Below are 144,179 nucleotides of genomic sequence, written 5' to 3'. Positions count from 1 at the left end.
AAAGAAGAAGAGACAAGAGCAGCTGCAAGGAAGTCAGACACGTGTAGAGAAAAGAGTGTGGGGGTAATATCGGAAGCATGATCGTAGGATCAAAGAGTTGGATCCCATCGCCTGCAAGGCTGTCACAATAAGCCGATACGACCAGATTACCCTCAAGCTGAGCCATTTGCCTTTGCTGTGTCATTCCTCCGGCCATAAAGACGCATGAAAGGAATATGCGTTTTCCGCAAGGCTTGGGAACTAGAGGGTCAAGGGGCGAACAGTTACCTGCTCGCTGACTACGTGAGGGCAAGAAACAAAATGGATGCCGTATCTAAAATGGAACCCACGGGTTTGGATGAAGAACACGTAATATTAGACGAACCCTGGCAGGTAGCGTAGCGAAAACACACACACTTGCCGAACTCGCCATTTACGGTTCGTAGATACCAAACTCGTCCATATTCGGCAATGCCCAGAACATCGTAATAATTTTTACGGAACCTCAAGAGTTGTCGTAAAGATATCCTATTAAATAATTTATTAGATGCCACTCGCTCACTGTGAATGGTTTATTATAGGCTGTTAGCCCTTCTCCTCTCAACTCCAAAAACCCTACTGACTGCCTGCCTGCCAGCCCATGGAGGAAACCACTTAATTACTTCCACCATGCAGTCCATCCACAATGGAGACCCTTCAGACCCTTGGCCCCACCATGTCTTTATCAAAGGAAAGCAACCACCCAGCACAATGCTCACTTCAATCTTGAATCCCTCCATCACAACAGCCACCTACCTGGACACCTGGAAAAACACTCACTCTTCATGCTCATAAAGCCCCCTTGAGACCCCAAACCCTACCCAATTACAGACCATCTAGCTGCTACCCCACCTGGTCAAACTCCTAGGGAAGTTGATCAACAAGTGCCAAGCCAATCATTTTACCGAAAACTAGCTTCTTAATGCTATTAAATCTGGGTTTAAATCAAGCCACATCATGGAAAGAGTACTCTTCACAGCAAAAGACAATATCAACATGATCATTAATAGAGGCGACGCCACAGTCCTATTCTGCTTGACCTCTCTGCACCCTTCAACACAGTATCACACCATCCTAAGCAAAAGACTACGCAAAGTCGACATCCATGGACCCACACACCACTGGGTATGGTCATACCCAGTCAGTCAGCCTGGTACCCTACTGCTTGACCCCTGCAACCTCATTTGTTGATGAATGCAAAGCTCAATCAACCCACCCTTTTCAACAGTTACATAATTCCACTCACAGGAATTATCCGAGCCCAGTGGGTCAACGCCCTATCCTACGCTGGTGACACACAACTGATGCTTTACTCACACAGACCAAGTTTGCTGGATACCTGAGCAAAGTTGCCGATTGGGTGAAAACCAACTGTCTCAAACTAAACACCAACAAGAGAGAAGTTGTGAATGACCATGGACTCTGGTGGCTGATAGATCTCAGCCCCAATCCACCCTCACCACCCATGCCAAGAACCTTGGTACTATCAATAAAAATCACCTCACCATGACCACCCAATTCATGACTGTACAAGTCAACGCCGTCACTGCCTCCTGCGTCCACACAATGAAGATGCTGAAGAAAATCTTCACATGGCTCCCCACCAAAACCATGAAAATACACAAAAAGGTATCTAGGAGTTTAAAAAAGTGAAATCAAATCACCAACATCCATTGACATGACAGAATCAAAGAAAGGTGGAGACTACAGTCATCAGTCGCATCACGTGAAACAATAACGACACATGCACGTGAGGCACAAATTCTAGGTGAAAATTTTCCCATCAGTTGTCTAACTGTACCGCCACTAGCACATCATTTGGGTTCTCCTTACCCAGGAGTCAGTGCCCTCGCAGTCACACAAGACGGAGTGGAGGACTGTGAGAATAGAGAAACTATCTATTAGGCGGACCTAGGGGCATATTATCAAGGGGGTTTATCTCCGCTTTTTTGGCTTTAAAAGCCAAGAAAGCGGAGATAAAATTATCTCCCTATTACCAAGCTGTCGCTAACACCAGTTAGTGACAGCTAATAGGAGATAGCGACCATCTTGGGCCCCGCTTTGCATGTCAGTGATATTTATCACTAATGACATGCACAGTGGGCGTGCCAAGATGTTAGCGACTGGAAACAGTCGCTAACATCGCTATCTCCTATTACCAACTTTTGGAGATATTCGCGCTAAGCGCGAATATCTCCAAAAGCTAACACCTGCCCTGAGCAGTTCTTCACCATGTTATCCAATGGGAGGTGGATAACATGGCTAAGAGCATTTGCTCGATAATGCATGAATATCGCTGACTTTTCAGCGATATTCATGCATTGCGGCCGTTTTTTATCGCATTTGCGATAAACCTTGCTAATAGCAAGGTTTATCTGCGATAAAAATCGCCGATGTGCGGCGATAATTTTTGTCTCTAAACAAGTTAGAGACAAAAATTATCGCTAGTTGTTGGTAATATGCCCCTAAGTGTGGTAAGACAACTGAAAAAAGCAGTGCAAAGAAGTGATAAGTGAGAATATAAAATCAGGTCAGACTGAGTAAAAAAAGGAAACTTTAATGATTTCTCTCAGCTTCCTAACTCTAAAAAACAAAGTGTCAAAAGCAGATTTAACAAGATATCTGCTCAGTGAGTGGTCAACATGTTTCTGCATCTATGGAAATACCTATGCATTCTTCAGGACCTAGTTGGTGCTACTGCTGTGATAATAATGACGACAAATATTAAAATGAAAAATATCACCTGATTTCCAGGTGCAGATGCTCCACCACAATCTAAAAATAAAATCACATCAACAGAAAAGAAAGTGAAAAGACACACATGACATTGTCAAATTCCTAAAACAATACACTCAACCTTGGTGTTATTGAAGTGACTTGTCAATGTAATTTTAATGACATATTCACACTCACCCAATTTATGTGGGATTCGCGCCTCACCTCACCTGGCTGCAGCTCAGGTAAATGAGGAGCACCGCTCTGTTCAGAAAAAAACACATGTATACATCAGCCATCCCTGTTATTTCCATCGAGTTCTGAATGATTAAAAAAAAGGGGTTTTTTTGGATCTAGAATTACCATCAACAAACCCTATTTCAATCGCCTGTTAATCAACAGCTCACAAGGTTTGCTAATGCTTAGAATCTTAGTTTAAAATGACAAGAAAATCTCTTATTGTTGCATGCTCGTTCCAACTGTTGATGGTAAACAGTTGTTCCATATGTTTGTGACAGCTACAATGTTACCTGTATTCTTTAAGTAAAAGAATGATATGCCCTCTCTGTCAGGCTCGTAGTGCCCCAAAAATGTCAAACAACAAAACCAGGGCGCTTGCCTTGCCGGGCTGTTTCTACCCCGGAGGCACATCACTAAGTAAAAGCCAGACTGCACCGAAGGTGTGCTGCTTGTCAGAGCCGGTTAAAAAATCTTTCCACTAGATTTAGACAACGGTGAAATGCGCGATGTCTATTTCACTCGTTATAGCCCAAGAGAGTTAACGAGATTAAAGGGCGCGCTAGCCTAGGCAAACTGTTTACATTACAAGTGCGCGTGGCAAGATGTCAAGGAACTCAGCATAAAGCTCAAAGTACGCGATAAGCGTGCCGTTTTTTATAATAGTTTGATGGTGCTTACCTCTCCGTCGGTGTCTCCAAACGTCCCTCTGTGCTGGACTTGAGGAGGCACCGAACGGAAGGGGCGCCAACTATTTAATGACTCATATCCCTTGTGCGCTCACGTGTTTGGCGCAAAGGATGCTGGTAGTTGTAGTCAAAGGTAAAAACAGAAGACCTCTCATTTTTAGAATGACTGTAGTATAATGTTAGCCTGCACCGTTTCAAAAATATGCCCTCAGAATTCGTAACCCAGTAATCTGATGGAGCAAAAAATTTACGGTTGAGATGGTAAGTGAAGCACACAACTATAACTCATATCTCCTGTGCGCTCACGTGTATTCGCGCAAAGGATGCTGGTAATTGTATTCAAAGGTCAGAACAAAAGACCTCTCACTTGTAAAATGACTATGGTATAATATTAACTTGCACTATTTCTAAATGTGCCCTCAAAATTCATAACACATTAATCTGTTGGAGCAAGGAATCACAGTTAATGTGGTAGGTGGAGCGCACAACTATAGTAGAACGTATAAGTGCAAAACCCAGTATTAAGAGAAGGGCACACAGTACTGATAGTGTATATATCATCCTAGGTAGACACAACATGTCAACCTAGGTATCCAATGGATCAAAGTGGGCAGCCTTCATTGGCAATAGTGTTTGTATGGCTTTCAAAATTATTGCTTATTTATAATGATGCCCAAATAGTACTATTGCCAAATTGAAAGTGACATCCAGGGAATAGGTTCGTTTAAACCCTCCTTGTCACTGTTCATCTTGTATACCCACTTTTGTTCTTTCTTGAAAAGAAATGTGCCTATATCAGGACAGTGGTCAGGGATAGTAGGCTGTTCTAGTATCGTCCAGGTAAAATCATTGGGGCCATGGCCAACTTCAAGGAAATGAGCTGTTAGGCGCGTTGCTTGTTTGCGGCAACGGACTGTGCTTTTGTGCTCACAAATGCGGGTTCTTGTTTTTCTTGTGGTCATGCCCACATATCTTTTTGAGCATGGGCATGTAATGAGATAGATGGTATTCTCACTATTGCAATTTGTGAATTTTATTTGTTGCCAAGGACGGCCTGTACCAATATCAACAGTAGTTGATTTAGTTGTCTGCGGACAGACAGAACAATTTCCGCAAGGATGATGTCCCTGTACAGGTGGGAGATCCCAAAGGGTTCCTACTTGCCGAGTCATCTTATTCTTTTTTTTTTTTTTTTTTGGTTATAAACTTTTATTCGTCATCAATTCACTCACACAGCTTCCGCCTACAACCCTGGGGCCGGCAGCAAACTTAGAACAATGTTGGTACAGTAATCAAGACCAACTCACAAGCATTTTACAACACCATCGTCCTAGGGAACAGTTGACCAGTTCTCAAAGATAGTACAGCCCCGTTGGCATCGTGTGTGCTCCTCCGCCCCAAGTACCAATCTCACAATCCTTGGTGTTTATGGATCTGGCAGCCGCCAGAAGAGGCGATTAGTAACCTGAAGTGTGTGTGTCCGACAACTAAAACCAGGTCCCACCTTTCTATCACAACAAACCCCCTAAACCCCCCACCCTCTTCCCCTGACTGCCTATGTGCTTCCACTAGTATGTCACCGTCCCATCTATGCCATTGTGCATTCCGCCCGCGCCCACGCAGGTCCGTGTCCTCTCCATCCACCCAGGTCCCACGCTCACCCCGATCACCCGTCGTGTGTTCTCCCAGCGCACTCAGCCTATATGTAGTCCTCAGCCACCTTATATACCCCTGTGTCCCGCCCGAGTGCCCACGTCTACCCCCAGGAATGTGCATCTAACCCTCTTGGTCCTCCTCCCCCTCCCTATGTACCTCTGCCTCCTCCCGATCCTCATCCGCGGTGTTTCTATTGGTATCGTAGGTCAGATACAGGTCCCAAAAATTTTTAGGCCGACTAACAGGGGAAAGGAGTTCACTATATAACTGTGGAGAAGTGTGGCTCACTGGTTAGAGGCGGCAGACCCGTAAGCAGAGAACGGCCCGGGACCAGGGTTCGATTCCCAACGCGGCAGGGTCGTGGACCAGGGTCAGCGGACTCGATAATTCTCGCCTCGGTGCCTACTCTAGTCAGAAACCACACTCGGCAACTCTGGGCATCAGCTTGCCTCATCTTCACAACGGCCCCCCCAGACCGCCGGGGATGCTTGGTCGCACCTTAGAGATACCCATCAGGGACCATCTCTCAGGGTGAGCCAGGACAGGTTCCCCAGCGGTCGAAGCGTGGAGATACTCCTCCGGTGTAGTGTAGCTCCTATTTTCCCAATAGGCTCTGCGCATTGGAATAGTACCTACAGCAGTAAAGGCCTAGGCCAGACGTTAACTAGGTCTACTACTGTCGATACTAGACTTAATTTTTGGGTTTGCCAGCTAAGCTCAGAGTTCGCTAGAAACTTTCTCGAATGTTCAAGGAAGGATTAACTTCCCTGATTAGACAAGAAGGGATTTAGTTTCTGACAACCATAGAACATGACAACTTTGCTCTCCCCTAATCAAGAGTCAATCTCAAGAGTCGTGTGAGCACAAGGCAATTATTTTACTCAGTCAGTACGTGCATTCTTAGTCTCATCAGAATGTAGAGAAAAGGAAGAGACGGGCGTGTTCAATAAAAGATGTTATTTATTGATCAGTCTCTTTTCTCGTACAAGAGAAATGGATCGATATTATTGCGATACTTATAGTTAAGTAAAGTGCATACATTAGAAGCAATAGTATAAAATAATACTGTAAAAACATTGATATGGTTTCTGAGCCATATGATGTTTAAAATGATTAAAATATATTTACATACACATATACATTTGACTAAACGTACTCAACTGGTGTTTCTAAATACGCCTACCCCGTGTACCTGACCTAAGTCTAATACGTGGGCGGGAATAGAAAGTTACAGTTTAAGTTAAGTTTGTTTTTGCCAAGTGAATAACTAAAGAATTCTCTAGGAGGGGTTATTCAGTTCTGTACCTGGAATTTAGGATGGATGAGGAATGGTATCTCTTTCTCTGCTCTCGATATTCCAGGCTGCCTGCGAGGGCTGCCCAGAAGCGCCGGTGCTGGGTCTCTCGGCTTGAGATAGCAGCGCGTCTCTCAGCGCGTCAGGAAGGCGGGGCTGCTGCCTGCGGGGTCTGCTTCGGCTCTCTGCTTCGGCAAGTATGGCTGCTCCGTCTTGTCACCACGCGTGTGTTTTGCATAGGGCAAGGTCGGCAATATTTATACCTTAAAGGTGCCGGGATTGACGTAAGGATGGACATAGGTACGTCAATAAAGATGTCATACGACTTGCTCGTTAGCACATTCTTTACTAAAGTTCTCTGTGAAATCAAAACAATGGCCGCACGGATTATCCAGGTTGTCATAGGTTTGATTTGTTATGAGAACGTCGTATGCCTTATCAGGGGCTGGAGGAATATCGCTTGTCTAATTAGATCTCAAGCGTTATGACCTAATCAGATAACACGTTCCTGTGCCGTAGTGTGACTGCGTCAGATAACGGTATCTGCATCATGGGGGATTTCTTGCCTCATGGGCTGACTGTTAGTTAACTAGCTAGTAAGTTTAACCAGAATAGGGTCAGGAATAGGGGGATCGATTCAGAACCTATAGAAATACACGACACCCACTCCACGCTAACTATGGTCATATCTACTAATCTATGCATAGTATAACATAGTACAACATACTATAGAGTATAGTGTATACCTTACCACCCCAAAATACATAAATGCATTTTGAAATTTTCAAATATACTGGAAAATTGCAGTCATATATATTGTATGCACTTAAGCTATGAATTAAATGCAAAAGTAAACACGCATTGTTATGCATTATTGCTTGTTGGTATATGAGAAATACACATGAAATGGCTCTTAATATGGCTATACAGAAAAAAAGTCGAAACCATTTCATCACATAAAATATATTGTGAACATACCAGTGGGCAGCTAAAGTCTATATAAAGTCTATAAAGTATCTAAAAAAATAGAAATCTTAGTTCTCTAGGAATAGTTTCTTACTTTAAGCAGAAGATCAGTGTCCCGGGAAAAAATATATAGAAAAATATTTTAGGGGCTTGCTGAAAAAAGTTGCTGTCCGTGAACTGGATTGTAATTGTTCATGTGACTTTATTTTTAAAGTTGAAGGCCGAATTCAGGGAACGCCGTGTGCGAGTTTACTCAAAAGTCTCTATTTCTGTTCCGGAGAGAACATCATATCATTCAGGCTTTCGAAAAAACTGTCAACAGCTTCATGGGAAAGTTCCTCTAAGTCGGAAATAGGGGTAACCATGCATTCGTGCGCATGATTGTCTCCATTGACATTCTGATTTGCATTGCTGACAGAAGGTCGTACCTGTTCGATGCTGCTTTCATCTTGAACTTCACTACTCTTCAATCGCAGTGGTGAAGATTCCAGGAATGCCGTCATCAGAATTGGCAGCCTTTGAGGGCAGCACAGTGCGTGAACCTTGGTAGGAACCAACAGTGTATCTGCATCCACCGGCGCATCCGATTGTAGCGTCAGACAGGTGTCTAACACGCATTCTTCTCCGCATAGCAGACACCTTAGTACAGGTAAAACACACCTTTGCCACATTGGTCGAAATGATAGAAACCAAGTCATGTTTAGGTCTCTAAGCCGGGAGAGTCCCAGGATTTTTGATATCCGGTCCCGGTATCCAATGGCTAGGATCGTATCTTCCATTGTCGTGAGATTTTGTTCTGTGACATGGGTTGCCATAACGAAAAATAAGGACCAGGAATAGGATTCCTGCAATTAGTCCTAGGATCAGGGGAAGTCCGCCAAAAATCGAATGGACGAAATCTGGAAAAATACCCAGTATGGCTTTGAATGGTGTTAATGCCATCGAAAATACTGTCTTAAATACCTTTGAGACCCCAGTGGTATCAGAAATATTTAAGATTTCGCTCAGGATTTCCGCGAAATGTACGGGGGAATTGGTTGATAATAATGTATGTATCTCTGCAGTCGTCCTTGCGACTTGTAGATCATACGTTTCTTTAGATGACGTGAGCCTTGTAGGCGTCTGAAGAAGCACTGTTTTCATTCTGCTTAAAGTGTCTATTCGAATAGAAGTAATTTTCAGACCGGGCCATGCCCTTGCCTCCCTGTCTGGAAAGGAGCTGGGGAACAAAGAACGTCCACAGCACTTGACCTTCGCCGTCGTAGTGACGAGATAAGGAGTCCCGGGCATAAGACTACAGCATCTGCGGTCTACAATAAGAATGTAACTCCCATTATAGAGTCTTTGAAAGAATGGTTCTATTTCAGTTGCAGGTGCGCCTTGCTGGTGACATGAAAGGTTGTATGAATTCCCTTCACAGGCTCCGTGCAAACTAATACCGTTACACAGAAGCGTGCCGCTTAGTGACATAGCACAATTGTTGCCACTAAGAAACACTTTCTGTCCTTTGTTACTGACACATGCATGTGAATAGGGCAGGTTCCAAGTTGTTTTAAGGTACCCCTTTCCCAATTTCTCGTACATGCCAGCCTGTATATATTTTTGGCAGTATTGAAACCTGAAGGTTGAGATTGGAATATTTATGATTCCGTGGATTATCCATTCACTGACAGGTCGTTCTGACATTGTCATCGGTAATCTTTCTAGTTTTTCAATGCTCAAGATTGTATAATCAGCACCCTTCTGCGCCATACCGATTTGTCTATCAGTAAGGTTAAAGATTTGGAATAGTGACGTAGTGTTGATTAAACGCCAAGGCACGTAGCCTGAACGCAGATTTTGTAACGTCCAGCCAAGCTGTACGATAGAACGCAATTGTGACTGACCATGTTGTAATAACAGTAAGTCTTGCGATAATATATCGATTGCTGAAGACACAATGCTGTCCAATGAAAAAATTCTGGAGGACAGAGTCATTAACCCATTGTCCACTACAGAAAGTGATTTTTCCAAATTAATACGGTCAATTTCCCGTATTCTTTCTGCTGTCTCAATTTGAGTAACCTTCCAGGCCTCATTGTATGCTGCATATACAGAGGCTGCTATGAAACGCTTATGACGCTGTTTGCGTGGTCCCAGTATGAAATCACGCAAGTCAGCACCATCAGTAAGTAAAGTTAGGTGTTGCTTAATTTCAGGCAGTGTGGAAGTTTGTAGCCATTGAAGGCATAATTTGCCCACACTGTAGGTTGTTATTATCCCTGGGTGATGTCTTTGGGGATATCTAGGGTCTGGCCTGTTCATTTTGAAACCCTGTGTTTTATTCAGGAATCTATCTTGACAGTTATTTGTATCTGTGGGCCAGATCAACCATTGTTTCCAATCAGGATGTGTTCTGTTTTGGTTAAGTATATGGTTTATGTCTATATCAGAGTTATTGCTAAACATTGTTGGCTTTGGAATAGACAGGTTATTTAAATCTTTGATTTTTGCTAGGCCAAGACAGGTGGTTTGTTGAACGGTGTCATTTAAAAATATCATTTGTTCTGGGATCATGCAGGCTCTAAACAAAGCTTCTAAACCCTGTACTTGCCATTCTTTTGTACCCCAAACACTTTTCAAATCAACATTTTTGTCCCAATAATCAAATCCAAAGGTATTCATTTTTTCAAAGAAAGAATCTGAATATATCAATTTTGTGTTGGTTATCATGGTTTTCATCCCTGTCTTGTTTGACAATTTGTAATAAAATGTTTCAGCATTAGTTATGTTAAAACCTGAAAAATATGAATATTTGTCATAAACGGTTCTAGAGCTCCCTTTTGGAGGTGTAGCACAATGTTCCCATTGATTATAACTTAAAACATTTCTAGGTTGTGCAGATTTATGCAAGAAATGGTTACCATAATGGTTATAGCAGTACATGCTGTCATAATTTGTAGAACCCTGCAAATAATCATGTTTTGTAAATTTAGCAGACATTACTAAGTCAGACATCATATTGTTAATACTTTCAAAGTCCCAATCATCAGCAAATGAGTTTGGTTTTGCAAAGTCACTCAAAGAGATCTTAATTTGGTGTGGATATTTCAGGATCTCGACCGGACCATAAATTTCATAGTCAGTGTTGTCCCAGGCTACCCCACCAGGTATTGGAATTGCTGTGAAGTTGGCTGAAGAAAGTTCTGAAGAAAGTTCTCGTTTCTCGACGTGTGAAGATGTGTGTGGTTTGAGGACCAAGTTGATGTTCTGACTTGCTGTGTCCATTTTAGCATATTTTCCCTCAATGAAGCGTCCCAAGGTAAATACCATGATGAGCCAAAGTATGAGGATAAATGCACCAAAACCCACCCAAAATTCAATCCATGGAGAAATCAGATATGTTTCTTTTAGTTGTTTCAAAAGTTCCTTCGCTTTGTCTTTAAAGGATTTTGATGATGGCTGTGTCTTTTGTTCGCTGAAACCGTCGGAGGAATCATCGAAGTTGATGAAGTAACCGGATGCAGTTCTGTCAATTGTTCCAATTGGTTCAGGATTTTTGTTTCTTGCATTTTCACTTGGAACTTCATTGTAGATTGGTGTGTCTCTGCTAAATGTCTTTATTTGGGTTTTCAGAGGTCTTAGTTCTATTGCATTGTTGCATAGTCCTTGTTGTTCTTCTGTAGGCGTTTCGAATGTGATGAGCCTCTTTGATAGGACCTCTGTACTGGTAGCAAACCTTGGTGTTCTGCTACTTATTGGGAGTCCACTTGGCCTACCGTTGGTTATCGGCCACATGTTGTGGTTTTACCAGGTCGATGGATACAACTCGGTTCTCCTTTTTTCCAGCAAGTGGCGGTAGTACAACTGATCTTGTCCCGTTGACAGACAATACAGGAACTGCTTTTCTGTAAGAAGGCCCAAATTCCTTCTTTACCGCGATCTTCTCCCTGACTAGATCCCCGACTTTTGGAATCCAGACAGGTCTTGCTGGGACAGGTGGTGAATTTTCAGTGGTCGTTGGCTGTTCTTTCAACTGTATGTTGCTCAGGTCTTTTCTTGTTTTGTTTAAGTCCTGCAAAATAGCCAAACGGTCTTTGACATCAAAGCTTTTTTCTGTTACCACTGAAGTCTGACTATCAAGGTCAGAGATCAACATCCTAGTTCCGAATAATAATTCGTACGGACTGAATCCCTTCAGAGAATTTCTTGGCAAGTTATTTAGACTACGTTGGACACTTATTAGATGTTTGACCCACCCAGCTCCCGAACCTAATATCCTTTCTATTATAGATTGCTTTCTGTCTTGGTTTTTTCTTTACACCATCCCATACCCTCAGGAAGGAAGTGAGAAGATTCCCGCTGGGCTGTGCTCATTTGGCCATTCTTTCCCCCCCCCCAGGCTGGATTGCCTGAGAAAAAGAAAAAATTGGTCGAACGTAGCATGCTCTTAGCGTATATGCCATTTAGACTCGCAAATCTTGTATAACAGTCCGGACGTCAGCCGAGTGCTGTGGATCTACATTATAAGTGGGAACTAGCCTGTATATGTTAATCGCAAGCCATTCTTTTTACTGGTAATATTATCTGCCTTGATACGACGAGGTATTAAACTGCTTCTCTCCCCACTGCGATCTCTGTTGCAGTTTGGGCAGTTTTTTACAAACATGGTGTAGTGCAGGCTCATGCCTGGCCACCAGTACCGTGATTGTAATTCTTCCAGAGAATCTTTTAATTTAAGGTGTCTGAGACCCTCGCCCATGTGTGCGTCTGCGATTAACAAGTTTCTCCTGTCCATGTTTGGAATCACTCTATCCCCCACTCCAGGGATTCGAGCAAAAGGAATGGAGTTTGCATCTATGATGTATGTGTAATTGAGTGGATAGTTGATCGGTAACGCCGAGCAGTCGCCTTTTGATGACGTTTTTACTGCCAGCAATGTTTCGCCGTCAATGTATTTTAATGTACGCTTTTTCCGATCTACGGGAGCCGGTTTACTGGCTGCCGCTGCGGCTGTTTCAGCCAATGAATTCCCTACAACGTGAACGCCATCACGCTGGTGACTCAGTGAGTGTGTCACGTGAGTCTTTGGTAGTTCTTTTTTCAAAAGAGCTACCTGTTCCCAGAGCAGTCTCTGCTTTATTGGTGCATCCGTGTCATCTTTGTAATCGTTCTGAATCCAGGTCTGCAAATCCTTGTTATATGCTTTGACGCAGAAATATGAATCTGACACTATAAGTGTCGGGAATTCGCGATCCGCATTATCTAGCGCCATTTTCAAAGCTAATATTTCAGTTTGTAGTTCTGAATTAGTTTCTACTGAGTGTGATTTTGTTAATAGAGGTCTTAGTTTACCTCCGTGCCACACTTCTTTTGTAATCTCACATGTGGGATTGTATGCATGTTCTCCCCAAACGGAGGGTTGAGCATGTCCGTCTGTATAGATTACACAGGCGTAGTGTCGTAGAGGCAGAATGTCGATTGGCAGTGTTGCAGGGTTTCTGTACTCACACAGAACTGTGCACAGAGGAGTGGAACCTCGGCAAATTAGGGTGTCCCAAAACTTACCTTAGCAACCAACTCACCCCTTACCGAGCTAGCTACAGTGTCTAATTGGACATATCAAACTCCCAATGTTTAGACAAACCAGAACATGAACTTACAGTACCTCAGGGTACGTGGGACTCATGAACACTCTTTCGTTATATTATCATTACAAACCAGAACATGGAGTAAAGAAGACACATGTGCATTTGAAATGTTTATTTACTAATGCCGTCTTCTCAGGCGCAGTATCTTAGATAATACAAGTATACTTATTATCAGTAGCAAAATTATCAGCATAGTTACTAAGACATAAAAAGCGAATGGTGACAGCATGTTAACATGCTGTAATGAAAAAGAGTTAACAACACTTATATCTCACCCTCCATAACACATATATTATATTATTAGCTAAGAAGGTCTCTTTGGGTTGTTTTAGGGCGGGCCCATACCTTAGTGTCCTAGCATGAAGGAATCACATCAGCATACACCAGCTCTCTCTGCATGTGCACCGCATCAAGTGTGTTAACAATTCTCGTGCAAAGCAATATCAATCCCGCCTCAAGCCCAAGTTGGCAAAGGCTGCACTTGTGTTATGACTATGAAGGCGTGGAGATCAGACCTCATAACAATTCCATATCGTGTTGCTCCTGAAACTTCAGCACTCTCCGTGCAGACATGGTTTATTAAACAAAACTGATATCAGAGCAATAACATATTATTCTCACATACACCATGGCAAACCACTAGGTTGAAAGCTAAGTCAACAATTAAGGGTCGTGTGCAGAAGTTGCAAGAAAGGAAAAATGGCGTTTAAATCTCAAATGCACCTATGCTAACTTAACACGATATAAGGATATATAGGAGCTATACAACACCCCCCCATGATCCGAGAACGGACTAAATAAGATAACAGAAGTGCCATCACATGAGAGCAGAATCCAATTATAAACGAGCATGAATAAAAATTCAATTATAAAAACTAATGCTAAAAAATAGCCCACAAGTATAATGTGGCTCAAGCCAATAGGCGAGCAAAAATAAAATGTCTTGACCAAAAGTCAATAAAATCAAGGAAATGCTATCAATCAGCATGTCAATTTGAGGCAGTGTCTATGATAAGACTGTATATGAAAAGTAAGCTGCAACAGCCTCCAGGAGGAAGTCACTGTCCTCATCCGAAAACAGTTCAGCCATCCAATTTAAAAGATGAAAGGAACATACGTGATCTTCCAGCACCGGATCCTCTATAACCATCAGAGGACAGCTCGGTGGGTTCTCAAGAAAACTTTGTTCCAAGAAATTTTGCGCTGCCGACAACACATCCCAGGGACCCATTAGTCCATGTGCCACCGCCAAGGCCATAATCCTTTCGTCAGAACAAACCAACTCGTGAGCAATGATAGGACTCATCAGTTGATCAAAATCGACGTCAGAAGATATTGGTCCGCAGAGACACAAATCAATGGCCCAAAGGAAATCACAGGTCAGGCAGCGAAATACAGGCTGGACACAGGTGAAATAGGAGAACCGAAAAGATAATCCAAACGCCATGCTTAGAGTCGCCAACGGCAGTGTGCCATAATAATCAAGCATGCGGTTGCGAAACCGCGTCAGTAGCAGCTGTGCGTGGTCTTGCACAGGAAGGGCATCCATATTTAAAAAGGCAGAAAACCACCAATGCGCCAGCCGCTAATGCAAATAAAAACGGGAACCCTCCAAATAAGGACGAAAAAATAGAATGGAAGAAGGCAGGGATGACTCCAAAAATCTTCTCAAAGGAAGTCACGAGACCACCGCTAACAACTTTAAAAAAATGTGCTAGGCCCGTTGTGGAGGATGCGTTAAAGATAGAACGGACCATGGCTCCGAAATGCAAAGGCAAATCAGTGTTTAAAAGAGCCTGAACCTCCGTACGGGTGTTAGCAATGTGAAGCACGAAAGTTTCACGGGCCGAGCTCAAGGCCACCTCTTTCTGGGACAATAGAGCTCTTATTCTAGCCATGCCGCTGAATTCTGCTCCCAAGGTCGGTATCTGTGGCCAAATGGAAGACTCCCTATGTTCACGTGTGGGAGGATAAAGAACATTTCTGCAGCAAATAACTCGCTCACTTACTGTTACTATGAAAGCTATACCTTTAATTAAACCACAACAGTTTTCATTATTGAGCATTAAATAACTACCATTCTCTAACAATTTAAACGTGGGGATGATAGCAGGAACTGGCGTGCCCTGTAAAACGCAAGCCATATTCGGTCGGTCCTTGTTACATGAACCGTGTAACTGTATGTGTCTGCACATTAAAGAATGATCTGGCGTCTCAGTACACTCATCCCCTGTTAGATAAACTTCTTGTTCATCCTTGAAACATCTGTATGTGTATGGGAGTGACCAGACCTCATGAAGAAAACCGCTACCTAAGGGTTCAAAACGACCTATTGGCACATATTTCATACAATTTGAAAATTTATATAAAGCAAAAGGCAGCGTTATTAAACCGTGGATAAGCCACGTAGCAGCAGTGGCCTCTGCCACAGAAAAAGGTAAAGATTCCAACCTTTCAATATGTAGCATAGAAAAGGAAGCATCACGCATTGAAAGCAAGCGTTGTTTGTCTGTCAAATTAAACGGTGCAAATAAAGAGGAAACGTTCATGTATCCCCAGGGAACTTTACCCATTTTCAGAGTCTGAAGTGTCCATGCAAACTGCATGATTGAACGTAATTGATTTTGACCATGGTATAATACAGACACTTCATCATGCACAATATCAACAACAGACGACACAATATTATCTAATGTGTAAATTCTAGAGGAAAGCACGTTAATGCTATTGTCAACAACTGCAAGCACTTTCTCAAGATTCGCCTGATCAATAGCCCTAAGGCGTGAAGCAGCCTCAATCTGTGAGAGTTTCCAAATTTCATTGTAAACCCCATATAACCACCTTTTCGACCTGCCACTAGCTGGGCCTTTAATGAAATCATTCAAATCCACGTCTGCATTCAGTTTGGAAAGGTGATACTTAACCGCAGGTAAAGTTGAATGTTTCAGCCAAGCTTGACACAACTTGCCCACAGAGTAAGAGGTGACAGTATGACCCAAATCAAACCGGGGATCAGATCTAACAGTCTTAAAACCGTCAGTCATATTTAAAAACCTTTTTTGACAAGAATCAGCACTACGGTGCCAAAGCAGCCAATCCCTGGGATTCATACTGGAAATGTTAAAGGAGGAATTAAGAAGCAGAGCCTGTATATCTTTAATGGACAATTTAGTAAAATTACTCCAATCCTCATATTCCTCCAACTCCGGGAAAGACGGGGAGTTTAACCTTTTAGATGTAGCCAATCCAAAGCATGTGGTCTGGGAAATGGTTTCATTTAAAAACAACATATGATTCGGGATGAGACATGCACGGTGCAAAGCCTCAGTGCCTCGTACCTGCCAGGCCCTTGAACCCCAAACTGATTTAAGGTCTATTGTTTCCTTACATAACTCATAGCCCCCAGTAACTAATTGATCTAGGAAGGCCTTCGAGTACAACAATTTTGTATCGGTAAGTCTAACCTTGGACAGTGGCTGTTTGTGAAATTTAAAATAAAAGGACTCGGGATTGGACTGGTTAAAGTCAGTGAAATAAGAATACTTTTTAAGAAACGTTTCTGAACTCCCTTGTGTAGGTTCCGGGCAATGTTCCCACTGTGTAAAATTAACAGCATCCCTTCGGGAAGATGTCTTGTGTAAGAAGTGATTGCCATAATGTTGGTAACAGAACAATTCACCATAATTAGCAGATTCTAAATATAAATCCTCAGCATCAAAAGCAGCATAGTACTTCAAATCAGAAAACAAACTTTCCACAGCATTAACATCCCAATCATCAGAACGAATGTTTTGTTTCACCACATCCCCCATATTAACTCTTAGTACATTAGGAACATTAACGACTTCCGTTGGGCCATGAATCTGAAAACGAACTGCATCCCACGCGATTCCATCCAGAACAGGCCATGCTGTGATGTTAACCAAAGTCAAGTCTCTTTTTAATCTGTGTGTAGAATGTGAAGAGGAAAGTGGGGCCAATGTTCCATTTAAATGAGTAATGCAAGTTCTCTCCTCGACATAGTGTCCATTCATAATCCGAAAAAAATAAAACACAAAACCAATTGACATAAAAAGGTAAACCGAAAAAAGGACCAGCCAAATGTATATCCAAGGAGGTATCAAAAAATGTTTTTTAAACAGGCTAGCATATACAGCAATTTGAGAGTGTTTTTTCGAGGCAAGGGAAGCAGAGTCCAATGAAAATCTGGATTCCGTGGCTAAACGAGCTTGCAGGTCAGGCATGGACAAATCAGTGGGGTATGTATAGTCCAATTCATCAACGTTAGTTCCGGGCAAATTATTTAATAATGGACTGGAAACAGCAGGTAATTCGATGGCCACTTCAGGTTCAATATTCAAAGCAGTGGGCATAATTGAATTTCTCACAATGGAAGGACAGGAAACAGCTGGTGTCATGCTAAGAAGAATCGGCCACTCTGTGTATCTTGACATTGTCAATAGAAATAAACCTGTTTTCCTTACGACCTGGAAGTGGTGGTAAAATGACTGTTCTCATGCCCTTCACTCCAAGCACTGGGACCGGAGCTCGATAGGAGGGACCAAACTCTTTCTTGTTGTCGATCTTCTCTCGAACCAGTTCTCCAACTTGGGGTAGCCAGCCAACTACCGGGATCTGCAACGCATCATCCGATGTGGAGGGCAAATGTTCCTTTGCAAGACTGTCTCTGGTCTTTTGTAGATTCTGTAAAACATTGCAATGTTCATCTGCGTCAAAGGAAGTGGCGCGAACCACAGAGTCTAGACCGTCAAGGTCAGGGACGTACATCTTGATGCCAAAGAGCATTTCGTATGGGGTCCGCCCACCCAGAGACCTTCTAGGGAGATTATTAAGAGCACGCTGCACGCCATAGAGGTGAGCCAGCCAGTTTCTGCCAGTGCCTATAACTCGGGCTGTCAAAGATTGCTTTAAATCACGGTTCATTCGTTCAACTACACTATTACCCTCAGGTCTGTAGGGTGACGAAAACTTGACTTGGACCCCCATCGAAGTCATGGCATCCTTATACGCCTTAGAGGCGAAAGCCGGACCCTGATCCGAATGGAAGGTACCACAGGCAAAAATCCCTATAAAGATACGCAAATCTCTAATGACAGTCCGTGAATCAGCGCTGCGATGTGGCCATACCCACACAAAGCGTGTGCATGAGTCAACTGCTACTAAGATGTACTTATACGCAGTATCAGATGAAAAAAGGACCGCAGTGATCTAAATAAACACAGCCTAGTGGTTTATTAGAAATGTACAACTGAGTCTGTGGCGGACGCGTAGCAGTTGAAGGTTTAATCTGCTGGCATATGTCACAAAGAAGGACATAATCACGCGTCTGTTTGTACAGTCCCCGCCACCAGAAACGTTGTTGTAGTTGCGTTACAGTGGCTGAGACGCCCGCATGCGCAGACGCCACACCTTCATGAGCCGCTGTAATCAAGTCTGTTCTGCGATCCGAGTTGGGAATCAGCCGTTCCCCAACATCAGGAATTGTCACAAAAGGAACCTTTTCGGGACTTAAGTGGTATACTTCGAAGGGAATCCCGCAGGATGTTTACTTCCCTTCTCAGAGGCAGCAATCGCTGCCAAGATGTCGCTATCAATCTTGGTTTTAGACCTAGTAACTGCTGCAACTAAGTATGTAGATACTGCTGATTTCGCTGCTTCATCAGCAAGCGAGTTGCCAACAGCGTGAACTCCTACGCGCTGATGACCAAGAGTATGAATCACATAAACGAGTGGCAACATAGCCTTAAGCTCTGCCACTCGAACCCAGATCATTTTATGTTTTATTGTGCTACCCTTGGAATCATGAAAATCATTTTGAATCCAAAAGAACAAGTTTTCATTGTAAGACTGGACACAGTAGTAAGAATCACTCACAATGATGCAATGGAAGTCCTCCAAAGGTCGCATAGCCAGAGGAGCAGGATGAACGAATTCATACTGCAAGTACTCCTGCGACCGTAAGGAAGCGTCAAAAATAAACATGACATCCGTGGATGACAATGACGCTGCCCACTGAATCCACCGAGGGTGCAAAGCCTTTGAATTCGGTACACTGGCTTTCGTGACTGCCTCCAAGTGAGGACAGGGTGTTACCACTAGCATGCGTTTCCCCTGAGACAGTGCCCGTTCCTTTAGAATAGCCATCTGTACAGTAGTTAAAACCTTTTCCACTGTGGGAAACCGCAACTCAGCCGAAGTGTACAAGTGTGACTTGTAAGCAATAGGTACTGTGTCACCTTCATTAAAAGTGAGGTATGTGAAACCCACCGTCCCAGGAATTATTCTTATTACCAGGTTGGTGTGGTTATCACGAGTCAGTAAATATTTAGAAGCGAGCAGATCAGCCTGCAAGGATTGCAAAATGGCTGAATGCTCAGGCAGCCAGCATGATTTTGAGAAAGTTGGTTGTATCAAAGCATACAAAGGCTTGATACGCTGGGCATAATCCGGAATGTAAGTTCTGCCGAAATTCAAAAAGCCCAGTAAAGATTGTAATTTTTTCAGTGTTGTTGTAGCGCGCAATTGTGCGCACTTCTCTAAGAAGTGAGGAGCCAAACCTCTACCTTCATTGTTGAGCTCATAGCCCAAAAACAACACTGTGTGTTCTGCAATGTGCGATTTTGCAAAATTAAATTTGTAACCCATGTCTGCAAAGGTACAAATTATGGAATTCACTCGACACAGATGCATCCAAATTTCGTCGTCTGTGAGATAAATATCATCCACATAAGAACATGCATCCGGATCGATTCCCTCCAATAGTGTGACTATTCTGGAGGTGAAGACCCCAGGACTATTTTTGTAGCCCATTGGGAGTCGCCGGAAGCATTTTTGCACACCAGCGGACGTAAAACTTGTCCATTGGGAGCTAAATCCATCCAGTCTGTGGGCATAAAAACCATTGGAAATGTCAAGCGTTGTCTTGAAACGCTTACGCACTAGACTATCCACTAGGGCAGAGCCGTGAGTATTCTGTACTGCACAGTTACGGCAATGCGAGTTCAAATGCCGGTAATCCAATACCAAACGATATGATCCGTCAGGTTTGGTCACAGTAAAAAGGGGATTATTCATTGGTGACACACACGTTTCAATAACTCCCTGATATTCCAATTGTTCAAGGATTTCTGCGACGGCCGCTTTAGCTTCACGCCGTATGGGATATTGAGGCTGAGGCTGCGGCTCAGACCGCAAAGGAATTTCGTGGCATGGGGACAATTTGTCCCAACCACATTGGTTGCGGTAGAGAGCCGGTGCAAGAGCACGAGCCCACTCTTCTGCAAAATGCTGCGCATGCTCAGTTGAGACAGTGTGCGCGAAACTGGGAAGGATTACCTCCTCCCCTCGTGGCGCTGCGAGCACAAAAGGTGGGGGCCAGTCAGCCTCGGAAAGCAAAATGTCGTACGTAGACGAAAGGTTCTCCCAAAATACCCCTCTGACAGTACGCTGTATGTCACCTTCAATTAACAGGACAATTTCAAAAAGTCTTTCAGGGGGAGCCAATCTCGTATCGGCTGTTTCTATAACAACAAAAACTTCAGTCGCTGTCACCCTCAGTAGTGGACGGAGCGCCTCTCTGACTATGGTAATCTCCGCCGCGCTGTCCAGCAAGGTCAGAGCCCACGTCAGATTCCGAAGCCGCGTTCTCACTATCTGTGGCATATCTATGCGCTGTTAAGGCCGCGACTTTCTTCTTCGCAAACTGCGGACGCTTAGGCGTAGAATCCTCCTGCTTCACTGCACCGTCTGTCTGGCGGGACTGACCACGTCCTTGCTGGCCACCACGTCCACGTCCACCCCCTCCTCCACCACCGGTCTTCTGGGCCGATGTTTCCTGAAAGGAACGAGGAGAGCGTTGATCAGAACCCTGAAAACGATCAGGTGATTTAATCATCGCGCGATCGCGCAAATCATAAACTCTGTCTGCCGGCGCAGGAGCTTGTATTGCAGGAACAGAATCCTGAGTTTGCCTAGTCTGCTTCCCCTGTGTCTGTTTCTTAGGCCAATTCTGTTTTTTGGACTTGGGCTGGACATCTGTCACTGCAGATTGTCCCTGAGGTTGTTTTTTATCCTTCACAGGAAAATATTTCAGAACTCTACTTGTGCGGCCAATTGTCTTATAAGCGGCCACCACAATCTTTGCTAACTGGCGGGGTTTGTCGGCATCGGGCAGAGCAGCCAAAGCATTCGACACCTGAAAGTTAACTGCATCTCCTTTAACATTGGAGAGAATGAGATCACTTACAATCTCAAAAGAACCACACAGGCGCATACCCAATTCAACCGCTGCCTCTGGACCGTGATCATTCTGAACACGTCTAATGATTTCAGGCAGGGCATTCATAGACGGGGTGCCGAAGCACCTCGTATAAACTGCCGCAAATGTTTTTCCCCAGCTTTCACAGTCAGCAAGTTCAGGAGTAATATCCTTTGGTAGAGTAATCGTTAACATTCTATGTTTATCAGCAGGAGTAGAATTCGGAAAAACCGCCTCCAGTTGATCAAACTTCTCTGCTAGCCAGAATGGGAAGTCATCGTTGTCAACAGGACGCGCACCAAAAACCGAATTAACCATCACTGGATTGAGACGCATTCCGCCTCGTTCCATGGGAGCGGCCGCACCCCCCTGGGGACCACCAGGAAGATGTCGACCGATGTATTGCACTAAAGCACGAATCACGGAAATGGAAACTACATGTAGCCTGCGAATTTCAGCCAGGGTACAAGCCCCGTGATTCGGGTGCGGGGTAAAGCCACCCAACGCAGGCCAATTTGTACCTGGAATTGAGAGTGGACCTAACCTCGCAGCGGACAAAGAGTGGGGAAGGGCGCCATCAAACCAAACTCGATGCTGCCAATGATCAATAGGTATTTCCAATGCCCTGTACGGCGTATATTCAGCCGGGACATCCGAGGCGGTGTAGGAGTGGAACAAACCAGAATTAGCGTCCACAGCCGGAAACGTAACCCAAGAGTAAAACAACTCGTAAGGAAACGCCGGATCTGCACATACCACGAAAATCACAGCCATCCCATCTACTGGGACTTGGTACGTCTGAAGATGGTTGCGTACCGCTACGCGACTATGCTGCGCAATAGCCACCGCCGCCATGACAACACTGGAAACAAGAACACACAAAGAATACTTTGTAGCACAACTGGGTAGTAATTCAAAGAAACCGTTTGAGAAAGAATCAAGCTTGAATAAAGACCTATTTCAAAAAATAGGTAGGTTTCACCGACACCCCGTTTTCCGGAAACGGATGTGAAGGGGTTAAGGCATGAACGATAAACTACTCGAGTGTCATGATATAAGACCACCGAAACCGTTGGGCGCCATGTTGCAGGGTTTCTGTACTCACACAGAACTGTGCACAGAGGAGTGGAACCTCGGCAAATTAGGGTGTCCCAAAACTTACCTTAGCAACCAACTCACCCCTTACCGAGCTAGCTACAGTGTCTAATTGGACATATCAAACTCCCAATGTTTAGACAAACCAGAACATGAACTTACAGTACCTCAGGGTACGTGGGACTCATGAACACTCTTTCGTTATATTATCATTACAAACCAGAACATGGAGTAAAGAAGACACATGTGCATTTGAAATGTTTATTTACTAATGCCGTCTTCTCAGGCGCAGTATCTTAGATAATACAAGTATACTTATTATCAGTAGCAAAATTATCAGCATAGTTACTAAGACATAAAAAGCGAATGGTGACAGCATGTTAACATGCTGTAATGAAAAAGAGTTAACAACACTTATATCTCACCCTCCATAACACATATATTATATTATTAGCTAAGAAGGTCTCTTTGGGTTGTTTTAGGGCGGGCCCATACCTTAGTGTCCTAGCATGAAGGAATCACATCAGCATACACCAGCTCTCTCTGCATGTGCACCGCATCAAGTGTGTTAACAATTCTCGTGCAAAGCAATATCAATCCCGCCTCAAGCCCAAGTTGGCAAAGGCTGCACTTGTGTTATGACTATGAAGGCGTGGAGATCAGACCTCATAACAATTCCATATCGTGTTGCTCCTGAAACTTCAGCACTCTCCGTGCAGACATGGTTTATTAAACAAAACTGATATCAGAGCAATAACATATTATTCTCACATACACCATGGCAAACCACTAGGTTGAAAGCTAAGTCAACAATTAAGGGTCGTGTGCAGAAGTTGCAAGAAAGGAAAAATGGCGTTTAAATCTCAAATGCACCTATGCTAACTTAACACGATATAAGGATATATAGGAGCTATACAACAGCAGAGGATACGTTTTTTCATATTTTAGATTTTTTAATTCTTCTAGTTCTTAAAAGACTGTCAACCAGGCAATACTTGATAATTCATATCCTCCGTACTGGATTTTCAGATGGGCAATTCTGGATTTTTTGAAGTTGAATTTGTAACCCTCTGCAGCGAAACCAAGTATTATGGTGTTCACTCTTTTCAAGTGAGTTTCCAAGTCATCATCTGTTAAGTAAATGTCATCGACATAAGATAATGCTTCATCATCATATAGTTGTAGTAATTCTGTTACTCTCGCTGAGAATACCCCCGGGCTGTTCTTGTACCCCTGGGCTAACCGACAGAATTGTTTTTGAGTGCCATTTACTGAGAATGCAGTTAAATATCTGCTCTCTGGTGCTATGTTTTGACAAAAGAATCCGTTGGAGATGTCCAAGGTTGTTTTGTATTTTTTGCGCACTATGTTATTCATTAGTGCAGCACTGTGTGAGTTTTGCACTGCAAAAGTTTTGCAACATGTGTTAAGGTGTCGGTAATCCAAAACTAGACGGTACAAATTGTCTGGTTTGGAGACCGGAAACAAAGGATTGTTCATTTGTGAGGTGCAAGTTTCAATCACCCCCTGGTATTCTAGCTGATCTAGTATTTCATTTACTTGTTTTTTAGCTTCTTGCTTAATTGGGTACTGCCTTTGTGCAGTTGGTTGTGATTTTAACTGGATTTTGTGAGGAGGAGAATCCTCATCCCATCCTACATGATTTTTATATAAAGCAGGTGCTAAGGCCACTGCCCACTTTCTAGCAAGTGTGTATTTTTTATGAATCGGTATTTGATTCGAGAAGGCAGGCATAATTACTTCTTCGCCATGAGGGCACTCCCTGACAAACTCTGGTGGCCAGTCTTTTTCAGCTAGAAGTATGTCATAACCCTTTGAGAGGTTATCCCAAAATAGTCCCCTTATTTTCCTAGTCTTATCTCCCTCTATACGTAATGTTATCTCGTATATTTTGTGGGGCTTGCTAACTCTGGTATCTGCAGTTTCCACTTGAAGGTATTCATTCGTGTCCACTGTCTCCAGATGATCCATAAGGACTTTGCGAGCTATGCTCACCTCTGCTGCGCTGTCTAGCATTGTCTGAGCCCATTCTCCGTTTTTCAGTTGTGTCCTCAGTATTCTTGGCATTGTTAACTACCTTGATACTGGCTACCTTCTTTTTTGGAAATTGTGATTTCTTTTTCAGTTGAGCAAGTTCCTTGTCTTTGGACTTGGCGTGCTCTTCTGATCGTCCTCTTCTTTCCGATTTCTGCGAGGAATTCTGAAAAGATTGAGAGGGACGTGTATCAATGTCTTGATATCTATCAGGTTTTTTAATATTATCCCTATTTCTAAGGTTATATCTATTCCCAGAGGGTTCACTCTGAGGTGACCTTTGTCTCGGGTTTGGAGATTTCTCTCTTCGCCTAGGAGACCTTCCTCTGGACTGGAATTTCTTTTCTTTTGGATTGGATTGTTTGTTTCCATCCCAGTTTTTTTTTGGTGAATTATTATTATTATTAAAAAACATTTTTTCTGGACTTGTAGTCAGTTGCGGTTTTACTGGTATTCCACCTAGACTATCTCTGCCTAGTTCTTCATCGGATTTTTCTATGATTCTGGCAATTTCAGCTGGTTGGTCTGCTATATCTGTCTCTTTTAACCTCTGGCGGATCGCCACGTTTGCTGCTTCACCCTTTATGTTGGCTAGTAATATAGCCGAGACCTGCTTGAAGTCTTTTAGTAATTTCATACCAAGAGTTAAAGCAGGTTCTGGACCATATTCATCTTGAATTTGTTTTAGCACATCTGGTATTACCGAAATGGATGGAACACCGTGCGTTTTTGTGTAGATGGAAGCAAAGACTGTACCCCAAGTGTCACAGTCCTCAATGTGTGGTGCGATTCCCATTGGGAGACATATAGTCAGAATTCTGTGTTTTTCCAGCGGGGTGGTGTCAGGAAACACCGCCTCTATTTGGGTAATTTTCTGTGCCAACCAGAATGGTATCTGTTCCCGTTTAGCTGGAACTTTACCTAGGCAGGATTGGATGTTCTGTGGTGTAATTTTATTTGTGTTCCCCTGGTGAGGGGTCAGCTGTGGAAGTTTAATCGCTGGCTGAATTGTTGAAGTCCGCATTACATACTGAACTAATTGTCTGTGAATTTTTAGTAGTTGTTTTAGCTGTATTAACAGCTCTGCTGCAGGCATTCTTTCGATGTCTGGATATGGTGTGTATCCGGCTAAGACCGGCCACGTTGCTCCTGGTCTTCCTAAAGGACCGAGCCTTGTAATGTGATTATTATGTTTTAGGGCGCCATCAAATAAGAGCAAATGCTCTTGGAATTTGAGTGGTACTTCCACCTCCTCGAAAGGAGTGTACTCATTAGGAGGTTCCTCTACTTTGTAATAGTGGAAGTACTTTGTTACAGCATTTGCTGCTGGAAAATGTATCCATGTATAGTATACCTCTGTCTGCCGATATTCGTGTGCCTCGATTACGAATATGACTGTGCCACCTCTAGGTGTCAGTCCATTTTCTATAAGTTTTAAGGTTATAGATCTTCTTTTGGCGACCGGAATGAGTATTATATCCGCGTCTGCTGCTTGCATGGTAGCATCAGCATCTGCTATTTCAGTAGCTAATCTAATTGCCTCTCTTTCTCCATCACTGTCTCCCATTTTACTGACAGGATGGTATTATTTTTATTTGCAGATCAGGTTTCTTATGGAAACAGAGATTAGATGCACAATATTCTGGAACTGTTTTATCCTTCAACGTTGACTAGACCAAAAACCATACATAGGAGTTCCCTCCTGCGAGGTTTTGGAGGATATAATAACCTTTCACCCACTCCAGACGTCTTTGGAGTATTTGGAAAAAGGGGTCTGAGTGAGAAAGCACGACTGAGTTACTCTAAATGTCTTACGTTAGTTTTATCGCCCTTTCCAAACGCGTTGGGCGCCATGTAGTGTAGCTCCTATTTTCCCAATAGGCTCTGCGCATTGGAATAGTACCTACAGCAGTAAAGGCCTAGGCCAGACGTTAACTAGGTCTACTACTGTCGATACTAGACTTAATTTTTGGGTTTGCCAGCTAAGCTCAGAGTTCGCTAGAAACTTTCTCGAATGTTCAAGGAAGGATTAACTTCCCTGATTAGACAAGAAGGGATTTAGTTTCTGACAACCATAGAACATGACAACTTTGCTCTCCCCTAATCAAGAGTCAATCTCAAGAGTCGTGTGAGCACAAGGCAATTATTTTACTCAGTCAGTACGTGCATTCTTAGTCTCATCAGAATGTAGAGAAAAGGAAGAGACGGGCGTGTTCAATAAAAGATGTTATTTATTGATCAGTCTCTTTTCTCGTACAAGAGAAATGGATCGATATTATTGCGATACTTATAGTTAAGTAAAGTGCATACATTAGAAGCAATAGTATAAAATAATACTGTAAAAACATTGATATGGTTTCTGAGCCATATGATGTTTAAAATGATTAAAATATATTTACATACACATATACATTTGACTAAACGTACTCAACTGGTGTTTCTAAATACGCCTACCCCGTGTACCTGACCTAAGTCTAATACGTGGGCGGGAATAGAAAGTTACAGTTTAAGTTAAGTTTGTTTTTGCCAAGTGAATAACTAAAGAATTCTCTAGGAGGGGTTATTCAGTTCTGTACCTGGAATTTAGGATGGATGAGGAATGGTATCTCTTTCTCTGCTCTCGATATTCCAGGCTGCCTGCGAGGGCTGCCCAGAAGCGCCGGTGCTGGGTCTCTCGGCTTGAGATAGCAGCGCGTCTCTCAGCGCGTCAGGAAGGCGGGGCTGCTGCCTGCGGGGTCTGCTTCGGCTCTCTGCTTCGGCAAGTATGGCTGCTCCGTCTTGTCACCACGCGTGTGTTTTGCATAGGGCAAGGTCGGCAATATTTATACCTTAAAGGTGCCGGGATTGACGTAAGGATGGACATAGGTACGTCAATAAAGATGTCATACGACTTGCTCGTTAGCACATTCTTTACTAAAGTTCTCTGTGAAATCAAAACAATGGCCGCACGGATTATCCAGGTTGTCATAGGTTTGATTTGTTATGAGAACGTCGTATGCCTTATCAGGGGCTGGAGGAATATCGCTTGTCTAATTAGATCTCAAGCGTTATGACCTAATCAGATAACACGTTCCTGTGCCGTAGTGTGACTGCGTCAGATAACGGTATCTGCATCATGGGGGATTTCTTGCCTCATGGGCTGACTGTTAGTTAACTAGCTAGTAAGTTTAACCAGAATAGGGTCAGGAATAGGGGGATCGATTCAGAACCTATAGAAATACACGACACCGGGAGTCGATTCCTAGCGCTATATAAACCTGCAATCAATCAATCAATCATGATTGGGTACAACTGTACAGCATATCCCTGTCCCATTTTCGTTTTGTTGGTAGCGGGCCTCGCATCCAACACTGTGCCACCGCTCGCCTAGCCAGAATGAGCCCTATGTCCGCCAAGCGACGCGTCGCCTTAGGAAGAACTCTGGTGTGGCCCAACAGTGCCAACGCAGGATCTACTGGAAATTCAGTCTCGAGTATGCGACTCAGCTCTAGAAAGACGTCCTCCCAGAAGGTGTTAATTCCTGGGCAGGCCCATGCCAGATGTAAGAAGTCAGCTACTGGCGCATGGCAGCGTTCACATTCGGGCGACTGCCGGAGCCCGTATCTATGCAAGCGTTCAGGAGTGTAATACACCCTCTGTAGGAATTTAAACTGTATGAGTCTGTGCCGAGCATTCAGCGACACCTTCTTAGTATTTTGGCAGCAATACTGCCACATTGCATCACTGATATCCGTCTGGAAGTCTCGTTGCCACGCCAGTCTAGCCTTAGAGGGTGCCTGGTCTCGGTGACGCTGTGCCATCTTGTATAACCGCGAAATCAAATTGCACGATGATGGGGTTTTTATGACGTACGTCAGTTCGGGCAACTCGGGGGGCTCCTCCAGGTTGGGCCCCAGCAGCTCCCGCAGCGCCGCACGAATCCTATGTAAGTGAAAGCGGTGAAGCAATGTCACCGGGGCCTGGGAGGTAGCGACTTGGTCCCAGGAAACCATCCTCCCCTCTTTGAATAGGTCCCCCAACTTGGATATGCCTAATTGATGAAGAGCACGCGTGACTCCTGTTTCCCGCAGCGGCGGTAACCACATGGCCCAGTCTATTGGGACCAGGGGGGAGTACAGCAGTGAGCAGGCATGGCTCTTGGCCAAAGAGTGCCATGCGTGATTCGTCGACGCGATCGAGTCCAGAGTACCTACACTTCGCGTGGCCGGTTCAAATATAGTAGCCGCAGGCGGGAGAGGCCTTGTGAATAAAGTCTCTAGAATCACGTGTGGGATGGCACAATCCCCGTGTATCCAGGTATGCAGGTGCGTCGCCTGCGCGACTCTATAGTACTGCTCCATATCCGGGGCTCCCAGCCCACCCTGCTCATATGGGAGGGTCAGTATGCGCCACTGTACCCTAGGCTGCTTACCTCCCCATGCCAACCTCGTGAGAGTTTGCGTTATCGTCTTGAAGAAGGCCTTAGAGAGGATCACCGGGAGGTTGTTAAAGAGAAACAAGAACCTCGGGAGAACTATCATTTTCATGAGCGCGATGCGGCCCATGAGGGACAGTGGCAACCTGCACCATCTATCCACGTCCTCAGTTAACTTCGTGTAGGCGACACCATAATTTTCCCTAACTAACACATCTGGGTCTGGATGTAACTGTACGCCCAAGTACCTAACTGGATCTTCCGACCATTTCAAAGGGTACTCCATGACAAATTTACTCGTCACCATAGTCAGTGGAAACGCCACCGATTTGGTCCAGTTCACTTTTAGACCAGATAAGGCGCCAAACTGCACTACTTCCCTGAGTACGGGGGAGAGGTTAAGTTCCGGGTCTCTGACGTACAAAAGTGTGTCGTCAGCGTACGTAGAGATACAAATCTTATAAGTAGGGAAATTGATGCCCTCATGACTGTGGTATTCCCTGAGCGCACACGCTAGGGGCTCTGCCACTAGGGCGTATAGCAAAGGGGAGAGGGGGCAGCCCTGTCTGGTACCCCTACCTATACCGAACGGCTCCGTGACTCTGTCTCCAATTCGTAACCTGGCCGAAGGCTTATAATACAAGGCGCCTATCATTTGTAGGAAGGGTTCGCCCAGTCCGAGCTTTCTGAGTACTCTGGACATAAACGGCCACTCCACAGAGTCAAAGGCTTTCTCCATATCGAGAAATACTGCCAATGCCTTATTCTCCGGTTTCACGTGCTGCATCGTCCCCAGAACCGTGCGTATATTGTACGTTAGGTTCCTAGATGGTATAAACCCTGCCTGTTCTGGGGCTACCAGTTCCGGGGCGAGCAGCGCAAGTCGAGTCGCGAGAACCTTGGCATACAGCTTGGCGTCAACATTAATCAGCGAAAGAGGCCTGTATGAGCCGCACTCCGTTGCGGGTTTCCCAGGCTTAAGGATCGTCACAATTAGTGCCTCCCGCATCGTCGGGGGCAAGGAGCCTTCCAAGCATATATCGTCAAATAAAGCTGAGAGGAAGGGGATCAGCTGCTCTTTAAAGGACTTGTAGAATCCTACAGTCAGCCCGTCAGCGCCCGGGGCGCTACCGGACTTCATGCCGTCAAGCGCCTCCGCAATTTCCTCCCTTTGGATGGGCATCATAAGGAATTCTCTCTGCGAGTTGGACAGCTGTGGCATCTTGATGTAGCTCAGGTAGTCATCGATAGCCCCTTCCATTCCCGTAGACTTTGATTCATATAAAGTGGAGTAGTACCGTCTAAATTCCCCAACAATCTGTTCTTCATCTGTGAGGACCTCCCCCGTACTCGAAACCAGTTCGCCAATTAGTAACGGACGTCGTTCGTGCCGAATCATCTTGGCTAGGAGTGAGCCGGGTCTCTCACCCTCACCGTAGGTGCGGGCTGTGGCATATTTGCCCATATGCTGCACCTCCCTGTCTGCCTCAGCGTTATAGTCCGTCAGTAACTGTTTAATGTGATCCAAGGCGTCTCCCTCGGGGTTCACCCGTTGCCTCTCTTCCTGATCTGATAACTGACTTTCCAAATATGTGAGCCGTTGCCGAATGGATTTCAGTACACTGGAGTGTTTGGACATGGCTATCCTGCGTATGTAGGCCATAAAGGCCTCCCAAAGTGTCTGGAAACTGTCCACGGAGCCCTTATTGGTCTCAAAAAAGTTTTCAATTTCATTTGCAATTTCCCCTCTGAACACCTCGTCCAGTAGCGAATACGGGGGGAAGCGCCACGTAAAAGGGGGGATCCCGCGTACCGGCGAATCAAGGATCAGGAGGAGCGGAGAGTGGTCAGATAGAGTGCGTGGCAATATTTGACAGTCCCTCAAACTATTGGTTAGCTTTTGTGATGCAAGCCAGTAATCTATCCTGGTGTGTAGTGCATGATAGGCCGAGTAATGAGTGTACCCGCCTCTGGAGTGATGCCTAATGCGCCACACATCCAATAGTTCCATGTGTACCATTTCGGTCTGAAGTGCCATGGCAGCAGCCGACGGGCTTCTGTGCGGACCAGCAGACCTATCCAGGGCTGGGTCAAGGACCAAATTAAAGTCCCCACCCCACAGCATATTCTTGTGATCATACGACTTGCATCTCCGGGCCAATTCTATGTAAAAATCAGGTGTATCGTAGTTCGGTCCATAAACATTTACTAGCAATAAGTCATGTCCCTGGCCCCTGCATCTACAGATTGTGTATCGCCCCTCTGGGTCAGTCTCTAGCGGTGACAATGTGAGTTTGGAGCGCGGGTTGACCCACGTGAGTGTCCCCCTCGAGTGAGTGGTGAAGCCTGCCACTACACTGCTTCCCGCTATTCCCTTATGCAGCAACATTCTGCTATTGAGCGGTAAATGTGTCTCTTGTAGGAGAGCGAGGTCTATGTGATGCCTACGCAGGTAACTAAGGACTTTACGCAGCTTACGATAGTCATTTAGGCCCCTAACATTCCATGTCAGTGCCCGTATGTGTGTCTGTGTTGTATCCGCTCGTGACGCACCCCTATCAGCATCAGCCATAACCAGCCGTGTGCATCAGGTATCTACTCTGCAAAGTGTTAAAGTGCCCCAGCGGAGCAAGGCCTGGCAGACGGCACGGCATGACAACGACTATCTCGTATAGAGCGGAACTCGTATCAGTTGCAGCATTCAGCATCTCAGCAGTCAAACAAAACAACAACCGGTACCCAATTACAAACCCCAACATTCCCCCCACCACCCACAGCAGACCCTCCCCAATTTGGCCTTGCAGGTTCCCCTCCCACCCATCCCCTCCCCTCAACAAAGTAAACAGTCCGGTGTGCATAACGCTCAGAGGCAAAGTTAGCCAGCCGGCTCGTGCTAGGTGTCTGACTTTCGACTCTGTTGCCCGGCCCCGTCCCCTCCGCCCTGCACCATCAGCAATGTGCAAATGCACCAACCCGCACCTAGTAGTACGATATCCCGCTTAGTCATCAAGTTGTCCCTCCTGCCCTTGTATCCCCATAGAGCACCCCCAGCCCCGCCAATCGCCCCATATCTGGAACATCCTAGGAACCGGGAACCTGAGTGCCATGCATCAATTAGTCCATCCCTATATCCAAGCCCCACTTATCTGTCTCAATGTCTCAGCGAGTCACTCAACCATGGCAGTGTCCCGATGCTTTCCAGGATAATAGGGGTCTCGCACACGAGTTCACTGTGCTCCAAACCTCTTACTCTCAGATCACTCTTGCTCGTTTAGTCGGCTCAATTCCGCTTCCTGCTGGTGCTCTGCATTTCCATCCGTTTTCTCCCGCGCCCACTTTTTCAACGCTTTCTGCAGCTCCGCCGGGTCCGTGAAAATATGCGAGTGACCTTGTCTGTTTACACGCAATTTGGCTGGGTATAACATTGCATAGTCAAGGCCCATATCCCTAAGAAGTTTATTGTGTGGCGCGAAATGCTTGCGCGCCTCCTGCACCCTTGCTGTAAAGTCCGGGTAAATCGAGATCGCCGATCCCTCAAATTGTAGGTCCCCTTTGGTTCTTGCCAGCCGCAACGCCGTGTCCCTGTCTCTATAATTCAACAATTTCGCTATGACCGGGCGCGGTGGGAAGCCCGGATTGGGCTTTGGGCCAAGTGTCCGGTGCGCACGTTCAACGACAAACATAGTCGAGAATACTCCGTCTCCCAAGAGCGTGGTTAGCAAGTGTTCTATGAACAATTCCATTTTCCCTGTCTGGGTGGTCCCGTAATGCGGAGGTTGCAGCGCCGTGACCGCGCCTCCAAATCCTCCGTCTTATCTTGCAATGTCCTGATAAGTGTTTCCGCCCTCCTTCTCGCCGTATCCAGGTCTGTTTGGGCCTCCTCCACTTCTGTAATTCGCCTTTCAGCCATATCGTGCCGTTCCGTACGCTTGTCGAGACGCTCCGCCATGCGGTCCATTCTGTAGGACATGGCGTCCATCTTAGATCCCAGCGCCGCAATGTTCGTTTGAATGTTTTGCTCCATGGAGCGGAGCATTGCTTTAATGTCCGCGTTGTCTTCCTGCGGGACCCCTGTAGGCGCCTCCTCATCCCGTTGCGTCGGTGGAGTCTGCACAGATGCTCGCCTCTGCGAGAAAGGGAGCTTGCTCTGGGTTCTGTCCCCCTTCACCATCTTGAGGAGCTTCTTGTAGGGGTACCGTGGTCGAGCAAGCATAGTCCGTTAGAACGCCTTCCGCTGAACTAGCGTTTCTCTCAAGGCCCAGTGTGCGCGTTACCAGGGGTCCGAATAGTATCTCCAACCCCAGTCCCCTTTCAGAAGTGTCTGGCAGTCAGCAGGGCTATCCAGTCTTCGAGACCATGTGCTCCACAATCAGGGAATCCCGTTACCCCGTGAGTGGGGAGCAAGTGCGCAGGACCCTCGGCGCGGCCGCCTGTGTCAGAAGTGGCAAGCAAGGGCGCTCGCGGGGAGGCGCAGGAGCTATCACCTACCGAGTCACCAGTGTCTCATGTATAGCAGAGCCTCGGTATTCGTTGCGCCAGAGGTTACATGTGTATAGTAGCTCCTGGGATTCAGGGTCCCTACCTATGTTGTTTTGGCAGTAGATGCTCTCTCTGCCCCCTTCAGCTCAGCCGCCGTCTTCCCGGCGTGTCTCCCGTTTCGCGGTACAACGGCGCCTCTGGGGTCACCCCGCTCCGCTGATCAGTCTCACCGTCCTTCTCTCGCCGCCACTGCCGCTGAGGTCCGGGGCTCCCAATGTCACTCCGTGAGGCCAGCCATCCCACAGCTTGTAAGCGGTCACCGCTATTAGGAGGCGGAGTTGCAGGGCGGGGCGCCCTCCGTCCGCAGCCGCACGTCTCCGCACGCACTGCGGGCGCCGGGAGAACCAGAGGCCGCGGTCTGCGGCCCTCACCACGCACGGAGGAGCGTGTCGATTACCGCTGGTATAGGCGGCGGATTCTCCCGCTGCGCGGATCCCCCTGGTCCTCCGCTGCTTCGCCAAACGCTGGGGTGTCAGGGGGCAAGAGCGAGTAGGGCTGGTGCAGGATAATTGGAGGATTTCAGATGGTGCCGGCGGAGCCCGGGATCTAAGCGGCCATTTTCAGCGCTCGCTAGCTCCGCCCCCCACCGAGTCATCTTATTCTTTGGCCGTGTATGTACCAGTTGGTCTTTGATGTTCTGACTTCTCTTAAACGCAAAGAGTGGAAAAGGTAGTATGTCCCCGCCGGTATTAAGAATTGCCCAATGTTTTTTCCAAATTTTTTTAACCTGATTCGATCTAGTGTGAAAGGTGTTCACGAAGGTCATCCTGTCTGACTTCGCCTTTGGGACCGCCAAATCTAGGAGGGCCTCACGGTTGTTGTTTGAGGCCCTTTTCTTGGATTGGCGAATAATTGAAGATGGATAGTTCTTTTTGCGTAGCTGTTCTGACAAATTGGCCGAATGCGTCTCAAACGCCTCTTTAGTGGTACAGTTCCTCTTCAACCTCAGAAACTGTCCGAAGGGCAAGTTGTTTCTTAATGCTCTTGGATGACAACTCTCATAATTGAGGAGCGCATTCCGGGCCATGGGTTTCCTGTACAATTCTGAAATGAGGCCATCAGAGGTGGCCAAAATCAAAAGGTCTAAAAAAGGAAGACGGCTTCTACTGTATTCGATTGTACATTTCAAATATATGTTACAGGAATTCAGCCAGCGATGGAAGTCCATCAGATCAGTTTCTGTGCCTCTCCAGACTACGAAGATGTCATCTATGTATCGCTTCCAAACTCGGAGCGATACATAGTAAGGATTGTCATGGTTGAGCACCTTCGTCTGTTCAAATACATGAACGTACAGATTTGCCAGACTCGGGGCAAAAACACTCCCCATGCTCGTGCCCAATGTCTGGAGATAGGTGGTATCCTCGAATTTAAAATAATTCTCTTTCATGGCTAGTTCGGCCAAGTTCATGATAAAGGGGACAGGTGTACGGGATTATAGATCCCTCCCTTGTAAGATGGTATCGATGACCTCTAAGGTCTCTGTCTGGGGGATAGATGTATAAAGTGACTCGACATCAAAAGAGACTAAAAAGTCTCTTGTGATGTCGAAGTCAATGTCCGGGAGAAGGCGCAGGACGTCCTTAGTGTCCTTCAAATAAGTAGGCATTTCTCTTACGATGGGATTCAAGAAATGATCTACAAACGTAGATAAGGGTTCCAAAATCGAGCCCACTCCGGAGATTATAGGTCTCCCAGGTGGTGGTCTCTGTCGTTTATGAACCTTGGGCAGGCAGTAGAAGTATGGAATGGAGGGATGAGAGGTGCACAAGTATTGACCCTCCTGGGGAGTGATCCATCCATTCGAAGTGGCCTCTTCTACAAGCTGGCTAATCTTGGTCTTTAATTTCTCCGTAGGATCTTCCTTCTATGGGATGTAAGACTTACGATCTTGAAGTTGCCTCAAACATTCTGTCCTGTAGGTTTCTGTGTCTAATAACATTATAGCACCGCCTTTATCCGCGGGCTTGATTATGATGGCTTCATTGGATGTTAAGGACCGTAGAGCTGATTTTTCTCTCTTAGGTAGATTCATGTAGGGCCTTGACCTTTCAGTTTTCAATAGTATGTTAATGTCATTTTCAACTGCCTCTTCAATTCAATACAATTCAATAGATTTATATAGCGCGCTACATACCTAGAGGGTCTCAAGGCGCTTGAAGAGGGGTGGGGAATTACTTGTCAAATATCCACGTTTTGAGTTGCTTTCTGAATGCTAGGTGGTTCTGAGTAAGGCGAAGGTGAGTGGGAAGTGAGTTCCAAGTTTTAGCTGCTAGGTAGGAGAAGGATCTACCTCCCATGGTGGTTTTGTTGATGCGAGGTACAGTGGCAAGGGCTTGGTTGGAGGATCGTAGCTGGCGGGGGGGGGGTGTAGAAGGACAGTCGTGTGTTGAGGCATTCGGGTCCGATTTCGTAGAGTGCTTTGTGTGCGTGGGTTCGGAGCCGGAAAGTAATCCTCTTATTGACGGGGAGCCAGTGGAGGTTTTTCAGGTGACCAGAGATGTGTTCTTTACGCGGGATGTCTAGTATGAGTCTGGCTGAAGCGTTCTGGTTGCGTTGGAGTTTTTTCTGGAGTTTTGCGGTGGTACCGGCGTAGAGGGTGTTTCCGTAGTCCAGTCGGCTCGTGACCAGAGCGTGGGTGACCGTTTTTCTAGTTTCGGTGGGGATCCAACGAAATGTTTTTTTGAGCATGCGAAGAATGTTGAAGCAAGATGAAGAAACGGCGTTGACTTGTCTGTTCATCGAGAGTGAAGAATCCAGGATGACGCCCAGGTTCCGTGCGTGGTCCGTCGGGATGGGTGCTTTTCCAAGGGCCTCTGGCCACCAAGAGTCATCCCAGGCGGAGGGGGAGGTGCCTAGGATGAGGACTTCTGTTTTGTCTGAGTTCAGTTTCAGACGGCTGTGCTTCATCCAATCGGCTACTTCTTTCATTCCTTCGTGCAGGTTGGTTTTGGCCGTGTTAGGGTCTCTGGTGAGTGATAGGATCAGTTGAGTGTCATCCGCGTAGGAGATGATGTTGAGATTGTGTTGGCGAGCGATGGCCGCAAGGGGGCTCATGTATACGTTGAAGAGGGTGGGGCTGAGTGAGGATCCTTGTGGTACGCCGCAGATGACTTCAGTGGCCTCTGACTTGAATGGTGGAAGGCGGACTCTCTGGGTTCTTCCGGAGAGGAACGAGGTGATCCATTCCAGTGCTTTTCCTTGGATTCCGACGTTTCTGAGGCGTTGTAGAAGGGTGCTATGACAGACCGTGTCGAAGGCTGCGGAGAGGTCGAGGAGGATGAGGGCGACTGTGTCTCCATTGTCCAGTAGAGTTCGAATGTCGTCTGTTGCTGCGATGAGGGCGGTTTCAGTGCTGTGTTTGGCTCGGAAGCCGGATTGTGAGGAGTCGAGGGATTTGTTGGTTTCGAGGAAAGCGGCGAGCTGGTTGTTGATCGCTTTCTCGATGACTTTGGCCGGGAAGGGAAGGAGTGAGATAGGGCGGTAGTTTTTGAGTTCGGTGGGGTCAGCTGTGGGTTTCTTCAGGAGGGCGCTGAGTTCGGCATGTTTCCAGCTTTCTGGGAAGGTTGCGGAGTTGAGGGAGCAGTTGATGACGTCTCGGAGGTGCGGTGCAATAATGGAGTCTGCTTTGTTAAAGATGTGGTGAGGGCAAGGGTCTGTGGGGGATCCTGAGTGGATAGAGTTCATCAGACGGATGGTGTCCTCAGTGGAGATTGGCTTCCAGTCATTGAGGATGTTCAGGGGGGGTGGGGGTCCAGCAGGGGATTGGGTGGGTTGGTCTCCGGGTTGGTTGTCGAAGCTGTTGTGGATGTCCGCAATTTTGTTGTGGAAGAATGAGGCTAGGGAGTCGCAGAGGGCTTGAGAGGGGGTGATGTCGTTGGAGTTGGCTGAGGGGATGGTAAATTCCTTGACGATGTTGAATAATTCCTTGCTGTTGTGGGCGTTGTTATCTAGTCGGTCCTTGAAAGCGGCTTTCTTGGCAGTCCGGATCAGTTGGTGGTGTATGCGGGTGGCGTTTTTGAAGGCGTCCTTGGTGCTGGTGGTTGGGTCTTTTTTCTAGGCCTTCTCGAGGGAGCGACAAAGTTTCTTGGATTTCTTAAGATCATCGTTGAACCAGGAGGCCTTCTTGCTGACTAGTTTGATTTGTCGTTTTTTCAGTGGTGCTAGGATGTCGGCGCTGTTGGATAACCATTGGGTGAGGTTGGTGGCTGCTTGATCTGGGTTTGAGGAGTGGGCGGGGGGGTTTTGAAGAAGCGATGAGGAGATCTGGTCGATGGTGATTTTGTTCCAGTTTCTTTGCAGAGTGGGTTGGGGGTGGTTGTTGGATGTGGACTTGTTGTAGGTGAAGTGAACGCAGCTGTGGTCAGTCCAAAGGAGAGCTGTGGTGTGGCTGAAGGAGACATGTTTGCTGGAGGTGAAGATAGGGTCGAGTGTGTGACCTGCGATGTGGGTGGAGGAGGTGACTAGTTGTTTAAGTCCGAGGTTTGCGAGGTTGTCCGAGAGGGTGGTGGTGTTGCGGTCGTTGTTCTTTTCAAGGTGAAAGTTGAGGTCTCCCAAAAGGATGTAGTCCTCGGAGGGGAGCGCGTGTGGAGTGATGAAGTCCGTGAAGTCTTCACTAAATTGTGCGCGGGGTCCTGGTGGCCTGTAAAGGAGGGTGCCTCTGAGTGTGGTCTTGGGGTCGATGTGGATCTGGAAGTGAAGGTGTTCAGAGTTGGCGAGATTGACGTCTGAGCTGGTTGAGATGCGGATGGAATTCTTATGGACGATAGCGATGCCTCCTCCTGTGTGGCCGGTACGGTCCTTGCGAATGATCTTATAGCCTTCCGGGATGGCAATGGTGATGTCTGGGGCTGATGTGGCGTTCATCCATGTTTCTGTTAGGAAGGCGACGTCCAGAGAGATGGTGTCTAGTAGATTCCAGAGGTCGATGGCGTGTCTGTGAACCGAGCGGGTGTTGAGCAGGATGCATTTTAGGTGGTTGGTGTCAGGTCTCTGAATGGTGTTGGTGGATGAGGAGCTGGTTTTGGTGCCGTCGAACTTGCAGGAGTTGCAAGAGAAGGGTCCATGGGTGTGTCCAGGAGCGGCTTGGACGCAGTTGGGGGAGCGGCCGGGGTTAAGGGCTAGGAGGGTGGTGGCATCGTAAGTGAAGCGAGTGGGGTGGACATTACGGGAACCAGGGGGTCTGGCGCTGGGCGCGGTCCAGGCGCGGACGGGCGTAGACGGGCTTACCTTTGGCGCACCTTCGGCGCGGCCGCAGCGCGTGGACGCTGCGCGTGGGGGCATTGGCCATAAATGGAGAGTGGAGGGGGCGGAGCGTGGGAGGGTCAGCAGCAGGGAGGCGGTGGTGGGGAGGAGGGGCGTGCCTGGGAAGAACAACACAGAACAAAATGGAGGTCAAAGGGGAGGCGAGGCAGGGGCAGCAAATCGACTGAGGCACCGAGAGTGCCACAGTCTTCAAAAGTCTGGACTTTAGCAGATAATCCAATCGTCGTTGGATTAAAAGTCGATGGTTTTTTTAAACCAGTGTTGGTGACTGATTGTGTAGAATTGCTCAAATCGTGTCTGACGAAAAAGTAATGTAGCCTGACCTTTCTAAACAGCTTGGCTAGTTCAACCTGTGCTGTGAAGTGGTCTCCCTCATTAGTAGCCACAAACCCTAACCCTCGATTGAGGAGACTCTCTTCGTCATCCGACAAGGAGTGGGAGCTTAGATTTATCACGAGACTGGCTGATTTGTTGCACTGCTTGTTCCCGCATTCTCCCTCGGTATGCTCTTGCCGTTCCTCAAATCCATCGTTGGTTGTTGTGTCTGTACTGGTGTTGCCCAGCGGACCTGAGGGCCTTGTCCTTGTCTTCTCCTGCCTCTGTTCATCCTGGGGCCAAACCCTAAAAAAGGCGAGACTCCAGGAGCTTGTTGCATCTGATTGGGGAAGAAAGGAGGACACATTTGAGGAGGAAAATTCATCCACGGACCAGGTTGCCAGAAAGATTGGAACTGATTCTGGTTGTAGTTCGAATAATTGCCTCTTCGTCCCCTTCTATTTCCGCGCCCTCTAAACGGTGTAGGGCCATTATAATTTTGAGATGTATCGGAATCACTGGAATTCCCATCGGAGCTGGAGGTGGCGTATGTGGAGCCACCCCGATGGCCACTTTGGTTGTATGACGGGGCTACATAGGTGTCGCTGGTGTAAGGGTACACCTTTTCGGTTGAAAATCTCACTAAATCCTTTTTGAATTTCTCTAGTTTGGTGAAGAGAATAGACTCCTTAAACTCGTTATTTTTTTTGTTATTGTCATCTTGTCCAGACTTGTATAGAGTTGATTTAATAGTAGCCTTGATTTTCCCTTCAAGGACTTGAATTTCTACCAATATTTGGTCAGCAACCCGTTTGGCGGTTTTTATAATAAGGACTAGCCAGTCCCTTGTGCATCGCCAGGCTATCATGGACCAATCTTTGATGAACCCTTTGTCATCCAAAAAGAGTCTAGGTGCATTGGTCACAATTAGGCCTGACGGTGCACAGTTGCCGCGTAGGTACTCAGCCATGATTATGCCGTGTACTGAAGTCCTAGAGTGTGATTTTTTTAGGACTAGGACTTTATGCCACCCATCATCTGTGTTGCTCATGGCAACAGGAATACATTCTAGTATACTGGGATTTTCTTCTAGAATGTTCTGAATGTCAGCATCTTCAAAAGCTAAGCCACAGTTCGTTGCCATCTTGTTGTCTGATATAAAAGTGAAGAAAGATAGATTGGATCTATAAATGCCAGTCAAGAGTCAGAGAGACTAGTAAAAACAGGTACCCGCTTAGGAAACTAAGGAAAACGACGTACAACATCTGAATATACAAATATGAACAGAGGGATAAGCCGTATCACAATTGTTGTGGCTACCAGTAATAAAAAGACCCGCAGCATAAGCTGCACAAAAAACAATTTCACAGACTACTTAGAGGAGGGTCTAAGGGCTAGTTTACCGACTCACATTAGATACATGCCCCTGTCAAGAACATGAAAATACACAAAAAGGTATCTAGGAGTCTAAAAAAGTGAAATCAAATCACCAACATCCATTGACATGACAGAATCAATGAAAGGTGGAGACTACAGTCATCAGTCGCATCACGTGAAACAATAACAACACTTCCAAGTGAGGCACAACCGCCAAAGTGTGCCCCAAGCCATCATCACAAGCAAACTAGAGAATGAGAACACCCTCAGCGCTGGAAACAAAACACAACTGACCAGGTGTCTCCAATGAAACTCAGAAGCTCTCAATTAATCTATGACATCACACACATCACCTCAGGGAATCCCAGTGGCTTCCCATACACAAACATGCCCTTCTCAGACTTCTCACGCACCTTCAAAGCCTTACACAACACTCCTCTAGCTTACCTCAGCAACTGCATCACATTCCACAACTACCCCTTAATAACCAAATCCAGATCCGGTAACCAAGCTTCTCATACATTGCTTCTAAAGCACGAGCTGCCACTGCACATCAGGGTAGCCTCTTCAATTCTCTAATTCTGTGAGAAGCTGAAGACGTGGCTTTTCAAACAGGTCTCATCAGCCTAGCCCTAGGCCAGACCAGGTTAGCCTCTGCTTAAGGGTCAGGATAACCTCCTGGGTGATAGCGCATTCTAGAACTACACATAACATAACAAAATGATGTATAGAATTAATTCAAACTAGTTTAATTGTATTTTAAAAGAGGTGATGTTACATTAATTTATAGATTTCCAAATAGATTAAATATTTTATGATTAAATAATAAACGTTGTATTTTGAGGTACCATTTTTACATTAACTTATGTTTATTTATATTTTTTCCTAATTTAAATACTTTATTTCAATGTAACATTATTTGCTGAGGGGTTTTATTGTAAGTCCCTGCCTCCATTATTTTTTTTCTGGGAGGGAGTTGCAGTTCCAGTGGTTAATCATGTGTGGTGCTGGACTTACAGCTGTTTCTTTTACTGTGTAGTATCTTTACACTAATTAATTTGCCTCAATCTTCTTTATTGGGGTGGAGACGTATAAGTCTACTCTTTTGAGTACCTTTACATTGGATTTTGTGAATATCCCAAAGTAGTAAAGTTACTGAAAAGTGTAAGACTAAATTACATATGTAAGTTACTCACAAGCTTAAGAGACCTTTGTGAATAGCCCCATAGTCTACGGCAAGTGTCTGGGGCATAAAAATGACTCTAGTGTGAATATGTGTGGGCAGCTGTTCAATATCTTTGGAAACATTTAAAAAAGAATAAATATATTTGGGAGTGAGCAAGTGTATAGAACGTGACGCCATGTAATCAAATTTACTTTACTGAAATCAATCGAGCAGTCAGGATTTATATAGCGTTGCTAATCACCCGACAGGGTATCCAGCCACTTGCAGATACAGAAAGGCTAATTTAAACAGCCAAGTCTCGACAGCCCTTCAGAAATCTGGAAGTGAAGTGATGGCCCAGAGCTGCGTCTGGAGGCTGTTCTAGGTCTTTCCTGCGATGTAGGAGAAAGAGCGTCCCAACCTTCTGCTTCGGTGGATGTGGGCAAGTGATAGGGAAGCAGAGCATAGTTTTCTTTACTGTTGTTGGAAGTTGAGGCAGTGGTTAATGTATGCCCGTCCTTGGTTGTGTGGGGACTTGTGTGTGTGGGTTAGCAGTTTGAACTGGCATCTCTTCTGTACCGGGAGTCAGTGCACTGGTCTGAGATGAGATATAATGTGGAGTCGTCGGAGAAGGTCAAGGATGAGTCTGGCTGCAATGTTCTGTATGGCTTGACGTCTCTGTAGGAGGTGTGTGACGATTCACACGTGGAGAGTGTTGCGGTAGTCCAAACGGCTGGTGATGTGGACCTGTGTCATGGTGCGTCTCGGGGGCATGGGTAGCCATTTCAAGATCTTAATTACCTTGAGCAGAGTGAGGAATCAGGTGGAGGAAGTTTCATGGTGAGCTTGTTATCTATGAAGAGTCCAAGGTTTCTTGTGTAATTGGCAGGTGTGGGTGCAGGTCCTAGGTCTGATGGCCACCAAAAGCGTACTTCTGTCTTGTCCATGTTCAGTTAGAGGCAGTTGTTCTTTATAAAGTCTGTGACACATGTCATGACAGATGACAGATGTGGCAGTTGGTCCTGGTGGTGGTAGGGTCATCGGTGAGTGAGAGGATGAGTTGGGTGTCGTCTGCGAAGGATATTATGCTTAGACTGTGAGATCCAACAATGTTGACCAGTGGGGTAAAAAATGCGTTGAAGAGCGTGGGCCTGACGGATGGGCCCTAGGGGAACACCGCTGACTATATACTTGAGTTCGGAGGTAAAGGGTGGTAAGTGGAACCTTTGTGTTCTACCGGTGAGGACGAAGGTGATCCATCTGAGTGCGTCCCTTTGGATGTCGATGTGGTTGAGTCTTTCGATCACTGTGTGGTGGGATACCGTGTCCAAGGCTGCCAAGAGGTTAAGGAGGATAAGGGCTGCCGTTTCTCCTCGGTCGAGGAGGGTTCAGATGTCATGGGCGGTCTCAGTACTGTGATTGTTACAGAAAAAGGGTTGGGAGGCATTGAGAAGCTGGTTCTGCTCCAAGTGTGTTGTGAGCTGCTTGTTAATAGTCTTTTCCTGTACCTTGCCTAGGAACTGTGAGCAAGGAGATTGGCATGTAGTTTTGGAGTTCGCTGGGGTCTTAGGAGGGTTTTTTGAGTAGTGGTCAGATCTTGGCGTGCTTTCAGGCATCGGGAAATGTTTGCGGTGCTGATAGAGATGGTGAGTACGGTGGTGAGTTCCTTGTCAATCCTTTAGTTTCCGAAGCTGAAGATGCGGTGTGGGCATGAGTCTGTAGGAACTCCCGAGTGGATGGATTTCATGGTGGAGGTGGTGTCCTGGGTGGGGAGGATGTTCCAGGTAATCAGTGTGTGGTTCATGTCAGTTACGGTAATGGACTATCTGTTGAGGATGTCCGTAGGTGTGGGTTTGGGATCGAAGTTTCTGTATATGGTTGCAATCATGTCATGTAAGAAGTTGGCCAGGTTGCCACACAGCTCTTGTGAGGGTGTGATGCTGTTTTCGCTGGCAGCTGGGTTGGAGAATTCCTTAACAATGTTGAAATGTTCCTTAGTGTTGTTGAAACTGCTTTCGATGTGTACAGCTATGGCTGTGTTCTTTGTTGCTCTCAGCAGGTGGTGGTAGAGGCTGAGGGAGATCTTGAAGGTTGCCCTGTTGGAGGTGCTTTGCTGGTGCGCCATCTCCTCCACAATTGTTTGATGTCATGTTTCCCTGTTCTGAGTTCGGGGTTGTACGAGCTGGTCATTTTGGAGGATTTTCTCTGATTGTTGCTCTTGATGGGGGTGATGCTGTCAGTGCAGTTGTTGATCTAGGGGTTGAATTACTTAATTCTCTGTTGCAGGTTGGTGGTAGCAGCTGGGTTGGATATGTTGAGGGCATCTGTCCAGCTGGTCTCTGAAATGTTGCTGCAGCTGTAGGGGGGCCACTGGCCATCTTGGGGATGGCAGTGCGGGGGCTGTATATGGTGAAGTGGACGATTGAGTGATCAGTCAAGATCTGTGTTGTGGCTGTATTTGATGAGACTGCTGGAGGTGACTATGGGGTCCAGCGTGTGCGTGGGGGTTGCAGATTATTTGGTTCGGTCCGAGGCTACTCATACTGCTGAGGAGCTATGTGGTGTTGTTGCCATTAGGGTAGTCAATTTGGAAGTTGAGGTTGCTGAGGAAGATGTAGACCTTGGTGTCTAGGGCTGGGCAGACAATGAAGTCTGCAATGGTGTTGCAGAAGCTGGAGTGCGGGTGTGGGGTTCTGTATGCAAGGGTGCCTCTGATGGTTGTCTTGTCATGAGTGGTTGGTGTTATTTTTGGTGGTGTTGGTGTACTGTATGGGCTCTTTGTGGATGATGGGTGTTCCTTCACTCGGCTTGTTGGTGCAACCTTGGTGAGTGATTTTATATCAATGGGGGATCGCTGTGGCAATGTCGGGAGTGGATGCGGGGTTGAGCCAGCACTCGGTAAGGAAGATGATGGTTTGAGGGTGATGATAATAATAATAATCCACATTTGTAAAGCGCACAATCATCCGTAAGGGTCTCTAGGCGCTGGGGGCCGTCGGGAAGATTAAGCGAGCTAATGCCCAGAGTCACATGGTGCTGGGCTAACCTGCCGCCGGGGCCGGGATCGAACCGTGATCCCCAGATTCCAGCGTCAGTCGCCCTGGCCGCGGCGCCACACCTCTGATGAGGTCTCGTAACTCGGTGAAGTGCTTGCACATAGAGTGCTGTGGAGTTAGTGGGTCGCATCTTGTGTGGTGTGGCGATAGGTTGGGGTGGTGCTTTGCGATGAGACTGCGGTTGTGATGGTACAGGAGTAGGCACATGTGGCGCACCAGAATGGTCCTACCGTAGAGTCAGTTCACAGGATCGTCTGTTGTTCAGGGCGCAGAGGGAGGCGGTGTCGTACCTGTGGGGGGGGCTCGGAAACAGGGGTCCTGGCACTGGGTGCAGTTCAGAGGTGGAGGGGCACGTTAGGATTGTGTTTGGTGTGTCTGCTGTATGAGGCTGGCCTACTGCTTTTATTATGTTTCGACCTGGCAAAAAGCTACGCCGCGCAGCTTTTCGGCGCAGGTCGAAATCTTTTAAGTTACACTGTGTGCTTTAGTTCAGCCTCTCTCTTCCATTGGCTAGCTCCATAAATGGAGGCTAGCCATTGGAAGAGAGAACTGTCCGTCATTTCCCGAGGCAATTGGTGGGCGTTCCCGCCGATTCTTTCCCTCTCCGCAACGTCATGAAGACGTGGCCACTGTGGGCGTGTACTTTTTTTTTTTTTTTTTACCACCGATGTTTGTGTTCATTGTCCGTCTTGTCCCTGTCCCGCTGGCTGTTTTCTGACCACCCTCCCGCTGTCCGTGTGCCTGCCGGCCCCCCTCCCGCTGTCCGTGTAGCCGCCCGCCCCCCCTCCCGCTGTCCGTGTGCCTGCCCGCCCCCCTCCCGCTGTCCGTGAGCCTGCCTGCCCTACTCCCGCTGTCCGTGTGCCTGCCCGCCCCCTCCCGCTGTCCGTGAGCCTGCCCGCCCCCCTCCCGCTCTGAGGAATCTCAGGTCAACCAAGTTGACTCAATGGACAAAAGGATCTAAGAGGTGGACAAAATGCGGCAAATTAACTACAAAGAAGCCGTTAAATACAGAAAATCTAATAACCCTTTTCCTGGTGGAAAATTCAATTAAAGGGAATGCCAGGACCTTAGAATATCTGATCATCTTGTCAAGGCAAAAAGCAAGTATCCTGTTCTTGCTCAGATCCTGCATGTTAACTGGAAGCCTTTCAATTATTAAAACAGGAGTGGTTTTTGATTTCGCGTGCATGAGATGAGGATTTGCTTGCTCCCTGACAAGATAAATGCCTGCTATATCGTTGACACTTGAGGGCACCATCAAATTGAGCGAGCGTCTTGGGTGACGAGCTGTCCTTCTGTTGCCGCTTGGTATTGCGAGACTCTGCCCGCCAGCGTTTTGTACAGCGAGATCTTGGCCTCAATCATCTTGTCAGACCGCTAAGTGATGTGGTCTGTGCGGAACTGAGAATGCGCGCGCCATCTCTAGACGCCATGATGGGAGGAGATGTACTCTACCATGCTGATGATCAGCCTGAAGCCAGTGCACACAAACCACGAGGCTTGTTTGCTCATCAGGCTCCCAAATGGGATTTCGGCAAATTCATGTTCAAATTCATGCCCTAGGAATCAGTATTAGGACGAGTTGAACTTCATAATGTTTATTCCCCCTCAGCAAGTATGTTCTGTTTACAGTAAAAGTTTATTAACTATATTTCGTGACAACATTTTACAGCTTTGAAATGCTGCAACCATGCAAAACTTATTGTACAATGAGTGCAAAAGAACGTTAATTTGACCTCAGAGGCTGTCTTTATGCAGACTTTAATAGAATTCAGAGTTTAACTTAGTGGTAATGTCGAATTCACTCTCTGGTCTGAAAAAGTGATATTGATTTCTGTGGGGTGGGTTCCCTTAATATCAACTTACCTGTTACTGAAACTTCATTAAAGGTACACCCGCTGTTACAAAACAGCATATACAGATTAACTGAATTTAATCAAAATTAATAGAATTTCCAATGGCTGCCTAGCAACACGCTGGCACCTATCATCGCACTGCAGCCCGCCTTGTACTCTACAGGGAAAAAATTTCAAGCGGTAAGTGCATATAGGGTGGAATCGATTTACTATTTTTAACTGCACATCTGTGTACCTTGAAAATATAATATGTACAGTTAGGTATTGAAAATCTATACATACTTACCTTTTCATATATTGTCCTTGGATGATCAGTCTATGATATTAGTATCCCACGATATTCTGTAGTCTATATTCAAGATCCACACCCTCTTCCCCGTCATTGTCACAAACTGATGTAATTACCTCTCTGGAGCCGCCAGCCCATCATCTCTTAGACCCCTGCATCCCCTCACTATAGTGTAGTACTCATTTGTTTTGCTGCAAGGTTCATGCCTTGTGAGTCCACATACATACATCATAGAGGCTGTAATCTCCCCTGGACATTGCCTTGATTGCTTCTCTCTAAACTACTCATACAGACACACTGGGTTTTGTCTCACAAAACATTGCCAATCTGTTATTTTTAGGTTTTGACGTATTATGTGCTTTTTTCGAGTGTTAAGGGCAGAATGCGCTGAGAGTCTGTTTTCCACCTTCCCGAGTTTCCGGAGATTTGAATACTTTGCAAAGGGCAGAGACTAGTCGCTGGCTGTTTCCTGATCACCCTCCCGCTGTCCGTGTGCCTGCCCGCCCCCCCTCCCGCTGTCCGTGAGCCTGCCCGCCCCCCCTCCCGCTGTCCGTGAGCCTGCCCGCCCCCCTCCCGCTGTCCGTGTGCCTGCCCGCCCCCTCCCGCTGTCCGTGTGCCTCCCCGCCCCCCTCCCGATGTCCGTGAGCCTGCCCGCCCCCCTCCCGCTGTCCGTGAGCCTGCCCGCCCCCCCTCCCGCGGTCCGTGAGCCTGCCCGCCCCCTCCCGTTGTCCGTGTGCCTGCCTGAAATTAGATGTATTTCAATTAGGAAACACCATCACCCATGAGATAGATACCCACCACCACAGCCCTCTCTCTGCAAGGCCGGTCTCCTTGTTAAGCCAGTAACAGGGGTTATTGGGAATATAAGGAAAGCGGGAATACCGCACCTCTACTGTTTCCCATTAGGACACTTCCTCCATTAAAAGTAAGTGATCGTCACGGGCAGGAAAGCGGTGGAAAACGCAAAAAGATTACAGCATTCATGTGATAACTCTCATTTGGCACGATCCACTCAGAGTCTCTTTCGAAGTGCAGTGGTACTCCCACATCTGGAAATGACACTGGTATCCACAGTAACAATAATTCTAGGTGCAGGAATACTGCATCCGTGTTTCTGCCACTCTCATGATGAGGGCCAAAGTCTGGACACTGCATGTGTCTGTGTCAGTTACTGCACAAGGCGATCCTTTAATGGCATTGTGTCTCTTAATGCATGTATTTGTGTCAATGACTTTGTGTGCGCTCTTTAGCTGGTCATTTTTTAATTCAAAACCTTTCTTTACCGTCTGCAGCTGCCTGCAAATGTGTACTCATTACAGAGCGTTGGTGCACAGTCCTCAACTTATTTTCTGCTCTGTGTGTGTTGGGGCTCTGTGTGTTGGGGCTCTGTGTGTGTTGGGGCTCTGTCTGTGTGGCTAGCTTTTTTTGTAGGTGGCTCTATGTGTGGGTGGCTCGGTGTGGGTGGCTCTGTATGGGTGTGTGGGTGTGAATGCAATAGGTCTCGCATTTGCGAGAGATTAAGCTATTGGCATTGTAAATGACAATGCCATTTATTTATCTGTTTTCAAAACCAACACATAAATAAAAATGTTGTCATTTACAATGCCAATAGCTCTAACTTTTACAAAGGCGAAACCGTTGCATTGTAAATGCTTGTTTAGTAGGTCTTAGAAGGAGGGAGAGGCACTGGGAGGCGATTGGCGGGCCTTGCCTGGCGGTGAAAAAAAGGGTAGCACCAATCGAGAGGGGGGCAGGAAGGAAAAATAAAATGGTAGAAAGCAATCTAGAACACAACGGAGGGAAATAGAAACAGCAGAACGATCAATCTGAGTTACAGCAGAGGGAAAATGAGCGGCAGAAAAGAAGGAGTCGTAATAAGAAATGAAGCAGTGGCGGCTGGCAGCACGAGGGAGAGCGGGGTCGGACCTGGGAAATAATGTGAGTTCCAATGCCCCTTTGATCTGTGACATGTATAGATCTTTCTAACGATTAGTCAATGGTTTTCTTTTTCTTTCCTCTCACAGGATGCAAAAGTCCTTCGAGCGCATGAGTATTATACTGTCAACCAGGCAGCGCTTATCAGTAATTTCTACGTGAAATTTGGAGAACGCTCGGGAGAATATTGTCGTGACCACTATGACTTATACTGTCAGTACAATGGAATGAACAACCCTTTGTTCACTATCCGGGAGATTGGCTGGGACCGTTCACAAGTCGAAGTCGCGTGCAACTATGGGTCGGGGTTCCCCGTCGGCCCCAACTTTGGTAAGATGTCAGCCTGAGCCGGACTGCTAGAGGGGGGAGTGTGGAAACGTCTCAGGCCGCCCTAGAGCTTGGGATGTGTGAAGGCGGATTCCATCATATAAGTGATGAGTGAAGATTTGTACCCTGGGCGGATCCACTCCACAGAGGTCGGGGGCGCGATATCCGCAGAACTCTACATAATGAAGAGACAAGTATGTGGGGTCTGTGTATGTATAAATATCACATGTCTCTTCATTATCCATACCTTTGGGAACATATATTTTACCAAACTGGTGCTTTAGAAACCTATATTTCACAGGGAACTGTGAAATTTGGTAAATATAGTACATGGTTCCCTGTGAAACGTGGATATTATCGTTATAATGACAATTCCAAATAATTCTGCAGAACTTTGCCATTTTCAAAGGTACTGAGATTACGTGGCACGGCTATCTACAGTAAGAAGCAAACTAAGCAAAACTTTATGGCAAAAGCATTCAAATTATGTGGCACATTCTCGGTCAATATTATTTTCATCTATTTTACGTAGAAACATGTTTTGTGAACTGCAAATTGTGTGGCAAAGTATATGGAAAACACTGTAAATCCATAATTATGTGATGAATGATGCATCCATTAGGTCACCTTGATCGTCTGGTTCTCGCTATTATGCATGGTTTCATTTATAAATGGTAGACATTGCCTAAGATTCTAATTCTTATCGGTGCCCATTGTAGGTTGCTCTTCAAAGGTAAAAGCTTTTAGTTCCATAAATAATGCGTAATGAGCAATGTCAGCCCCTGTTCGGGGGCCAGTCATGGGGAAATCAAGGTCTACTGGGCTGCAGCCGTGGGAGCTATGGCGGTTTGCCTCTGATGTCCAGCAGTCTGTCCTATCACCAAAGAAGTGCTGCATCCCACCACTTCCTGTCCAGTCTCTCATCCTGCAAGGTTACCAAGCTCCTTCCCCTCTCAGCACGTAAGCCGGCTTCTAGGTGCTTCAGAATAGCTCCTCTGCTCCTCCAGTAAGCGATCCAGACCCCAGGTGTGGTCTCCTCGTCTCTGGGAGACTGGCCTTCAGGCAGACACCAGCGCTAGTTGCACAGCAGTCTTCTAACTACTCTGCGGTGCACTCACTTCCTTGCCCACAGTCGACATGAAGGTAGAAAGACTGTGGGATAGTGGGTTCCTACTTTTAACACAAACAGGAGATGTGTATTCATTGTCAAAAACTGTGGCAGTGGTTCGGAGTGGCTCTTCTTTCAAGTGTCCATTCCAGGCTGCTCTCCAGGCACCGTCTTTCTGCAGGGTGATGCTTCTCACAACTGGGTGGTCTTAAACCTGGAGCAGCCGCAACAGAGGGACCCGGATTTATGGAGTATCAACACTTGACAGTCATCAGCCTATTGAAGGAGTAAGCGGGAAGACAAAAGGACAGCCTCACCCAGCACTTTTCGTACACTTGCCCGCAAACACTGCAGCCCCACCAATCACCCCCACCATTCACCAGTTTCCACCCCCCTAACTTCAGTATCGAGGTCCCCTCCTATCAGCTTCAGGAATGGATGTATGGTTTACAACCCATACATTTACAACGCATCCCTTTACAATGCAGTTTTCACATTGCAACATCCTTAACAACGCATTCTTTTACATCGCATGCCATTACATTGCATTTTTTAGAAACTACCTTTACAACGCATACCATTACCACGCATACCATTACATTACTGTATTTAGGGGCATTTTGAGGCGAGGCCAGGTAGTAGCCAATGAGCTGCCTACCTGTAGGGCTCCCATTGTGAGTGCAGACAAAGTTCAGAGCACATTTTGGTTTCTTTGCTTGTGCACCTTGTAAGATACCACCTCTCTGTACAGTGTACTAAAATCAAGTAGTCTAAATAAAAAGTGTGAGATATCCCCAGATGAAGATAGAGGCAACAGGTAGATAATACTGTAGGAGGGTGGATATCTGACTATGGTTACCCCCAACTGTTTGCCTAGTGTTTTACTGGTTTTTGACTTAGTTGGCCTGGGATCCTGCTATTCAGGACCCCAGGCTTCCTGCTCTCTATGTTAAAATGGACTCCATGTACCTTAGGTACATATCTAATTGGATACTGAGTCACCTTATCAGTCCCTGTATAGTGTACCTTAGGTACCCAGGGCATATGTGTACCCAGGGCCTACCAGGGGCTGAAGCACGTATTATGCCACCCCTGGCTGGCCATCTAAACAGACACAACTGGCTGCACGACAGCTGGGGCAAGGTGGTGTAATCACCCTTTGATTTAGATATAGTTACCTATATCTAAACCTAAAATGGACACATATATTCCTATCAGTCACTCCTATGGAAGGCCTTATCAATCCTGAAGGCAGAGTGCTTGGAATTATGTGAGATGGTGCTCTGGCATGAGCTGAGCCCGTTTGCAGCTTGCGGAACCAAGTCCTAATAGCTGTTCCATGATAACGCTATACCATATACTCTTAAGTGCATTATAATCCTCATGGTTAAATGCTAACTCTGGTATAACATTATCAAAACATGTCGAGTAAGGTGTCATACGAATTGGAATACTACCCCCTCGCCAATTCTGGCGACGGGGGTAGCATTCCACCCTTCTAGAGGGACACAACATGTATGTAACTGATAACCCCGGTTAAAGTTAACTCGAGCCTTGGCATCACAAAATGGATGCTGCCACCACAGACACAAGTCTGACTTCCTGCTGCTGGGAGTCCTTCCAGCGAGGGAGGCTTGGACCAAGGGTTTCCTGCCTTGGGAGGTGCTAGCACCACCCCAGACAGGATTTTGTGTATTGGGTAGGATAGGCCTGAAAGGAATGAGGCATGCCCGGGGCACACAAGGTGTCCTGTGCATACACCGGTTCAAACCATTTGCTGGAGCATCCCTGCCCCAGCTCTGGCGGGAAACCAGACAAAGGATAGGGGGTGTAGCCACCCCCCTTCTTGGTCCCACCCAGGGGAGGGACGTAGTCAGTAGTGCAGCCCCCTTTAGCAGGATAAAGGTAGGAGCTGGTCCCATTCCAAATCAGATTAATCCTGAACTACTCTACAAGAAGAAACTCTGGACTTCGACGTTCTGCTCCACAGAAGACTGAAGAAATCTCCCTTGTGGACAAGGAGTGTCCTCCCTGCACAAGCAGGCACCATCAAGCGTTCTGCGGCTTCCCTTTGTCATCTTCCCTCGAGGATCCAGACTTCAGAGCCCGACGAGACCCGGATTCCCAGACCTCTCCGACCTCAACTCACATCTGCAGCAAAGCTGAGACCCGTGGGTGCGACGAGACACGTGGGACCGACCATCTTGGAAGAAACTGCACTTCGCTTCCAGCACGACTCCCGAGGTAAACTCGACCAAGTGCTTTGGGGACTGAGAAGCCCCAGCCCCGAGCAGCCCCTGCACCGAAGATCAGCCCCCCAGCATACACGAGATCTGCGTGGGGTCCTTCTGCTTGTTTGCTGCTCGACGCGTTGTCTGGTCACTTGCCGGCTGGCTAGTGACCTCCCAGACGACAAACCTTTGAATCTTTGCTGCTGGTCTGGTTGCTCCAGACTGGCCCTTGCTCCCTTCCAAAAGAGGGGCACCCCGGACTCTCCTAGTCCGCACCAGACGCTTTCTCCACTCACCGCGTGGGTTGCCTTTGCCAAGGCCTGTTGACGCCGATTCCGGATCCAACACCGCCGACAGTGAGAGCCTGCGTGGGACAGCTCGTGCCTCCATCCTGGTCGTCGAAGACACCTCCTGGTCCACGTGGCTGCAGAGTCAAGCGTCCACTCTTCACCTGATCGTGACGACGACATCTGGTTCCTTCCTGGTTCCACTCCAGTCACTGGCTAGTGACTGTGAACATTGTCCCCTCTGCTTTCAGGTCTCCTTCTTCAACAATCCACCCTTGGATTGCACCGGACATCTTCCTCCTGGTCGCCTGCATCATCTTTTCTTTCAGGCTTCATTGACTTCAACGCGAGAATCCGACACACTTTGGCACCTATGCACCCGCAGCCCGTGGGTGAGGTAACAAGAGCATTTTGGTGCTCAAGGGTAGTTTAACTGTCCTAGTGTCCAGTTCCACAGTCGTTTTTGTCCTAACTAGTCAGGATTGTCCGTACTCACCTTTAACTTGAACTGTACTGTCCATAGACGTTGTTACACATCTCGCGTGTGAGTTCACACTCTGCACACGCGTCCCATGGGCCTCCTATTACTTACCTAAGGTGAAGATAGCGTAGTCCTAGCAAACCTCAAGCCTCTGGACAGCTCCATTTCCTCTATCGACTTTCACATTCCACTTACTTAGTATATGGTTTGTCGTGCCCCTAGGGCACCATTGTCATTTTGTGCAACTTATCGTATTTTCCTTAAGAGAGTGTCATGTGCTTAGCCCTCTGACCTCATAAAGAGTTCAGAGGTGTTGTTATTAATAAATATGCTGTTTATTTTCATAACAACCTGTGTGGTGTCTTTTCATCTGGTATTCAAGGGGTTATATTGTGGTAAAACAGCTGGCTTCACATGCCATAAAGAGTTTAGCCTAAGACTGCTTTGTCCATGCTACCATTAGGATAGCTGGTCTATAAGGTTGACTTACAACCAATCATCATAAGGGTTGTTTGGACTGATACAAGGTGATCACTAGAACTAGTGAGCATCATATATCAGGCCAACTTCTCACAAATACCAACTCTCTTTTTGTGGAACGTTGGTGAGAAGTTAGGCTTATCGGAGGATAGTGCTAAGCATTTTTTGTAGTCATAGAGGCAACGAATGCGACACAAGCTTAAGAATAAATCCAAGAATAATTTTCTATGAAAATAACAAGATTCTTTAAATATCTTTTGAGAAGCAAGTCTTCCAATTGGAAATATGCTTTATGCAATTTGAACACTCAAATAAATAATTTTTATATGTGTGTTTATTGAAACAAATGCAGTGCAGTTCAAATTATGCAGTACTTTCAGTCACTAGGGTCCCGGGGGTCAATACCGTCAAATAGTTACTATCGGGGTCAGTGGGGAAAGCAATGGAAGTGTATAGCTGCAATGAAATTCAGTAGACCACCAACAATGTCACAGTGGCTGGGAGCAGCTCATTGGAAGCCATTGGATTGGGAACTCTGCCAAACCGGTGTTGGCGATTGCTGGAGGATGGTGTGTTTTCAGGTAGCAGAGGAACTCTGGTTCAGTTGCCACTGCGGTAGTTGATAGGAGGACTCTGCCAAAGTGTTTTAATTGGCCATGGTCCTGTGGAAAGACAGAGGTCATCTATACTAGTATGATGAAGGCCTTTGGGGTCCCAGGACTCGGGACAGCAGGCAGAAGAGTTGTACCTGGAGCAGGAGTACCAGAGGTTGTGGGTGCTCTTCCCAAGGCTCACTGGAAGTGGTCAGGCCGCTGATGTTCTACAGAGCAGACCATCATGGAAGAGGCAGTACTTCCACCATTGCTGCTTTATGCCGTTGATGCCACTGTTGGGAACATGGCTGTTTTCAGCATTGACCGGTATGCTGAGAGGATCCCTCGAGTTGATGGAGACTTACAGGGGGCGATTCCACTGTACTGGTGAACCAACAGGCCTATGCTGCTGCAACGTTTCTTTCTGTCGTGAGTTGCAATTGCACGGAGTGTGCCAGTCCTCAACCACTGCGGGTTCTTTACTGGCAGGTGCCGGGGACTAGAGCCTCTAGCCCAAACGGAGGTTATTGGCAAACTACTGAAGGCTGCAGGGTTCTGGGGCATCTTGGAGGCCTCGCAAGTTTCAGGAGAGGCAGCAGGTTGCAACGGTTGGGTTCTTAGCAGTGGTGGGGATTTGTGCCAGTTTCTTCTGCATCAGGTCTCAGTTCTTCCGTCATCTTCTTGTGTCTGTTGAATCTAAAGTCATATTTTCGTGTGCAAAGCTTGGCCAGGGGTATCCAAATGGAGCATCAGGCTGACTCACAGACACCATGCATGTTCCACATCCGCCGCATACATCAACACGCATAACATTACAAAGGGCTGGGTGCAGGTGTAGAAGTGGCCCAGTGGGACTCCACTCATGGTATGGGTTCTCATCCTCAGCACGCTGCCACCATCGCTGTACATGCTAAACCCATGCTAATACCTGACGGGGACAGTAGTCTACGGTCAGTCAATGAGGCCACGCTTGGTGCTCCCCTCCAGGACAAAGGACAAGTCCAGGACCTCCTTCTGACTGGGATAGGCCTAGCCATCTGCAAACATGCTGGATTAGCAGGACGCCCGTTCCAAAAACAAATATCAGGACACCAGATTCCGCATCTGTGATTTTCAAAAGCGGTTGAGGCCGAAAAATACCTTTTTACTATTTACATATATCTTTTTACTAGTCAGTAAAGGCTCGTAAAAGCAACCTCAGAGGAATGTTTATGTGCAGAAAGGTGTTCCTTCTTGCCGTAAAACTATCCTGCCAGTAAGGCAGGCACCCTTGCACCACAGTGCCTGCGTGGGGGCTAGGAAGCAGATTGTGCACCAGCGCAGGCAGAGAGCAGGAATGCACTATATCTTGATAGACATCTTTTGAATCTTCAAAGATGGCGCTAATCTACAGAGTGAACACGGACAATATCCATGTATCACTTTTAGGGTTTCTTCCGGTAAAGCGACGCTCTGACGTAAAATGAAAGTTTGATATTTTATACTTCAAACGCCATGACATATTACCTTGTCAAACAAGACACGGGCTTGTGATGAAAACACCTAAATACTTTGGACCATATTATCAAGAAAGGGCGATACATTTTCGCCGCTTTTATCAGCGGGAAACTGCTACTAAAGCAGCGATAATGGGCTTGATAATATGCCCTTGTGAATTCCCATAGAAGCCCAGGTTTTGGTGTTAACATGAGCTTCTATGGGAATTCACAAGGGCCTATTATCAAGCCAATTATCGCCACTTTAGCGGCAGTTTCCTGCCGATAAAAGCGGTGATAATGTATCACCCTTTCTTGATAATATGGCCCTTTATTTTTTGTTTTTCTTAAATATGATTTAATATTTTGAATATTCCAAGAAGGCGTCAATTTACGGGGTGACCAGGGACATTGTCCGTTTACTATCTTTAGCATTTTTGCAATTAGGCGGTGCTAAAATGCAAAATGAAACTTCTAGACGGCGCGGATGTGGTACGCTGTGACTCACGAGGAGTACTCTTCTTGGAGGCGTTTTTGAAATACACGAGTAAGTTTATCTGTGAATCTGGATTATTGTGGCCACTGTAGATATAATTATGAATGAGGACACAAGAACGAGAGTTTGGAGCGTGAGCGTATGGGCTCGTTTTTAAAATATTTCAGTTTGGGTTTAATACCAGGGAGAAATATTGTGACATGTACTACTTGGGTACCAACAATGCCGACTATATATATTGACATAACATTTGAGAAATTATAGAAAACTGGATGTGAAGTGACACAGAGTGTCAATTTATTTTAAATGTTAATAAGATAACACATGTTGAAATTAGGACTTGAAATGGTAACAGAACGACTTTTTGACCCTGCAGATATTACATGGTCTATTGGAATACAGGATTATTACGAGATAGATTTATGAGGCGGTCATGGATGTTAGGTAGTATACTTAGTACTGATTATTCATTCTAATCAGATGAGTATTTGTGGTGAGATTATAATGTGAGGATATTTGTCTAGTAGATATTGGAATTTGGGATGCAACTTGTATGCAACCATGAGACCGTTTAGAATAACAAGGTCTGGTGAGTAGGTCGCTTGTTATGGTGAGGTGGTGAAATGACACCTCCTGGTCATGAGAACTCTCACAGCGGTATCGTCTGCGGAGCAATATTTCAGAAAATTCTGGAGCACTGAACACAATCAGGTTTCCTCCTCCCTCTCTCCTTATTTTACCAGCACACGCGTGTAACATGACTCCTCAGCAGCCCTAAAATCGTTACATTGGTTACCCATCCATAAAAGAGTTCGTTTTAAGATCCTGGTAATCACCTAGAGAGCTTTTAGATCATCGAGACCTAAATACTTTAGGACTAGGTTTCACCTTATTTGACGCCGCGCCTCCTCAGATCCTCATCAGTGGATCATCCTAAGCCTCCTACCTTTAGGTGTATTTCAAAGAAGGGCAAATCCGTTGCAGTTCTGGGGACTAAAGCCTGGAATTGTCTTCCTAGTCATCTCCACTGCATTCAGTCAGGACTAAGCTTCAGGAAATACTTGAAAACCTGGATCTTGGGTGGTCCAGACTCCCTCCTTATCTCTCTCACTCATCTGATTTTTGCAGTTACACTCTGAGCCTTATGCACGGTCCCGCTCAGCGGCAGGATGCTCCTCGGAGTGACATTTGCGCTCTGTAAATATTATACACATACATACCTGCTCCAAAACTCGAATATGGTGCACTTAAGGGTGAATACTATTTAGCGTGAATTGGAGCATTCTTGAATACATGGACTAGCTTTGGCAATTAGATCAAAGAACAGGGATAGCATCCATCAAGCTCGAGTGGAGTATAAACTGGCACAAGACAAAGCTAAGAAAGAATGGGATGAAGACTACTGGCAAGAGTTGTATGGTGCCAGCTTAGACAGGAATATGGTTGGATGTTGGCACCTGTTGAAGTGGGGGAAGGGAAGAACTAGCCAGCCACCTACCAACTACGTAGCGCCCGAGCAATGGGTTTTGCATTTTAAAAAACAATTTGCCATTTAACACGGAGACTGTGAATTACCACAGGGGCTCTTGGATAATCAAGTTGGTATTCTTGTTTTGCATTTTACTAAACAGGAAGTAGAAGCTGCTCTTACTAGTGTATGAAGTGGCAGAGCTCCCGGGCTTGATTGTGTTCCTGCAGATCTGTTCTTGTATAATAAGGCACTATGGGTAATATACATACAGACTCTTGTAAATGCCATTGCAAAGGGCTCTCCAATCCCTGAGTCATGGAGAGGGGCGGAGATCTTACCTATTTTTAAAAAAGGGGATAGATCAGATCCTGGTAATTACAGGCCCATCAGTCTAATTCACTGTTTACAAAAGGTGACAGCCAGGCTTGTGTTAAGTCGAAGTCAAGATTGGATCGAAGAGTTTAATATCCTCTCCCCTCTACAGGCGGGGTTCCGCTCACACCAGAGTACAATAGACCAGGTTTTTAGATTTGTTTTAATTTATTATGGCGGCAGATTATATGCCGCTTTTGTAGACTTAAAGTCGGCTTTCGACTTGGTCCTAGAGCCAAGTTGTGGGATGTCATAGCCGAACAGGGTATGCCCTTGGACTTGTTGGCACTTTGGATTAAACTTCACGAAGCAAACTTTACCCAAGTACGTTGGGGCCAGCAAGGCCGGGGTGTGTATTGGCACCGAATCTAGTTTCACTTTACATTAATAGGGTGATGAAGTATTATGATAATCACCCTACTGATGCTCCGACCTTAAATGGAAGTAAAATACCCTTGTTAATGTTTACCGATGACACCCTGCTACTATCTAAAACCCAGCAAGGTCTGCAGATGGCCATAGCAAGGTTTGAGTTATTTTGTAAGGACTATGGTCCCATGATAATGTAGACAAGACCAAGTTCATGGTCCTCCATAAACAAAAAAAAGTAAAAGGAAGAGTTACCATGAACAATGCTATACTTGAGCAGACAAATGTCTTTACTTACCTTGGTATTACATTAAGTCCGAAACTTAATTGGAACCCACATTTGGACCTGTTGTTGCTTAGACATGCTCAACTGTCTGGTGCTCTATTAAAAGAACACCGGTTATCCCACACTAAGCCTATCGCCTCCATTTTGAAAATTTACAATGCAAAAATTACAGCTTCTGTATTGTATGGGGCAGATTTATGGGGTTTTAGTAATATATCTGCACTCTCGACCTCACAAAATAGGGCTATTACAGACTTACCTCATTCCACTCCTCTACTACCGCTTTATTATGATTTGGGAAGCCAGTATTTAGAGGATGTGGCTCGTTTTAGACCCGTGGCCTACTAGAGAAGGCTCTGGGTCACCCCAGAGCTAACCGAGTATGCCTATGCTCTCCTGAGGCAGGTAAAGTCAACACTGTGTGATTTGGGGCTTTATATGTTGTGGCAAAACCCAACTAATGTTACAATTCCATCCCGCAAAGAACTAAAGGGGCTATACTGGAATATGGTCATGATGAAACGTTTTTCATCCCTGATGAGTTCTTCCCTGTCAAGGGACTTTTTAGAGACCAAACATGTACCCGTTTACGAAAAGTACTGGGACCTTATAATGGTTCCTTGTGATAGGAAATGAAAGGCACCCTTCCTATCAAATCATTTACAGGTAAATGGGGTACAGGTTCCAGTATGGAATGCCCGTTTTGCCCAACACAATTAGAATCCATTGCCCATGTTTTCTTCATTTGCCCAGTCTATAAGAATTTGAGGCATAAATGGTTAAAACCCCTTTGTCAGTTGATGGAGATCACTACCGGGTCTGAAGCCTTAAGGATTTTAAAAACAGATGGAAACAAACTAATTATAATCGCGATCGCCAAATTCGTACATGGCAAGTGGATAATCGGTGCCCATAGTTTGAGTAATGAATGAATGTAAGAGATGTGATTGTATAATTGGTTTTATTTGAAACCTGGTATATAGATTGCGGCCGCTTTTATTGATATTACTGCTTTTTATAATGAATTTTATATTAAATTATTGTATTTTGTATGTCCGGATAAAGTAACTTTGAATTATTCTTATGGGAATCTTGTATTTTGTAAGGAATGAATTCTAATGATTTTATGGTTATTGTTTTAAAATGTAAATGTCTTTTATGATTATGTAATCAAATAAAGAGTATTTGAATTGAATACATGATCATCCTTTCCCAAATTATTAAATTTAAAAAAAAAGTTCTGATGCCTTTTCTGTTTTGCTTGGGCTTTATACAAAAGCTCTACTGTTATATATATTATTTTTCAATATATGATGGCTCACTTTGGGTTCTACGAATCTAGATAAGATAGAGACAGCTACTTACAATGGTAAGGGTTGGTTATATCTTACATTTATTAGGTCTCGCCTGAGCCAGCGCATGCGCTGTCTCAAGCGAGACATTTAGTGAGCGGGTTTTAAAATTGCTACCCAGAGGCAGCCGGCCACCAGCTTTCTGTTACGCGCACAAACGCGAGCAGTCGCCAGCTTTCAGTGCCCGAGGCGCCATCTGGACACTGATTACTTTCACCGCTCGCATGTTTGCCGTCGCATGCTCGCGCACCCCTGCTTTCATGAGCTGCACTCAACGATGCGTCGCTCCACTGTCACTACAAAATCTGTATTTCTACTCTACTGTTTGCATCTTCAGCAGGTAAATTCTTCCTCACACAGAAGCAAGTCTACCGGGCAAACAATATTCTAAGATATGCTGCCACGCTTTCCTCTTCGATGTTCTCAGAGACATGCCCTGTAGAATATAATTATAAGCGATTGCCGAACAACGCGGGGTAAAGTGCACCATTTGGGTATCTACTTGGCTTTCCATCTTTTCCTCTCAACATTTTTCACTTTGACCATGTATGTAATGCGCTGCATCACTGCCCCCGCCATACCATCAATAACTGGAGGAGAACCACAATGTGAACTATTAATGACGACAAAAACAATAAATAGCCTTAATTATTTCTGGCCAGGAAAGCGCTGAACCACCATCGCACGCAGAGAGGCCTTAAATGAGAACGACGCAGAGGTTTGGCCGCTGTGCTTTTACAAAGGTCGGTGATGGTACGTTCGCCATTCTCTGAAGGATTGATTGTTTTACCCAACACAAAGGAGAGCAGAGCAAGAAGCCGGGGCTGTCACGGCGGCGGCTCACTCGCAGGGACCGCTGCTCATTTCAAGGAACTGCCCCTTGTGTCACGTACCCAGATGCTGCTTATAATAACACCGCTGTGTTGGGGAGCGTGACGGAGAAAACGAGGGCCATCATCTAAAAATAGACCACCCTTTCGTCTGCTTGTAGCGGTTTTTGCTGCACACCTCTCAGTTTGTTCCAACAGCGGCCCCTTGAGGCAACCGCTAGGTACACGTTGGTAAGCAAACCTGTTTAGAAGAGGCTACAGTTCTGCCACTACACTTCGAAGTCGAGTTGATTAGACACTCAGCCACAGAGAAAATTAAATGCCAGTATATCAAAGTAGGGCACTTGCTCTTTTTCTTATGCGGCACAACAAATTACTTAAAAATATATAACTGTCAGATGCACAGTAGTTAACAACAGAGGCTAGAAAGCAATTCCAATGTGAGCGTGGCCATTTTCTAACCTAAATTTGTTGTAAAATGCGCAGCACTCACTGACGCTTGAAGGTGCCTCCATTCCATTTTAAATATGCAATTCCAAAATGGCCGCCATTGGCATAGCCAATAGGTCTCGCCTTTGGGACCTTATAAGTGTTTAGTTACAATATCCTTGGTGCAACAACATCAAGTGTTGCATAGCTAAACACTTATAAGGTCCCAAAGGCAAGACCTATTGGCTATGCCAATGCTTGTTGTTTTTTTGTAGCCCAGAGGAAGTCAGTGATTTATTTTTTTAAACATATTTTATTAGATTTTGATAGTACCACGAGGGTGAAGGCCCAACAAAATCCACATACGGATACATAATTAAGAATTCGCCAAATGTGTGGATATCGAAGGGTACAATTTGTATATGTAACATAAAATTGCAATAACAGTACACTGAACTCTGCGCACATGCTCCCTCACCCCACCCATATTGATAGACAAATAACTATTTCCCCACACATCCAAATAAACAGAACAGTACGACATATCTTTATAATCAGCAACCCTCCCACGAAACTACGTTACAAGGATAGTGATGATAAAGGGAGAAGATATATGCACCGGTAAGCTGCCCAACGGGACCAAATTTTCCTATGTTTTTGAGGACAACACCTCACCAGGAATACTGCCATTTCTGTGCCCATACACTTGTCTAGTTCTCTATGCCACTTCCCCAGTGTCAGTGGTGAAGTCCCTTTCCATAATTGGGAAATGTCACGTTTGGCAATTGTAAGGGCGAGGAAGAGAAGATGCTGTTTATATCGGTTCCCACCTATATCTTCCGTGCTGTGAAGTAAAACAAACTGGGATCGTGTGGCAGGTCCTACGACAGCACCTCTTAGAGGCAAGAAGATATTTTACGCCAAAAGGACTGTGGGCCACGCAACTCCACACTGTGTTAAAAATATTTTCCCTCCCCCTGTTGCATCGTAAAAATTGTGGGGATGCCACTGCTCCCATTTTCCAGAGATGGAGACGAGTATAGCACATGCGGAGCACATATTTAAACTGTATGAGACGGAATCTGGAAGCAACCGCGGCACCATGGGGGCTAGCATTTGCCTCCGCCTAATCGTCGTCCGTTAGGTCAGTGATTTCATCCTGCCATGCTCTCCTTGTTTTGTGTAATGTCGTTTTAGAATGTGTTGTCAGCGTTTGGTATATTTGTCTTAATTTGTGGGCTCATAAATCCCCTATAAGTTGTCGGCCCTCCAACGGGTGAAATTCAGGTAGGTCGGGAATATCAGTGAGGGAGGGAGTCAGGGCATGACGCAACTGGAGATACCTATTAAATTGGGTTTTGTGAAGATGGAAATGATTTGAGCACGGTGCCCCACACAATGTCCCTCAAGGTAGGGATGCCTATCAGGTCCCATTGACGGAACTCACTTAGCACGGCCACTGGACAAAAATAGGTGCCAAGCCACAGGGTCGTCGCCTGCGTTAGCCGCGTATGCCAACCCATTCGGCGGACCGTGTACCGCCACAACCTAATAGTTGTTTGACTGGCATGCGGCAAAGGATCAAGGGAGGGTGCACTGTGGAGGAACTGCAGAAGAGGGGTCCGTACCATAACCGCATGTTTCAGTGAATACGCCAGGTCTGTAGGTGGATTGTACCACCAATCATTGATTACTAACAGGTGTGCCACCACATAGTAGGAGTACACGTCGGCAGCCGCTATACCTCCACAGTAGGTAGACTACGTGCAGGTCTGAAGTGCCACACGAATCAACCCCCGATAAGAAATTATTTTATACAGCATTAATTTGTGCAAACCAAGCGCGCGGGATATGATAAGGGAAATTCTGCAGAAGATAAAGGACCCTGGGAAGTGTGACCATCTTAAATATAGCAGACCACCCGTACAATGAAAGTTGTAGGGATGACCAGATGGCCGTCTCCTCACAGAACTTGGTGAGGAGCGGGTTGATATTGCGTGCCCATGAGGTCTGTGAATAGGGGGACACAAACACTCCCAGATATTTTAACCCATCTGTTGCGTGCATCAAATGGGAAGCCCAAGTGCTCCTACCCTGGCAGCGACACATCGGAAACAACACTGATTTAGTGGGGTTAGCATGAAGCCCTAAATATCTGGCCAAACACCCGAATGATCTGCAGAATGCGGGGACCCGAGATCCAGGGGTCAGTCATAAAAAACAAAATGTCATCCGCATAGAGTGCTATGCGGTCAGATTGTGAATGCGACCATTCGAAACCCCTAAGCACTGGATCACTACAGACCTACAACGCAAGAGGCTCCATCGCCAAGGCGAAGAGGAGAGGGGATAGGGGGAAACCTTGACGTGTGCCCCCGCCAAATGGGAAGAAGGGGGAACGATGACCGGCTATCCTCACAGAGGCCATAGGTTCAGTGTAGAGGAGACGCACACAAGCCAAAAACCCCGGACCAAATTAATTGTTTCCAAGAGTTGGAAAAGAAACTCCCAACGGAGAGAGTCGAAAGCCTTATCCATATAAGCTAGGAGGAAGGCGGCGCAACGTCCCAGCTCTGAAGCCATCGCCATGGCATTATGAACTCTGCGAATATTATGATTGGTGCCCGATGCAGCATAAAACCAAACTGGTCCGGTTGGATCAGGTCCTGAATACATGCCCACAGCCGATCCGTCAAGACCTTCCCAAGAACCTTAGATTCAAAGTTTATTAAGGAGATAGGGCGATAGGAGGATGCCTCCCCCTGAGGGCGGCCAGGCTTTAGGAATAGGACAATCTCGGCCTGATGCCAATCTCTGGGCAGCAGGCCCTGCTCAAGGGCCTCATGGATCGCGGCCAGCACATGGGGGCCCAGAGTAACCACATGGAGCAAAGAAACTCCATAGGGAACTCATTCGGACCCGGAGCATGATCCGGGCGCATCATATTGACTTCAGTTATCAGTTCATCAATGGTAATGGGTGCATCTAGTTGTTCTCTCATTTGGGTTGACAACCTCTGGGGAGGGATGTCCCTCAGGAACTCGCCGATAACCTCTCCGGATACCTGTTCCCCACGGATATATAGTGCAGAAAAAGGACGTGCAAATTCCTCTACCACCGTAACGGTCTTAGTGCATAGAACGCCATCACCACCCATGATAGAAGGGACTACAACAGGGCCCTGCCGGGCCTGACATAGTCTATACAGCATTTGACTGGACTTATCCCCCCATTGATATATCCGATGCTGGGACACCAACCATATGTCCTTCGCCTCCTCCATCAGGTGGTGGCGTAGCTGCTGCTGTGCCAGGACTAAATTCCATCTAAGGGCCGGGGTGGGCCCATGCGAGCACCCCGCCTCCATGGACACACACCGGGTCTCATGTTCGGACCGCTGGGCGGAACGCTTACGCTTGTCATTAGTCCTGTAGCTAATGTCCACCCCTCGAATGGTGGGCTTCAGGGCCTCCCACAGGTTAGCACCGGAGGAAACAGCACCCACTTTCAAGGGGCGGAGGAGCATACACACTACCCAACGTGATCGATTTCCCATATAGCGACTCAGTCAGGAAAACATACCTGCCCCCAAGGACCACTCATTGTTTGGTGAGGAGGAAAGGAACAGGGGCATGAATAAGGATGGCGGTCCCTCAGGGACCCCTGGTGAACCCTGCATGGAAAACCTGTTGGAATCTGAATCTAGCCAGACACGGGGCCTTATTGCCTAGGAGGTGATTCTCCTGTATTAGAAGGATGTCTGCCCCATAACGCTTGGCTTACCGAAGGATAGCCCCTGCTTTACTTTTATTGAGCAAGCCCCGGACATTCCATGACACCACTGTCAGGTTACCTACATGGGAGGTTGTGGTTGCTGTATGAGCCATATTTCTAGTCTGGGTTCAGGAACGACCAACTGCATATCGAGGAGTGAAATGTGTCTACGTGTACAACCAATAATAAAACCAACCTTACCATAATGAACCCCACAATCTATCAACGCTCCTCCTCCCCCCACCCGATACTGCCAAAAACAAGGAGCATCTGTCGCAGTAAGGGAAACCTCAGAACCCTCACCACGGAACCCACTCCAATGGATCCCAAACCCCCTCCAAACATAAGCCTTGGGGAGCTGGTGGCCGTGCAAATCAACCACCATTTATTACAGCTAACTCTGCTCGATGCATGCTAATCAGTGCAAGTCCAACCCATGAACAGATCATTACATATGACAAGTATATCGCAAGCCGTGAGTCAGTCAAGAGGCTTTAACAGGACTTGGGTATCGATGTTCAGCGCCAGAGCAATGCCTGTGCTTGGACTTCATTCTTCGTGATCGATTCCGCTTCGAGCCCACAGAGGAATCTGATTCCAGCGGAGGCGGAGAGTGCGGCTTCAGATGGACCCTTTCATCGGACCAGGCGAAGACCGCTTCAGGAGAGTTAAAGAAATGAAATGCTACTTACCAGTATGCATCTGTTCTTGGCATGTAGAGCTGCAGAGTTACACACTTTGGCATAGATCGCGATCTGGTGTTGGGCCCGGATGTTTGCACTTGTTTTTGTCCTGAAAAGTCTTTGGAAGTCACGAGATAGGTGACTCTCCCTTTGGATTACACTGCACATGGGCATCGGCTCCATCCTTAGATCGTTTTTTTCCGCCATCGGGCTCGGATGTGTTTCCTGCGCTCCGGTTTGGATTTGATTCTTCTTCGGCGCGCAATCCTCCCCCTTTTCAACGGTATTGTCTCGACCGCGTTTCCCAATCGATGCGAGTCTTAACAACTTCGAAGTCTTCGATTCCGGTCGTTGACAAAGGCCTTCGGGCCTACCTGGGCCTTATCTTCTGGCTTATGGAAAGAACGCCATTCAAGAAGTGTCCTCAATGTGGGTCGAAGTTTCCCCACACTGATCTCCATGAGTTGTGCAACCTCTGCCTCTCACCGGAGCACGAGGCCAGAGACTGTTCAGCTTGCGGCGCCTCCCTCCTTCTTGTCTGCTGGGAGCCGGTCCAGAAGCCACATTGTGAGAAAGTGAGTCATGGAGCCGCCATTGCAGCCCTCTGGGAAGCCGACAAAGCAGAGATCACAGCGCCTAGCACGCCCTTCTGCAACTTCGGTGCGGGCAGCAAGCTCCCGGGAGATCACCGTCAATTTTTTTCCTGCTGCTGAAGAGTCTGCACGGTATTCTCCACTGTGGATACCCTCGTCTCGGCCACCGTGATCCGATCTACAGCCGTACGCAGGTCCTGTCGCAGAAATGAGACCTCGGTGCCCACTGCGCCTATTTTTGCATCAAACGTGTCCCTGGCATCTGTGATGGCTGCTAGCAAGGCCGCATTATCCGGGACAGGGCCAGGGGGAGGGCCCCCACATGCAGATGTTGAGAATTGGCCAAGGGTGCTCGGTTTTGGTCCCGTGTCACTGGGTTTACCCTTACCCATGGTAGGTCTTTTGTGGACGGTGACTGCAATTCCCAGTCACTCCGGCGAGATCTGTGAGGGCACTGGTCCAAAACTTCAGGGATTCTCTCAGGGGGCCCCCGCAGCCGGTCCTCATGGATTCCGTCTGCCCCAGGCCACCAGATCTAATCCAGCCGCTTCTGCGACCAGTGGCTGACAGCCAAGCAGGCCCCTTTAGCGAAACCACACTCACCGGACCACCAGCATGCTAGGCGCCCCCAGATCCCTGCCACCAAATGTGAGGCCCCACCGCAGCCCGACTAGCCGGGCACGATGGGTCGCAGGTCCAAGTATCAACACCCCAGGGCCACCACTCAACCAAGCCCCTCACCGGGCACAGTCAAAGGCGTAGAATGAGGGCCCAGGCCAACAACACGCAGCCTGTTTTCAGGGCCAGGAGCATCCAAGATGGCGACAGTGGCGCAGATATGGTGACAGACCCATATCCATACCCCAGGGCAATCGCTGCTGCACAGATAGTGGGTGGGCCCCTGATCGTACTCCAATGCACCTAGACATCCCTGCACGGGCCACACAGCGAGCCAACAGCCGTTCATTAGTCTCCCACGCCCGGGCAGTCCCTCTCTCCTCGAGGGAGAAATGACCTATGGCACTGGCAAGGCCCAACTGGAGTGCCGACCCCCCGCCTCAAGCCCCACAGCAAGCAGCCCTCCCGGCGGACCGGCGCCCATTCTGGGATTGGCCCCGCGACCATGTTGGGAAGCCGACCGGGCCCACGAGGCCTTACCACAACCCAGCCCCCCCCCCCAGCAACAAAGACCGCCGCCAGTAAAGGCCCCGGGAGCGTGAGCCCACGACCGCCAGCCACCCCCACTGAGCCCTCCTGCACCCCCTCTTACCTCGAGCAAGGGGAGCGATCCACCGCAGCCCTGAACTCAGCCACAGCCCCGCAGGAGCCGGCAGCCAACGCGGGGGTGCCCAGCTCAGGCCACAGCGCGCTCCTCCTGACCTCCGCTTTCATCCTCAGTTTGCCGAATTGCAGCGGTTTCAGGCTCCGTGGGCGCACCACATAATGCTGCCGTCCTGCCAGCAAGGATTTAATGCACACAAGTCAGAAAGGGTAGGATTATCTTCTGATTGCGGTGGCAGGTGCACGGAGTTCGTTTAAGCTGCGCCTGCCATGATTGCTGGCCAAGCCACGCCCAGAAGTCATTGATTTACATCACAGACGAAACACGTGTTGACTGGCTACAACACCACTTGGTTGTAAATAAGATTGTAGATAAAACTATGTCTATGTGGGGGTATTCATAGAGTGCACTGTTACTCCAAGGAGTGTCCTGGCGCTAAAAGCTGAAAGAGAAGCAGCGGGGAAGGAAACAAAAGTGTGGATTGAACGTTTCTTTTTGTTCCAGAGGGCAGTTCTAAGGTGAGAGAGAGACTTGCCCCCTGTCTTCGACTTTCTAACTTGGGGAGTGTTAGTTAACAGCAGGTTGGAGGAACGGAGAGTTCTTTGTGGGGTATAAAATGAGATCTTGCATTTGAGGTACTCTAGTCGTGTCCCATCAGGGCTTTCTGGGTAATAAGCAAGGTCTTTTCCTTACTGGGAGCCAATTAAGGCTCCTCAGAAGGTGGGACACATGCACCTTCTGGGGAAGTTCAAAGATGGTACGGGGTGCTGCATTCTGGACAAGCTATAGCCGGTCCAGCAAATTACTAGGCATGCCCAGTTAGAGACCATTCCTGTAATCCATCCGGGATATAATCAGGGCTTGAATCAACTGTTGTCTGGCAGCTCTCAACAGAAAAAATATAACTTCCGCAAGAGACTTAACAGGGTAAAGCAGGTGTCTACCACAGCATTGACTTAGGCGTGGAATAGCAACTGGTTGTCCACTATGAACAAAAGATTTTTCCCTGCCGAATTGTTGTTCGCGGTGGGGGGCGGCGTGTCTGCTGACCAGAAGACCTGCAGCGGTGTCTCAGCGCTGTTGCCGAAGAAGCGTAAGTCTGTCTTCCCTGCGTTACATTTCAGCTGATTTGCAGCCAGCCACCTAAAAACTGCTGAAAGGCAGGCACTGATTGAAAAAACGTGGACAGGGCTTGTTGTTCTTCCATGTAAACAACAGCTGCATGTCATCAGCATTGAAACACAATTTTGGCCTCCAATGACTCTGCCAACGCAGCTAGGGGTGTGAGGTAGATGTTAAACAGGGTTGGACTCAAGGCCGAACCCTGCAGGACCCCAATCTTCAGCTGACGCGAGGCGGCAGAGTAGAGATGGCACTAGACCTCCTGCCCCCTCCCCTCAAGAAAGGATGCCAGCCATTTCCAGGCCTGACCCCTAATGCCAATTGAATGGCGCTGAGACAGGGGCATCCGGTGCGGGACCGTATCAAAAGCAGCGGATAGGTCCAACAAGACCAGCAGTGCTCTCTCACCTGTCTCCAGGCTCAGCTGAATAGAGTCGACCACCTCCAAAAGGGTGGTCTCCGTACTATGGTTTGGTCGAAAGCCTGACTGGCTCGGGTGAAGTAGGCAGTTCATTTCGAGAAAGGAAGATAGCTGCTGATTCACATGTCTCTCCAGGAGCTTTGAGAAGCCCGGGAGAAGGGAGATAGGTCTATTGTTGGCAGGGTCCGATAGATTGGCCTGGGCCTTTTTTAACAATGGAATAACCTTTGCATTTAGTAGGCACCGTAGCAGATGAAAAGGAGGAGTTTAATAACTGGTTCATATATAGATTTATGGCCTCCGCTCCCAGGACCAGAATAGAAGCAGGGGCAGGGTCCATTGGAGAAACAGATTTAAAGCAACACCCCGCAAAGGGGTAATTCTACAAAATCAGTCCAAATGTTTTGGGTAGCCCCCTTTGTCTGCTGCTAGAAATTCCTCCTTCCTCCAGGAGTGGGAGGGTGAGTGTTTGATCCGGCATGCTGGTGTGCAGTGGAGAGAAAAGAGGACGATCCCTTATGTCCGGGCGCTTAAAAATGCCCCTGTCCTGGGCACATCCTGATAAGGTCATGATCCTTCCTTCGTGGCCACACACATACAACGGACTCCTCCTCCTGGGTCCTGCCTGTGCCGTGACCCATGGCGCCCCTTGCTGGGAGCACCAGGCCAGAACATACATTATTATTAACAGAAAACTGTTGTAACATCTGATCTCATTCCCACATTTTGAGAATCAATAAGAAAACAGTTCAGTGAAATAATATCGAGAACATAAATATTGTGATACATAGATACCGTGTTAAAAATATCGATCTGAAAAATTGTGTTTTCCTGTACATACAAAGCTAAGTACAGAAATATTGAGAAAAAATAGTTTGACACTAATATCATTAAAAAAGGCCAAAATATCGATTTTAAATAGAAATATATGGGTTTAAATAGTAAATATTAAATATTTTAATATATACCATAACTGTAATGTTAAATACATAAATGTAAGTAACCTTTTATACTATATTTAATTATATACTTACATAAACATACACACATACATAAGTATGTTTGTATATTTATATATACATATACATATTTAGCATAACACTATTATTAAAAGAAAGTATTTCATATTACAAAACAAATACTAATAAAAACGTATATAGATTGACAAAGGCCACTCAGTGGCTGAAACGCGTCTCTCCTTGTGCTCAGGATTGAGGGCGACAGCAAGGAATAAAGAGATGCCGAATTCTGAACCACTTCGTGTCCGTGCTTCCTACCATGGTGTCACTGTGGGAGGTGGATTGTTTGGTTCATATATATATATGTATATATATATAAAACGCTACCGGTGCACCTTAAAATCCGGGGCACTCGCAGGCGGGTGCTCTTCCGTGGAGGTGCTCCATGTAAGAAATAACAGCTTCCAAACTCCGTGATGATTCCCACAAAGTAGAGCACTCAGGAGGGTGATGCAAACGTTGTTTTATTCGTCAAACAACACAGCCAAACAAACGCGTTTCGGAAAGAGATTCCTTCGTCAGTGTTTTACCTTAAACACTGCGAGGAGACATTTTTTAAATGTGTCAATGTCATTACGCGCATCGACATAGATGATGTTATCGAAAACGCTTGCCAAAGTGCACTAATCTCGCGGCCATCTTAGAACCGTGTATTTTAACAGGTAATCATCATGAAAAGGATTATTTACAAACACAAGGAAAATTGAATAAAGTTTTTCACTGTCCCACATTACATACATATTATTATTCTCCTATTGTTAATGGCATTAAAACTTTTCGTGGCCGTATATCGGCCCTATCATTTCTCCATACTATGCCCAATCGTTACTATGGTTGGCAAGACGCTCGTGGCTAGCGTAAGAGAAACTTTATCAATAACTGTCTCCCGGCTTTTATAAAGTGATTAAGCCGTGTATCGGCTATTACATAAGACCTCCCATCCTTGTGGTTAGAATACAAAAGAAGAAAGTGCAGATCGATTAAAATCCATATCATACAAAATCAGAAGTCACTGTATAAGGGAGTCTAGATTGAAAACCCATAATTAGAAAATTCATAACATAACATTTCAAAACATACAATTTCAATGTATATCGTATCAGGAGTCAATATATGATCTATACAGAACCAACTAGATGTAATACGACAGATAAGGAAAACCAGATGAAGAAAGACATAAGTAGGTTACTTGTAGATCAGCCTAGATTGTACTCCCATTTGCCTAGGTAAACTGTCAATTCTTCGCTACTGTTCAAACCATGAGGAGTTTTGGTCTGAAGATCAATTATGTAGCGAGATTCCAGCCTACGTAATCTCTGCACCCGGTCTCCACCCCTTAGATTAACAGAGACATGATCTACTCCGAAGAATTGAAGAAGCTCTCTGTTCTGCTATTGGTGCTTGTAATCACTTTCATCCGTTTCTGTCTCCTAATCATTGCAGCACACGTATTATATGCAAGAATAACGTTGGTCCAATAAATATTATTGAAAACGACCCACTGTGTATTCTCTGTATACTTCTATGAGAATAAGTGAGCACGAGTGACTGAGTGAAAGGTTCTGTTCTGTTTCCACGATACCTGGGGGATCATTGTGGTCATGGTCTGTGGTTGTCAGAGTCCCTTCGCTCCCTGACAGGTTAGGGGGGCTTACGGTGGCACTGTGAGCTAGCTGGTCTCTAGGCTAACACATCCTGCGGGGGTGTCCAGAATCAGTCATGGCACCAAGCCTCTAGTTTATGTCGTCCAAACAATGCACAGATCCTGCGGATTGGTAAGAACTACACGTCAATCTTCTCCCCTCAAAGTCAGCAAAGCATCTCCTTACGTAGTCTAAGGAACACAGATTATCATTACCCGGGCTGACGATCGAACTGCCCTGAGGGCTGTGACGTAAATGTAAATGTAGTATACTTGTAAAGCGCACAGCTGCCCCAGCAACGGGGCGTCCCGGCGCTGTATAACTGTGGGGAACCCGTCCTGGCTTTCCCTGTGGGATGGTCCCTTGCTGGAAGTCCCCAAGGTGGAGCCAGGCATCCCCGGAATTGGTGGGGCCGTTGTGGAGATTAGGCAAGCTAATGCCCAGAGTTGCCGAGTGGAACCCCTGATTAGAGTAAGCACCGAAGCGAGAATGATCGAGTCCGCTGACCAAGGTCCACGACCCTGCCGCGTCGGGAATTGAACCCTGGTCCCAGGCTGACTTCTGCTCTCAGGTCTGCCGCCTCTAACCAGTGAGCCACACTACTCCACTCCACACTACGTCAGCAGTTAAACAAAAAACAAGCCCGAAGGCTCGATCTCCACAACAACAACAAGGAGATACAATTGGAGCCGCTAACCCCGGGGCTCCACGTCAATCAGAGTGAGAGTGTCGCGCATTGTCACCATCCTTCCCAGCTCATCATAGGGAGGGGCGTGTCCCAACCCTTGGATGATTTGGGAAAGGGAGGGGTAGAGGCTGCAGGCGGGAGTACAAGAAACCGAGTCTGATCCAATATGGGATGAAGCAAGAGACACCATTTCAGCTCCAGTGGAGGGAAGGGCACTCTGTAGGTGGCGTAGCTCTACAAGTGGGCCTAGGTTCTGGCCCTTAGGCCTGTTTTCAGATGCGCGGACCAGGTGAGTAATTAAACAAAGTAAAACAAAAAAACATTAGCAGCAGCTGGGGAAGAGAGTATTTGCACAGCCATTTTAACGCCAACTTGGTGAAAGTGTTTTTGTAGATGAAGTGTGTCTGAAGGTGATTTATTTAAGTTAATTTGCAGTCAGTAAAAAAGTGAGCTTTGTCTGTCTTTGTGAAAAGAGGGGCAAATCTTGCACAGAGGCTGCCAGTTAATTCTAAAGACGCGCATTTTCGTTTTCAAGTCTTGGGAGTTATTGGGCAAGGTCACCTTTTTTATGTTCTTAGTGCGCTGCCCACAATACAATTAAGAGTCCCCAATCCCGTGCTCACAGTGCGCAGCCGCATGCAAAGTAAAGATTCCACCTCCAAAGTGGGGATGCATTTTGCTGCCGGTATAAATGTTCTGATAGTGAGTTTTTGAAAACTCATTTGAGTTGAGAGGGATTTAGAGGGGGAAGGAGCATCTTATACTCGTTACACCTGCATTACATCTCGGTGCATGAGGGGTTCCCAAACTCTTCTGCCCCCGCCTAGCCCTGCTGCCTGGCACTGCGAAGCGCACTCTGCATGCAGTGAACTTAACATGACGTGCTCACAGATTGGCTCTGCTGGGCTTCCTCCTGCCCTGGAACGAAGCAAAGCTCTGAGGGTGGTGCCCACCCCTGTCCTTCCTGCTACTTGCATTCAACCCCAATGCACGTCTGTTCTTCATGTCGTTCATGTATGTAGGTTAACGAACATGAATCTCGGTACAAGGGTGTAATATCCGAGCGCCTCCACTCCGGGGCGTGTGTTCGTCGAAGTGTGTGATTGGCACAGAAGCCGCAGGAACCTCCGTTTCTCAGGGATCCCTTGATGTCTGGTCACTTGGGGACAGGGTGGGTTGAGAGATGTGTATGCGTCCGCTCCTGCAGTCGTCTCTGTTTTAATAACATTCAAAAATACACTTCTAACAGCTCAAATGATGACGAATGTCCTAGGAAATCTAAAGGTACGTGGAGGTGCAACCGAGCCAGTCTCAGATCACAGGTCAGCGGCATGGCTTGAGTAACTTTGACATGTGTCAAACTCTGCTGCTCAGTTTTTAAACTTCGGGGGGTTGGTGGTGAAGGGCCCTGGTACATTTATGACCGGACACCCCGTGGGTGGTCGGTGCATCCCTACAGAGCTAGTGACAGGAGAGCAGAACTCCGTGCGGGGTGAAGTGCACTGAGGAAAGGCCTTCGTTTTTTGGTTTTTTCAAAAGTTTTTATTGGCAGTTTCAGAAAAAAATAAAACAAACGGGTACATTAGATGGAATATACAAACAGCGAATAAATGGTTACGATAGAGGTTGCAATATAGAAAATGAGATAAAAAACAGTGACCACCAATAATCAAACAATAATCAATCAATATCCCAACTGAAATCTAACAGAAAGTAAATAAAGAAAGAATTACAAAGACTAATTGGGGAAGACATAGACTCGCGATTACAAACGCGACAGTATTAGCAGGAGTATCACTAAGGAGGTCCACAGGTTGACGACGTCCTGATTGCGCGGACTGGATCCAGCCATTAAGACAGGGATTATTTACAACAAGGGGTGGTGATGGACAGAGTCTCTGAATTAAGCAGAGTACTCTAACCCAGTCAAGAGATCAGGGCTCGATCCAACACAGGGTTTACTCAGACATGAGTCCCTTTCTCACTGCTCCATCAGGATTCAAGCAAGCCGGGCCGAAGAGGCTGAAATGCCAGAAACCGGTCCCCGGTAGCTTGTCTCCTTTCTGGTGAAGAATTGGCTTGGTAGTTTGGTCTGCCCTGTTCCCATGATGCACTGGGCCAGGGACAGACTAATTTGCATATAGCCAGGTTCTGAGCTGGGATGGGGCAGTGAGATAAAGAACGGTGATGGATCAAGCCCTGATCTTTGGACTGGGTAAGAGTGGTCTGCTTAATTCAGACACTCCGTTCATCACCACCCCCTTTTCTGTATCATTAAGACAGGGAGGCAACGGCCAGACTAGAATGCAGCGGAACGCGAGAAAAGACAAAAGAGACTCAGGGAGGTTTGTGGGTGTTAAAGTAGTTAAGGCCTTAGTTTTAACTCAAGCGACCCTTGACATCACTTCAACTAGTGCACATCACAAGCTCTCCGTGTACCTCAGCTGTAGTGAATTGTGCTGAGTTTGGGTGCACAGTCAGCCTTTCATGGTAATAATTCATATTCAGTGTGCCTCCACTGGACCACATGGTTCTGTGAAGAGTGGGTACCTGGGAGCTTCGGTGTGGGACCGGAAGTGGTTCCTCTTTCCTTAGTGCCAGCTCGACTGGTCATACCAGGCTTGAACCACAGCTTCGTTACTCATTCTTGAAGGCACAGCAGTCTGGATTTGGAGGGGTAGAGTACACATTACAGCTTCTGCCCTTCTTGGTACAAGGCGAGATAGCCGACCATTCTGCCCCCACCTAGGTTGCTGCATTATAGGCTAAGAGATCTCTTTCTCTGCCCAGTGATTGTAAAGGGCTTGTTGTTGGTGTAAACAACATTGCTGGGGACTATGGGGCAATGGAATGAGAAAGAGTTGCTTTTCCCCATGAACTTTGGTATTTAAGAGACAGGCTGTCACTTCCTCTTCAACCTTTTGTTTGAGAGTTGGAGGCGCTTCACCAATCCTGCCTGCTCATGTGATGGGGGCGCTTTGTCTGGGACAGGCAGGCGCCCTTCTTTTTCATGTGCCTTATTTTGGAAGAGATGGGAAGATACCTATGTAGGACTACTGGAATTATGTGGATTTGTAACTGTGGTGTTTTCCATAATCGTTGATTTCCTGCATTTGCCACATAATCTACTATCTACTGCATAATTTGCAGAGTCCAACAAAAAAATGTTTCGAGATCAAACGTTGCTAAATACAACGTCATTCTTGCTTCACAAAGCAGGGAACTTCTCAAAGGTTGATTTTCACTCTTCAGTTGAATATTGCTCATGTGTCCCCTCACTCAGCCTCACCACTCTCAAACTTCACCAGCTGCCACTGATTAATAGACATTGCTAAGGACACATTATCAATGCAACTAGCTCTTCTCAGGCTACCTGTTTCCCCCTTTCGGTGAGACTATAAGTCATCGCAGGGTTCTCCACTGTCAGTCCTGGCAGGCCGGATGCAGGCCAGATTTTTAGCATATCCACATTTAGATAAATGTAGTTATTTTAAAAATCTGGCATGGATCCGTCCCTCCAGGAGTGACACTAGAGAATTCTGGTGTAATACATAACAATAAACTATTCTCTAGCAATTGAATGGGTCTGGAAAACAGCTGACTGTTTAAATATGTTTGACAAAATGTATGCCACGAACCCAAAACTATTATTCCTCCCTCAAATTCTTCATCAAAGGTAAGATTTATGACAAACATTGTTCTTTTCTTTTCACTTAAAGGAAAACGGGAAGATGACCATAAATGTGAACAACGGAGACAGGCGGAGAGAGCAGAAAAAGAGAGGAGGATTGCGGAAGAAATCGAAAAACAGAGGATTGCAGAAGAAATCGAAAGAAAGAGGAAGATTGCAGAAGAAATCGAAAAACAGAGGATTGCGGAAGAAATTGAAAGAAAGAGGATTGCGGAAGAAATCGAAAGAAAGAGGAAGATGGCAGAAGAAATCGAAAAAAAGAGGATTGCGGAAGAAATCGAAAGAAAGAGGAAGATGGCAGAAGAAATCGAAAAAAAGAGGATTGCGGAAGAAATTGAAAGAAAGAGGATTGCGGAAGAAATCGAAAGAAAGAGGAAGATGGCAGAAGAAATCGAAAAAAAGAGGATTGCGGAAGAAATCGAAAGAAAGAGGAAGATGGCAGAAGAAATCGAAAAAAAGAGGATTGCGGAAGAAATCGAAAGAAAGAGGATTGCGGCTGATATCGAAAGAAAGAGGAAGATTGCAGAAGAGATTGAAAGAGAGAGGAGGATTGCAGCGAGGAATGAAAGAGAGAGGAGGATTGCGGAAGAGATCGAAAGAGAAAGCCGCGCCCTAGAGGAGAATCTGGCAAAAGATGCAAAGTGTGTCATGGAGAAGAGGCAGCAGCGAGAGCACAACCGTGTTGAGGAGCGCTCACATGTCATGCAGTACGTGACAAGAGGCAATGCTGGTGACATTGAGACAGACGAGGTAGGCTACACCCCACATACGTGTGACCATTTCTGCATGACATCTGCCATTTCCTATTCCACCCGCTTCTCTGGGCGCAACAAGCCAACCTTAGGCACAGTCGCGATGTGGCTGCGTAGCGCAGCTGCGCCAGGGTACGCTCCTGGGTGATGGTGCGCTTTACAAATACACTTAACATAACATGTGTAAGCAGTGAATGCAGAGGGCTGACCTCAGGAATGTGGGAGCTATGTCAGGTCAGTAGTGCTGTTGTCTCTGGAACCACAAGAAGCAGGTACTTCTGGGAGTTCCTTCGAATACCAATGCCCTCATTTATGGGATTTTGGCATAGGGCAGCACCGCAAGTCATCTTGCTGCACTGCCCTATGCCAAGTGAAAGGGCAGGAATACACCATACTTGTACAACACGGTGCATTCCTGTCCTTTCTGCCTGCACTGGCTCAGTTTTGACAGCCTAGCGCCAATGCACCGGGGTGCAAGGGTGCCTGTGTTGTCAGCAGGATTGTTTTTCTGCAGGAAGGGGCGCCTCCCTGCACAGAAACAATCTTAATGTGTTTAACTCGTTCTATGTGCGCTGCAGAATGCAGAACACACAAAAGAGGAAATAACGAGGGCAAATAAAGACATTTCTCCTCATTACCCCTCACCTCGGGAGGTGTACGGATTCGGCGCTTCCCCAGGTTTAAATGCTCTTGTAAATCTGGGGCAGCGTCAAAATCCATGGGTGTTGCATTGGAACCCAGTGCCAGGCCCATGGAACGCCTCCCGGGTGCAGAGTAAGGCAATGCAGCAATGTGCGATCTCTTGCCTTACTCTATGTCTATGAGGCCACTCAAAGCCAGGAACACTGGTTTTGCGTGGCCTCATAGATATTTATTTGTAATCTGCGCCTCTGGTGCGTCACAAAAAGTGATGCTCTGGCAGTGCAGGGGGCTCATAAATAAACCCTCGCGTACTCACACGTTTTGGACTTTCACGATTATGGAAGGTTAAACAGTCAAGGGTTACTTAGCAGGGAAATGCGCAGTGCAACAGTAGCTTTAGTTAGCTTGTGTATTTCTCACAATAAACATAAAGTACAAACAGTCTTATTTCTTTTATAAAATAATTTGTTTTGAAATACTCAGTATCTATCAAAGTTCAGTTGTGTTGTAATTAGTGGTGAATAATGTTTTGCAGAAACGCTCCACTTACTGCTTCATTCTACATGTAATTATGAATACCACCCTGGGAGTGATGAAATGGTAGACACCCATGATAGAAGGAGTTCCCGGTGGATGAATACCACCCTAGGAGTGATGAAATGGTAGACACCCATGATAGAAGGAGTTCCCCGTTGACGAATACCACCCTGGGAGTGATGAAATGGTAGACACCCATGATAGAAAGAGTTCCCCGTTGATGAATACCACCCTGAGAGTGATGAAATGGTAGACACCCATGATAGAAGGAGTTCCCCGTTGATGAATACCACCCCGCGGGTGATGAAATGGTAGACATCCATGATAGAAGGAGTTCCCCGTGGATGAATACCACCACGCAAGTGATGAAATGGTAGACACCCATGATAGAAGGAGTTCCCCGTTGATGAATACCACCCCATGAGAAATGAAATGGTAGACACCCATGATAGAAGGAGTTCCCCGTTGACGAATACCACCCTGGGAGTGATGAAATGGTAGACACCCATGATAGAAGGAGTTCCCCGTTGACGAATACCACCCTGGGAGTAATGAAATGGTAGACACCCATGATAGAAGGAGTTCCCCGTGGATGAATACCACCCCATGAGAAATGAAATGGTAGACACTCATGATAGAAGGAGTTCCCCGTAGACGGATGTATGACATTACAACGCATGCTTTTACATCGCATGCTTTTACAACGCGGTATTTACAACGAATACCTTTACAACGCATAATGCTTTTAGGCGCTGGATAGTGAATTGTTTAATTTACTATTCCAACTCCGGTCCCCGTGGATAGTAGGGAAGGTGTTGGATAGTACATTAAACACATTCCCTATCCTAGAGCGCCCCCCAGCGCAATGCGTTGTAATGGTTTGCGTTGTAAAAGTTGCGTTGTAAAGGCACTGCGTGGTAAAAGTTGCGTTGTAAAGGTTGTTTACCCCCGTAGATGAATACCACCCCGCGAGTGATGAAATGGTAGACACCCATGATAGAAGGAGTTCCCCGTTGATGAACATCACCCCGTGAGTAATGAAATGGTAGACACCCATGATAGAAAGAGTTCCCCGTTGATGAACACCACCCCATGACTGATGAAATGGTAGACACCCATGATAGAAGGAGTTCCCCGTTGACGAATACCTCCCTGCGAGTGATGAAATGGTAGACACCCATGATAGAAGGAGTTCCCCGTTGACCAATACCACCCCGTGAGTGATGAAATGGTAGACACCCATGATAGAAGGAGTTCCCCGTTGATGAATACCACCCCTCAAGTGATGAAATGGTAGACACCCATGATAGAGGGAGTTCCCCGTTGATGAACAGGTAGACACCCATGATAGAAAGAGTTCCCCGTTGATGAACACCACCCTGGGAGTGATGAAATGGTAGACACCCATGATAGAAGGAGTTCCCCGTTGATGAACACCACCCCGCGAGTGATGAAATGGTAGACACCCATGATAGAAGGAGTTCCCCGTTGATGAACACCACCCCGTGAGTAATGAAATGGTAGACACCCATGATAGAAGGAGTTCCCTGTTGATGAACACCGCCCCGCGAGTGATGAAATGGTAGACACCCATGATAGAAAGAGTTCCCCGTTGATGAACAGGTAGACACCCATGATAGAAGGAGTTCCCCATTGACGAATACCACCCTGGGAGTGATGAAATGGTAGACACCCATGATAGAAGGAGTTCCCCGTTGATGAACACCACCCCATGAGTGATGAAATGGTAGACACCCATGATAGAAGGAGTTCCCCGTTGATGAACACCACCCCATGAGTGATGAAATGGTAGACACCCATGATAGAAAGAGTTCCCCGTTGATGAACACCACCCCATGAGTGATGAAATGGTAGACACCCATGATAGAAGGAGTTCCCCGTTGATGAATACCACCCCGCGAGTGATGAAATGGTAGACACCCATGATAGAAGGAGTTCCCCATTGATGAACACCACCCCGCGAGTGATGAAATGGTAGACACCCATGATAGAAGGAGTTCCCCGTTGATGAATACCACGGCACGGGTGATGAAATGGGAGACACCCTTGATAGAAAGAGTTCCCCGTTGATGAACATCACCCCACGAGTGATGAAATGGTAGACACCCATGATAGAAAGAGTTCCCCGTTGATGAACATCACCCCATGAGTGATGAAATGGTAGACACCCATGATAGAAGGAGTTCCCCGTTGATGAATACCACTCCGCCCGCGAGTGATGAAATGGTAGACACTCATGATAGAAGGAGTTCCCCGTGGATGAATACTACCACACGAGTAATGAAATGGTAGACATCCATGATAGAAGGAGTTCCCCGTTGATGAATACCACCGCGCGGGTGATGAAATGGTAGACACCCATGATAGAAGGAGTTCCCCGTTGATGAACAGGTAGACACCCATGATAGAAGGAGTTCCCCGTTGACGAATACCACCCTGGGAGTGATGAAATGGTAGACACCCATGATAGAAGGAGTTCCCCGTTGATGAATACCACCCCATGAGAAATGAAATGGTAGACACTCATGATAGAAGGAGTTCCCCGTAGATGGATGTATGACATTACAACGCATGCTTTTACATCGCATGCCTTTACAACGCGGTATTTACAACGAATACCTTTACAACGCATAATGCTTTTAGGCGCTGGATAGTGAATTGTTTAATTTACTATTCCAACTCCAGTCCCGGTGGATAGTAGGGAAGGTGTTGGATAGTACATTAAACACATTCCCTATCCTAGAGCGCCCCCCAGCACAATGCGTTGCAATGGTTTGCGTTGTAAAAGTTGCGTTGTAAAGGCACTGCGTGGTAAAAGTTGCGTTGTAAACAATGTTTACTCCCGTAGATGAATACCACCCCGCGAGTGATGAAATGGTAGACACCCATGATAGAAGGAGTTCCCCGTTGATGAACACCACCCCGCGAGTGATGAAATGGTAGACACCCATGATAGAAGGAGTTCCCCGTTGATGAATACCACCCCGCGAGTGATGAAATGGTAGACACCCATGATAGAAGGAGTTCCCCATTGATGAACACCACCCCGCGAGTGATGAAATGGTAGACACCCATGATAGAAAGAGTTCCCCGTTGATGAACACCACCCCATGACTGATGAAATGGTAGACACCCATGATAGAAGGAGTTCCCCGTTGATGAATACCACGGCACGGGTGATGAAATGGGAGACACCCATGATAGAAAGAGTTCCCCGTTGATGAACATCACCCCACGAGTGATGAAATGGTAGACACCCATGATAGAAAGAGTTCCCCGTTGATGAACATCACCCCATGAGTGATGAAATGGTAGACACCCATGATAGAAGGAGTTCCCCGTTGATGAATACCACCCCATGAGAAATGAAATGGTAGACACTCATGATAGAAGGAGTTCCCCGTAGATGGATGTATGACATTACAACGCATGCTTTTACATCACATGCCTTTACACCGCGGTATTTACAACGAATACCTTTACAACGCATAATGCTTTTAGGCGCTGGATAGTGAATTGTTTAATTTACTATTCCAACTCCAGTCCCGGTGGATAGTAGGGAAGGTGTTGGATAGTACATTAAACACATTCCCTATCCTAGAGCGCCCCCCAGCGCAATGCGTTGTAATGTTTTGCGTTGTAAAAGTTGCGTTGTAAAGGCACTGCGTGGTAAAAGTTGCGTTGTAAACAATGTTTACTCCCGTAGATGAATACCACCCCGCGAGTGATGAAATGGTAGACACCCATGATAGAAGGAGTTCCCCGTTGATGAACATCACCCCGTGAGTAATGAAATGGTAGACACCCATGATAGAAGGAGTTCCCCGTTGATGAATACCACCCCTCAAGTGATGAAATGGTAGACACCCATGATAGAGGGAGTTCCCCGTTGATGAACAGGTAGACACCCATGATAGAAGGAGTTCCCCGTTGATGAACACCACCCCGCGAGTGATGAAATGGTAGACACCCATGATAGAAGGAGTTCCCCGTTGATGAACACTGCCCCGTGAGTAATGAAATGGTAGACACCCATGATAGAAGGAGTTCCCCGTTGATGAACACCACCCCGCGAGTGATGAAATGGTAGACACCCATGATAGAAAGAGTTCCCCGTTGATGAACACCACCCCATGAGTGATGAAATGGTAGACACCCATGATAGAAGGAGTTCCCCGTTGATGAATACCACCCCGCGAGTGATGAAATGGTAGACACCCATGATAGAAGGAGTTCCCCATTGATGAACACCACCCCGCGAGTGATGAAATGGTAGACACCCATGATAGAAAGAGTTCCCCGTTGATGAACACCACCCCATGAGTGATGAAATGGTAGACACCCATGATAGAAGGAGTTCCCCGTTGATGAATACCACGGCACGGGTGATGAAATGGGAGACACCCATGATAGAAAGAGTTCCCCGTTGATGAACATCACCCCACGAGTGATGAAATGGTAGACACCCATGATAGAAAGAGTTCCCCGTTGATGAACATCACCCCATGAGTGATGAAATGGTAGACACCCATGATAGAAGGAGTTCCCCGTTGATGAATACCACTCCGCCCGCGAGTGATGAAATGGTAGACACTCATGATAGAAGGAGTTCCCCGTGGATGAATACCACCACACGAGTAATGAAATGGTAGACATCCATGATAGAACGAGTTCCCCGTTGATGAATACCACCGCGCGGGTGATGAAATGGTAGACACCCATGATAGAAGGAGTTCCCCGTTGATGAACAGGTAGACACCCATGATAGAAGGAGTTCCCCGTTGACGAATACCACCCTGGGAGTGATGAAATGGTAGACACCCATGATAGAAGGAGTTCCCCGTTGATGAATACCACCCCATGAGAAATGAAATGGTAGACACTCATGATAGAAGGAGTTCCCCGTAGATGGATGTATGACATTACAACGCATGCTTTTACATCGCATGCCTTTACAACGCGGTATTTACAACGAATACCTTTACAACGCATAATGCCTTTAGGCGCTGGATAGTGAATTGTTTAATTTACTATTCCAACTCCAGTCCCGGTGGATAGTAGGGAAGGTGTTGGATAGTACATTAAACACATTCCCTATCCTAGAGCGCCCCCCAGCGCAATGCGTTGTAATGGTTTGCGTTGTAAAAGTTGCGTTGTAAAGGCACTGCGTGGTAAAAGTTGCGTTGTAAACAATGTTTACTCCCGTAGATGAATACCACCCCGCGAGTGATGAAATGGTAGACACCCATGATAGAAGGAGTTCCCCGTTGATGAACACCACCCCGCGAGTTATGAAATGGTGGACACCCATGATAGAAGGAGTTCCCCGTTGATGAACACCACCCCGCGAGTGATGAAATGGTAGACACCCATGATAGAAGGAGTTCCCCGTTGATGAACACCACTCCGCGAGTGATGAAATGGTAGACACCCATGATAGAAAGAGTTCCCCGTTGATGAACATCACCCCATGAGTGATGAAATGGTAGACACCCATGATAGAAGGAGTTCCCCGTTGATGAATACAACGGCGCGGGTGATGAAATGGTAGACACCCATGATAGAAGGAGTTCCCCGTTGACCAATACCACCCTGGGAGTGATGAAATGGTAGACACCCATGATAGAAGGAGTTCCCCGTTGATGAATACCACCCCGCCCGCGAGTGATGAAATGGTAGACACTCATGATAGAAGGAGTTCCCCGTGGATGAATACCACCACACGAGTAATGAAATGGTAGACATCCATGATAGAAGGAGTTCCCCGTTGATGAATACCACTGCGCGGGTGATGAAATGGTAGACACCCATGATAGAAGGAGTTCCCCGTTGACGAATACCATCCTGGGAGTGATGAAATGGTAGACACCCATGATAGAAGGAGTTCCCCGTTGATGAATACCACCCCATGAGAAATGAAATGGTAGATACCCATGATAGAAGGAGTTCCCCGTTGATGAATACCACCCGCCCGCGAGTGATGAAATAGTAGACAACAATGGCAGAAGGAGTTCCCCATTGATGAATACCTCCCTGCGAGTGATGAAATGGTAGACACCCATGATAGAAGGAGTTCCCCGTTGATGAATACCACGGCGCGGGTGATGAAATGGTAGACACCCATGATAGAAGGAGTTCCCCATTGACCAATACCACCCTGGGAGTGATGAAATGGTAGACACCCATGATAGAAGGAGTTCCCCGTTGATGAATACCACCCCTCAAGTGATGAAATGGTAGACACCCATGATAGAGGGAGTACCCCGTTGATGAACACCACCCCGCGAGTGATGAAATGGTAGACACCCATGATAGAAAGAGTTCCCCGTTGATGAACACCACCCCATGAGTGATGAAATGGTAGACACCCATGATAGAAGGAGTTCCCCGTTGATGAACATCACCCCACGAGTGATGAAATGGTAGACACCCATGATAGAAAGAGTTCCCCGTTGATGAACATCACCCCACGAGTGATGAAATGGTAGACACCCATGATAGAAAGAGTTCCCCGTTGATGAACATCACCCCATGAGTGATGAAGTGGTAGACACCCATGATAGAAGGAGTTCCCCGTTGATGAATACCACTCCGCCCGCGAGTGATGAAATGGTAGACACTCATGATAGAAGGAGTTCCCCGTGGATGAATACCACCACACGAGTAATGAAATGGTAGACATCCATGATAGAAGGAGTTCCCCGTTGATGAATACCACCGCGCGGGTGATGAAATGGTAGACACCCATGATAGAAGGAGTTCCCCGTTGATGAACAGGTAGACACCCATGATAGAAGGAGTTCCCCATTGACGAATACCACCCTGGGAGTGATGAAATGGTAGACACCCATGATAGAAGGAGTTCCCCGTTGATGAATACCACCCCATGAGAAATGAAATGGTAGACACTCATGATAGAAGGAGTTCCCCGTAGATGGATGTATGACATTACAACGCATGCTTTTACATCGCATGCCTTTACAACGCGGTATTTACAACGAATACCTTTACAACGCATAATGCTTTCAGGCGCTGGATAGTGAATTGTTTAATTTACTATTCCAACTCCAGTCCCGGTGGATAGTAGGGAAGGTGTTGGATAGTACATTAAACACATTCCCTATCCTAGAGCGCCCCCCAGCGCAATGCGTTGTAATGGTTTGCGTTGTAAAAGTTGCGTTGTAAAGGCACTGCGTGGTAAAAGTTGCGTTGTAAACGTTGTTTACCCCCGTAGATGAATACCACCCCGCGAGTGATGAAATGGTAGACACCCATGATAGAAGGAGTTCCCCGTTGATGAACATCACCCCGTGAGTAATGAAATGGTAGACACCCATGATAGAAGGAGTTCCCCGTTGACCAATACCACCCCGTGAGTGATGAAATGGTAGACACCCATGATAGAAGGAGTTCCCCGTTGATTAATACCACCCCTCAAGTGATGAAATGGTAGACACCCATGATAGAGGGAGTTCCCCGTTGATGAACAGGTAGACACCCATGATAGAAGGAGTTCCCCGTTGATGAACACCACCCCGTGAGTAATGAAATGGTAGACACCCATGATAGAAGGAGTTCCCCGTTGATGAACACCACCCCGCGAGTAATGAAATGGTAGACACCCATGATAGAAAGAGTTCCCCGTTGATGAACACCACCCCATGAGTGATGAAATGTTCGGGCCTGCATCCAGTCCGAGGTGGCCAAGATGCTGGCCCTGGGGGTGGTCGAGCCCTCCGACAGTCCCTGGGCCAGTCCAGTGGTCCTGGTCCCTAAAGCCGCCGCCCCCGGCGCACCCCCGGAGCTCCGGTTCTGTGTCGACTACTGGGGGCTGAATGCTGTCACCAGGACCGACGCCCATCCCATCCCCAGGGCCGATGAACTGATCGATCGCCTGGGGGCCGCCAGGTACCTCAGCACCTTCGACCTCACGGCCGGGTATTGGCAGATCGGCCTCACCCCTGGGGCCCAAGAGCGCTCGGCCTTCTCGACCCCCGATGGCCACTTCCATTTCAAGGTGATGCCCTTTGGCATGAAAAACGCCCCAGCCACCTTCCAGAGACTGGTGAATAAAGTGCTGGCGGGGCTAGAAGAGTTCAGTGCCGCCTATCTGGACGATATTGCGGTGTACAGCCTCCACTGGGCCGAGCACCTCAAGCACCTCTGGGAGGTCCTGATGGCCCTCCGAAGGGCCGGACTAACTGTGAAAGCAAGCAAATGCCAGATAGGCCAAGGGTCTGTGACCTATCTGGGGCACCAGGTGGGGAGCGGCCATGTGGCTCCCCTCCAACCGAAGATTGACGCCATCGTGGCCTGGGAGCCCCCGGTCACCCAGACAGCTGTCCGAGCCTTCCTGGGGCTCACTGGATATTACCGGCGCTTCATCAAAGACTATGGGAGCATTGTGGGGCCCCTCACTGAACTGACCTCCAAAAGGCAACCCCAGAAGGTGAACTTGACCCCGAGTGTCAAACAGCCTTTGAGGCTTTGAAAACGGCCATGTGTACCCCCCCTGTGCTCCAAGCCCCCGACTACAGCCGAGAGTTTGTGGTCCAAACAGACGCCTCGGAGCACGGCATCGGGGCGGTCCTATCCCAAATTAACCCAAGGGTGTCGACCATCCTGTGGCCTTCATCAGCCAGCGACTGCTGGCTAGGGAGCAACGATGGCGCACCATCGAGAGAGAAGCCTTTGCCGTCGTGTGGGCCCTCAAGAAACTATGGCCCTACCTCTTCGGCACCCACTTCCGGGTGCAGACCGACCACCGGCCTCTGCGGTGGCTGATGCAGATGCGTGGCGAGAACCCGAAGCTGCTGCGTTGGTCCATCTCCCTGCAAGGGATGGACTTCACTGTGGAGCATCGCCCTGGTAACGACCACGCCAACGCTGATGGCCTGTCCCGCTTCTTCCGCCTCGGCGAGGAGAACCCCCAAGAAGATGGGTGACTCTCCCTGCCTTCAGCTGGAGGGGACGTGTGTTGGACCCGGCCTCGTGGCGTGGTCCTACCCCTCCCGCATGGCGGGCCCGGGACGACATCGGCCCTCCATCGACCCGCTGTCGCCCCCCTGAACACTACCCTCCACGAACTATCAACGAGAGCAGCCCCCTGGCAACCCACGGCTCTCCCCCCTGGAACCCGGCGAACACTGCTCGCCCCAACCCGACAGGTCCGGCTACCACCCCGAGCCACCATTTCAGGCCCGACTCCATCTTGGGCCCCTCACGTCCCGAGCCCGTGGCCTCGGCCCAACCCAGGCCGCGGCCCAGCGAAGCCCCGACATCGAGGCACCAAGATCCCCCCAGGTGGTAGAGTGGCCACTCGACAGATCCAGGAGGAGGGGAGTTTCGATGGCCCTCCAGCCGTCACCGGACGCCTTGTATCGATCGCCCTCCGGCCTCCCTGGGCGCTGGCTCCACCCCCCTGCTGGGTGTCTGGACACCATCATCCCGGCCCCTCTGACCCCCCAAGCGCGAGGGTCCGGACATCAAAGGACTCCAGTCCTATATCTGGGCCAGCCCTGGATCAGGATGGTAGTTGTATCTTGGAGTCGAAGCCCTGCTGACCTCGTCGCGGTTGATCCTGATAAGAACTCTTGTACTTGGAACCTGGAACCTCGAGGCCCTGCTGACGCTGTCGCGGCCTGACCAAGCTGAACCATCTTCGGAGGCCCTGCTGACGCTGTCGCGGCCTGACTACCCTGAACCATCTTCGGAGGCCCTGCTGACGCTGTCGCGGCCTGACCAAGCTGAACCATCTTCGGAGGCCCTGCTGACGCTGTCGCGGCCTGACTACCCTGAACCATCTTCGGAGGCCCTGCTGACGCTGTCGCGGCCTGACTACGCTGAACCATCTTCGGAGGCCCTGCTGACGCTGTCACGGCCTGACCACGCCGAACCATCTTCGGAGGCCCTGCCGACGCTGTCGCGGCCTGACCACGCTGAACCATCTTCGGAGGCCCTGCTGACGCTGTCGCGGCCCGACCACGCTGAACTATTGTCCGAGCCCTGCTGACGCTGTCGCGGCTCCTTGTACACCCCAGCTCGAGGATTGAGAGCTGTGCGCCGGGCATCCTCATACCAGTTGGTAACAAGACTGTCCCGCTACCCCTTTTTCCTGATACCAAGACCTTACGGATCCCTCGATCCCTTTGTATATATTGCTACGAGAACTTGCCTTTATTCCTTATATAAAGACTCTTAAGAATCTACTCTTGTGTGGTGTTCGTCTGTAATGGTGTGATTACTCGGCTGTTACGATTGTAGGAGAGGAGCCTCGCCCAGGAGGCCTCTCGACGGCGCTCGGCCTAATTCATAAGGGGAGGTGGGTCTCAGGGGGGCCAGTCAGACGCCTTCTGTACTCCCTGGGATCGCCTTTCTAACAAACCTCTTAGCAAACATCTTTGCAAAAACTTAGCTTCCATGTTAAGTAAAGAAATAGGTCGAACGTTCTTAGGATCTGAGTGATCTTTACCTTCCTTTGGGATCACCACAATAGTGGCATCTGCCGCAGTGCCCGAAACCAAACCTTCTCGAATAAAAGCATCAAAAACAGCCTTAAGTCGAGGAACCACCGAAGAAAGAAAGGTTTTATAAAACATAATGGGGAATCCGTCCGGACCCAGAGCTTTTCCCGATCGTGTGGCCTTAATGGCATTTATAATTTCCTCAGACGTAATCGATCCCCCCAATTTCTCACCATCCTCCGCAGAGACTGCCTGAAGAGGGATTGTACTTAAAAATTCTTGGCATTTCTCAAAAGATGACTGATTAGTGGGGGTATAGAGATTACTATAGAAGTCACGAAAAACTTGAAGGATTTCCTTAGGATGAAACTTTTTAACACCAGACCTATCATTAATAGAAGAGATTTGAGAGGACTTGAAGCTAGATTCCTGAAATTTTAACGTCGCTGCTAAGATTTTACCAGCACGTTTTTTCAATAATATTCGTTTGGATTTCTGGGCTTGAACCCCAATGTGAGCTCTCTTGGTAACGATAGTATTATACGAATATTTTAAATTTGTAATGGTTTGCAGTAATTGTTTATCTTTAGAACGTCGAAAAAGAAGCTCATGTCGTTTAATACTATCAGCCAAATCTGTAAGTTCCTTTTTGATATCAGCATTCCTTTTTGCCATTATTTTGATAAAGTGCCCTCTAAGTGTACATTTAAATGCATCCCACAAAACTATTGGCGAGCTAACTGAGCCTTCATTATCAGAAAAGAAATTTTCAATTTCGTCATGTAGAGCCAAAACTTGAGAGTCATCGTGCAAGATCTCCGTATTCAATTTCCAAGAGCGAGGTTGTATTTTAGGAGCAAGAGATAAGAGAAAAAAGGAAACAGCCGCATGATCTAAAGCAAGCATAGGATGGATATGTGGAGAAGATATGGATTGTAGAAGAGACGAATGAATCAAAAGATAATCAATACGAGAAAAGCTAAAATGAGGAGAGGAGAAGAAAGAAAAGTCACTGCCTGTAGGATTATGAAGACGCCAAATATCTTGATGATTAGCAGAGGCGCACATATTTAGCAATTGTTTATGAGCTCTGGAAGAGAGGAAGGGGAAAGCAGAATTCCTATCAAACAAGGGGTCCATTGGTAAATTAAAATCACCTCCCACAATTAGATTTCCTTTATGAGGAGTATGTGCTAATTTTTTAGTGATCTCCTGCCAAAATGAAGAATCATCGCTGTTTGGAGCATAGATATTTAAGACATAAAGATCAACAACACCATCAGTAAGTCTAGATAACAACCAACGACCCTCAGAATCATGCTCCGCAGAAACCACAGAGAGACCAGAATTTTTAGAAATGAGTGTTATCATACCATTCTTTTTCCCCAAGGCATCAGAGCACACCACAGCAAGGACCCACTCTTTCCTCAACAATAGAAGCTCTTTATAAGATACTTTCGTTTCCTGTAAAAGTACCAAGTCTGAGGATAAAGATTTACAGTAATCCAGAATTTTAGCCTTCCTCACCGGATGATTCAGCCCCCTAATATTAAGGGAGACAACATTCAACCCAGACATAATCCTACATCAACAATGAAATCCGAACAACAATAATGAAAGAAGGAGCAATACAAAAACCAAGGCAACCATCCATGGACCACAATAAATAATACAAGAAAGGAGCACCAACAGAAGATCCAGGAAGAGTAAGAGAAAAAGAGAAAGAAAAGAGTAGAAGAAAAGAAAAGGAAAGAAAAAAGCAAAAGAGGGAGTAGAAAGAAAAAGAAAAAAAGAAAGAGACCCACCAGGGGAGGTCTATGGAGGACCAAATTCATACCAGGGGGGGACATGGAGGGGCAAGCAAGGGGACCGCCAGGAAAAAACATAGTAATGAAGCCAACGATCCCATATTAGAAACATTACCGATAAAGGCGTAAAAGGGATAAGAAAAATAGGTGCCAATGAGCTTTATAAGTTATATTTAAGAGAGAACTAAAAGAGAGAGCATGAGCTAATCAAACAGGCCAAAACAGCTAATAGAAGCTCATCAGTCAGCTAGATATAAGAAAAATAAACCAATATAAACAATATAGCATCATCATGAATAAATATTAACAAGAAATAGCAATGAGTATAGTTCATAACAAAGAGTAAAATCTACAGCTATATATGCAGTATATAAGGAAGAACTGTACTCTAAGCAAACAGAATAAATCTTAAAAATTGATTTTATGAGCAGAAAAAATGCATAGAAACGTAAATAGAAATAACTCGGGTCTAAAATATACCTATATATATCTCATTGCAATAAAAAAAAATAGAAAAAAACAATTAATGAGCATAAGTAATCAAGAAAATTAGAAAACATAGCAATAATCATTGAAATGAAATAAGATAAAGCTGTTAATATATAAGAGACAAGACTAAAAATAATACAGCTAATAAATCAGGAATACATATAAACATCATAACGAGTGTAATCAAAACACAAACAATCGGAAAAAACAAAACAAATATACACAAAAGAAAGGGAGAGAAAAAGTAGGAAAATAGATCAAAACAGAACATCAAATAAATAGAAAAGAAGAAGAAGTAGTGAACACATAAAAAGAAGCAACCAAGTAGGAAAACAAAACATCAACATAAAAACAACCACCAGGAACCTAAAGGGCAAAAAGGAATAAACAGACATACTGAAAAGCTATATCAAGCAAAACAGAAAGTAACTATTATGAACAGTGATAGACAATCAAAACGAAGAATGAGGACAAAAACGTCCATATATAGAAAGAAGAATATAAGGGGAAGAGACATAACTAAAAGACAGAAATAATAAGCAAGATATCTAAATTAGAGTATCAAGGACAAGAGAACAAAGAGACATAAATACACATAGGAAAGATATGAACTCCACTATAGTAAACACCATGTGAACTAGAAAGCTAGGAATACCATCTTATAAACAGTAAAAGCAAAAATTTAACATGTACAATTGAAATCTATTACACAAGCTAAGCATAAAGAGACAAAAATAAATCTTCATAAGGACAACTAGAAATCAAGGGCCCGAAGGACCGGAGTAGGAGAAGAATCTGAGACTCAGACTGATTATCCAGAAAGGAGGAGAGATCAGAAGGTTCATCAAAGATTCTCGACCGGCCCTTAAAGGTGATACGAAATTTCGAAGGTCCTGCAAAGGAAAAAGGGATATTCATATCTGAAAGACATTTCCGTAGGTTAAGAAAACCTTTCCTTCGAATGACAGTGTCTCTGGCAAAGTCTTGTGATATAGCAATCCGGTGTCCTTCCCAAGATACCGCCTTGACCTTCCTCATGTGAGCCAAAATTTGCTCCGAGTGCTGATGACGCAGCAGTTTAAAAATTACCGCCCTTGGGTGTGAGGAGGACTTGGGTCTAAAAGCAGGTACACGATGAGCCCTTTCAATTTCAAAATCCTTCGGAATGAAATTTGAAGCGTAGATGGAAGCCATTGGTATAGAAATTCTATCATCGAGGAGGCCGTTTTTTCAGCATCTTCAGGGAGACCAAAAATCCGTAGATTACTCCTACGGTTGCGATCCTCTTGTTCCGTAAGATCTCTCCGCAACGCCACCATTGAGCGCTCCATCCGCTGAAGAGACTTAGAGTGCTGTTGCGCAGTGTCTTCCGCACCACTAATACGTGTCTCCGCATTCGTAACACGGATAGATAGTGCTTTAAAATCATTTCTGATAGCCGCTACCTCAACTTGTAAATCAGTATTTGTCTTGGTAGATTGCACAATCTAATGTACAGAATTTAAACGTGACAAAATGGTGTCCAATGTAGTACCAGTATCCTTCTGAGATGACTCCGGGGTAGGAGAAATTTGTTTGCACCTCTTCAGAGAACCTTTAGAGTCTTTAGCAGTAGAAGGGGGACCCATATTGTCAGCCATAGGGTATGTCCACAAAAGAAGTCTAATAATATTACCACACAGAAAATAAAACCTGTGCGAAAAGAATCTGACCCAAAGGACCAGAAAATGACAGAAAAAAACAATAGTAGCGCACAAGGACCCAATAAAATCAGTAGGTAGACTGTAAAAAGAAGACCCTGTCAATAGTGATAATAGTGGAGCACAAAATGGCGGTCATTGACAAAAAGGGAGGATAAAGCCATATGAAATATTGAAGGAGCGCTGAAAAAGCGTTAAAAAAATAGTTTGGCCAGCCCCTACTGAAGAAAGAAACAAGTACAGTAGTTCATCAACCATGCTTGGGCCAGAGACTTAGAGGAGAGAATGAGGAAAGTCAAAAAATATCAGTCATGACGATATAAAGACTGAAGTATCTCATAACACTGCCTGTGAGACAAATTGATGCCACCAATAGCATGGTAAATGAGAAATATAATAAAAAGCACCATAACCCAGCGAGACATGCAGGTGACAGTGGCTTGTGTCAAACCTGTGAGGAGAAAACGCGAGCGGCGCCAACAAAAACAAAATGGCGGCCGCTCGCGAAATTCAGGAAGCGGAGCTTTCAAATACTAAAAAAGCAGGTTCCTGCAGTTTCCGCCAGTAGATAGACGCTACAAACCGCTCACAGCATATTCCGATAGCTGAAATGCCGATGTTCAGGAGGCAGGCACCGGCAACAGGGATCCTAAATCGTCCCGACAGCCCTCGATGCCCCGGAGCTACTCACAAGCCGCAATCTCGTTGCAGCGCGCAAGCCACGCCCCGTTAGACTTTTAGACTTAATACAATTGGTATATTTCACTAAACTTGAAATTACTGGTTCCATCTATCTTCTTGTTTCAAACCTTGCACATACATTACATATCGTAATTTTTGCTGTGGGCTACTTGGGATCAAACATGGGAAAAGGGAATTATTATCGGATCAAGGAAGGTCTAACTTGCCAGAATAGACACAGACGCATACACAGACCTCGTTACTAAAGTTTATATCGGGGGCCATGGGAGTAATAGAAAAGCAGATTACCAATGTTGAGGAGTGTTAGAAATGGGATTTTTTTGCAGGCTAGGGCATGTGCCAAAGCCAGGCAGAAACCACCACTCTAGTCAGGATAAGTCAGTTACATTCATAAAATAGACCCTGCTCAACCCCTTGATAGCTTTGCACAAGCAGTCAGGCTTATCCTAGAGGCAGAGTGTAAAGCCTTTGCACATAACGAACAGTATTACAGTGTAAGCACTACAAAAGGACACCACACCAGTTTAGAAAAATATCCAATAATTGTATATACTTAAGACAAGACCAAAAACGATAAAAATCCACAATACACTACTTAGAAATCTTCAGTTATCAAAATAACCTTCAAAAACAGTTCCTTGAAGTCGAAAGCTCTATCCGGGGCTATCATGGCGTCATGAACAAACAAATCTAAACAGTTCTGGTTGACCGTGGCGTTCGGGCCAGCTACGGTGTCGGGAAGACCTGCAAACAGTACCTTTTAGAAATGCAGGGCGTCGGCAACCTCTTGTTGAGCTTCCCGAAGCACGGTGTCCGCAAGCTTCGGTTCCGGAGGTCGGTGCAGGAGTTGTCTGGGCCCTCAAAGTCACACGCGTTGTAGATCGAACTCCTCCCTGTTGAAGGCAGGAGCGCTGGTGTCGGCAGGCGTTGAGTGCTGCGGGGTGAAGTGCAGCGGTGCGGATGCAGTGCCCTCAGGTCGCGGTGTGAGCAGTGTCTCGGTGGCAGCGTCATATGGCGTCGTCGGTGAGACCTGGGTCCCAGTGAAAAGTGAATGCAGTGCTCGTCGCCGTGCTGGCAGGTCACGGTGCAAGCAGAGTCATCGTCGTTGCTGGAGCGCTGTCATCTGGAGTCGATGGCGCCGGTGTTGTTAGGCCAAGGTTGTGGTGCGGGATAAGGGTGGTACTAGGGACTAACAAGTAAAGCAAATATTGAATCATGGAAACACCAATCCATAACGCAATTTACCACAGCAGCATTTGCACTTTACCACTGATCAGCAGTGAGAAAAGGGCGCAGAAACAATACACCAGCAAAAATAGAGTCAAAACTGGGAGATCAGAAATAAAAAAGTCTGGGGAAACACGCCAAAAGATGCCAAGTCTAACAAGGAGTCACTATTAGTCTATGGAGAAAAAAATCCAACACCATCGACTGCACTACAAAGCCTAGTTAAAACTGATGGTAATTTAAAAAACTGTGACAGAGGTACGGTGTTAATGATTGATAAAGGAATGAATGGGTGGATACAGAATATATATGACACCATCAACTCCTCTAAATCAGACTCCCCACTTCCTTCTAAATGGATAAATAAACTCCAAATGACTGCGCTCCAGCAACGATGGGAAAGAGATAGCTGACAGTAATCTAACTGTAACCAACACAATGAGCCAATCAAATCATTTACGCACATATACCAACAAATCAAATCAGTTCATCATCAAAAGAATGGAACATTCCTGTTAGATCGTTGCCTGCTCATGCTAATATAACACCGCAGATGCTCCGTCTCTACAGCCAACAGAGTTTTTAGATCTTCCACCTGCTGCCACACCATATGTAATAGTGCTAACAAATGTCCCGCCATTAAATCATAAGACCACAGAATCTTGGACCTCTCTTCAAAATAAGTCACTAAACTGGTTGGGGGTAGATCGGGACTGACTGAACATCTATTTGCTGATTTAAAGATTGTTAGACAAATTAAATGGGTGGGCAGATCACCAGTAGATTGTGTAGTATTGTCTTTCAAAACACCGCAGCTCGTGGAGACTGTGATGAACAGAACGAGGCCCAATCATATTACCACAAATACGATCTCTGCACTTCCACTGGGTTACTTCTCCCAGCCAGGGTTATTAGGGCCCATTCATCAGCCAAAACCTCTAAGTATTCCGCTACCTGTTACTCACCGGTCCTATAACATTCCAACCTTTACCAGGTACCAGGGAATAGAAAATCTTGAGGATATGGATTGACCACCAGCGTCGAATTGTGAGGTAACTGAGCGGAGACATGTGGGGGCAAAAGCACTAGATCATTCAGGAAGGGGGATAGAGGCCAGTAACAGTTAGTCTAACTAATCTACCTGGTGCTGATCCTTTATGGCATGTTGCCAGGTCTATTGAAGATGTAGGGGACTCCTCCCACTCTCCCAACCAATAAAGTGACTTTGTGTTCCGGAACGTGGCAGGGCTCAGGAATAAAATTAACAACAAAGAGTGCCTAGATTTTGTAGCAGGTTATAATGTTATATGTTTGCAGGAGACCTGGCTGGGAGAACCTGTCCACATGAACGGCTTTTGAACATTCTTTGCCCCTGCCGTACCAGAGAGTCATGGTAGATCTGAAGGTGGATTATGTATTTTCGTCTCTAATGGTCTATCTTCTGTTAAATCAGTCATAGAACTAACTAACTCCTACTACCAAGTGATTATATGTGAACGGTCAGGTCCTACCAGGATGGTAGTGGTGAATTTGTACAACAACGCCCAAAGTGGCGCTATGGTAACCCACTTGAACAAACTATACGAGTATCTAGAAAAATTGGACAATATTCATAAGAAAACGTTATCGATTGTGTGGGGGAGGCTATTTTAATATTCAACCGTGGGGCACACTTACCTAGAAAGTATGTGGAATGCCCAGTTTAGATGGTTTAAGTATATCACATTTTACTCATAACAGCTATGGAGACAAGTTAAATGAATTGATTTACATGTTAGACTTACCATTTTCAAATAAAATGTCAGTACCCTATGCTCCTTTTAAGTGTACTTTTAATGAGTGTAATAACTTCAGGTCTATTGATTGTGTTTTAACAATTTGAGCTCCCATGTTTATCATTTTAAAACTCACTCCGTATCGTTACGTGACCACTTCCCACAGTCCGCACAAATCACAAAGTCCCTACTAACTAAAGATCATAACGTGCCTGTGGAGGCTTTTAGTGGAGACTTAGAGCTAGCCACCCTCAATGGCTTCTCACTGCGATGGCACAAGATTACCCCAGAGGATTGCCTTGGAAAATTAATTCGAGATGCAAAGGGTGCCTTTGAGACATGCTTGGATGATAATGCACACCCAACATCATTTCTTGGTTATTAGCAAGACTGTGAGGGAGAACCTCAATTCGGTACTAAAAATGAATACAACTAGAAATGGCTGGTTTGATGCTCATTGCGCAAATAAGAGGCTCAAAGAGGCACCTCACAGAAATCCTAGGTGTAGAGCTGAGGTTCAGCAGTGTAGATCTGACCATAGGCAGGCCCTGAACCCGCAAAAACCCAGACTAAGGGAAGAGGCCTGCGTAGCGCTGTGTGAAGCAGGTAGTATGAATGATAATAACACATTCTTGAGGATAGTAAACTCTGCCCCTTGAGAGAAGATGCTGGTCCTGGGATTGTGGTTGCAATCCCTGCGTATGATTGGATCAAACACTTCTCTGACATCTACGCTGCAAAGAACCCTAAACCCAATACTATTGGTTATTTTAATATCAATGGCAATACAGATTTGGAACAGTCACTTAGTATTGCCCCATGTACCATAGATGAAGTGACTGAGGCAATAACCTCTAGCAAAGGGGGTAAAGCACCCGGCCCAATGACATTCCAGTGGACCTGTACAAATCTAATACCCTGCTGTAGCAGCCGGAACTTAGAGGCAATGTGTAAAGTATTTATGCAGTAATCAAGATGAAACACAACAAAAGATCAATCCCCAATCACTTAATAACATAGAACATATTTTAATAAATATAATGACAAAAATCCAATTATTAGAACGGGGACAAGGATAAGAATTAAGGCAAATCTAGATCGAGTGTGGATCGAATACAAGGACCAGGTTGATTAAGAAAATTCAGAGGGTCTTATTTATGAGGCCATTACGGTGCTGTTGTGTCACATTTTGTGACACTGCAACAGAGTAAAAAATGTGCCTGTAACCCGAGGGGGCTAAAAAGGAGGGAAGGAGCCAACAACAACGTGATTGTACAGAAGAGGGTTCATTGAGCGTTACAAGAATGCGGGGATTTGATTAGAACCAGAGTCCACCCTTGAGGAATTGGTCTGACGGTTTCCTGCTGTACTTCTTTTGTTGCCGGTTCTCCTGAGTCTTCGGTTCTCGTCACCGGACGTGCCCTGTTTTAGCCACGCGTCTCCATGAGCGTGGCTGGACGAGGCGTTTTGTCGGTGGCCTCCTGGCTCTCCTTCCGATGGTTGCCTCGGGTCTTCTTCGTTGTTAGGGAGTCCCTCCGTCTGTTCGTCAAACCTCCACTCCGATCTGCTTACCCTCCGTCCTTCCCCGTTTCTGCTCCCGGCTTCTTCCGCTTGTTCTTCCGTGTCCGCCCTTTTCTCCAACGTAGTAGGCTGGGATAGGCCGACGAGCGCTGTCGTCACGGGGGCAGGCCTTGGCTCTGTAAAGTCCAGGTCTTCGTTAAAGGGCCCGCTCCAATCCTGTGAAGGAGATCGAAAGTCACTCACGAGGGATACTTCGGATGATTCCGCGACCCCATAACAGTGCCTCACTGCGCCATATTTACAAAGTGACTCATCTAGGCAGATACGTAATTTTGTAAACCGCTGCGCTACATTATACCTACTACATGTATAATGTATGCAGGGTGGATGTTCCGATGCAGGAAAGCCACGTAGAAGCCATGCAGTGAGATTTTGCTGCGACCCTTCTAGGGTGTCACTGAGTCAAATCCTTACGCCTGCTTGAATCAGGTGTACAGAGTGACACTGGGCTTTTCACATGGGGCTTGCATTGCTGCAGTTGCGTCTGTTTTCAGACACACTCCAGCAATCACCAATTTTGCGCCTACAGACATGTCAGGAATACTGCTATATCTGTAAAACCTTGTGACATGGAGCACCATACAGTAAATAAGGTGCATCCATGGTGTTGCACGGATGTCGCTTTGAAAAGTGTTGCATTGCTGTTTTCACCCAACAAAGCATCACTTTTCCTAAATAAGGCCCAGAAAAAGCAGAGGCAACTGCGGGGCAGCGCAGTAGGCTAGATCCAAAGACAGGGTTGGTGACAATGGGGAACTGCTGAACAAGGTCTTAGTGAAGCCATCAACAGAGGTGGGAAATACTCAGAGCAGGAAAAGTCACAGTTTTGTGCAGAGGAAGCCATTGTCATCAATCAAATGCTTCACGGTATCATGGCAAGTGAAGATTTGAACTTTTGTGACTTATAAAATTTTCTAAAAGTCAAATTTCTTCAGAGGGGCAAAGCTGAAGGCTGTAGCCAAAGAGGGTTTCACGAGGCCAAACACTGTAGTCGGGATGTCTCGCTGAATCGGAAGAACGAAGCAAGAGCTGTGACAAACTCAATCCCAGTGGCAATGCACCCTCTGCAAATCCTCTTGGCAAGTTGGTCTAGCCAGTTCTACCGCGCTGCTCCAGACGAATAGTTGGCAAACATTTTTGAAGTCCCAGATTTTAGTGTTAAGTAGGGAGACGTACACCCTGACACCAGAAAAATAGTTTAGAACCTTGGGGACAGCATTTGGTGGCCAAGAGTCCTTCCCACAGGGGCCAGCAGTGGGTACAAGGTCAGGTTCCGTTAGAACTGGTCAGCTGTAAATACTGAAAAAGGCCTCTGAAATCTTGGTGTAGCCCTGTAGCTCAAACAGGTCAGTAACTGACCCTTGAAATTACCTCGGTGGTTCTGGGTTCAAGGAAAGCATGCCCTGCCTTCCTTCAGATTCTTCTTAGGTCTGGGAGTGTTCTGAAGTGTTCTGGAGTGTTCTGGTGAGGGTATTGGAGATGCCACATGTAGGCCCAGTGTCAGCCTGTGGGTTAGGGCAACTACTGGTCACAACCTACCCAATGACGTAAGAGTTCCCAGGGGTTCCCATATCCACTTTTAAAGCAGGTGCGGTTTACTGTAATCCATTCCACAGTGCCTCTCTCTACCTAAAATAAAGATGGCAGGACTCCTCTTCCCGTGGTCACAGTTCCCTAAGCCCATCCGAAAAGTGTCACCATGGAAATGGCAAACCGTCTCCATGGGTCACTTTAAACTAGTACCGGGGCAGCTAACCCTTCTTTGAGTGTGGACCCAAGCTGACTACAGGGTCATAGGAAAGGGGCAGATCTGATGTCAGGTTCAACTGTTTGTGATAGGGTAGGCCTCTCAGACAATGTAACTAGTCCTTAGGCACAGCTCCCAAGCCATCCTGTCATAAGAAGGCTAACACCTCCCCACATCTAAGCCCTCTGTCCTCTGTCTGTGAGTTATCCACATCTCACCACAGAGGGGCTCAGGTAACCTGTGAACACTGATAGAAAGGCCTCGAGGAACTGTGAGTTTTTTAAAAGTAATTTTTTTCCAAAATAGTCAAAATTCAAGTTCAGCACTAAATTGTATTTTGAATAACTATTAAAATGAGTCCAAAAATTGGGCGCCTCGTTTACAAAATGTGAGGCACGGCAGCACAGCAGGCCTTCCTGCTGTGCTGCCGTGTGTCAAAAGAAAAGAGCAGGAATGTGCCATGTCAACAAGTCCATTAACTGTTGTTTTTGCATTTGTCACCCCGAGTGGGACGGCTATGCTCAAACGTAAGTCCTGTGTTCTCCATGCCACTGGAATCAATCTATCATGGCTGAAAGCCCAAAACCGGTCCTATGAAGCTTGTTTCCAGTCCAGGGAGGACCTGGCTTGGCAGTTCGGGCTGGACTGTTCCCATGGGGTACAGGGTCAAGACTGATTTGCATATGGCTGGGTTCAAACTGGAATGGCATGGTGAGCAAAAAAACGATGGATTTAGGCCCAGATCTCTGTACTGGGGTGAATGTATGACATTGTTCTGCATTCTGTCCATCAACTGCTGTTTTTGCATTTATATCTATAAGATGTGGCACATTTCTGTCCTTTTCTCCTTCTCTGGCGTACTTGCAACATGGCGGAAGGGTGTCTGCATTGTAGGGGAGATTGTTTTTGTGCTGGATGGGGCACCTTCCTGCACAAAAACATTCACAAGAGATGGTTATCCCTTTCTATGTGTGCGGCAGAATGCAGCACATATAGAAAAAGGAAAAACGAGGAGAAATAAATGTATTTCTCCTAATTGTGCCCATGGATGTTGCATGTGAACACCCACGGCAACGTCCCTTTCTTGCAGAGTAATGCGGGAAAGGGGCTTTATGTGGCATTTAAATATGGGCAGGCACACTGCGCCCCCGGTGCGTCTAAGTAAGTGACACACTGGTGGCTTGTAAATAAACACTTTGATTTTTAGCTAATTTCAAACTGAAATCATCATTATATGGTTTTATCATAAAATGAATTGTTTCTCTATGGGGCAGCCAGCCCTGCCACAGTGAAAATGTCTTTAGGGTATACAAAAGATATAGCACACATCTCCAAACTCCCTCTGATAAAGATAGGGTATAACTCCTAATACAGTACAACACTTTTTGAAGGAGCCAAAAAGAGCCTTAGGACAAAAAAATACATTATACAAACTTTTTGTTTTTAATAAAGTATTGTTATTTTTATAATACATGCAGAATACACAAAAATACAACAGCTTAGAGCATCAAAATAATTAATTACTAGTAACAAGAATAATAAATCAATCAGTTAATTTACACATCCGAGAATGTATGTTCTCTTCCATACCAAACAACGACCACAATAAAATATAAAATATAGTACCTGGTTTGCCACAATAGATTATGTATACTACACTGTTGGTAAAGTGAGTCCAACCAGTCTTTATATATGCCTTAAGTGGTAATAACATGCATTTTCTCCCACCCCGTGGGAGTTGAGAAAACATACTAATTGCAACACCAAACAAGTGATCTACCTCATTGTATGCCCATGTAATCTCAAATACATAGGAATGTCCTATTACGTATGGTAATCTTCATTACTCCGGGTCCCGTAGTCCTCGACACCTTCAGTACAAATGAGATTTACATATCTCCTGACAGAAAAAAAAGAAAGAAGGAATGCTGGACCTACCCCCACCCCCCTCCCGCCGGGAGTACAAAAGGGTACAAGTCCCAGCATTCCCTCTGAAATACCAAGCCTAAGATGAAGGCCGACACAAAGGGAGGGAGGGAGGGAAGTCCTGAAGGTGTCGAGGACTACGGGACCCGGAGTAATGAAGATTACCATACGTAATAGGACATTACCCCCAGGTCCCTCCGTCCTCAACACCTTCAGTACAAATGAGACATACCAAAGCAGCAACCCGGCATTCATCCACAAGAAAAAACACAACAAACCACCAGGACAGCAAAGAACCCAGAGATTTATTGCAGAACACAGAAATCAAGGGCGAACACAACCCAACACCCCCAAAGCAAAACCGCCCTCCTCACCCAGCAAATTGGGAAGGCGATAATGCCAGATGAAAGTATTGGGAGAAGCCCAAGTGGCTGCCCTACAGATCTCAGAGAGAGGAACACCCCGGACCTCAGCCCAAGACGCCGCCACCCCCCTGTTAGAAAGACCCTGGACACCCACCGGAGGAGGGGAACCAGAAAGCGAGTAGGCCAAAGAAATGACTTGCTTCAGCCAGTGCCCAATCGAGACAGAGGAAGCCTTACGCCCACGGGAGGCAGCCCCAAAGGAGACAAAAAGGGAATCAGAAACACGAAACCCAGAAGTGCGCTCCAGATACACACGCAGAGCCCTGCACACATCCAGCAAGGACCAACAAGGACCCCCCGGGGAATCAAAACCAGGGCCCAACGCAGGCAACATCAACTCCTGGGACCGGTGAAACTGAGACGCGACCTTAGGAACGAAGGAGGAGTCAAGGCAAAGAACCACCCCATCCTCCGAAAAGGACAAGAAGGGCTCACGCGCCATCAAGGCCCCCAACTCACCAAGGCGCCTAGCAGAGGTGATGGCCACCAGTAACACAACCTTTAAGGTGACAAACTTCAAATCCACGTCCGACAAGGGCTCAAAAGGAGGATCAAGCAAAACCCGAAGGACCAAAGGCAAATCCCACAAAGGAAAAGAAGGCCTGGACACAGGATGAGAAAGGGAAAAACCACGCAGAAGACAAGAAACCAAGTCCTCATCATCCGACAGGGTACCCCAAGGGGGGACGGAACGCCCTCACAGCCGCCCACTGCGCACGCAAAGTGGACACAGCTCAACCCTTCTCGAAACCATCCCACAAAAACTGAAGCACAGCCTGTAAGGGACACAACAAAGGGAAAAGGCCCAGCCCCGCACACCAACGAGAGAAATTACCCCAATGACGATCATAAGACCGGAGGGTAGAAGGCCTACGGGAACCCTGAAGAGCCACAGCTAAATGCTCAGGGAAGCCACGGCGCCGCCACCCCTGCCTCTCAACCTCCACACCGACAGCCGCAACCGGAGAAGAGACAGGGACGGGGACGAACGCAGGGGAGATGGGGACAGACTGCAGACGAACTGAGATGTGTTGAGACCGCCAACAGACGGTTGAGAACTGAGACCGCCAACAGACGAACCGTCGGAAACCAAGACCTCCGAGGCCAAAAAGGCAGAACCACAATCACATCCAGAGACTCTAGACACAGGCGGGACAGAAACCGAGGGATCAGAGCCAAGGGAGGAAAGGCATAAAGCCGGCGAGGCGGCCAAGGAACCGACAGGGCATCCACGCCCCATCAACCCTCCTGCTGGAACCGGGAGCAGAAGCGAGGCAGCTGCGCATTCTGCCGGGAGGCAAAGAGGTCCAGAAAGGGACGCCCAAACCTCACGCACACAAGCTGAAACGCAACCCGGGTGAGAGACAACTCCAACAGACCCGGAAAGCAACAACTCAGGGCATCCGCCACAAAGTTGTCCACACCCCGAATGTGAACCCCCGTCAGAGACAGAAGATGACCCTCCGCCCAACAGAACAGGGGAACCACCACAGCATTCAGAGAGGCCGAACGGACCGCCCCTTGATGGTTCAGATACGCGCAGCCACAATATTGTCGGAACGGACCAGAACGTTCCGACCCAGGAGCAGGGAACGAAACCCCATCACAGCCCGACAAACCGCCGTCAGCTCCCTCCAGTTGGAGGAACGGCGATACTCCAGGACGAACCAACGACCCTGAAGGGAGCGAGACCCCAAGGTCGCCCCCCACCCCAGGGAGCTGGCATCCGTAGTCAAGACCAGAGAAGGGGAAGGCAGCAGAGGGAGACCCCGAGACAGATGCAACCGAGTCGACCACCAAAGAAGAGTCGGGAGGACCACAGGAGAAACTGGTAGAAGGAACTCCAAATTCCCAGACAACGGATTCCAGTGGGACAGAAGATAACCCCACAGGGGGCGCAGGTGGAACCGAGCCCAAGCCACCGTAAAGACCGTCGCCGCCATCAGACCCATAAGACGCAACCAGAGGCGCACAGGGAAACAACCCCCAGCCCGAAACAGCCGAGCCAGGGACACAAGGGTCAGGATACGAGGGACAGGCAGGAACACAGGATTGAGGTCCGTACGAAACCAGGCCCCAATGAACACCAAGTCCTGAGACGGGGTCAACTGACATTTCGGGAAATTGATCAGAAACCCATGCTGACACAACGCAGAGCAAACCACCTCCCTGGCCTCCAACAACAGGTCCCGGGATGGAGCATGGATCAACCAATCGTCCAGGTAGGGATACACCATCACCCTCTGGAGATGAAGCCAAGCGACCAAAGGAGCCACCACCTTCGTAAAGACCCTCGGGGCAGACCTCAGACTGAAGGGCAACACACGGAAATGGAAGTGAAGCCCCTGAACACAAAACCGCAGGAAGCGACGGGACCGAGGATGCACCGGGACGTGGTAGTAGGCATCCTGCAAATCCAGGGTACACATGAAGTGACCCGGAAGCACCAAAGGAATCACCCGCTGCAGAGTTTTCATGCGAAAGGGAATTTTTAGCACCCACTGGTTCATAACTCTCAAATCCAGAACCAGGCGGTAACCCCCCGTAACCTTGGGCACAAGAAAAATCAGGGAATAAAAGCCCGACCCCACCTCCTCCTCCGGAGGGACCTCCTGAATGGCCCCCTTCAGAAGAAGAGCCTCCACCCCTTGAGAGATGACTTCTTTTGGCCCGGCAAGCAGACAAAGGAGTCGGGCGGACACCGGAGTCTGGAGGGGGAACAGAGAACTCCACCACATAACCCACGCGCAGGACGTCTAACACCCAGGCGTCGGAACAGGACTGAACCCAGGCATCCAGGAAGAAGCGCAGCCGCCCTCCTACCAACAACCCAGGAACCACAGCCAAAGAGTCAGGAACGAGGCTTAGCAGGAGATGGGGACCTAGCCTTACGATCCCGACCCCGACCAGAAGCAAACCTTCCCTGGCCCTTCCGAAACTGCCTACGAGAGGAAGGGCGGAAGAAAGGCTTAGGCTTAAAGGGAGCAGGAGCAGCAGGAGAAGCCTTAAAAGAAGAAGAATGTTTCTTTTCCTTAAACAGTTTGTGCAACTAGTCCTCCAAATCCCCCCAAACAGCATAGAACCCTGGAAGGGCAAACGCAAAGCACAAGCCTTCTGCGCAGAGTCCGTCTTCCAGTCTTTCAGCACAAGACTGCGACGAGCCGCCACACAAGCACCGCCAGAGAGGGCAGCCGCCCGCACAACGTCAAAAGAGACGTCCATAAGGAGCTCCACCTGACGCTCAATCAGCCCAAGAAGAGCAGAACAGTCCGTGGCATCATCCATCGACTGATAGAGTGACTTAATGTCAGAAAGGAGCGACTGCGAGACATAAGTACCATATACACCAGCCCTGAAGGCTAGATGGGAGCCAGAATACACCTTCCTGAGAGCCCCGTCGGCCTTCTTGTCAACTGGATCTTTCAGCACAGCGTCCTCCGACAAGGAAGTGCGACCCACCAAACTGGCCACAAAGGAGTCAATGGGGATCGAATCAGGGAGCTCCGCAGCCATATCCTGCAGGGGATAAAGGCGGGTCATAAACCGTGGAACCAGAATACGATCCGGATCAGCCCACTCACGCTTCAGAACATCCTTAATAAAAGGATGCACCGGGACATCCACTGTGGAAGAACTCTGAAACTGTTGCAGCAAAGAACCACCAGACGTACTGGGATTCGCCACAGCCGTGAAACCCATGTTCTCCATGACATGCTGCAAAATCTCAGGCAGAGCGTCCTTGTCAATATACTTCTCCTTGAGGTCCGAGTCCCCGGCCACTGCAGACTCATCACCAGAGGAATCAGAAGACATAGGAGCAGAAACAGCCCCCTTGCTGCGAGCCCTGCCAACACCCATCTCAGTGATGGTCTCCCGAATCAAGCGCTTCAAGCGCACATCGTCACCCCCACCACGGTGCCGGGACCTGGCAGGAGAAGGAGAACGAGATGAACTGGACGAAGAGGAAGAAGACCTCTCCCTATGGCGCCGTTTCTTCGAACATTTGCCCATCTCCACAAAGGCAAAATACACCCACAGCACGAACGAAGAACCAAACAGCAGCAAGAAACATCAAAAAACCGCTATGCGGTACTTACCACTGCCCCGAGTTTTAAACCACGAAAAAAAACGCCGGGACAGCAGCGCCTGACCGCCTCCAGGACGGAAGTCAGGCAGCGGAAACCGGAAGGCATCATCAGCCAGCAGCCAATCCGGAACGCACAGGAGGCCACGCCCCCCAGTAAGCCCGGCAGACCAGGAGGGGCGGCCATCCGGCTAGCGCCAAGCCCACGCGGTGCAGACACCCACGCGGGGCCAAAGTGCAAGAGAATAGCCCCCGCCACTCCCCCCAAGCCCGGCAGGGGGGGAGAGGCCAAAGATCCACGAAGAATCCAAAAAGATAAGTCCAGCGCGGGAGCGTCGTCTAGCTCCTCGCGCTCCAATCCTTCCTGTCAGAATGACAGAAAAAAAGAACAGAGGGAATGCTGGGACTTGTACCCTTTTGTACTCCCGGCGGGAGGGGGTGTGGGGGTAGGTCCAGCATTCCTTCTTTCTTTTTTTTCTGTCAGGAGATATGTAAATCTCATTTGTACTGAAGGTGTCGAGGACGGAGGGACCTGGGGGTAATGACAACAAGAAAAGTAAACACACGTCTCGTGGAACATAAAAACACAATCCAATGTAGACGCAGTGCCACCAAGATGGCGGAACACTTCATAACAACCAATCACCCCCCTAATGATATCAGATGGATAGTTTTAGAACAGGTATCCATAGAGACAAGAAATTCAGAAAAAAATCCTTTTTGAAAGGGAACAAAGATGGATTTATAAACTATCTAGTCATACCAGAGGATTAAATGATGATGTTCCATTGGGTAATATTCTCTTATTTTTACAAATATGTCGAGAATGAGGAATAGTGATAGTTCTGAATCAAGACACCCCAAATATTGGCATCCCACTATTTAAACTGCTGGAAATACTAGCCATGATAACAACTACAGTCGAATACTCTTGTTATCACCCCCACTGGATGCAACAGGCTTAGATGCAATGATCTAACCATCTTGATACATGCAACTATCTGATTGCTCGTATTGAAAATGGAGTGGTGTCATTATACAAATAGAGTTTGATCATGGATAGTTTTGACTCCCCGTTTTGGTTACAAACAAGTTCTTTTAAATTCAATCTCGAGTTTGGACTCATGGTTCCATAATCCTTTGCTCCTGATACATTAAAAGGGAGGAGCCACGTTCATGCACACTCGATAAAATGTTTGGCACTTTGACAAAAACCATCATGCCCGCACACAACCACTGGCAACGGTCCGTTTATTGTTCCGACCACATACCGGTGGAGGTATTTTGAGGATCACACAAACACCAGAGTTCTTCAATGCAACGGAAAGAGTATTTCTTTCATTACCTTTCCGGTCCCTATCATGTGACCAAAGATCACATGAAAAGGATCAAATGACAAGGATACACGGGGCACTTAAAAGGAGAGAACAAACAGACCTTTCCCACTATGCAGTGACACAGGGAGACGCTACAAGCGTGAGCGGATTAGCTGAATTGCTCTGCTAACGCAGAAAATAATTTTTTATAACAAAATGACTTAAAATTTATGTTTTCCTCATAGAGTGTGACTGCAGAGTCTGTCCTCCCCTGGTGCCCCTATGATGTCTGTTCAGAAAATGAGTCATGTATGCAATAGGTCTAGTCCCTTTTTTCCTTCTAAATGTATTTCTCTTAGTGCCACTTTTAATTTTAATTATTTAATAATGTCCCCATTGGGGGTGCTCCAAAAAGTATGACGGCCGACTGATGCCTAATCCGTCCCCCACTATTTCTCTTTTGAGTTACAACCATACAGGGAAAAGTAGCTATAAATACGGTCTGTTTTTTACTATTTATTTGCACCAAAAATTAACAATAAAAAAAGCAGGGTAAAAACGAGGTGCTGAGGAAAGCCTACTGACCCTTCACGAGCTATATAAAGGCTGAAACATGTCAACCTATCGGATGCCTGGGAACATTAATTCCTAAAAGTATCACACTGATCTATTTTAACCTAGCACTAGGTCCCAGAATAATACATTTGTTACAAAGGATTTAAAGGCTATTTTAACACTCTCTCAACACTGCACCCACTCTAAGAGCTCCACTTACAAGCGGGTCGAGCCCACCCACTCCCGTTCAGTGTGTGGATGAGGGTCCAATGATGAAGCATGCCCCAGGTGGTAACTTTCACACCCATTTCCAGTTCCAACACTTGGAAAGAGGTAACTCCTTTAGGAGTCTTTTCACTACCAGGACATGTATACACTCTATTTCTACATATCCTGCCTTTAAATATACTGCCTCATCGGGCGATAAGGCTTATGTTAGAGACTACTTTTGCATTTTTACAAAAAAGGTTTAGGACTGAATAAAAGTTTATTTTGACAGGTTGAATTGGCAATTTAAAAACTGCAGAGTCAGGCTGCTGTGGCAGGTCTGGAGGCATTCTTTAGAGTGCTACTGTACTGAGTGCCCCAATGAGTGCTGCAGCCCTCAAGTAACATTTTATTTACAGGCCCTAAGTACATGTAGTGCCATTTATAGCATATAAAATGTATAAGTGAATTAAATAATCCAACCATGTGCAGCAGCACCCGCCGCAATGCCAAAAGGGCATGTTGTACTTTCGGTATTCACAAAAGGCATTTAGGAGTAGTAAAGTTAGGATTTTATCTTAAGACCAAAACATAAGACAAACTTAAGACAAAATCCTAACTTTACTACTCCTAAATGACTTTTGTGAATACCGAAAGTCGTAAAGTTAGGATTTTGTCTCAGATTACTTTTGTGAATTGGGCCCATGGTTCACACCTGTATACCTTTTCTGAACAATAGAACCAATTCTCAATAGAATTGCTGCATCTTCCAGTCTCTTCAGTCTTGGTGGCAGGTGAAAGCTAAGTCTGCCTCTTGGAAGAATCCAATAATGGAACGTCAAATGGTTTAGTATGGCCTCTGTCTCGATTCTCTTGCACAAAATTTTCTCTCGAGCTCATCGCGCTCTGTTCTGAGCTTATATCACAAATCCATTGTTGAAGGTTTCAGATTAAGCAAGTAGCAGAAAAGGCCTCGATACTCTTTCACTTAATTACATTCTGTAAAATTGTGCTTTATTATTTACACAATAAATAAGAGGTGGAATTATCAGCTTTTATGATTTGATTTGATTAGTGCATTATAAAGCGCACAATAGCCCATGGGCGTCTAGGCCATGAAATCGTATTATTTGTTTTAAAAATTTCTCAAAACAGGTAATTCAGTGACAGAGGACAATATTACGTTGTAATGAATAATGTCATGAATAAACATGGATCGTATATTTGATATTTATATATAAATGACTAATATGTAATTCAAGAAGCGCGATACCTAGAAGGGAAAACCAGGATAATGATGGCAAACTACTCCACTATCATTTGCTATTCCAGGTAGCCCATTATGGCGGCTGTTAGAAATGGGGGTCTCTAGTTGGCAGAGGTAGGTACCTTGTCTATGTAGGGACCCTTCCTTCTAGGAGGATAGGGGAGTTACACTCCGAAAATAACCCCTGCTCACCCCCTTGGTAGCTTAGCACGAGCAGTCATGCTTATCTTAGAGATAGTGTGTAAAGCATTTGCACATCAACAACAGTAATACATTGTAAGCACTACAAAAGGACAGTTTAGAAAAATATCCAATATTTTTATATACTTAAGAAAAGACCAAAAACAATAAAAATCCACAATATAGTACTTAGAAATCTTCAGTTATCAAAATAGACTTGAAATAAAGTTCCTTGAAGTCGATAGCTCCAAATGGGGCTATTATGGAGTCATGAACAAGAAATCCAAACAGTTCTGGCTGACCACAGTGTCGTGGCCAGCTAAGGTGTCGGGTAGACACGCAAAAGAGTACCTTTAGAAATGCAGGGCGTCTGCAATCTCTCGTTGAGCTCCGAAAGCATGGCGTCCGCAGGCGTTGGTTCCGGTAGTCGGTGCAGGAGTCGTCAGGCCCTTGAAGTCACACGCGTTGCCGATTGAACTCCTCACAGTTGAAGTCGGGTGCGCCGGCGTAGGCAGGCATCGGGGCTGTGGTGCAAAGTGCAGCACTGCGGCGCCCTCAGGTCGCGTGCAGGCAGCGCCTCGGTGACGGTCATCCAGCTCCGTCGGTGAGACCAGGGCTGCGGTGCGAAGTGATATGGTGTTCGTCGCGGTGCTGGCAGGTCATGGTGCAAACAGTGGCGTTGTCGTTGCTGGAGCGCTGTCATCGGTTGACATGGAGTCGGCAGCGGCGTCATAGATGGTGTTCAGTTGCTTTTTCTTCTGTTGCAGCACAAAACACATCTAGCTAGATTCATCTACCAAAATTGCAATCGCAATAGTTGCGAAACAGCTATTGCGATCGCAATATATGTAACCGCAATTCATGAAAGAAAAACCAACCAAATTGCAAATCGTAATTAAATTCGCAGAATCAAAGTGGAACCCCATTTGCGATTCTGTAATAGTGATGTTCCACTGATTCTGCGAATTAATTAGCGAACTCACAAATTATTCGCAAATCCAATTCATCAAAAATCGCAATTTGCGAGAAAAAAAACAAAATCGCTATTAGCGACACGCAAATTAAGGAGAAGTCAAACCAGGTGGCAACCATGAAGTTCAATGTTAAAAATAAAAAAAAATCATATTGGGCGGGGCTAAACAAACACACTTAAGGAGACACAGTAGGAGCATGAGCACACTCACAATGCCAGGACTATACATCGTGGCAACGCAGGATCCAGGAGCGCATCTTCTGGCTGCGGATAACACTCCTGGGCCAGATTGATGAGGAGATCTACTCCAAATACAGGCTGAATGGGGCTATGATTAAGGAGCTCATCGATGATCTTGACCCCCTGATGCAGCACCCAACATGGAGGACCAATGCCGTGCCCACCCATGTCCAGGTCCTGTGCTGCCTGCACCTCCTGGCCTCTGGAAGCTTCCAGGGGATAGTTGCATATGCAGAGGGGATCTCCCAGAGCACACTGTCACACTGGACGCCATGCTGACCCGGATACACCATTACATAACCTTCAGTAACAACCAACAGGACTTAAGTCAAGCAAAGCTTCTATTCTACAACACTGCGCAATTCCCCCATGTAATTGGATGCGTTGACTTTACCCACATCCACATTTGCCCACCCGCTGAGACAGAGTACATGTACCGGAACCGCAAGTCCTACCACTCACGGAACATCCAGATGGTCTGCAATGCAAAGACAATCATCACTGACATAGTGGCCCAATACCCGGGGAGCACGCATGATTCCTTCATCTTCCGGCACAGTGGCATACACACCCGCTTGGCCAGGGGTGACTATGGCGAAGGACACCTCCTAGGTAAGTACACATGCCCACATACAGTACGTTGAGACCATGTAGCTGCGCATGAAATGGCACTGACCCTCTACTCCTTTCATTCAGGTGACAGCGCCTACGGCCTCCGTGAGTACCTCCTCACCCCATACCTCAACCCTGCCACACCACAGCAACGGCGTTACAATGCTGCGCACATTCGCACCAGAAATTGCATTGAACGGACATTTGGGCTGTTAAAGAGCCGATTTCGCATCCTACATAAGACTGGTGGGGCCCTCAAATACCAGCCTGAGGTCTGCTGCCGCATCGTGGCCGTGTGTGCCATACTCCACAATATTGCTCCCAAGCGGAGGATACCTGTTGAGAGCTCTGGCAGTGAGTCTGAGGGGGACAACCGCCCACTTGCACATGTGCATCATGCACGCGGGGAGAATCCTGCAGAAGGAGACAGGCGCCGCAACTACATCACAATTAACTATTTCTAGTGCACCCATACCCCTCAGACAACACTGCACTCATGCATGCCAAATGAAATAATGACATGAGTGGCATTTACGTTTGGAATAAATTCTTATTGTTTTTTGCACAATAATATTCCTTAGGATTATTTTTTAACAATACATATCAACTGTATTTCCACATACAGCCCCATTACAGCGGAGCAGGCGTGCTTGTCTCATCAGCATGGCACTGCTGCTACAGTACATAGAGTCACTGGCGCCTTCGACCAGACGCACCCAGTCACCTCTCCACGTCCTCCACACCACTATTGGCCCGTGATGCTACAGTGGGCCTGGTGCTGCGGCGGCGTTTGGTTACCACCGGCAAGGACAGGCTGCTGTGATTTGAGGTGCCCTCACTGGCATCACCCCCCCCCCCCCTTGCTTGGCCATGGCCAGACGCCTGCAGACTTTGAACAGCTGTTGTGACCTGTTCCAAGGCAGCATTGTACCATCTGACTTTGCATCGCAAGGGAGCGGCGCGAAAGTTGGGGGGTCGCATTCCCAATCAGATGGTTGGATCTTGTGTATGCTGACAGGCGGGTCAGCAGCTGGCGGTGGCGGCGGCGGCTGATGTCCTGCTGGGACACCAGGACCTGGCTGTTTTCCCTGACAGCAGCGGTCATCTCGAGCATGCTTTCCGTGAGCTGGCTCACGTTTCGCGGTCTCTCCCTAAGCTGCAGGTGGATGGCTGCCAGGTGTCGTGCCTGCTTCTGGTGGACAGCAAGCATCCGGCGTTCTATGCCCAGCCCAGGATCTCGGACATGTTCCCCCCTGCCAGCGCGTGTTGACACGTTGCGCAGCTGCCTCATCAGTCTGCTGGACTGAGATCGCACAGTGGCTGTGCGCCGTGTCTGCCTCCTGGGTGGTGGTGTGGCCTGTACCTCTGCCATGGGTGTCATATGTGGTGGTTGCTGTGCTCCTGTGGCTGCAGGGGTGGCCCTGTCAACATGGGGAGGTGGTGGTACTGCTGCTGGTGCTTGTGATGGTCCTGGTCGTGGGGCAGGATGGCCCTCTTCCTCGGTGTCCTCAGGGTTCTCCTCAATGTGGAGTGCCTCGCTGTCATTGCTGGGTTGTTCTGACGCACCTGTGATTTAAATGGGTGCCTGATTAATGATATGTATCTTGCACATGGGATGTTGCAACATGCATGCAGGCTTGCATTCCCTGACTGGCTTTAGGGATATGTTTCACTTGACAGGTCTGGCTGTGTGTGGCTATCCGGGAAATATTGCCACACTACATGTCCCACAATGCAATAGGGCATTGCAGGTGTGCATGGCCTGCATTACTGGGGTTATCAAATGGCTAGTTCTGGAGTCATGGGCATTGTTAGGGGACGGGGTCGCAGTTGCATGGCACTTACCTTGGGATTGTTGGGTGAGTCGGGAGGTGTCCAGCCGGGTGACCCCACGCAGGCTGCAGGATTCAGTGTGTCCTCCACCAGGTCTTCGAGTGGAGTGTTGGGTGCAACTGTGGGCTCTCCTCCTTCGGTGGCATGTTGCTCCCCCAGCCTCTCAGCAATGCGTTCTTTGGCACGACCTCTGAGGTCGTACCACCTCTTTTTTAGATCTTCAATGGAGCGCTGTGTCACTCCGACAGAGTTGACCTTTGACCTGATGCGCAGCCAAATGTGCCTCTTGTCGGCCTCAGGCACCCTCCGGGACTCCTTGCCAAACAGCCTGTCATGGTCCTTTGATACTCCCTCGATGAGGTACTCCAATTCCTCTTCCGAAAATTTTATTTTTCTCTTTCTGCCTGGTGCACTGCTTCCTGCTGCTTCCTGGGACATTTTATTTTGTTGTTTGTGTCCTGTTGTGGTGCTGCAGGATGTGTCTTATGGAGTTCTGGGCTGTGCTTCTTCCACTCTCAGGCTCTGTGTTCTGAATGAGGGAGGGAACTGCCTACTTCCTGGTTGTGATGTCATGATTGTGCTCGAAATGCGACTTCCCGTTATTGTGATCTCGCAATTAGCGAGATCGCAATTTGCGATTTCGGTAATTGGGAATTCGCAATTTTTACATGGAAAACGGGCGATTCTGCGATTTTTGTGCAATTTTGCAGAAGTCCCAATTGGCAATTGCGGCCGATTGCGATTCGCTTTTTTTAAGTCGCTTTTATTGATGCATCCCATTCGGCGAATTCTAAATTGCGATTCGGTATTTTTCGCAGAATATGGGCTTGGTGCATCTGGGGGTATGTCCTCAGTGCTGAAGGCAGAAGAACTTGAAGTCTTTGCTCTTCCTGAGACTTCTTGAACAGGGTGCAAGCTCTCCCTCAAGTCCTTAGAGAAACTCACAAAAAGAGATTGCGGAAAGTTCAGTCCAGTCCTTTCACTGCCCAAGACAGAAGCATCCACTGCAGGCCAACACAGCAAAGCACACAGCAAAGTGGTAGTTCCTCCTCACAGTTTCTCCAGCTCTTCTTCTTGGGAGTCTTGGAAGTTCTGAAGTTCTGGGGTCTGGGCCCCAATATTTATACCACAACATCATTTGTTCTCTGGAGGCAGAGAGTATCTGTGCCCAGCCCAAACCAGTTCTGTCCTCACTGGTGCAGCTTCCTGGCAGGCGGTGGAGACGGCATTGTGCAAGGCAGATCAGGCCCATTCAGGTGCAAGGAAATCTCCCCTTAACCTAAATGCAGCCCAGTTCTATTCAGCCCAGCCCTGACCCATCAGACTCTATGAAGGCACTGCACCTCCCCAGCCCCTGTCATCGCAAAGCCAGTCAATCCACAACCCCAGCAGAGGCACACAGGATGGCTAAGCCAGAAAATACCTACTTTCTAAAAGTGGTATTCTCATGCACAGAATGTAAAAATCATCTTCATCAAAAGAAGCATTTTAACATTCTGAGTTCAGGCATACTAAACGTTATTTGTCTACCTTGTTCCCAGGGGTATTTATGTTTATAAGATGTTATAAACAAACTCCCCATTCAGTCCTATGGGAACAGGTAGCCTTGCAATAGTGAAAAATGAAATTGGCAGTAATTCACTGCCAGGATATGCCACACACACCAGGGCATGTCTTACCTTTCACATACACTGTACCATACTCACAGGGGAACCTTGGGTCTACCTTAGGGGTGACTGATATGTAAGAAAAGGGGAGGTTAGGGCATGGCAAGTGGGTGCACTTGCAAAGTAGACATGGCAGTTACAAACTGCGCACAGACTCTGCGTTGGCAGGTCTGAGATACCTTTTCAGTGCTACTTCTGTGGGTGGCACAACCAGTGCTGCACTAGTAGCATTTGACTTACAGGCCCTGTCACTCTCAGTGCACTTTACTAGGGACTAAGCAGTAAATGATATATGCCAATCAGGGAAACACCACTCCATAATACCAATTTCACAGAGAGCATATGCACTTTAGCACTGAATAGCAGTGGTAAAGTTCCAAAAATCATAAAACCAACAACAGCAGGTTAGGATAAAATAGGAGGGAGAAGCAAAATGTCTGCGGATAACCCTGCAAAAAGGATTATTTCAAACAGCGACTAGCCCATTACCAGCTGCAGTTGTTTTGCATTTGGAACTCTGGCTGTGGAACCCATTGGAACAACTGGTTCCCACTGTGTCAGGTGTGATATCCACTTGACCACAGGATTCCAAACACTCCTTGTTGTAGGCTGATGATCTAATTCATTTTTGCATGGTGGGGTTTTGGGTTTCGAGGCTATAGCCCTCCCACAGAAACACCTGAGAGGCATGGACAAAGATATACAGACATATAGGGGCAGATTTATGAGAAAGTGCCGCAGCTTGGCACCGCAAGCCCTTTGGCTGCACCACGCTGCTCCACTTTCAGAGCACAGGAATGCAACATATTTACAAGGATATGTTGCATACCTGTGCTCTCCCCTGCGCTTGCTCACAAACAGCTGCCATGCGCCGGTGCGGGCACCCTTGCACCATTGTGCAAGGATGCCTGCGTCATGGGGAGATTGTTTTTGTGCAGGAAGGGATACCTTCCGGCACAAAAACAATCACTACAGGCCTTTTTCTCTTTCAATGCGTGCTGTAGAATGCAGCACGCATTGAAAGAGGAAATAAACGAGGAGAAATGAAAACATTTCTCCTCGGTGTGCCTCGCTACGCCACCCCTAGAGTGCCGTAGCATACTGACGCATTTCCATGTTTATGAATCCTCGTAAATCTGGAAATGTGTCTGGTTCCATCGGTATTGTGTGGGAAGAGCAACACCCATGGAACGTCCCTTTCACGCAAAGTGCTGAGTGTAAAGGTGCCATATTTACAAGGACAGGAAAAGCCACGCAGGGTGGCCCGTCCTGTCCTTGTAAATATGGGGCAAAGAAATGCGCTGCCAGTGCGTCACAAAAAGTGACATACTGGCAGCGTAAGGGGCTTGTAAATTTGCCCCATAGTACATTGGATGCAACTGCAACAATCTGTCGGGCACTAATCTCATGGAGAACCACAGGCCATTCTACAAGAATGGAGACTAGGTGATTCTAAGGGTTGCCGAAGCCTGGTGTTTTTTGGCAAACAGGATAATATTGCCATTGGATTTTAGTGTTTGTGAGGCTGGAGTTCTATAACACGTACACTCTGAAAAACTGTATAGTGTGTCATCTTGTTCTACCTGGTGCTGCTGTAACCTTACTCCTATGACTTTGTGACATACAGTATCTGAGTTCCAAGAGCTCATCCCCCCCTAGGTTAATCCTTTGCTATCCTTGATCACTTCTCACCTTTGATGAGTCAAGGCTTAAGGAATATATGGTGTCCAAAGAGCAGTGAGGTAGGAACTGTACCCTGGTGCTCAAGATGTAGACAGGTACAACTGAATTGACAGAGGACTTTCAGAAACGTCCCAACATTTTCTTGAAAAATTAGTGGCCAGTGGAAAACATATCTTTTGCAGATACTTCTGCTAATGCTGTTATCCTGGATTCCCACTAAGGGAAGAATTAACACACACTGTAATCTTTTTATTTTAGGAAAATGATGTTGAGGAGAAATTCAACCAGCTCCTAATTGATTACGGCATAACCGAAGATATAAGTGCTGCTTCCATGGATATTGGGGAAAAGATGCAAACTCTGCAACAGCGTCTCATCGCCAGGTACATCGGATCGATGGGCATATACACCTGGTGTCATGGAAGTTTGAATAACGCCTTCGAGGAGAATATGTCACTGACCGAACAGCTGAGTCTCCTTCTGGCAACAGCACAAGTGACTCTGAAAGATTGTGACCTAGATGCGACTGAACTTCAACAGTACATAGATAAGCTTGATAAGAAGTCCAGCTTTCTAATACATATTTTAAGCATGCTCTGCAAAACAAACAAGACTTTAGCTGGGAGACTGTCAAGAGCTGTCTTTTCTGAGCTCCCCAGAACCAGCCAAGACTTCCTGGAACACATATTATTCAATGGAGTCTGGACTCCAATCCAGGCAGTTATCTTCACTCTAAAAGTACAGGAGGGAGGTGTTCCACAAGAGAAGGTGGAGAAGATCCTCCAACAGGTACAGACCTACCACTTCGATATAGACACCACCATTGCATCTTTGAAGAAGGAAGATGCAGTGCAGGATCTACAGCGATCAGTGAAGCTAGAGAAGGACAAGGATTTAAAAACCATACTATCAGAAATGAGAACAAATAACTACCCAGAAGAGGTACTTTCTATCCTGGGGCAAGTGCTCAGCAAAGTTGAAGTTCGACTTCCACAATATCAAAAGACATTTGCAGATAAGACGATGATTACAACAGAATGTAAACCAATAATCAAATCAATAAACTTAGTAAATCCTGATATTGAGCAACTGGTGAAAGTTTTGGCTGGCTTGTGTGTGGCTGTTCAGGACATTACAGCTATTGAAATACAGTCAGGAGTGAAGCTTAAGGGCTATTTCCCACGCATGACTCAGCTCGCATCTCTGTTGACTCTTCTCATTTCTAAGGACCCTGCATGCAATGGTTGTCTTTTGGAGATCGCCACAGGAGAGGGCAAATCTGCCATCGTGGCCATGCTCGCCCTTGTTCATGCCATCCGTGGGAAGAAGGTTGATGTTATCACAAGTTCACCAGTGCTTGCCCGTCGAGATCAAGAGGAATGGATCAAACTCTACAATATGTTCGATGTGTCTTGTAGTGTTGTACCTCCACCAGCGTTAGATAAAGAAACTGATGTTAATGAGGCAATTAAAAAGGCGTATGCAGCTGATATTGTGTACGGCACTGTCGGGAACTTTGCTGCTGACATTCTAAAACAAGAATTTGAAAAACGCAAAACCAGAGGAGATCGGACCTTTGACATAGCCATTGTGGATGAAGTGGACTATATGACCTTAGACAGCGGCGTCCAAGTCACATACCTTTCACATGCAGCAACAGGAATGCGGCACTTAGAACAACTGTTGGCAGCCATCTGGGCCAAGATATGCACTTGCCATCGCATCCAGGAGGCTAAAACTGGTGACATTCTTTGGGCCACAGGAACACAATACTTTCACAAAGTTGCTGCAGCAGTCGTGGGGGAGAGCACATCAGAGCACTTCTCCCCCCTCGAAATTCAAAAGCTGGGACTGCAGCTGGGGTTCTTTACTGAAGAGGATGTGAAGCAGAATCAGTCCACTCAAAATAAGTCTGATCAGCCAATCACTCAAGAGCCAAAAGACTCTGCAATCAAAGAACTCATGGATAAACTTGGGCCGGCTCAGCAGCGAGATCTCTTGTCTATTTTTCAGAAGGTTCTTGAAGATGCTGTTGTTTTTGAATATTATGAGCTAAAGGATGGTAAAGCATCTGAATTTGCGATCAGTTCCGTATCAGACAACAAATCCTCATCTGATCATGACAAAATTCGCATTCTTCTCATGGAACATGGCTGTGCCTGTGTGGTGATGAGCGAGAAGGATCTGATAGATGGAGCGATCACTGAACTGGAATCAAGAATCAGGTACTCAGAAACCTATCAGCCACCAGATAATCAAGCGAATAAGGACGAGAACTTTATTCTCCTGCCAGGCTACCTGAAGGAATATACCCGGGATAGGATGAAGGTCTTTGTGGAAAATGCTATGAAGGCAGTCGTGATGGAGAAGGATCGAGAGTACATGATAGAATCAGTCAGTAACGTTAGCACCACCACGCCCATCCATGAATACCACTCCATCATCCCAGTGGACTTCAAAGCCACCGGTGTGCTTGAGAAGAACAAGCGCTGGGGTGACGGCTTACAGCAGTTCCTGGAGATGAAGCACCAACTGGCGATATCACCACTGTCCAATGTCACCAACTTCATGTCAAATTTCCATTTCCTTCAGCGATACACTAATGGCACAGGCTTGTTTGGGGTCTCTGGGACCCTAGGGGATGAGGCAGAGGTTAAGTGCCTTAAAAAACACTACAAGGTGTCTTGCTATGCTATGCCTACTCACCGCCATACTAAGAAGACTGAGCTACCAACTCTCCAGGTCGAAGGAGGCCATGAAGTCTGGATCAAAAGTATCTGTGAACATGTGAAGGAGCGCACAAGTCCAAGCCAGTGGGGCACAGGGCAAGTGGCTTTAGTCGTTTGTGAAGATGTGAAAACAGCTGATAATCTACAAAAAAAGTTAATAGAATTGAAAGCTGTTTCTGGTAAAATAACTTTGTACACCAGAAGTGATAAACATGATGTTGAAAGGGTCACCTTTGGGCCAGGAGATGTTATCATTGCTACAAACCTCGGTGGAAGAGGCACAGATGTTAAAGTCACTCAAGAGGTGAATGAACATGGAGGAGTCTGTGTGATTCTCACTCATTTCCCCACAAACATGAGGGTAGAAAAGCAGATATTTGGCAGAACCTCCCGTAAAGGAAATCCTGGAATGGTCCAAATGATATTGAACTATGATGAACTGTCACCATCGTGTCAGGGCCAACCCATCGAGGTGATGAGACGGCTCAGAGCAGATTATGAGAAGAAGCGCATTGAGGAAACAGAGAAAAATGAGCTCTTGGAAGTACAGCTGCGGGAGGAACTTTTTCAAGAGTTTTGTAAACATCTAAATGAATTTGAAGGAAAGTATGATAAACGTGAAAAAACAGACATCTATTCAGTAAAGAATGTGCGCACCTTAGAAACTCCTAAGAGTAATTCAAAGTTTGACTACAGCCCAGCTCTGAATGCGTTGAAGGAGAGCTGGGCCCTTTGGCTCACACTGCATGAGAAGGACATTGAAGACCATAAAGACAGCAATCAGCTGAAGAAAGACCTTGGCGAAATGATTCAGAAGAGAGCAGACAGCCTCCTGCGAGGGGAATCAGATAACTTCTACGACTTCATCAAACAGGCTATGGATCGCATGTACCTCCACACTCAGAACAAAGCATCGGATTACGGGGCGCTATCATTCTGGCAGAAAGCAGAGACGACTGATCAAGTGTACCGTGCCGTCTCACTCTACAATCAGGCCTACATTACAATCAATCTGGGGAAGGAGGGATATATGCAGAAGGCAATAGACCTTTTAACACAATCTAAGAAAATGATCGACGTCTATGTATCGGAGGTTACGAACACCATGGTTTCCTGCCAGATGTCCTGCATTGACAAGTTTGAACCTCACAACAAAGAGGAACCCAACTTTACAAAACAAATGCAGACCCGGATGAGCCTATTCGAGTCCTGGATTGATGATTACATCGACAAATCTATAGAAAAATTAAAAGAGCTTCAAAAGAAAAATAAGAAGGCTATATGCAAGGAACAGGCTGTCTTCTCGTTGTCAACTGATGACAGTCCTATAACCACAGAAGAGCTTATTGTGCTGTATGACTATGGCCTGTCCTTTGTGTTTGAGGTCGAGAAGAAGCCTGAATTCTGCATTAATGCTCTGATCTGTTTTTTCGTTGGAGTCGCACAGATCCTTGGTGGGGTCCTTGTGTGCGCCGTCTCGCTTGGGGCAGCGAGTCAGTTCGGGATGGCTCTGATCTCAGAGGGTGTCTCAGACATGATATCGGGGGTCCAAGGGATGATCACAGGCAGCTTCAGTTGGGCAAAGTGGGCCATAGCCAAAGCTATCAGTATTGGGATATCGCTGATAAGTGCAGGGTTTGGCTTCATTAAAAAGGCAGCTCGTGCCACGTGGAACTCAGCAAAGGGTCTGCTCAACGGAACCAAAACCTTTTCAAGTGTCGCGAGAGATATCATCAAATCAGGAAAAGTAATGCTTAGTTCTGCAAAGTCCGCAGTCACTTCTGTTGGCAAACAAGCCTTTGGCCAATCCATCCGGACCCTGGCCACAAGCTCTGCTGTTCAGAAGACCTTCCTGCAGGCTGCGAAGTACGCGGGGCAGGAGTTGTGCAAACAGACGGTCCTCGCGGGGCTGAATTACGGCCTGAATTACGGCCTAGACGCTGCAATCAACGCGATCTACAAGTCTCGCCTTCAATTCGTAAGCGCAGAATCAGTGAAGAAGAGTGCAGTTTTGAAGGAGTGCATTCTTAAGTTTGTCATCGTGAGGACAGTGCCAAAGACTCTTATGAATGCAGAGACGCCAGAGAACTTTAAGATCCCAAATCCCTCCAAAGAGTGGCTGGAGAAAATACTCACAAGCATTTGTCAGGGTGCAGACGGCGAGGTCTGGAAGGACAAGCAGGTGCTGAAAACCTGCTTCAGTTCCTTCGGAGATTTAGTCTTATCTGTTCTGAATAAAGAAATGAAATGTTCTGCACCCAGAAAGGCGGCAGCCGGGTTTTTGGTTGATGCAGCAAGTGCTGCTGCAAAAGCCGCAGTGGACGTCGACACTCTCCTCCGAGCCACGAAGCTGACTGAAGACAGGATCATCCCGTTTATAATTCGGGAATGTGGCGAGGTCCTCAAGGTCAAAGAAGCGCCTGCAGGCAAGGAAGGGGACAAAGGTGGCGAGACCGCAAAGGCTGCTGAATGTACGGCAGACGACAAACGTCGCAATCTCCCGGATGTGAAGAAAACAACAGATGATTTGTTAGATCTGATCGCCAAGAATATAAATGAGCAATTTATGAATTATTGGTCATCTTATGTCACTGGCCTGCTGCATCGCACTGCGGGCAAACAGATTAGTAGATGCGCTGCAAAACTCGTGGACAACGTCGTGGGAATGAAGAAAACTCAGCGATTCTTCGACGAACAAAATTTCCAAAGGCGCATGAAGAAAACGCCGGTTGGAGGGGAGAAGGCCGCGGCTGCGCTCCCAGAAGCAGAGCACCAGGCGCTAGTTAAGAAAGTGCAGGCGCTGGCAGACCCGGGGCGCCCGGCCACCGAGCTGGACCTCAACGTCCTCACCAAGAGCGACCTCCTGGAGGGCAAAGGGGTCAGGCTGACCGTCCTGGATGAGAAGCAGAAGCCGATCTCCACCCAGATCTACCCGGGGAAGGATCCCGCCGCCGGGGACGTCACCCTCCAGCTGCAGAAAGTGAAGCAGGACGCAAGGTAAGGCTCAGAGTAAACAGCTTTGTAGAGTTGGTGATGTCCCCAATAAAGACACTGGAGCCAGTATTACTTGTGGTGCATTTATTTCTATTATTCCCTAAAGAGCGCCGAGCCTACTGCTTATGCTCCGGCGCTGCACTGCTCTCGCTCTCTCCTGCGCATGCGCAGGCAGCCGATCCTCGCTACCAGCACGTCACGTCGCCGACATGACGTGCAACCACTAGACCGTCTCTACATATCTCCCCTTTTTCCAACACAAACATTTTCTTAACTTACAGTCCGTCGCTCAAATCATAGTCTCTGAATCTTGTGGGCTTGACCACCGCCCTGCCGCGCCGGGTCTGTCTTACCGGGGTGGTGTGGCTCTCTCCTTCGCTGATTCTACTGCTTCCTCTTGCTTCTGCTTGTCCAGTTACCTCACTCTGGTTCTCTCCGGCCCTCGGCTCCTGCTCGGCGCATCCCGCCTTCACCTGTCGCTGTTCTTCTCCTCTCCTATCAGGTTCCGCCTCCAGATGCTCTTGTTGGCCGAGTTCAGTCTCTCCATCCTCATCATCTACTCCCTCATAGTTCCAAGATAGAATTTTATTGCATCTCGCCATGCGGTCCTGTGACCATACATTCCCATCACTTAACCTAGCCGCTCTGCCCAATATTTCCTTCACTTGCATGGGCTTGCTGTATTTGCTCTCTCCCTTCCTTTGTAGCGTGGGCAACTTCACTCTCACCCATTCACCTTCTTCCAGCTCATCGTCTTTCACGTTTCTCCTCTTGTTGTAGTGTTTTGTGTAGACTGCTTGTGCTTTCTCTATGTTGGCACGCACCACTGCGGGTGACCATTCACTCACTATTGTTTTCTCTTTCCACACCCGATTGTCTTGGGTAAATGGTTCTCGGCCACGCAATATCTGGAAGGGGCTGTATCCTGTGCTTGTGGGAGTTATCCTATACGCCCATAACATGTGCCATATGTCCTTCTCCCAATCCTTGTTGTCCGCAATGGCTGCTTGGATTGACCCCATCACTACTCTATTGAAGCGCTCCACTTGACCATTCCCCGCCGGGTGATATATGGATGTGTGCTTCGCTGTGATGCCGTTCCTTTGCATGAAATTGTTCCATTTCTCCGACCTGAACTGGGGGCCGTTATCGCTGAGGATGGACTTCGGAATGCCTTCCCTCACAAAGGTGTCTGCTAAAAATTTCACGATGTTTTCTGTGTCCATGGTTTCTTCTATTTTCACTTCTGGCCATTTCGAGTACTTGTCTACTAGGACACACACATACTTTTGTACTCCTTGTGTGTCTAGGATTGGGCCTAGGATGTCTACTGACAGCTCCTCCCATGGATTCTTTGGAGGTTCGAATGTACCTAGTGCTGGGCGTAGTGGTTTGAGTGTCTTGTCAGCACCCTGGCACCTTGGGCACTCTCTTACATGTCGCTCTGCTCTTATATCCATTCCTGGCCACCAATAATCTTGTTTGGACCTCAACTTTAGTTTTCCGATTCCCATGTGTCCCTCATGTAGCATGTCCAGCAGTCTGGGAATAATGCTTGTTGGGGGAACGACTTTTCCGCCTCTGTACATGAATATTCCTTGGTCGTCTATGGACAATTCTTCCCTGACTTCGAAGTAGGGGTTGAGTTCCCCACGAGTGTGTCTCTTGTCAGGCCAGCCTTGGGTGATGTATAGCTTCACTTCCTCTAACGTTTGGTCTTCTGCATACGCCTGTTTCCACTCCTGAAGGCCGATGACCTTCTCATGGTCCTTCATGAGTGCGACCCATTCTTCTGCTCCCACCTTGTCTTCCTCACTCGGATCCATGGCCGCCGCTCTGCTCAGGTGGTCTGCCACTCTGTTCTTGCTGCCCGGGATATGCTCCACATCATACCTGAACTCAAGTAGTTTCAGTGTCATTTTGGATATGCGGGGCGTGGCATCCCCGTGCCCGCTCGATGTTAACACCTTCAGTAATGGCTTGTGGTCCGTCCGCAATTGGAACCGTGTGCCCCACAGAAACTGTCTGAATCTCGTGGTGGCCCACACCACTGCCAGCATCTCTTTCTCTATCACGCTGTACTTCTTCTCCGTTTCGCTCAGCGTGCGTGAGGCAAAGCTTATTGTTTCTAGTCTTCCCTGTCCCCGGTCTTGCATGAGCACGGCACCCAGTCCTTTGTCGCTGGCGTCTGTGGTTAGTACGGTCTTTCCTTGGGGGTCGTACCCTTGGAGTGGTATTGCTCCCGCTACTTCCTTTTTGATGACGTCAAATTCCCGTTGTGTCTCCTCTGACCAACAGAATTCCGTGTTCTCTTTTGTCAGCTGCCTCATGTGATGAGTCTTAGAGGCAAAGTGCTGTACAAACTTGCCATAGTACTCAGCCATTCCCAGGAATGATCTGACCTCTTCCTTGTTGGTGGGTGGTGGTGCTTCACAGATCGCTCTCACGTTTTCTGCTTTAGGAGTCACTCCTTGCACTCCTATCTCATGCCCTAAGTATGTCACTGAGTTCATCCCTATCCGGCATTTGGACCATTCCGCTGTGAGTCCTTTTCTTTCTAAGGTCCTCAACACTTTCCCCAGCTTCACATCATGGACTTGCCTGTCTCTCCCCATTACCAGGATGTCATCCTGGAAGTATTGGACGTCGGTGATGTCCTTGAACAGTTGGTGCATCAGCTTCTGGAACACCGCTGCCACAGAGGCCAGTCCAAATGGCATGCGGCGGAACTGGTAGCACCCGAACGGGGTGATGAACGATGTTAGTTTCCGGCTTTCCGGATGTATAGCTATTTGATGGTACGCGGAGGTCAAGTCTATGGTGGAGTACCACTTAATCCCCCTTGTGCTAGCCAGCATCTCCTCTATCCTGGGTAAGGGGAACTTTTCCACCACAATGTTCTTATTCAGTTCCCGCATGTCGACGCACAGCCGGACCTTCCCGCTGGGTTTCTTGGCTACTACCAGGGGCGCTAGCCACTCAGCGCATGTGATGGGCTCAATGATCCCCTTCCTTTCCAGGTCTTGGAGTTCCTCCCGTACGGCTTCCTTCACTGCTAACGGGATGTTTCTTGCTTTGTGAGCTACAGGTAGGGCATCCTCTTTTAGGACAATTTTGTGGGCGAACTTTTGCAGCTTTCCAATTGTGCCCCCGAACACCTTGGGGTATTCATTCCTCCATTTGTCGAGATCGGGCCACGCTTCCTGGTCCGTTAGTAGTATCTGTTCCTTGCCTCCTGGATCCAGCTTTATTCCCAGGTCGCCCTGATCGAGCCATCCCAGGACAGATGGGCCTCTCTCCGACACATAGAGCTTACAGTAAGCAGATCGGCCTCGGAATTCAAAAGTCAACGGTCTGAATCCCGCCATTGAAATGCGATCTCCGTTGTAGGTGACGGGGCGAATGTCTAGTTTTTCTAGTTCTGGGCCTAGTCGCGGCACGAATTTCTCCTCCCACACTGCTCTCTGGACGATGGTGAAGGGCGAGCCAGTGTCTGCCACCACGCTGATTGTGATTCCTCCTATTGCCATTTCTAGGACGGGTTTCATTGTCCTTTTCCCGTCTACTCCCAGGACCTGACCGTCCGTGCTCAACACCTGATCGTCAATGTAGATCACCGTGATGACATCCTCCTCTGCGTCTTGGTCTTGGTCTTCACTGCCTTGGTCCACGTATCTCACCATGCCCTTGGAGGCCTTCTTCCGACAGACCTTTTCATAGTGGCCAATTATTCCGCAGTACATGCATTTGGCGCGAAATGCGGGACACTTCCTGTCGTGCGCCTCATGCGACCAGCTACCGCACCTGTAGCATGGCTTCTTGCTGCTCCCTGCCTGTTTCCCTTGTGGGCTTGTGTTGCTTTGCCACTTGTTGGGTCCTCTCTCCATTGGCTTCCTGTTCTGATATTCTCTGCGGGGTCTTTCGTCGTCTACCTTGTTCACCATGGCGTTGGACGCAGTTTCTTTCCTCCTTACTTCTGCGCATCGTCGTGCTAATTCAGCCCTTTTGACGATGACCAACACCTCTTTCAGCGTAGTGTCTCCACTGGCCCACAGTTTGTCCTGCACTGACGTGCACGTGGTATGCATCACCACCTGGTCTTTAATGAACTCCTCTTCCCAGTTGTCGTATTTGCACGTTGATGCTCACCGCTTTAGCGCCGCCACGTATTCCTCCACCGTTTCTCCCTGACGTTGCTTCCTCTGTTGGAAATTGAACCTGTCCACAGAGACGCACACTGCCGGTCTGAAGTGTTCGCTGAGGTCGTCAAGTGCGTGGGCGTATACGTCGTCGTCCGTAGAAGTTCTCTGTTTCGGTACTAGGCTCTTGTAAAGTCTCAGCCCTTCCGGGCCCAGGTTCAGTAACAAAATGCGTTTTTTTCTCGCGGGTTTAAACACCTCTTCGTTCTCATCTTCCAGGACTCCTATGAAATTGTCTATATATTCTTTCCAGTCCTCCCACTTCATAAGCGGTTCTCCGGGGCGGGGTAAAAATTGTACCGGCGCCATTGCGTATCCAGTCTGCGCGCTCATTTTCTCACTCTTGACCTTGGGTTGTGCACTCCCTTGGCTCCTAGGACTCCCTGGTGCGTCGTCCTGCTCTTCCTCGCTTGTTTGGGCGTGGGGACTACCTGCGTCAGCCCACTCGCTCTTCGGTGGGTTATCCAGCGCGGTTCCCCTTGTCTTCTGGGCTGCTGTGTGGGTTGGCGCGCTTTTCTGCTGGTCTCTGGGGTCTGTCCCCTCTTCGTCGTTCCTCTGTACCTCTCCTTCGGGTGCTCTTGGGCTCTGCCGCGCTCTTTAGGGTACCTGCGTTGTAAATTTGAGGTCTTCCTTGTCTCTCTGTACTTTGGGCTCTTGCTTGGTAGTGCTGGTGACACTGGTGCTCTCCGTGTCGTGTGGGGATCACTCTGGTGGTCTTTTCATGCTGGGGGGTCATCATCCCACCCTCGTCGCCATTGTAGAGTTAGTGATGTCCCCAATAAAGACACTGGAGCCAGTATTACTTGTGGTGCATTTATTTCTATTATTCCCTAAAGAGCGCCGAGCCTACTGCTTATGCTCCGGCGCTGCACTGCTCTCGCGCTCTCCTGCGCATGCGCAGGCAGCCGATCCTCGCTACCAGCACGTCACGTCGCGACGTGACGTGCAACCACTAGACTGTCTCTACAAGCTTCTTCAGCAAGTACTGTCTTTCTGTCACTGAATGCCACATCTTCAGTCTTCTAACTGCTTCTATGTATGTGAGGCCTCCATGAACAAACGTATGTATGATCTGCTCACCTGTGGCCCCATGTGCTTTGACTCTGCAGAAAGGGGGGTCCCACCAGCTCCCCCCCCCCAGCCCCAGGGCCCCAAGGATACCCCGGGTGGATCCTACCACTCACAGACCCAAGGGGCTTGCTGACTCCGGGCCAGACACGCCAGCTCTACACTTTCCAGACCTGACATACCTGGGCCCGGAGCCCTCTGGGCTGCTTTCACCGGGTGTGAGGCCACCGTCGGAGGGCAAACACATCACACAGCGTCACAGGGAGAACTCCAAGTGCTTCCCCCAACAGGCAGCGAATGCTCCATCGTCCCCACCCCACTGTCCCAAGCCAGTGGCAGAGCCCAGGGCGGAGAGCATAAGATTGACAGACCAGGCAACACTCCTCTCTCTCATCCCCATAACTCTGCACCAAACTCAAACAAACTCATAATGAGGGCACAGAGCGAGCACCTCTCGTGCCCAACATTACTAGGAGTAGAGCAGCAAAATCAAAGACCATTGATGAAGGGCAGGAGGCAGACCACAGGCCTGGACACGAGAAGCCGCAACAATGTTACACCAAGGATAACATGAACTCCTCTGATACTGGCACCATCCAACCCACATCCCAATAACATGCTTCAACACCCACCAGACCTCATACAATCGATGCTTAGCAGGAGAGACATGGAAATACAGAGACGAACAAACAACAACCAGCCTCCTTCCTCACAGGCACCTAAGCAACAAGAGACACACACAAGAACTCATAACACACCTCCAGCTTTGCAACAAACAGGGGCAACCAGACCAAAAAGAACCACCACCTCACAGCATTTGCCCAAGAACACTCCAACACCTGACAAATTAAACACTCAAATGCAGTAACAAATAAACATGAACCACTGGCATCCTCAGAATACACACTATTCATCTAGCTGAACTGCGTATGTATGTGTCTGAGTATTTGGTAGAATTATGTCTGTGACTATTTTTCTATATGTATGAATGTGTGTGCATGTGTTTACGTGTGGGTTTTTAGGTATGATTGAGCATATGTGTCTAGCTGTTTCTATGTTTGTGTGTGTATATAGATGTGTTTGGTGTGTATGTGTTTGTATATGTGTCTGGTTTTGTGCGTGTTTGTTTCTCTGTGTCCATGTGTATGTATGTGTTTGAAGCGTATGTCTCTTTTTGTCTGTGTGACTGTGTATATGTAGGTGTGTGTCTGTGTGTGTGTGTGTGCTTGTCTGATATAAAAAACTAGTGTGCAGGTCCTAAGTGTGGGTGGGAGTGTTCAGCTCTGTTTTAAAGTGGCCTCACACACCCCGAGGGGTGTCATGCTTCATCATTGGGCCTGCTCCTCGTCGGGCTGCAATGCCCGACGGGCACCTGCAAAGGGGCTCTTTAGCGGAGATCGTTTTTTGATGAACCATAAGGTGCAGGCAGGTGTGTGGACTAGGTACTATAGTGAGTGCGAGGTGATAGTTTAGAATAGGTCTATGGCAGTCCCATAGTATAAATGTTATTCCGGGGATGCACTAACCTAACTAAAAACAGGCAGCCCTATCTGGATGCAATGGTCCTAAAGGGCGTGTGTAATGTGGGAGGTCGACATGTTTCTTGCCTTAAGTAGCCCCTAACGGGTGTAGTGGCAATTCATCAGGACCAAGAGTCAATAGAGAGTTTATCTCAACTCTGACACTACCACAATGCTGGTTCTGGAAATGGTGCAGTGAAGTAGTGACCAGCTTTGCATGTGAACACTAGGTCCGATTGACCAAGTGTTATGTGATCCCTTAGTGAGTGGGTTTTGGCTAACAGGAGCTTTTTCCAGAGCACTCTGTTGCTCAAGACGGAAGGTGGCTCAGCAACTAGCCATGTTCCTACCCCTGCTCTGGTTCCCGTACTTGTCTTTATGTGTCTATGTATATGTTTGTGGTTGTGTGTGTGTGAAAGTATGTTTGTAGGCATTCAAATGTGTGTGTTTGTGTCTGTGTGTACATATGTGTTTGCCTCTGTGTAAGGATATGTATTTGTGTATGTTTCTGTATGTTTGTGTCTACTGTGTGTACGTGTGTTTGTGTGTGTTTTAATTTAAGAGCAGTCAGTAACATCATTGTCAGTCCCTAGTTTCTGAAAATCATTGCACCAAGCACCAGAACATTCCTGAAGATCTTGTGATGGGCACACAGTTATACTGTGGTACAAAATGGGCCAATCCACAATCCAAGGGGGAATAGATACTAAGGGCTTGATTACGATGTTGGTCGGAATTGTTCCTGACCGACACCGTCTCGGTTTCAGGACCGACTGACCTCCGGTCCGTGGGTCCGCCTGCCTGAATACGATGCGACCGAACACTTTTTGGTCACATACTCCCTTTTCTCTATGGGAGCCTGTGTTACGACCGTACACCTGCCTTAACACAGGCTCCCATTGAAAAATCTGGGGTGTCGAAAACCTTGCACCCTGTGGCAGGCACACTACAGTGTCTGTCACACAGTGCAGGGATTTTCAGGGAGGCACACTGGGTACCCCCTCGACTGACAACCGTAGGCAACTGGGCGAAGGGTGTCCACCAGGGGCCCCAAAAGTCGCTTTTTGATAGCCTTTCTGTGTCGGAAAGGCAGGCACGGAAAGGCTATCAGAAACCGTCAACGTAAACGGGCGGTCAGAAACGCCAACCGTAGGGGATTAAGGTGCAGATCCGACTGCCCAGAATACCCGAGAGCCAGTCAGAACCGCATTGGACTCACCGAGTTGTTTACGCTTCAACCGCCTGCACTGAAATCGGGCGGTGGGAACGCAACCCGGCCGAAAAGCCTCCGAGTGAGTCGGTCAGCTTCTGACCAGTAGTTGGAGGCTTTCCGACCGACATTTTAATCGGCCCCTAAGGGGCATATTTACAATGGGATATTGCCATCAGAACGTCACTTTTAGCGACATCTGGGTGCGATATCTCCTTCTCCTAATTTACAAAGTGATGTTAAGCCACTTAACGTAGCTTAACACCGCCTAGTGAATAAGGCCCCTTTTCACACTTCACTTAGCGTGAAATTGGCATGCAATGTTTGTGGCAGTGGAAGTTCCGAATTTTTATGCTGCCCCAAATTTACAGGGCTAGGGCAGTGCCAAAAACTAAGACCATGGAATACCTGGTTTTAGACTGGCAATATGAGTAGAAATTATTAATTTCTACTCGTTTTTAGCTCCATCCATGTGTTCTGCATTCTGCAGCATGCATAGCAAATCGCCTTTAAAGACTGTTTATGTGCCGAAAGGCATCAACAATTCTGGTGTAACACAGCACTATATGTATTCCAAAATACAGATGGCAAAAATATCTACTACCTAAATATATATATTCCAAAATACAGATGGCAAAATATCTACTATCTAAATATATGTATTCCAAAATACAGATGTAAAAATATCTACAACCTAAATATTTATTTATCAAAATATAGAAGTTAAAATATCTACTACCTTGAGCTTGGTCTCTGGCGGCGGAAAAGGAAGATGGCGGATTGACTCCGCCACGGAAAGGCGTACGGCCGCTCCCCTCTGAGGTCTACAGCTGCCCGCAGCCGCAATGTTCTCCTTCCATCGAGCACCGGTACCTTTGGTTTTCGGGTGCATCTGGCGTGGGCTGCGGCGGCCATGGTCTTACCGCTGCAGCGGCAGTCGCCGTGCTCTTCTCCTGTTCCTGCTTCGGCCTCAGCGTCCTGACGGCGTAGGGTGTGTCCGCTGCTGAGGCCACTCTACTCGACTCTGGGTTATTCAGCCGCCTGCCGCAGTACTCTTCTTTCCATCTACCGCCCGGCAGTGCTTAAGGTAATCTATCCTGACAGTAGCACACGGGGAGGGGTCAAAGCTAAGTGTTCTATCCCCACGGCGTTCGCGATAGACTTTTGTGGGAATCTATAAAAGGAACTTGGCAGTTGCTACTGGCTCCTGTGGGGGAACTTAAAAACTCAAAAACTCCCAAAAAATAAAAAGGAAAGAAGAGATCTTGGCGCCGGATATAGCCTGATTTCAGCTGTATGCAGATGTATGCAGTGTGGGCAGTGGTCGCAGTGGCAGCATAATTTTAGTGCTGCGGCGGCAGTCTCTTTTTTTCTGACTTCGTATCCTGTCTCCTGATGGATGTACCGGCTCACCCACACCAGCTGTATGATCCGCTCCACCCGCAGAGCGAGGTGGCTTACAGCCAGGGGGCTCACTCAAATATTGGCGCAGTTTATACTGTAGGAGTCTTTTGAATCATGGTGTGGCAGTGGAGTGCCGTCCATCATCCCCTTTTGTATCGCTTTGTTCGCCCTAAGTGTGGCAGGGTATGCTCAGACGTGAGTCCCTTGTTCACTTGGCCACTGGATTCAAGATAGCCTGGCTGATGAGGATTATGAATCCGAAACCGGTCCCAGGATGTTTGTTTCCGGTCCAGGTAAGACATGGCTTGGCAGTTCGGGCTGGAATGTTCCCATAAGGCACAGGGTCAGACTGATTTGCATATAGCCATGTCTGAACTGGGGTGGCTGAGTGAACTAAAGAATGGTGATGGATTAAACCCAGATCAGTTGACTGGGGGTGAGTGTTTGATTTATACAAACGCTCCGTCCACCATCCCCTTTTGTATCGCTTTGTTCGCCCTAAGTGTGGCAGGGTATGCTCAGACGTGAGTCCCTTGTTCACTTGGCCACTGGATTCAAGATAGCCTGGCTGATGAGGATTATGAATCCAAAACCGGTCCCAGGGTGTTTGTTTCCGGTCCAGGTAAGACATGGCTTGGCAGTTCGGGCTGGACTGTTCCCATAAGGCACAGGGTCAGACTGATTTGCATATAGCCATGTCTGAACTGGGGTGGCTGAGTGAACTAAAGAATGGTGATGGATTAAACCCAGATCAGTTGCCTGGGGGTGAGTGTTTGATTTATACAAACGCTCCGTCCACCATCCCCTTTTGTATCGCTTTGTTTGCCCTAAGTGTGGCAGGGTATGCTCAGACGTGAGTCCCTTGTTCACTTGGCCACTGGATTCAAGATAGCCTGGCTGATGAGGATTATGAATCCGAAACCGGTCCCAGGATGTTTGTTTCCGGTCCAGGTAAGACATGGCTTGGCAGTTCGGGCTGGACTGTTCCCATAAGGCACAGGGTCAGACTGATTTGCATATAGCCATGTCTGAACTGGGGTGGCTGAGTGAACTAAAGAATGGTGATGGATTAAACCCAGATCAGTTGACTGGGGGTGAGTGTTTGATTTATACAAACGCTCCGTCCATCATCCCCTTTTGTATCGCTTTGTTCGCCCTAAGTGTGGCAGGGTATGCTCAGACGTGAGTCCCTTGTTAACTTGGCCACTGGATTCAAGATAGCCTGGCTGATGAGGATTATGAATCCGAAACCGGTCCCAGGATGTTTGTTTCCGGTCCAGGTAAGACATGGCTTGGCAGTTCGGGCTGGACTGTTCCCATAAGGCACAGGGTCAGACTGATTTGCATATAGCCATGTCTGAACTGGGGTGGCTGAGTGAACTAAAGAATGGTGATGGATTAAACCCAGATCAGTTGACTGGGGGTGAGTGTTTGATTTATACAAACGCTCCGTCCATCATCCCCTTTTGTATCGCTTTGTTCGCCCTAAGTGTGGCAGGGTATGCTCAGACATGAGTCCCTTGTTCACTTGGCCACTGGATTCAAGATAGCCTGGCTGATGAGGATTATGAATCCGAAACCGGTCCCAGGATGTTTGTTTCCGGTCCAGGTAAGACATGGCTTGGCAGTTCGGGCTGGACTGTTCCCATAAGGCACAGGGTCAGTCCGGTAGAACTCGAGAACTCAGCTAATTGGGCTCGTCCCTGGTATGCCTCTGTTCCTCGCTAGTACCGGGATCTCCTAAATTAAGCTTTAGGACCGGATATGGGCCGCAATACAAAGCTTCAGAGTGGCGATGCCGGAGGGACACGATTATGTGTCCTATCCAGCTGCCATCTTGGCCACGCCCCAAACATAACTTTTTAAAGGTGTCGACCCAGCCCATGCATTCACTTTTGCTTTCAACTGTGTAAGTTGTGGTCATGGAGACAATTCACAATACTTCTCCTCAGGCATCATTTTTATTGATGTACTGCTCTTAATAACACCTATTTATCTTTGGGGCAATTTTTGGACAATGCTTGTAGGTCTTTGGAGCTTTTGGGTTGCTTTTTCTTCAGTGTGTGGTTTTTCTCACACTTGATTAGTACCACATGTGCATACTTCTTGAAAATACACATCGACATTGTGTAATAATCATTGTCACTTTCACTGAAAACCGACACTGAGGAACTCTTTGACTGTGGTTTAGATGATGATCAACTTCGTTTGGTGTTGATTTACCTCAGTTGATGTGACTGCTTGGCCTTGTGGGAGTGCGTCAAACGTTGCTGGTGCACCGCTCGCTTGGCCATTTTGTCTTCACGCTGTGGTACACGTACTTTTCCCTTTTCCTTGCAAACCGTCACCAAATGGTTCACTTTGCCATAGCGTTGCACATTTGTCCAATGGTGGGGCATCTACCGTTGTGTGAAGATGACAATCCACATCTGAAACACATTTTCTTTTTCATTGGAGACATCCCTTTGCGTCTCTCAGCTTTAGGCTTTTCATGTTCAAAAGGAATCTGACAGGATCTGAGATGGGTAGCGTCCTCATTATTGAATTCACTGACTTTACAGTCCTTTACAAGGAGATCCAGTCATCCAACAATTTCATTAACGGTTTCACCAACTCTCTGGCGTTCTTGTAGCACATGTAAACTACATTTGGGAGTGGATTGAACTTGACATCCCGGGCTGCTTTAATTTGATTGTAGGCCACTCGACCATCTTGTGGGATCTTTTTATGGCTACTTTTACACCTTCACCAGCTATGTGGTTCAGATACTTGATGATCGTTTTGTCGTTCGTTTCATCTATTGCATCTATGAAATCCTCAAAAGATTCTATCCAAGCAGTTCATCTGTTACCAATATTGTGTTTTTTGACAGTATCAAATGATAACAACTGACTGCCTTCCTCGAGACAAACGGTACCCTCGACCCATTGCAGTCCGGCTTCAGAGCCAACCACAGCACTGAGACCGCCCTCATCGCAGCCACCGACGACATCAGGTCCCTGCTCGACAATGGGGAAACTTCTGCCCTCATCCTCCTCGACCTATCGGCCGCATTCGACACAGTCTGCCATCACACCCTAACAACCCGCCTCCACCACGCCGGGATCCAAGGAAAAGCTCTGGAGTGGATCACCTCCTTCCTCTCCGGCAGAACACAGAGAGTCCGCCTCCCTACTTTCCGCTCAGCGGCCACCAAGATCATCTGCGGTGTTCCCCAAGGCTCCTCACTCAGCCCCACCCTCTTCAACGTCTACATGAGCCCCCTAGCAGCCATCGCACGCCAACACAACCTAAACATCATCTCCTACGCTGACGACACCCAGCTGATCCTCTCCCTCACCAACGACCCCACCACCGCCAGAGCCAGCCTCCAGGACTGTATGAAAGACGTCGCGGAATGGATGAAGCTCAGCCGTCTGAAGCTGAACTCGGACAAGACAGAAGTCCTCATCCTCGGTCCATCCCCCTCCGCCTGGGACGACTCCTGGTGGCCCCCTGCGCTGGGCACCGCCCCCATTCCCACGGACCACGCACGCAACCTGGGATTCATCCTAGACTCCGCCCTCACGATGACCAAGCAAGTCAACGCCATCTCGTCATCATGTTTTAACACACTGCGCATGCTCCGAAAGATCTTCCGGTGGATCCCCACCGACACCAGAAAGGCGGTCACCCAGGCCCTCGTCACCAGCCGACTGGACTACGGGAACGCCCTCTACGCTGGAACCACAGCCATACTACAAAAAAGACTGCAACGCATACAGAACGCTTCGGCACGACTCATCCTAGACATCCCCCGTCACAGCCACATCTCCGCCCACCTGAAAGACCTGCACTGGCTCCCTGTCAGCAAGAGGATCAAGTTCAGGCTCCTCACCCACGCACACAAGGCTCTTCACGACATGGGCCCCAAATATCTCAACAACCGCCTCACGTTCTACACGCCCACCCGCCGGCTCTGCTCCGCCAGCTTCGCCCTCACCACCGTCCCACGTATTCGCAGAACCACCACCGGAGGAAGATCTTTCTCCTACCTGGCGGCCAAGACATGGAACTCCCTCCCCACCCACCTACGGCTGACCCAGGACCATCTCTCCTTCAGGAAGCAACTCAAGACCTGGCTCTTCGAGCAGTAGCAGCCCCCCCCCCCCCCCCCCCCCCCCCAGCGCCTTGGGATCCTTGCGGGTGAGTAGCACGCTTTATAAATGTGATTGATTGTGATAATGGTGGTTTTAAGAATGCAGCAGCAATATATAACCGGGTCTGGTGGCTCAGTGGACTAATGCATTCACTGCAGTGGCCTGTGTTTGACCTCGTGGTCACAGGTTCAAATACCGGTGGGTCCACTCAGCCTTTCATCCATCTGAGATCGATAAAATGAGTACCGTTGGGTAACAATAAACATCTGTTATTCAGCGCCACGATACTCCGTTAGGGATGAACGTGCGCTTTACAAATACACATGTAACGTTATATCTATTGGTGGACAGTAGTGGTTGTTCTAATACTTCTTGGCAGACTGGTTAATGCAAACCATCTCTAGCTCCTTGCGACTTGCTGGCATCAGGATCAACCTTGATAGATTGAGAACCTTGGACCTCGCCCTTACGCTCCATGGTAGCTCTTTGGTTATTGTCCCGTCCCTGTCAATAACAACCCCCAACCCTTACTCTGAGGCTGTTTCACAGCATGCCATGGTATGATGTTTCTCTTTAATCGCTTTGGTAAATAGACACGCCTTTTCATATTCAAATGCTTTGATAAGCAGACGATGTTATGACATTCAGCTGCCTTTGTGCTTAAATGTCTCCTTGTAACCACCTGATTGACCTCTGCTTCAGATTACAGCATAACTCGCACTAGATTAAAACCATCACCTGCATTTCAAAACATGTTTGCATCCACCTTTAGTGCTATCACTCCAAATGACTTTATGATTCTTTGTCCCTGAAAACTTTGCACAGGCTGGCGCTGCTCTGAGACTTCACAGGTGTCAGCCTCGATTCTGCACTTCGACTGCGGCACACGTGGCACACATGAGCGGTTTGATTTACCACTGCAAACTCTCTGGGAGAGCACTGTCGATTTGCAGGTTACTTATCCCCTACTCGTCACCAGTTGTAGTGTCCTTCCCAGTCTGGGCACTGACCAATGACGACATTACCCGGAGAGTAGTTATACATGTCTTTATTCTTCAGGGTGTAAGCATTCTAAACCTGCATTCACTTTATTACCCTCCAACGCCTACGTCACAGGTCTACGTTGTCCAACGAGAACCAAAAGAGTTCTGTCATTCTTTATTTACACAACACTACAAAAATTACCTATATGTTCAAGCAGTGCACCTGAAATGTGTTACTTAGTGATGACGTAGAACATGTTGAGCATACATAAATAGTTTGTCATCATTAGATCCAGGGCTGATGCTAAGCAGGGCATTGTGGGTAGCTGGCTAGAGCCCGCACTCGGTACACCAGCTTGGGGCCCCCACCAGTGCGACACTTCCAGGCTACCGCAGCACAGGTACACTGGTTCTCTCGTGGCCCGCCTTTCCAATTGAAAGAAAGGTGTCTCATTGCAACTGGACACATGAGAGGGGCCCTCTTCCTTGGGTTTCACTGCTATGGTGTAGCGAGGTGAGGCCTAGGGGATGGGGGGCATCTCCTGTGGTCCCAGTTGCAAGGAGACACCATCTGCAGGTTTTTTTGCAATGAGACATCCTGTCGGGCTGCCCACACAGAGGTATCCCGGGATAGCTATTGCAGTTTAGCTCCCCACAAGTATTAACCCTCTATGGGTAATAAGCAACTCTCACACCTTCGGTTGATTATGAGCCGTAAGAGTCTTGTAGGTGGCTGAGAGGGAGGGTCTGCACAATGCAGCTTCAGAAGTAGGTAGCTTGTTTCCTTTCCAGTGTAAGAATTGGCTTTGTAGTTTGGTTTGCCCTGTTCCCATCATGCACTGGGACAGGAACAGACTAATTTGCATACAGCCAGGTTCTGAAACTGGGATGATGCAGTGAGCTAAAAAACGGTGTTGGATCTAGCCCTGATCTCTTGACTGGGTGAGAGTTTTCTGCTTAATTCAGAGACTCTGTCCATCACCACCCCTTGTTGTAAATTGCTTCAGAAGTAGGGGCATCTACTGAGAAGCAGACAGCCCTGAATGTCTCAGGTTGATTGCAAATTAGCGGGCCTCACACATTCGCATGCTTCCAGAGGCCCTGAAACATCCTAGAACCGTCCCTGGTTAGATCCTCAGTTTGGATGAAATGGATCTGTTTGTTGATTCCCACGGAGACCCCAAATTAGCTTATCAGGATGTGAAACTGTTTGCTAATGTAGAAATAGTCTAATCATATTTTTCTTCTTCAGTGGGCAGAATTTGATTGGTAAAGTCGTCAATCGAGTGAAGGGAAAAGAAAGTCCATACAGCGGGCACTTCACCTTGGTGGCACCTGATGGCTCTACAGTTCCTGCACAGGTCGATGCCAAGAATTCGCTGTTCCATTCTCTGGCAATGGCCAAAGGGCTGGAGACAGAAGACAGAATAAACATGGCGGCAGTGGAGCTCAAGATGAAGGTTCACAAGGAGGTAATGTGGGTTTGTAAGTGGCGCCCAGGCTGTGACTCCACTTGACTTGAGCCAGACTGGGCTTATAGCACAATGGCTCCTGAGCAGTAGTGATTGTGATGAGAGCCTCCTGCATCAATGATACCCCTCTCATTTCAATAACACACCTTCTTTAGGAAGAGTGGGTGCTAGCTTCTGGTGCGCCCTATTCTTCTCCACATCCCTTCCTCTCTTGCCTCGGTGAGTGAGATATCCTCCCATTACACTTCTCACTGCCTTCTCTTCTGATGTTTGTTTATAAATGTGTCTTTTACTCAGGGATCACCAATGTGGAATAAGGTATGTCATATAGGATGAGTGGGGTAGTGAACACTAATAAGTACTGAGCAGTAGAAGGGTCATTGTGTTCAATGACCTCCCGGAAATGGAGCAATGTCACTGGTACCAAAAGTTGAGAATTACTGCAAAGATAGTAAAGTAAGAGCTTGTTTCAACCATCTACAGATTGTAGGCATGACCATTCTGTGTGCAGCATGGACTGTATTGCATGATGCCCATGTAGGGGACAGCGTTAAGACTGTAATGTGAGGAGGTCCTGAAGTGTGGTGGGGACTTGTCTGTGAGGAGTACGTGAAGCGCATGAACACTTCTGTGACAAGTTAGTGGAGTGCAGCAGTCAAAGCAGAATCTTGCAGGAAAGGTGTCCGCGGTGCAGCAGTGACCCTCTAAGCTATGAGTGGAACACAGTATTGGTCCCTCTGTCAGAAGTTTGTGGAGTGCAGTGTTGACCTCTCTATGAGGAGTCTGTGGAGCGCGTGAACACCTGTGTGAGGAGTGTATTCCGAGTGCAGTGGTGACCTCTCTATGAGGAGTTTGTGGAGTGCGTGTACACCTTTGTGTGGAGTGTATCCAGAGTGCAGTGGTGAACTCTATATGAGGAGTTTGTGGAGTGCGTGAACACCTGTGTGAGGAGTGTATCCAGAGTGCAGTGGTGAACTCTATATGAGGAGTTCGTGGAGCGTGTGAACACCAGTGTGAGGAGTGTATCCAGAGTGCAGTGGTGACCTCTCTATGAGGAGTTTGTGGAGTGCGTGTACACCTTTGTGTGGAGTGTATCCAGAGTGCAGTGGTGAACTCTATATGAGGAGTTTGTGGAGTGCGTGAACACCTGTGTGAGGAGTGTATCCAGAGTGCAGTGGTGAACTCTATATGAGGAGTTCGTGGAGCGTGTGAACACCAGTGTGAGGAGTGTATCCAGAGTGCAGTGGTGACCTCTCTATGAGGAGTTTGTGGAGTGCGTGTACACCTTTGTGTGGAGTGTATCCAGAGTGCAGTGGTGACCTCTCTATGAGGAGTTTGTGGAGCGCATGAACACCTGTGTGAGGAGTGTATCCAGAGTGCAGTGGTGACCTCTGAATGAGGAGTTTGTGTAGAGTATGCCCGTAGCGCATTTTTTTTATCGCTGCTTATCGCTGGATATTTTAGTTGAAAAAATCTGATATTAGCAACGTTTTTCTCCATTGTGCTAAAATATCCAGCGATAGTGGCGAAATGTGTGAATATCGCTGGAAATCCAGCGATATTCATGCATTAACGCCAATGGGGACTTAACCTGAGAATCCACCTCCCGTTGGATAAACAGTTAAGTCATGTTTTTAGCAGGCGTTTGATTATAGCGATAATCGCGCTTAGCGCGATTTTTTAATCGCTTCGCCTGCCTTGCTAATAGGCGATAGCTGTGTTAGCGACTGCTTTCAGTCGTTAACAGGTCGGGTACGCCCACTGTGCATGTCATTAGCGATTAATATCGCTGACAGGCAAAGCGGGAACCAAACCGGTCGCTATTGCCTAAATGCTGTCGCTAACTGATGTTAGAGACAGCTTGCTAATAGGGCAATAAAAATACCGCGCTTTAGCGGCAAAAGTGCAGCTAAATCGGCGATCTGGCCCTTGCTAATATGCCCCACAGTCTTTTCCTTCCCATTTTCTCTCTCTGTGGACAACTATTGTGCCCACTCTGGAACAGTTACCCACTGTTTGGTTTGATGTAGGCAGTCACCTACCACTAATAATACGCCAATTTCTTACATAGATGCTTTTGAACTCTGTCGGTGTGGGCAGGGCACCAAAGTGTGTCGCACAGAAGGCAGATCGCAAACAGGATTTCAGCCCTGTGTTTGATTGCTCCTATTCCAGTATGTAGATTTTGTTATGATGTTTAAATAAGTAGTTACTTTTAATTCATATTCAAGCACTGGCTTGGAATATACATTATGTGGGTTAACTGTTCTGAGCTTTTGACACCACACCACCTCCCTAGGAAGCCCTCACTGCCCTGGGAGGCAAGAACTGTAGGTTTGTACTTTGCCCAGTGGGCAGAGCCATTAAAGGATGGACCCAGGACACCAGGACTCCAGGACCCCCAGACACCAGAGGCACATGACATCTCCCCCCATGGTGTCGCTCAGTAGCCACTGCCTGCCCTGTTGCGTCTCTCATAGGGTCTGACAATGGTGTGCTTGGATAGTCTCACGTTCACTCAGATTCTCATCGCCTCAGCATGATTTCAGCTTCTTTTTTACTATAAGTGTTAGTTTGCATGGAGAGGGGTCATTGAGAGTTTTGGAAGTTATTTGAACTTTCCAGTTCAGAACAGCATCGTGTGATGAAGCAGAGCTCCTGACTGCACCATTCTTTCAATATATATCATTTGTTCCTAAGACCTTAATGAAGATGTCTGCAAGCTCACGCTTGTGTGTGATCATTGTAAGGTGGATATGTAAGGTACGACATTGTCACAGCACACCTGTGGTGCATGCTAGTTTGAGTTCTACACATTTTGGGTTACACCTCCGGCTACGAACTAGATGGTTGGCTGAGCTGGAGGTGAACCCCTAACGGTATGAACACCCAGCAATAAATACAATGTCTTGAAGTGTGGTATGAACCTTGAGCTATAAACACAGGTATTAGTATTATCTTATTATTACTATTTAATAATGACAAAGGCTTGGGCTGACACGTGCAAGAACTCGTCAGTCTCACCTCCCTCCGCTATACTGGGTCCTACTTTCCTGGTTTCGTTCTTTTTTGGCAGTAACATCCACAAGCACATGGCTTTCAATTGCAGGCTTAAGGTACTTTTATTATGCTGAAGGGTCGCGAAATAGGAACAGTTTATAACCCTTGCCAGTCTTGTACTGAGACAGCATATGGTACACGAACAGCCTGTCATATTTGGAACCTGGTGGAATATGAGGACAAAAATAAAAATTTAAAAATTTAAAAAAAGAACTCGTCAGTCTCCTGCCAGTGGTGCATGTCTGTGTCTTCTGTCCCACGTGGTCTCAGCTCTTGACCTGCTGGGGCTTGGCCTTTAGTGGAGACGCGGCTCTGATCTGTCTCCTGTTCCTTCTGTTGTCGTGGCACCCCTGTACTTATGCATTCTTTTCCCGCTGCCTAGAATCTGTAGGTATCAGCATGGTGGACCCCAGGGGAGCCATGCTCATGCCTCTATGATGCTGCTGTCCTTCAGCTGATCTCCTGTCTTTCATGAATAAGCGTGCATTGTTACCTCACTGTTTCACCTGTAGTTTGCCTCTTATCTGTTCTATTCTATCTTCTGGCAGGTCTTGGAGAACCTGGACCGCTATGTGCCCCTTGTGAGGAGGGAGATAAAGTTTGAGAAGCTCTACACCACCCCTGGGAGGTACACAATCCAGGGAGAGGACTTGCTGGGCACAGTGGAAGCTAATGCCACTTTACAGGAGTCTACCTCATCCGAAGTCTTCTCGCCGCCTACAAGGCCCTCATCCTGGCATGTCGGAGTAAGACCTCCAGCAGGGCTTGCAGAAGAGACAGTCTTGGAATCACAAAGTACAGGAAGAAGAGGAAGACATGACAGTTGGTAGGCTGCTATGCACCAAAGATCTCAAATGCTACCCAAGTTGAGACCCCACAGAATTCCTCCATAGTATTTTTTTCAAGGAGCTGAAACCCACCTCTTAAAGCAACACCTTGCCACAGTATCAGCACCTGTTTGTTGGCCACCCCTGATGAGTTTGCACAACTGCACCCTGATCTACTGTAAAACCCTTCACTCGTTAAGGCGCTCCATTTCTCTGTATCGCGATTGCTAAATTGAGTCACAAATGTAATACAAACAGACACCAGTCTCCGACTGCAGAAACGTTCTGCATTGTCTATTCATTCCCTCCCTGCCACTGTCCCTTCCTCACTCCTCTGACCTTGCCTCCTCACACTCATCCCTCATCTACTCACTACGGCTCCCGCGTGGGCGTAATGGTCGTAGGTTTGCACGTTTGTTGAAGATTGTCAGATATATGTCTAAATCAGAGACTGACACTCATTCGTTAGAAGGAGGAAGGCGTGTAAGTTCAGATTCATAGAGCGCACTACAGTGTTGCAAATGCACCACCTCAAAATGTATAAAGTGATAACAAGTCTGTTTGCGGTGACTTACTCTGTACGTGAGGACAGCATTTATGTGTGTTGTGCCACATAAATACATCTATTCTGTACTTTACTAATCCGTCAGAGAATACAATGATATGGATTATCGACCTCACATATGAGGTGACAGAAGCCATCTGAAATGACATTGATAACATCACAGGTGACATCACACATCATCGTCCCCTCCACATGGACACAGTATGGTCTCTGTTTTATCATTCTTTTATGTTAGGTGTTTGTGTAGTTGTGTATTGTGGGATCCCACAGGGCCCATTTGTGGGGCTGAGCGTGAACTGACCACGAATGACGGTAAATGACGTCTGACACTGATGCCCTGAAGCGCATGAACTAAGCTCCTGGCGTGAAGTACCAGTACTAAGGAAGAGCTGGTATTTTGCAAGAAATATGAAGATATTCAAGTCTGCGTCCAGAACAAGTTCAGAGCTCCACGTCTCGCTGAATTACGACCCCAAGGGTTGATTGGTCTAAAGAACCAGGTAACTTACACCTACAACGTCCAGTGCATAGATGATTTTAGATGGAGCCACACTTACAAACACCTACACTAGTGAAACTGAAATTTACCTTGGTAAGGCTTACCCTGTATACTCGATAAGGGTGTCAAAAATTGTTTAAGTGACTTTCTGCACACAGGACAAGGGCATCAGAAGTAAGCACACTTTTCTATATGTCTGCTAATGTAAAGCGTCACTGGCCTTTATGTACCTTAACACACCATGGGGCATATTTACAAGAATATGGTGGAGTGCGGCATTATGGCAAAATTAGTAACGCCACATTCCAACAGCTTCAAAACACAGGGACGCCGTATTTACAAGACTGCAACACCCCCCTGCGTTACCCGTTGCGCTGGCATCAAAAAAGCTCCTAGTGCCAGCGCAGGCCGCCTAGCGCCATTTTGCCAGGGCTCATGTGCTGCTGGTGTGACTGTTTATATGGAGGAAGAGACAATCTCCTGCCCATAAACAATGTTTACAGGCGATTAGCTCTCTCTATCTGTGCTGCACAATGCAGCACGGGTGCAAAGATCAATATACGAGGAGAAATAAACCATTTCTCCTCCTATCACCTGCTTAAGACCGTGTATTCCCTGGTGGCATTTTTGGCGAGGCACCATTACTTGTAAATATGGTGCAGCATCAAAAAGCAATGGGTGTTGCGGAGAACGCCCACTGCAACATCCACTGCACGCCCCTTCCACGCTAAGTAAATACGGCGAAGGAGTT

The 144,179-nt window shown here is 47.2% G+C and overlaps 1 protein-coding gene across 1 annotated transcript; it reads left to right on the top strand.

The window, feature by feature from the left end:
• The first annotated feature begins 44,570 nt into the window (after positions 1–44,570).
• LOC144819160 (uncharacterized) lies at positions 44,571–143,497 on the top strand. The gene is made up of 8 exons (XM_078677132.1): positions 44,571–44,606; positions 48,934–49,174; positions 76,376–76,425; positions 76,750–77,097; positions 117,018–121,895; positions 121,950–122,485; positions 138,258–138,477; positions 142,086–143,497. The coding sequence occupies exons 1-8, from the start codon at positions 44,571–44,573 to the stop codon at positions 142,365–142,367; spliced, it is 6,591 nt and encodes a 2,196-aa protein (XP_078533258.1). The 3' UTR covers positions 142,368–143,497.
• The last annotated feature ends 682 nt before the right edge of the window (positions 143,498–144,179 follow it).

This window comes from Lissotriton helveticus, chromosome 2_1 (genome assembly GCF_964261635.1).
Source record: "Lissotriton helveticus chromosome 2_1, aLisHel1.1, whole genome shotgun sequence".
Taxonomy (NCBI): Eukaryota; Metazoa; Chordata; class Amphibia; order Caudata; family Salamandridae; genus Lissotriton; species Lissotriton helveticus.
The sequence above is the reverse complement of the archived record's forward strand: the minus strand, read 5'-3'. Positions and strand labels throughout refer to the sequence as shown.

Excerpts from the sequence above, each read along its gene's own strand:
- LOC144819160 (XM_078677132.1), top strand. The coding sequence starts at position 44,571 with ATGTCGGGAGTGGATGCGGGGTTGAGCCAGCACTCG. Across the intron at positions 77,098-117,017 it reads GTGACATTGAGACAGACGAG|GAAAATGATGTTGAGGAGAA; the intron begins GTAGGCTACACC and ends TTTTTATTTTAG. Across the intron at positions 122,486-138,257 it reads AAAGTGAAGCAGGACGCAAG|TGGGCAGAATTTGATTGGTA; the intron begins GTAAGGCTCAGA and ends TTTCTTCTTCAG.